The sequence below is a fragment of the Acomys russatus genome, chromosome X, assembly GCF_903995435.1.
Source record: "Acomys russatus chromosome X, mAcoRus1.1, whole genome shotgun sequence".
NCBI lineage: Eukaryota > Metazoa > Chordata > Mammalia > Rodentia > Muridae > Acomys > Acomys russatus.
The window spans coordinates 5,551,804-5,695,982 of record NC_067169.1 but is presented as its reverse complement, the minus strand read 5'-3'; the positions used below and the strand labels follow the sequence as shown (position 1 = coordinate 5,695,982).

General features: G+C 39.6%; 3 protein-coding genes and 2 pseudogenes across 4 annotated transcripts; 2 read left to right on the top strand and 3 right to left on the bottom strand.

Moving 5' to 3' along the window:
* The first annotated feature begins 19,905 nt into the window (after positions 1-19,905).
* On the top strand, positions 19,906-25,694 carry LOC127184650 (60S acidic ribosomal protein P0-like; annotated as a pseudogene).
* A 30,101-nt stretch (positions 25,695-55,795) lies between these two features.
* Positions 55,796-59,007, bottom strand: Sat1 (spermidine/spermine N1-acetyltransferase 1). 2 transcript variants are annotated; one of them, XM_051141566.1, is made up of 6 exons: positions 58,740-59,007; positions 58,417-58,468; positions 58,217-58,300; positions 56,713-56,814; positions 56,577-56,617; positions 55,796-56,324 (listed from the first exon to the last, which is right to left on the bottom strand). In XM_051141566.1, exons 1-6 carry the CDS (start codon positions 58,803-58,805, stop codon positions 56,154-56,156), a joined length of 516 nt encoding a protein of 171 aa, XP_050997523.1. In that variant the 5' UTR covers positions 58,806-59,007; the 3' UTR covers positions 55,796-56,153. The 2 variants fall into 2 exon arrangements, with proteins under 2 accessions (XP_050997523.1, XP_050997524.1); XM_051141567.1 differs by lacking the exons at positions 58,217-58,300; positions 58,417-58,468; positions 58,740-59,007 and adding an exon at positions 57,751-57,866.
* Positions 59,008-71,367: 12,360 nt separating this feature from the next.
* LOC127185030 (S-phase kinase-associated protein 1-like) lies at positions 71,368-71,860 on the bottom strand (annotated as a pseudogene).
* Positions 71,861-97,123: 25,263 nt separating this feature from the next.
* Positions 97,124-131,854, top strand: Acot9 (acyl-CoA thioesterase 9). Its single transcript, XM_051141569.1, has 15 exons — positions 97,124-97,321; positions 104,272-104,366; positions 105,778-105,823; positions 108,437-108,607; positions 108,860-108,897; positions 115,297-115,380; positions 115,727-115,830; positions 125,985-126,064; positions 128,333-128,400; positions 129,509-129,620; positions 129,783-129,873; positions 130,045-130,130; positions 130,704-130,791; positions 130,920-131,070; positions 131,694-131,854. Exons 1-15 carry the CDS (start codon positions 97,302-97,304, stop codon positions 131,780-131,782), a joined length of 1,323 nt encoding a protein of 440 aa, XP_050997526.1. The 5' UTR covers positions 97,124-97,301; the 3' UTR covers positions 131,783-131,854.
* Positions 131,855-137,658: 5,804 nt separating this feature from the next.
* Positions 137,659-139,029, bottom strand: LOC127184649 (E3 ubiquitin-protein ligase RNF168-like). Its single transcript, XM_051140986.1, has one exon. The coding sequence runs from the start codon at positions 139,027-139,029 to the stop codon at positions 137,659-137,661; it is 1,371 nt and encodes a 456-aa protein (XP_050996943.1).
* Positions 139,030-144,179: the final 5,150 nt, after the last annotated feature.

Sequence of the window (144,179 nt, the reverse complement as noted above, 5' to 3'; positions counted from 1 at the left end):
CCCGATTTTAGAGGAATTTCTTTGAGTATCTCACCATTTACTTTGATTTTGGGCTTTGGCTTGCTGTATATAGCCTTTATTATGTGGAGGAAAGTGCCTTGTATCCCCAATCTCTCTAAAACTTTAAACATGAATGGGTGTTGAATTTTATCAATACTTTTCTCTGCATCCAAGGAGATGATCATGTGGTTTTTATTTCAGTTTGTTTAATATGGTGGATTACATTGATGGATTTCCGTATTATAAACCATCCCTGCATGTCTGGAATGAAGCCTACTTGGTCATGATGAATGATATCTTTGATGTGCTCCTGTATTCGTTTTGCAAGTATTTTATTTAGTATTTTTGCATCTATGTTCATAAGAGAAATTGGTCTGTAATTCTCTTTCTTTGTTGAGTCTTTGTGAGGTTTAGGTATCAATGAGACTATGGCCTCATAGAATGAATTTGGTAATTTTCCATCCATTTCTATCTTTTGGAGTAGCTTGAAGAGTATCGGTATTAGCTCGCCCTTGAAGGTCTGGTAGAATTCTGCACTGAAACCATCTGGCCCTGGGCTTTTTTGGTTGGGAGACGATCGATGAATGCTTCTATTTCTGTAGGGGAAATGGGACTATTTAAATTGTTTATCTGTTCTTCACTCAACTTTGGCAAGTGAAATTGATCAAGAAAATCGTCCATTTCCCTTAGATTTTCAAAATTTGTGGCATATGTGCCTTCACAGGAGGATCTTACGATTCTTGTATTTCTTCAGTGTCTGTAGTTATGTCTCCCTTTTTCGTTTCTGATTTTGTTGATTTCAGAACTCTCTCTCTGCCTTTTAGTTAGTTTAGCTAACGGTCTGTCTATCTTGTTGATTTTCTCAAAGAACCAGCTCTTTGTTTTGTTGATTCTTTGAACTGTTTTCTTAGTTTCTAATTTGTTAATTTCAGCCCTGAGTTTGATTATTTCCAGGCATCTAGTCCTTTTGGGTGTTTCTGTTTCTTTTTTTTTTCTAGGACTTCCAGCTGTGTCGTTAAGATGCTTATGTGCCATGTTTCCAATTTCTTTTTAAAGGCACCTAGTGCTATGAATTTTCCTGTTAGCACTGCTTTCAATGTATCCCAGAAATTTAGGTATGTTGTTCCTTCATTTTCATTGAATTTCAGAAACTCCTTGATTTCTTTCTTTGTTTCTTCCCTGACCCAGGTGTCATTTAGCAGAGAGTTGTTTAGTTTCCACATACGTGTAGGCTTTTTGTTATTTCTGTTGTTGTTGAATTGCAGCCTAAGAGCATGGTGATCTGATAGGATACAAGGTATTATTTCAATCCTCTTGTATCTATTGAGGCTTGCTTTGTGACCTACGATGTGATCAATTTTGGAGAAGGTTCCATGGGGTGCATAGAGGAAGGTATATTCTTTCTTGTTTGGGTGAAAGGTTCTATAGATATCTGTTAGATCCATTTGACCCATGGCATTGGTTAATGATGTTATTTCTCTGCTAGTTTCTGTTTCAATGACTTATCCTTCAGTGAAGAGTGGGCTGTTGAAGTCTCCACTATTATTGTGTGGGGATCGATGTGTGGTTTAAGCTTTTTTAGGAGATCTTTTACAAATGTGGGTGCCCTTGTATTGGGAGCATAGATGTTCAGAATTGTGATGTCATCTTGGTTGACTTTACCTTTGATGAGTATAAAGTGTCCTTCCTCATCCATTTGAATAATTTTGGTTGAAAGTCTATTTTTTTTTATATTAAAATGGCTACGCCTGCTTGCTTCTTGTGACCATTTGCTTGGAATATATTTTTCCAACCTTTTACCCTGAGGTAATGCCTATCATTATGGGTGAGATGTGTTTCTTGAATGCAGAAGAATGTTGGATCTTGTTTATGTACCCATTCAGTTAGTCTGTGTCGTTCTTTTGGAGAATTGAGACCACTGATGTTGAGTGATATTAATGACCAATGACTGTTAAGAGTCTTAATTTTGATGTGGTTTCTAGTTGAGAGTTTGTGTTGTTGTGTTTTTGCCATGGCATAGTTATCTATTTCCTGAGTAGTTTTTGTTGTAGTTTGACCCTTTGGAATGGAGTTTTCCTTCTAGTACCTTCTGTAAAGCTGGATTTGTGGATAGGTACTGTTTGAATTTGTTTTTGTCATGGAATATTTTGTTTTCTCCCATCAATGGTTATTGATAGTTTTTGCTGGGTAAAGTAGTCTGGCCTGGCATCTGTGGTCTCTTAGGGTTTGCAGGATCTCTGTCCAGGCCCTTCTGGCTTTTATGGTCTCTGCTGAGAAGTCGGGTGTAATTCTGATAGACTTGCCATTAAATGTTATTTGGCCCTTTTCCCTTGCAGTTTTTAATATTTTTTCTTTGTTCTGCATGTTTTGTGTTTTGATTATTATGTGAGGAGAGTTTTTCTTTTCTGGTCAATTCTATTTGGTGTTCTGTAGGCCTCTTGTATGTTTATAGGCATCTCTTTCTTTAGATTGGAAAAATTTTCTTCTATGATTTTGTTGAGAATAGTTTCTGGGCGTTGGAGTCTGATATCTTCTCTTTCTTCAATGTCTATTATCCTCAGATTTCTTCTTTTCATGGTGTCCTTGATTTCTTGGATGTTTTGTGTCAGGAGTTTTCCAGATTTGGCATTTTCTTTAATGGTTGCTTCAAGATCTGTGATTGTATCTTCTAGATCTGAGATTCGTTCTTCCATCTCTTGGATTCTGTTAGGAATGCTCACCTCTGTGTTGCTTGCCTTCTTCTCTGAGGTATCACGCTCTCATTTTTCTTCTGTCTGTGTGTTTATCATTGAATCCATTTTCATTTTCAGATCTTGAACTGATTTTTTGATTTCTTTCATCTGATTGTTTGTATATTCCTGAGTTTCTTCCATTGCCTCTTCATAGGTCCTCAGAGCTTGAACCGTTTTATTTATTTCTTTCATCTGATTGTTTGCATTTTCCTGCAATTTTTCCAGTTCCACTCTATGTGCTTCTTTTATGTCTCTCACCTGTTTGTCTGCGTCTTCCTGCATTTGATTATGAATTTTATTTGTTTCCTCCATTATCATCCTCATTACTAAGGATTTGAGGTCATTTTCTTGTATTTCCATTGTATTTGAGTTCTCTGGTTGTTTTCTTTGGGATAGTTGGAAACTGGAGACGCCATGTTGTTTTGGGGTTTTTTGCGTATGCTTTTATACTTTCCTTTAGACATCTTGCCGTCTCTGTTTTTGTTGGATAGCTTCCCGAGTTGGATGGAGTGAGTCTGATGATAGATTCACTTGTTTTTTCATTATTTCCCTGAGCTGGAAGCTCTAATGTTTCACTGGTGTGGATGTTAGGAGGTTAGCCCTGTCGTTTTGGACTCTCACAGCCAGTGATCTTCAGCTCCCCTGTGCTGTGGGTCCTGCAATAGTTCTGGGTCTCTGAATGCGCATTGGGTCAGGCCAAGGTATCCACAGCCTTCTGTGTCCCCTGCCAAGTCCAGCCAGGGACACTGGGCCCGAACTATGGCCCGAGCTCAGCTAGATTGTCAGGGCCTGAACCATCTGCTTAACTCAGCTAGGGATTCTCGCCCCAAAATGCACACAGGGTCCAGCCAGAATTTTTGGGCTGGGACTGCGCACCAAGCTCAGCTAGGGGCTTTTGGCCCAAAGTGCATGCTGTGGTCAGTTATTGACTCAGGGCCTGAACTGTCCGCCAAACTCAGCCAGGAAATCTGGATTAAAACTGCACACTGTGTCCCACCAGAGTCTTAGAGCCGGGACTGTGCCAAAAGCTCAGCTAAAGTCTCTGGGCCCAATCTGTCTGCCAAGCACAGTTAGGGACTCTGGCCCCAAACTGCACGCCGAGCTCCACCTGAGTCTCCGGGTCGGAATTGTGCACCGAGCTCAGCCAGGGACTCTGGACTCACACTGTGCACTGAGTTCAGCCCGGTACTCCGGGCCTAAACTGTGTGGATAGTCCAGCCAGAGTCTTAGGGCCGCTGAGCCTGTGTGCACAGCTCAGCTAGAGTCTCTGGGACCAAGCTGCCTGGCAAGTCCAGCTAGGGCCTCTGGGCTAAATCTGCATGCTGACCTCAGCGTGCGTCAACACACCAGAACTGCCCACTGAGCTGAGCTAGTGTCTCGGGTAGAACTGCTTGCTGATCTGAGCCAGTGCCTCTGGTGGAGCTGAGCGCTCTGCCCAGCCTGCGTCCCAGCAAGAGAACTGCAGCTGCGCTGAGCTAGCGCCTCTGGTGGAACCGAGCGCTCCGCCTAGCCTGCGTCATAGCAGGGGAACTGTGGCTGCTCTGAGATGGTGCCTAAGGCAGAATTGCTTGCTGAGCTGAGACAGCATCTCCACAGCACTGTGCACTGAGCTGAACCAGGGACTCTGGGGCCGAACTGTCTGCCGAGTCCAGTCTGGGTCCCAAGGCACCATGCAACACAAATCCTTCTCAGAGTCCCCTTTCCTGCAGCAACTCCCACCGGCCACCACACCAATTGCCTCCACCAGAAGGCTCTGAGCTGCAAACCTCAGCCACCGCCGCTGCTGACGCTGGTGCCACTGCTGCTGCTGCTGCTGCCTCTGCGACTGCTGCTCTGATCCGAGAAAATCCGCGCTCCTCCCGTGTTCAGGGGCACACAGGTCCTCCGCACCCTGGTCCCTCCAAACCGTGGAGTACTCTCGCTGCCGTGGTGTGGGGACCTCAGTGTTCCTGGCTCAGAAATCTGTGCAATTCCCTGAATTGTTCACTGAAGCCTCCAAACACGGTGCACACTGCTCGCTTCCATCTTGGATCCTCTATATTTTTATTCTTAGGACAAAATATCATTTCATCATACAAAATTTATCCTTGTTCAAAATATTTTTAAATCTTTTTACCAAAAACATAGCTCATACTCTATATCCTTTTAAATATTTTCTCATAACTACTTATTGTATGTTTATATTTTGTTTTCCTAAACCAGAGTTGAATTCAAATTACATAGCATACTGTATAGATTAAAATTACATGTGCACAGACATTTAATATTTTTGCAAGGTTTAAGCTAGCCTTTTCAGTTTGAAATGTTACATTTTCACAGACACAGACACACACATGCACACACACACACACACACACACACACACACACACACACGTGTGTTCATGTATACTGAGAGTAAGAAAGTCTACATTTCAGCAGGATCCTCAATAATATTGATGCTTTGAATGAAGAAACCCTTTTTTGTAAATTAACATACAGCATAGCATGAAAATAGGACAATGCTGTTCAAAAATTACACATAGGCAGCAGTTTACTGAGGGTCTTTACTGAGGAACTTTGACTGAACCATAGCATCTAAGCCTGAGTTCAGAGCTTTGCAGTCTGAAGTGTCTTATTGACAGTTTTGAACCTGTATTAGCATTTGTCCTTTTACATACCTCTTTCTCACTCCTTCTTGAATTGAATAGAGTCTCCTCTCTGAGCCTCCTCAAGCCTCTACAGTCTGTGTTGAGCCCTTTTTAACTTGACAAAGTACTTTTATGATAGTAGGCCTGAAGCAATGTGCCCCACATTCCCTACTTTATTTTACTCAAATGATTTCTCTCTACTAATTTTCTCATTATAGTAAGTTTGGCAAAACATTTAATGGGTTCAGCACATGTTTTATGACACCCTGGCTGATACCACGCGGGCAGCATTGCAGTGGGCAAGTGAGATTCCTGGAGATAGTCCACTGTTTTGCACAGCTGTCATGGATGTACCTTGGAGAGACACAGTCCTGGGGGGTTGCCCCCAGATTGCTTCTTGCTACTGCTGTGCCTTCTAATTTTTGTCATTGCTTTATTCTTCATATATCTAGTATACTGTGATTGGGCATGAAAACCTTCACTGCCTGTAATCTGGTGTGATTGCTTCTTGGAAAACAGCCCATTCTATTGAACAATTTTCCTATAGGTCAATATGAACTTTGTAAAAATAATATTACTTAGATGAATTAATGATTTTAGAAAAGTCCTGATTTGCTTTAAATGGTTTTAGGAAGTTAGGGTAGTTAACAGAAAGTTTAAGGAGATGGTTGAGGTTGTTCTCTCAGAAAGATACAATAAAGTTAGAATTAAGATTAGAATGTGCCCCCTTCCTTGTAGAATATTAAGGGGTGCATGGGTTATAAAAGGAGTGTAGAGAGCTTTCTTGCATTACAAACACATAATTGTACTTGGATGAGAAAAATTGGCTTAGGACATGTTAATGATCAATGAAAACATTCATTCTAGGTTGGGTCTGAGTTCCTTGATATTGTGATCTAGGGATGTGGACACAGGTTTCAGTGTACATCATGAAAAGACAGTGTTTTAAAGAGTAAATAATTTTACCATGAGTATAAGAAGAGAGAATAGATTATTAGCCAGTTGAGTTGAAGAAGATTTCAAAAGTAAGATGTAAGATAGAAGACCTGTTTTTTGGTAAATACAAATTGTCATCATCTAAGCCTAGGAAAAAACATGCTACCCTACTTGGTTTGACTAAACTTTGTTAACCACTGACAAAAGAATTATTGCTTTGGGGTTACAGTGAACTTCTGGAGAGGAAGATAGAAGGGAAATGTTTAGTAAGGTATGAGTTTCAAAAGAAGAATATATAATCAATAATCCTGTTACAATTTCCTTTTGTGCAATTATTTTAATTTGTTTTAAAGAATATGTTTTTGTGGTCATTGTTTTGGGAGAATATGTAACTTGTGGCCATGAGGTAATCTTTTTCCTTATGTAGAGAATTTTTCTCTCTGATGCTACAAAATGGCTGAGAGAACAAATAAAAATGTTGGAGCTTGCTTCTCCTAAAAAAGAGAGAGAGAGAACCAAGAAGGAGTATATTCAGAGATATGAATATCTATAATTACATTTAGTCATTTTAACTTTTTATATAAATCTCTCTTGATTAAAATACTTAAATATCATGTGACAGTTCAGCTAGGAGAAAGGAATAGAAAGGCAGGCAATGAGGCAGAGATAGCCACTACTCCCATTGTTAGGTGACTCACATGGTGACCAAGCTGCATGTCTGCTACATATGTGTAGGGGGGCCTTGGTTCAGCCCATGCAAACTTTTTGGTTGGTGGTTCAGTCTCTGTGGGCCCCACAGGCCTAGATTAGTTTACTCTGTAGGTCTTTCCATGGTGTCCTTGAACCCTCTAGCTTCCTTGATCCTTCCTGCCACTCTTCTACAAACGTCCCTGAGCTTGAGCTATCATTTGGCTGTGGGTCTCTAGATTTGTTTCTATCCACTGCTGCGTGAAGCCTCTCAGAAGACAGTTATGTTAGGCTCCTGTCTGCAAGCATAGTAGAGTATTATTAATAGTGTCAGGCGTTGGCTCTCTACCATGGGGTGGGTCTCAAGTTGGGCCAGTCATTGGTTTCCCATTCCCTCAATCTCTGCTCCATTTTTACTCCTACACTTCTTGTAAGCAAGAGAAATTTTGGGTTGATGGTTTTATAGGTGATTGTAGAAGGCATTTTTGGAGTGGGGAAACCAGCAAATATTTTAGACTAATTCTTTCAAAGCTTAATTTTCATAAAAGGTAAGTATGATAACAGTTTTGCTCCTGACTAGTTGAAATAATCTTGCTGGGGTTTTTGGCTTTAATCCTGCCTCCTGTCTGATACGTTAATCCTTCTCTGTTCAAGATCCATGTCAGTAATTATCCAGCACATAAGACCAAAGATACTTCAGGTCAATCTCCAGATGTGACCATAGTCCAAACTTATTTATGTTTATGAAAATGATTGCCAAGGGTAGTTCTTGCCCAACAGAAATATTTAAAATAAGGAAAGAGTTTTGTTTTACAGTTCTGGGTATGAAACCTAGAGCCTCCCATATGCCTGATATGTACTCTGCTACTGAACTATAACCTCTGCTCTAGCTAATTTTCTTTTTAATTTTTAGAATGTCACTGCATGTCTCTATGCCTGTGGCATTTTGTTGGTCAAAAGTGTGATTCATTTTCTGTAAAGAAATACACTCCTTAATTGGAACATTGTTCAGAAGGGAGGCTGTGACTTATCAGGCTGTATGTTATCTAGGATTGGAAATTGTGTCATTTTATGAAGAAATAGTATATTGTCATCCTTTGGCAGAGACTCTGTAGACCAGAAGTGACCACAGTGCTCTGAAGGCTTTTCAAAAGCTTCATGCACCATATTTGCTTCCTATGTGAGGCTGTAGAGTCCTTCCTGGCTCTTTTTGTGGTCCCACCAACCTAAAGATACTTACCTTAATACAGACTTCTTTGTGAGATTCCCATTTTTCCCTTGAGATCCATCTTGTTAGTCACTTACAGGCAGGATGTGGGATCTAGGAAAGGCTTGCATCCTTCAAAAATCTCTTTCCCTTCTGCATGCTTCTTTTGCTTTCTTCTTTCATTTTGTGGCAGGAATTTATTTGGAATAAGCCCTGTGACATCAATGAGCGTGGAAGAGAGATGTCATTAGTAGGCTGAACTCAGGATAGACCCTGAAAGGCCTTAGAATGGGGTCCAGTTTTCACTCTCAGTTCATAATCTAAAACCACAAGGTGGGGCAAACAAGAGAGATTTTACAGAAGCTTAGATGGCCAAGGCAATGGGCCCATTGTTTCAGTAATTTCTCCAGGTCATTTTGTGATGTCATGCTTGTCAAATAGACAGTACAAAGAGTGCTTTAAGTAAATCACTAAATAAAGCAGTATATCAGAATCTAATAGTTGGTCTTTTATAACTTATTCTACTTTAATTTTCCCTTCATTCTCTTTTCATTCTTTTTTGTTTTCTTTTGTTTGTTTATTTTGAGGCAGGGTCTCACATATCCTGAAATGGCCTCAAACTCACTATGTCACCAAAAATGACCTTGAACTCCTGCCTTCTCTCCTTGAATATTGAGATTAAAGGAAAACACTACCACATCCAATTTATGGGCTGCTAAAGAGTAAACTTATGGCTTTGTGAAAACATTTTACTAACAGAACTATATCCCCAACCCTTTGTTAATTATGTTTGAGGTTAGCATGCAAACTTATGGGTTGTATTACAGTGCTTTCATATATATCTGTTATCATACTTTATCTTATTCATTCTCCTCTTCCACTGCCTTCCTCCACTCCCTGCACCTCTTGCTGATTCCCTTTCTTTCACCTGCTTTCAGGTCACATGAATTTTATTGCCCTTTTTCTCTTCCTTCCTCTCTTAATATCTTCTTCTCCCCTCTCATGGTCTCCTTTCTACTTCAGGGACCAGAATGCCATGGCCATACATGAGCGAGTATGTACACACACACACACACACACACACACACACACACACACACACACACACACACACATCTGAATTCCATATTTGAAAGAAACGTGGAGTTTTTCTCTCTTTTTGAGGTACCCAGGCCTTTCTTAAGGAAGAATCCTCAGCTTACTGTGTTAAGTCTCTTCTGTATAGATACCACACAACTCATCCAAGTTCAGATTTTGGGTTTACTCAAGGAAACACTTTTCTTCTTCTTCTTCTTCTTCTCCTTCTTCTTCTTCTTCTTCTTCTTCTTCTTCTTCTTCCTCCTCCTCCTCCTCCTCCTCCTCCTCTTCTTCCTCCTCCTCTCTTTCTTTCTTTTTTAGATAACATCTTGTTATGTAACCAGGATTGGCCTTCTAAAAATATTATTTCACAATTACAATTATATACATACATACATACATACATACATACATACATACATTAAAGATGTGTACCATCATGCCAAGCTATACCAGGCTCTTATGCATGATTTTTAAATAAGACTATTACTATAGTAAATATTGTACCAACTAAGAGATATTTAAGCCAATTTTAGTGTCTTGTGCCTGTAATCCCAGCACTGGAGAAGATAATGAGATGAAATTAGTCTAGGCTAGGCTACATAGGGAGACTCTGTCTTTAAAAAATATTTGTGTGTGTGTGTGTGTGTGTGTGTGTGTGTGTGTGTGTGTGTGTGTATGTTTTATGGGGGTGTCTGGAGTCCAGAAAAGGGCATCAGATCCCTTTGATCTGGAATCATAGGCAGTTGTAAGCTTTCCAATATGGGTGCAGTTTAGGGTACTGGGAACTGAATTCGGGTCCTTAGAGCAGTATACTCACTCTTAACCATTAAGACATCTCTCCACCACTCAGCCTCCCTTTTGGGGAGTTAGAGTATCATGTACTCCAATCTACCTGGAACTCTCTATGTAGCCAAAGATGACCTTAGTTTTCTTTCTTTTTTAGATTGTGTGTACATGTGTTTGTGTGTAGGAGGTACCTACACATATACATGCACATGTCTGTGTATGTGGGTGCCTAAGGAGGCCAGAAAAGGGTGTTATGTCCCTTGGAACTGGACTTCTAGGTGGTTGTAGGATGCCCAACATGGTTACTAGCAACTGAACTTGAGCCCTCTACAATAGTGAGGAATACTCTTAACCTTCTCTATCCCAAGATTAGACTAGCCTGAAATGCAGATGTGTACCTTCCTCTATTTCCCAAGCACTGGAATTAGAGGTGTTCACCACTACATCTGGCTCTAGGCCCAAACTGAATTTTTCTAATTCTCCTGTCTCTACTTTCTAAGTGCTGGGATTACAGTCCCGCACAACTCTGCTCAGAATTAGCATTCTTACTTCTAGGCAAGGACTCTATCTACTGAGCCACACTCCCATCCAGAGATTCTCTATTGAGAAAAAGAGAAAAGGTAAAGAGAGAGAAACAGAGAGAGATGGAGAGAGGCAGGGAAGAAGGGGGAATAGGAAGGAGAAGAGGTGGAGAGAGTACAAAAGTGCAAACATGGTGGCATATTTTATTATGAAAATTAATAATAATTCTAAATGGAATCTTCTTGATAATCCATCTCACCAACACTGTTTATGTTCTTAGCTATATTCTTAAATTCTTGTTAGTATATAAAAGTAATGACATTATTTTCTATATACAATAACATAAACACATAGTAATGAGTAAGCTAGAAGGATACATCAAATGCCTAGCCAAGGACTTGTACTGGAAAAACAGTAACTATACACATGAAGTAGCCTTACCTCCAAAGCCATAATCCCTTGTCTACCAAGTACATATCCAATAATTATTTTCCTTTACTTCATTAAGCCATTTTCCTTTTTTAAAAAAGTCTTAAAGTATATTTAGAATTGTATGTATGTGCATGGAGGTGGGGGTACACGTGCCACAGAGTGTGTGTAGAAGTCAGAGAACAATGTGTAAGAGTTGATTGCCTGCTTGCACCATGGGATCTGGGCATCAAACTCAGGTCACCAGGCTTGAACAGCAGTGCCTTTCCCTGATGAGCCATCTCTCTGGCCATGAGATATCTATTATAAACATTGAACATTTTAATTTATAGCAGCACTTCTCTGTGATTATGTTATATCATGTTGTTAGTGTTCAAGTTTGAATTGTTAGTGGCTTTTCTCCTCCCTTTATAACAAATCAGAAGCAGAGATGTCACAAAGGCCAGAAGGCCCTCAGAACATGGTTAGGCCAAAATCCTCTGCTGTAACATTTGGAAGTTATAAACAGACACAATCTAACCATGGTGACCATCAGCCAGATCACATATCCACAGCAAACCTCTAAACTTTAGAGTAAAAAGCAGTGTTTCCTAAGCTTCCTAATGCTGTGGCACTTCAATGCAGTGACCTCCCCCCAATCATAAGTTTGTTTCTATTTAATAGCTATAATTTTATGCAGAATATCTGATATGTGACCCTTAAAAGGGTTTTAACCCACAAGTTGAGAACCACTAGTCTAAAGGCTCTGCTTAAAACTGAATCATAACACTCTTCTACTCTATTAAATGTATCCTCATATCTGCTCAGCACTGAGAGAACACTGATGAGAAAGGTCCCTGCCCTGTGAGCCCTGAGGTGATCCTCAGAGGAGATCACATGAGAACTAGTAGAGGAGAATATTCTTTAGCCCATCTAGTAAGGGATGCAAGACTTCAAATAGAAAGGCATCTAGCCAGTCATGGTGGCACTCACCTTTGTTCTTAGCACCGGGGAGGCAGAGGTAGGCAGAGTGCTCTGCCAGGCCAGCCTAGTCTACAAAGTGAGCTGAGGACAGCCAAGGCTAGACAGGGAAACTCTGTCTAGAAAAAACAAAAAAGAAAGAAGGAAGGAAAATCAAAGAAAAGAAAAAGAACGGGTTCTCATGTCTGAATAGTTAGTTCTTCAGAAAGTTACAAGTGGTGCATTCAATAATTATACAAGTACGTTTTATAAGGTTTGTGGCTTAAAGCTAGAAAGGTGAATAGAAAGGAGGAGGGGACTACACAGGACAGGAGGGCCAGGTGTGGCCCTGTACCTTGGCACTTGGGGGATGAAGGCCAAAAGATCAAGAGTTCAAGGCCATTCTTGGTTACATATTGAGTTTGAGGCCAACCTGAAATACATAAAACCCTCCCACTAAACAAATTATTAGGAATGAAAAATCCTACTTACAAAGGAAGCTTCTCTATGCTCAAGAGGATGAAGCAGCAAAGCCTACTGTATCCGGTCATAAAGGTGGTACAATATGATATGAGACATCACATATGAGACATCTTCTGGGCATCTCTGCTTTGGCAATTGCTAGACAGACTGCCTGTGTGCTGTGTGATTCTATTTCTGGGGAGATGTGAGAAAATGTCTACTTACCCCAAATGGTGAAGTAAGAGGACAGACCAAAATGAGAATACTAGCAAAATCCAGTTTGATTAACTGATAAGTTTCATTACAATTATTTACAGAACTATGGTTGAGGGGTTACTTCCAGGAGCATAAATATTGCAAAGATAGCTACATTACCAAAAGCCCATCCCGGTATGAGAGCCAGCTCACAAAAGCTAGGATCCTGGAGCTCACTGTACAATCTGAAGGCCACATGAACCACTTGGAGAGTACTTCTTCCAAGCATGTCAGCTGGTTTCTGTCTCTTTCAGACAGTTTGGCTGACCTAGGATTGTCTCTCAGCCATCTGTATAGTTTATATTCTTGTGGGGAAAGAAGAGCCTACTGTATATGGTCAGTTTTAGAGACTTCCTGAAGATTTTGAGTTGTTTATTTCCTGAGCTTCAGTAACATCTTCCTTACAAGATGGAATATTTTATCTGGGAGAAAATTACTACACAACATCATGTGACCACTGATCACTGCAAAGTCTTGGGTTCTGGGTTTAGTAGGATAGTGCAGTATGTAAAGGTGCTTGCTGCTGAGTGTGATGGACTGAGTTTGAGCCCAGAACCCCATGTGTTGAAAAGAGAGAACTAATTCCTACAGGTGGTTCTCTGACTTTCACATGTATATAGTGGCACATATGCACACATATATGCACTCATATCTACATGTGATTGTGTGTGCTCATAGATGATAGATGATAGATAGATAGATAGATAGATAGATAGATAGATAGATGTAAAATATAAAATAAAAATGAAAATATGGTGGAAGTATCTCTAGGTGGCACCAGCAGATGACCTGGACATGTGCCTGTGTGTCATTGCTGGAGAGGGGAACATGTTGCTATGCCTCCCCACCTCCACCAAGCTAGAAGAAGAAAAAAAGAAGAGGATAAGAAGCCGGTATTTTTTTTTCCTTTGCTGGTCTCATTATGTGCCTTTTGCTATACTGAAAGTAAGCTGAAAAAGCAACTCTACTGTGAGGCTTGTGAATTATATTTAACAAACTGCCTGGCATGATGAGGCTTCCATAACATATACCATATTTCCTTTATAAAAATAAAAGAACTATTATGTTTACATTAAATATTTTCAGGTCATAAAACATCAAAAGACAGTTTTATTCATCCTCTTTTAACAAAGAGAAAGTAGTCTTTGAAAGACACAGAAAATTCTAAGCACCCTTGTTTAGACAGAATTAGTTTTTGTGTTTGGTTTTTTTTTGTTTTGCTTTGTTTTTTGCCCTCATTCTCACAGTGGAATCTTTCCTCCCCCCCCCCCCCCCATGCTATGAAGGCAAGCTGTTAGTGGCTACTTTATAAGTAAATAGGTCATAAACTGCACTCCATTCAACAGTGCATCTATTTATCCCACAGAGTGAGCACTGAGTCATTTCAAATATTGTGCTCAGCTGAAAGCAGAACTCAAAGAAAGTACACATTGAACATTTTGTTTTAAACACAATATCGTAATTGTTTCTCTTTTTTCCCCCTTTCTTTTGTTTTTGTGGTACTGATTGAATCCAGAGACTAATGCATGGTTGGCAAGTGCTTTTCACAAGAACTATATCCTCAGTCCTATTTTTTTAACTTAACTTAAATTTTATGTGCATATGTATTTTGTCTGCATGTACCTCTGTGCACTACATGCCAGCCTAGTATCTGCAAATGTCAGAAAGGGGCATCAGATAGACAGGATCCAGAGTTAAAGATGGATGTGAGCTTCCATGAGGGTGCTTGGAATTGAACAGTGGTCATCTGTAAGAGCAGCCAGTGCTCTTTTACAACTGGACTATTTGTCCAGTTTCTCTTTTTTTTAATGATGCTATAAACTTTTAGGAGTCTAAGTGAAGTCATATACCTGAGTAGAAGTGGTGAAACTATACAACTATCAGAAGACAATATAGGGGTAAATCTCAAGAAAGGGGGAACCAAGCAAGAACTTGGATGGTGATATTTAAACAGTTTTAAAAAGTTAAAACAACAAACAATTTGAACAAGGTTTTTCAGAAAAAGATACACAAATAACTACTCAACACATGAAAAGAGACCAGCAATACTCACCAGGGAAATATGCATGAACCACACTATCATGTCACTTCACACACTGAAGATAGCTAAAATAAGAATAACAACTGTTCATGAACATGTGGAGAAATAGTCTGCTAGTTCCTCAAAATTTAAGCGTATGGGCAGACAGAAGGTTCAGTGTGTAGGAATGCTTGCTACAAAATCCTAATATCCTGAGTTCAATATTACTACCCAAGTAAAAGTGAAAGAACAGACTCCACACATGTGCCATGGTATGCATACACACACACACACACACACACACACACACACACATCATACATACCTAATAACAGTGAATCAAAAATTGAATTATAAGCATTGAGTTCTATGACCCAGAAACTCTAATCTTAGGTAAATACCAAAAGAAACAAAAAGCAGAGATGGCAAGTGGGGTCAGTGGATAAAATCACTTGCCTCTCCAACCTGATGACCTGAGCTTGATGCCCAGAACCCATGTAAAGGGGGAAGGCGAGAACTGATTCCTAAAGTTGCATCTCACCTCCACAAGCATACCTTCATTCACATGCACACACATCATACACATTAATAATAATAATAATAACAACAACAATAACAATAATAAACAAAAACTAAAAATAAGATGTTTATACCAAGTCTATATACATTCATACTGACAGTATTCACAGTAGCCACACAGTGGAAACAACCAAACCCTCTTTAACTGATGAAAATGGATAAGCCAAACCTTTTGGTATAGTAGATATTATCCAGTAATAAGAAGAACAAAGATTTAATATATATACTATATCAATGACAGTTCAAACATGCCAAATAAGGGCTAGGTATGATGGTGCATGCCTTTAATCCCAGTATTCAGGTAGCAGAGTCAGGCATATCTCTGAGTTCAAGGCCAGCCTATCCTGCTACACTTACTGAGATCCTATCTCAATTTAAAAATAAAAAAGCTAATTCTGTTGGGCTGGATAAATGGCTCAGGGCCTCAAAGGACCCAGATTCATTCCAGTACCTACATGTTTGCTGACAACCATCTGTAACTCCAGCCCCCAAGGATCTGATCTCTTCTAACCTCTGAAGGCAATATATGCATGTGGTATACAGATAAACATACAGTCAAAATACCCATAAAAGAAAAGTAATTTAAAGCAAATAAATCCATATTTTAAAAATGAAAAACATAATTTTCTTTTAAATGCCAAATAAAAGAAGTCAGCCACACACAAAAAAGCATAGACTGTATGAACCCATTCATTTGAAGTGTCCATGGGGATAGAAAGGAAACTAACAATTATACAATTATTTAAAGTTTAGGGTAAACCTGGGGGTGGTGGCGCACACCTTTAATCCCAGCACTCGGGGGGCGGGGCAGAGGGAGGCGGATCACTGTGAGTTCGAGGCCAGCGTGGTCTACAAAGGGAATCCAGAATAGCCAAGGCTATCACAGAGAAACCCTGTCTCAAAACACAGAACAACACCAACAAAAAAAAAAAAAAACCCAAAAACAAATAAAGTCTAGGGTAGAGACAATTGTGAAGAGGACAGGACATATTAAGGAGTTCAAATAGTGAAACAGTACAAGGGACATATTCTACGCTGTGTGTGATGATGTAATGTATAATCCCAGTGCTCCAGAGGTCAAGAGATAAAATCAAGGTCATTCTCTGTCATTTAGGAATACAACACCAGCCTGGGCTACATGAAAGACCCTGCCCCCACTCGCATTTTTTAAGAAAAAAAAAAAAGAGAGCAATGAGGCCCAGTGAAAGGCTCAGTAGGTAAAGGTGTTTGATACTAAGCCTGACACCCTGAGACTGGTTGATCCCTACAGTACACACAGTGGAAGAAAACAACTCCTAAAAGTTGTTATCTAACCTCCACAAATCAATCAATGAACAGGGGAGGACAGAAAAGAATAAATAGTAAACATATCCTGGGAGGTTTATTGCAAGGACTTGGCTTTTTGGCAGTCTAGGCAAGCTTGAATTCATAGGATGGGTGGTTTGAAAAGAGAGATGGGAGTTCTCAAGCTGAAAGTGCAGTTTACTGGCAGAACATCTGCGGAAACCCTTTCACCTGAGTGAATCAGGCCCTCTTAGATGCACTCAATTAACTATAGACTTTAAGCACATCTATAAGATACCCCTCACAGCAATACACAGATTATGGTTTTGTTTTTGTCTGTCTTTGGGAGGGATCCTCACTACATAGCCCTTGCTGGCCTCAAATACGTGGTACTCACTCCTTAGCCTTCTGAAAGCTAGGCATTGCCACAGCTGACCAGTGTTTGATTGAACACCTGGAAACTGTGGTCAAATTAATGATGAGGAAGGGAAAATGGGGAATGTTTTTTTTCGTTTTTGCTTTTGTTTTTGTTTTGAGATAGGGATTCTCTGTGTAATCTTAGCTGTCCTGGACTCGCTTTGTAGACCAGGATGGCCTCAAACATAGAGATCTGCCTGCCTCTGCCTCCCTGAGTGCTGGGATTGAAATAGTAATCTTAACACAGGAAGAATTCCTGCTCCATGCTGCAAAATAAATTAGCTATGAGGATATTATGCCAAGTCAGAAAAGAAGTAATTTTGCCAGGACTGCACTTATGTAAAGTATCTCTCCAAAGCTGTCAAATTTACACAAAGTAAAAGCAGATGGCAGTTACTAGGTACTATAGTGTGGGACACAATAGACTAATTGTTCAGAGTGTACAGAGTTTTAATTTTACAAAGTGAAATGTTTTGGAAATCTGTTGCATGACATTGTGAATATCCTTTCTCAAAAGTTATTTATTTTTATTTTATATGTATGGGTATTTTGCCTGTATATATGCCTGTACACTAGCAGTATACAGTGTCCACAGAGGGCAGAAGAGAATGCCAAGTCCCCTAGAACTGGAGTTATAGACACCAGACACACAGCTGTGAGCTTCTGTGTAGGTGCTGGTAATCGAACCCAGGTCCTCTACAAGAGCAATCAATATTTTTAACCACTGAGACACCTTTCCAGCCCATGAGTATTCTTGACAATACTAAAACTAAACCTCAAAATGCTTAAGAGTGCATGCTTAGTAGGCACAAGGCCCTAGGTTTGATGCTCACCCCTCAAAAGGGGTTATGTTTATGTTGTTTATGCCACCTTTTTGTCACAGAAAACTGTGTGTCCTGTATTACCTGAACTCTGCTCCAGCCTACCCCCACTTTATATCTATATGTCATTTGGGTAGTCTCCAGAAAAGGAAGAAAATATTTCCTTCAAATGTAATCAAAATAGACTTAGCAATTTCAGGCAATATTGCCCAATGGCTTATCTCATTGTAGCCTATTTCATTTCAATAATCTCTTTCTAGAAGTTGATAGAGACATTTGAATTACACATACCAAACACTTGGAGTTTGAGTTTATTTATTTTCCAGTTTTCTAATACTTGACTATATTGCCAAGACAAATTCTTGGACTGTCTGGTCCTGTTCAGACTATGAAGAAGGGCAGAAGAACAGCGAGCAGCTGATCTTTTCTGAATGAGGAAGTACACAGCCCTCTTGGCCATCCTGCTTCCTCTTCTATTGCCTCTCTACCACTTTGTCCTAGAAGACAAACTCACTCAGAGTGAGAACCAGGACAGCTGGAACTGCTGAGGCTGGGCAGGCCTTCCTGGAGCTTCCTCCCTTTGCAGTTGCTCTTCCTTTTTGCGTAATGCCTTTGTCTTGGCCTGGTGCTTCTCAATTAGGTGACTCCTACTCACTGATCTCAATTTGGGGAGGGGCTGCTACTCACCTCATGTAGGCAAAACCCATGGATGCTGTCAAATGCCCTGCAATGAACAGAACAGGCCATAGCAAAGAAAGACACAGTTGCAAGTGTCAGCTGTGCTAAGGCTGAGCCCCAGGGCTTTTCAAGAATAGCTTCTTGTCTTCTGTGTCTTGATTTGAATCCACCTTTAGTTTAGTGAGTTCTTACCAGACATCATGAAAAAAATTTTATTATTCTTATTGGACCTTCACTATATATATTTTGTCTATCTCTATACTATCTCACCCTACTTCCTCCATGTATAATATGATAATGAGCAATGTTAATTCCTAAAATTTAAAGATTAGAGACCATGCTGATGAATCCCCTCCCCTTAAAAAGTGCTAGGGAACTAGTGAAATATAATAAACGTTTCTTTCCTGAAATGCATAGGACAATTTTAAGTCAATAGCAACTTGGCCTCTGACCATGCCAGCTCTTCATTTTCCTCTCAGGATTTATGACTCAGATCCTCTCTAAATGCTTCCTTCAGTTCTTATCTACCTTGGCAGGAGAAGGAATGAAACATTTGATGAAGATTCATAAGGGACACCCATGTGTGTGTGTGTGCCTAAATATATGTATGTGAATTGTGTTCATTCAGTTCCCACAGAGGTCAGAAGAGCGCACTGGATTCCTATGGGACTGGAGCTATAGGTGGTTGTGAGTTGCCTGACATGGGTACTAAGAACTGAACACTGGTCTCCATTAGTAGCAAATGCTGAGCCACCATCTAGAGCTTCCATGCAATATGTTCAAGTGGGAATACACAGAAATCAGGCAAGCTTAGTGTCACATGCCAGTAATCCCAGCAACTGGGAGGTAGAAGCACAAAGTCAAGGTCATTGCCCACTATGTAGAGCATTTGAAATCAGAAGTAAGCAAAATAAGTCAGTCTCAGAAAAACAAAAACCACATTTGTCTTATACATGAATCCTATATATTATATACATTAAATTATATGTATACATATACACATATATATGACAAAGTGGAAGAGGATGTATTTAGGGAAGTATAGGGAACTAACGGGGCGAGAAGGATAGGAAGGGAAAGGTAGGGAATTTGGGGAAAATATATGCTCAAGGTACATTATATAATTATTTAAAAATGTTCCTATGAAACACAATACTATGTGCAATGTATATATGCTAATACTAATACTAACAATAATAACAGTAACAATAAATAGAATACACCAAGAATTGTAATTTAAGACAAAGTAATTTCCTTTGGTCCTATTAATAATTTGGACTGATGACACTAAAATCCATCATAACTAAGTGCCGTGAAACTAGAAACTGAAACAAAATACAGTTTTGTGATTGTGAAGTACCAGGTGGGCCAAGGCCGGTAAGGAGTGTGCAGAGAGAGATCCAAGCCCAAAGCTGCTTGAGTGTCCCACTGGCTTCCGCGGGATGGTGGCTAATGTGGGTTGTGGCTCACGCCCAACTGGCAATAACCTCGTGGTATGCTTTTTTCCCCATAATAAATACCTTTGGGAATCAGATAAGCTGGACAAATCTTACAAATTATCTAATCCAGTGGTGGCTTACAAAATAGCATGTCACCAGCTTGGAGATAGAAGTGTCAATTTCCTATAATTGAACTAATTGTTCAAACACATACAAACCCAAAGTAGTGGACAGTCTATCCCCATGTTTGGTCTCCCCGATTTCTACCAGATTGTATTTTGGAACCCTAGAGTTTGTCTAAATGAATCAGTTCTAAGTTTCTATCTGGCCACTACTGAAAAGTAGATTTTGCAAGGTCAGATGGCTGAGGTTACTACTGCTGATGTAATCATGGACTCAGCTATTATCCCAAAGACAGTCCCATGCCATAATGATGCTGCCTACCTCAGAGATATACTGCCAAACCTTCTGGTACTAAAAATGACCCCAGCAATTGGTGGGTACACATGTTTTTGTAAGATCTTGACAGCCCTTTCCTCCTTTTCTATTCGAACTGGCCTTAATAACTTTCTCCTAATGTGGTAGTTCTTATTCTGTGGGTCTCAACCCCCTGAGAATCAAGGGACCTTTTCACTGGGATTACATATCAAATATCCTGCATATCAAATGTTTATACTACTATTCAAAACAGTAGCAAAATTACAGTTATGAAGTAGCAAAGAAAATAATTTATGGTTGGGAGTTACCACAACATGAGGAATTCTATTAAAGGGTTGCAGCCTTAGGAAGGTTGAGAACCACTATCCTTCAGACACAAAAGAAACACTACATTATGTATGAAAAGAAGCCATAATGTTTTACCTAGCTGTTTCTTAGTATGCTCAGATTTTTAAGCACCAAGCTATGAGAAAGGCTAGGCCACATAAAACCACTGGTAGCTGTGCCATCAGTATAGATGGCACACATATCAGATATGTAGATGAGTGAATCTTGTAATTATTCCTTCTGATAGTACATGGCCTTCTGGTCTTCCAACAGAACACTGTGAGTTGTGCAAACTGCCTCTGCCACACTGTAAGATAATCCAGCAGAGAGACATACAGTCCAGCCTGGCCTTGAACACATTATGTAGCCCAAGATGATCTTAAATCCTGATCCTCCTGACTTCACTTTCTGAGTGGTGAGAGTACAAGAGTGTGCCACCATGTCCAGTTTATGTGGTCCTGAGGTTTGAACCTAGAGTTGCATCCAGGCACTCCACCAACTGAGTAAAATTCACAGAATGCAAAAGGTGGGCATTTTTCTTTGGTAGACTGTTCAGAGATTATTAGAATTATGCTTCCAAATCTGGGAGACATTTGTTATACAGCTGTAGTAATTAGCCCATGCCTTTTCCACCTATGGGAGTTTACATCCTGCTGCTGAGGTCACTAGTCCAGACACTCCTGACTTCACTGTTGTTAAAAGCCTGGTCAAATATTTACCTTAAAGCAATCTTTCTGATGCTTTATAAGGGAGAATTTATCTGCTTCTCTGTTCTGATGTAGCATTTGCTATCTTGTGTGAAAGCCATGAACACTCTTGAAGGCACACATTATATTACCTCTTTTTTTCCTACCACCTGTATGTGACAAGACTATCAATTGCCTAAGCATGAATCATAGAGCTAAAAATTAACAGCTTTTACCATTTTGTGTATTTTTTTTATTAATTTATTCTTGTTACATCTCAATGTTTATCCCATCCCTTGTATCCTCCCATTCTTCCCTCCCTCCAATTTTTCCCTTATTCCCCTCCCCTATGACTGTTCCTGAGGGGGATTACCTCCCCCTGTATATGCTCATAGGGTATCAAGTTTCTTCTTGGTAACCTGTTGTCCATTTTGTGTATTTCTGTAGCTTTACACACACACACAAAAAAAAAATATGTGTACTTACTTTTTTCTCTTAAATCAATTTGTATATGAACATAGAATGCCATAATATGCATCATTTAAAGGGATGAAGGAAGGTATTTTCGTTCATTGAAATAAGAAGAAAAGGACAAATACTATGACCCTAATTATAGGAGAAACCTAGAATAGTTAAACTGATGGAGTCAGAAAGAGGAGTGGTACAGCCTCAGGGTGGAGCTCAGTCAGTACAGTGTTTCCCTGGTATTCTGGAAGCCATGACCTCCAGCACCACATAAACCTGGCAGGGTTGTGACCTCAGTACTTGGTAGGTGGGGGGCAGAGAGTTCAGAAGCTCAAGGCTACATAATGAGTTGAAAGCCAATCTTAGATACATAAGGCACAATGTTTAAAAACAGACAGAGAGAATGTTCTGAGATGGATAGTGCTGATACAGATGTACTTACTTAATGCCGCTGGTGTATACATTTAAAAGTGCTTACTGTGGGAAAGCTGTAGAGATGGCTGAGAGTTAAAGAGCACTTGTTGCTCCTGCAGCACACCCAGGTTCAGTTCCAACCAATCATGTGGTGGCTATCAATTTTCTATAACTCTAGTTCTAAAGGATCTTTCACCACACTCATGGTATACAGACATATGTGCTGGCAAAAATATCTACACATAAAATAAAAATGTATAAATCCTTTAAAAATAGTTCCCTCCATGGGTCCAGGGATATAGCTTAGTAGAATGCTTTCCTAGCATTCCCTGAGTTCAACCTTCAGTACTTGTTTTATTTTTTAAGTGGTTGCAATGGCCAAACATGGTAGCAATACCAGAACTCAGGACATTGAAGCTGAAAGCTTATGACTTTGAAAGTAAGCATTGGCTGCACAATCAAAAAAAAATATAGCTAGGTGTTAAGTGTTAGGTCCTGCAAATTTTGCCACATAAGAAGTCTCAGTTGTTTATATGACTTTTTTTTGCAGTGCTAGAATGGAATCCAAGACCTTATATGATAGACAAGTACTCTGCCACTGAGCTACACCCACAGCCTCCGCCTCTGCCCCATGCCAGTTTTCACACAATCTGTTATTTCTAAATATCACCAAGGAGTTATGCAAACCATGCCAGAAGCTCGTCTCTGGAAGAAGCCACACTGGTGCCCTCTAGGTGGTTTCATTTCTTCCTCATGAGACTTCTGTGGAAGGGAGCAAAGACATGTGCTCTGTGAACCACTTCTCTTTCCTATCACATGCTGCTCAGAGACTTTGAGTTGAAAGTTCAGCCCTGATATGTGAAGTCAACTGCCTGGGTATTAAAGTACCAAGAACTGGTTTTGCTTTCCAAAAGAATGCAACTTGTATTTTTGTCAAGCCAGTGATTGTGGAAGTTTTGTTTTCTTTGTTATCCCGTTGATCATTATTGCAATAGGAATTAGACATGAAGAGTCACTGAAGCCATTTTTTTTCTATTGACTCACTTAGAAAAGGTGATTTGGGGGCTGGAGAGATAGCTAAGTATTAGGAGCCCATATTACTCGTGTAGATGACCTAAATATGGTTTCTAGCACCCACATCAGGCATCTTATAGCCACCTTTTACGTTCTAGTTATAGGGAATTCAACACTTTGTCAAGTGCCTCTGCAGGCACCTGAACTGTCTATATACACATACAAACAAACAAAAAGAATGAAAGAAATTTAAAAATAATACAGGCGTAGTGTTCCATTCCCTTAATCCTAGTACCAAGAAGACAAAGGCAAGTGAATGAATCTTTGTGAATTTGATGCTAGCCTGGTTTACATAGTGGGTTTCAATCCAGCCAGGAATATACAGTGAGACTCTGTGTCAAAATTGGTAAGGCAATCAATTAAAAAAGAAGGAAGGAAGGAAAGAAACGGCATCGTGGCTCACTCCTGTAATCCCAGCACTTGGGGAGGCAGAGGCAGGTGGATCCCTGTGAGTTCAGGGCCAGCCTGGTCTACAAAGTGAGTCCAGGACAGCCAAAGCTACACAGAAAAACCCTGTATCAAAAATTTAAAAATGAATGATGTCTTTGATATGCTGTTGGGAGTAGCATGGAAGAAAGGGGAAATAGAAGGATCCACAGGGTCCTGGGAACCTACAAGAAGAACGAATACAGGAACACATCAAAGATATCATTCATCATGACCAAGTAGGCTTCATTCCAGGCATGCAGGGATGGTTTAATATACGGAAATCCATCAATGTAATCCACCATATAAACAAACTGAAAATAAAACACCACATGATCATCTCCTTGGATGCAGAGAAAGCATTTGATAAAATTCAACACCCATTCATGTTTAAAGTTTTAGAGAGATCGGGGATACAAGGCACTTTCCTCAACATAATAAAGGCTATATACAGCAAGCCAATAGCCAAAATCAAAGTAAATGGTGAGATACTCAAGGAAATTCCTCTAAAATCGGGAACAAGGCAAGGCTGCCCACTCTCTCCATATCTCTTCAATATAGTACTCAAAGTTCTAGCCAGAGCAATAAGACAACAAAAGGAGATCAAGGGTATCCAAATGGGAAAGGAAGAAGTCAAATTATCCCTATTTGCAGATGATATGATAGTGTACATAAGTGACCCTCAAAATTCCACCAGAAAGAAAACATTTTATAAATGAAAGAAAGAAAAGGAAAGAAATAAAGGAAGGAAGAAAAGAAAGAAGAAAGAAAGAAAGAAAGAAAGAAAGAAAGAAAGAAAGAAAGGAAGAAAAGAAAGAAGAAAGAAAGAAAGAAAGAAAGAAAGAAAGAAAGAAAGAAAGAAAGAAAGAAAAAATGATTTTAAAAATTCAGGGGTATTTTATAACCTAAAATTTTTCCTTTTGCTGTTCTGTTTAAAACTACATCTAATTATTGGGCTAGACAGAGAGCTCAGTGGTTAAGAACTGGTATTGCTCTTGAAGAGAACCTGAGTTCAGTTCCCAATACCCATTTCAAGTGAATAACAGTTGCCTGTAACTCCAGCTCCAGGAGCTCTGGCACTATCTGACCTTGAGTATCCATATACATGTATAGACACACACACACACACACACACACACATACACACACACATACCCACAAACACACACGTAAATTTTTTATAGTCTTAAAATATATCAGATCATTTTCTTATAGTGTTATATAATAAGTTATCTGTATTGCTGTATGTAAAATATTGATGTACTTTTTTAAAAATGATTCTCATCAGTTGCCACTAGGGTGGCAACATCTTAAAACCCTTCATGGCAATCATTGATACACTATTGTGATACGAAGGAAGACAGGGTGACCTGGAAGTCCAACTGCTTCCTTAAGATCATTCAACTTTTGGAAAATTACCCACAGTGTTTCATTGTGGGAGCAGACAAAGTGGGCTTGAAGCAGATGAAACAGATCCTCATGTCCCTTTGAGGAAGGCTATGGTACTGATGGTCAACATCACCATCGAAAGCATGGCCATCTGGGGGCATCTTGAAAACAACCCAGCTCTGGAGAAATTGCTGTCTCAAATCCAGGGGAATACAGCCTTTGTGTTCACCAAGGAGGACCTCACTGAGATTAGGGACATGTTGCTGGTCAATAAGGTGCCAGCTGCTGCCTGTGATGGTGCCATCACCCTATGTGAGGTCACTATGCCAGCCCAGAACACTGGTCTGGGGGCTCGAGAAGACCTCTTTCTTGCAGGCTTTAAGTATCACAACTAAAATCTCCAGAGATATTACTGAAATTCTGAGTAATGTGCAGCTGATAAAACTAGAGACTAGGAAAAGAGAAGAGAATTTAGCATGGAGACAATCCAAGCTGCAATGCTTTTGGAAGACAGAGAACTCATGCCCTTCTAGACTGGTAACCTTAAAAAGAAAACGGAGAGAAGGGCTTTGAGGTTTGAGACACCTCTCCTAGTTGTGAATTTTCCAAGGCTGCAGTTGTATATGATTGAATTATGATTAGGCGTAGTACAGTAGCCCTAAAACTAGTAGCTAAAAGCGTACATCTTTGTAAATGTCATTTTTATTTCTTCAGATGTTAGGGGATGAGATGAGAGCCATATCCAAGCTTTACAAATACATGGGTTGCATTGATCCCAGAGTATTCCAAGCTCTATCCTAAGCATAGGCCTGGAAGATTCCAGCCTCTGTACAATCTAAGCCTGGTCCTCAAAGGTTCATCTTCAAGCCTCCATCTGCTAAAGTAGCCCTAGAATATTTTCACCCTTCAAGACTTACTGCTGAATAAGCTCACCCTTTCTAGTTCTTTCTGAACCCTGGCTAATTGGTTCAATTCAGCTGTTCTACCTCAAAACTCCTTTCCAAGATGGCTAATTTAAGCTGGCTTCTCTCAGCTTCTGACTGAATTTCTCTGCTTGGAATTTCTCTGCCACTGAACTCTATGAACCAAACTTCACTGACTACACTGACTGAAAGGAACTGAACAGAACTGTATAAACTTAACTAAACTCAACTGCACTCAACTGAACTGCACTGAACTCAACTCCACTCTCTCTCCCTCCTGTCTGTTCTCATGAGAGTTGGGCAAATTCTATATCTGACTCATTCTGTCACATCTTTCTCTGATTCATCATTTTGTCAGACCGTCAATTAGAAATCACTTCCAAACATGCCTGTTTCATTCTATAAACTAATCTTACTTTCATTGTTTGGGATTAAAAGTGTGTACTAAGAAATTGTCTGTATTCTAGACAGATCATACTGTAATTCAGGCCATAACTACATTCCAGCTGGGTCATATAGACCTGTAAGTTCTTTAGATGTGATCCCTTGCCAAAGCATCTATATTGCTGATTTAAAAGTCCTCACACATCTTAAATACAACTTTATAAATAAGCAACCCAAATATAATATGACACCTCCAAAGACACAAAAGCCTCAAGTTCTTCCTAACTATACATATTGTCATGTATAGGGTTGGTCCTTATCCTTTAAAGCTTAAATCCAGCTATGCAAAGTCTACCCATCCAATCTTACTTCAAAGTAGCAGAATGGAAGAAGAGCAGAAGAGGAATACATGTTATCTCCCTTCCAAGATGTCCCCCAAATTCCACCCAATATTTCAGTATATTCATTGATTGTAACTTATCTGAAATGAAGTGACAAATGTATTGGTTTCACTAGGAATCAATATACCAAGTGAAGGCCTTGGATTCCTTTAATTTCAGAGGAAACTAGAGAGTAGATGTTTGGTAGGCAGCCACAGCCTTGACCACAAGAGTGTGATAGCCCAAAAGGCCAATTCAGTGGGAAATCCAATACCTTTAAGCACACAATCTAGGACTTCTTTCAATGTGGTGTGTATATAAATAACACATGTATTTGTCTTATTCAGTCAACAATCATTTCCTGAGTGGCAGCCATCACACTGAAGATGAAAAGATAAGTAGTATGGCATGCCTTTCAGTCTTCAAAATCTCACAATGCAGAACATATCTAGTAATTCTGTCTTCCCAAGACTTCTTTCCCCTTTACCTCTTTTCACTGAGAAACATATTCTGTGTGTTCCCACTGAGTTTCATCCCTGAACTCCAAAGGCTGTTAACTCTGGATCTAATCATGACCAAAGCTGGGACAATGATGAATTTTCTACTTCTTTGGATTGTGGGAATCTGTATCATGTGTACTCATACATCCTGTTTAATAAGCTGTTTTCCCTAAGGTGGAAGTTATTGCACAAAAGAAATCAGGGTCTCCTGTCTGTCTCCCATGGCCATCAGTTCCTTCATCACCTGCAAGTGGCTTAAGCTTGGTAAGCTATTGGCTCTTCCTTTATATTTTATACTTCAACGGTACTGCTTCTATCTCAAGGTAGATGTGACTCTACTTACTGATGTTCTTAAGGTTGCTGTGACTGGCCCCTCTCCCCGCAGAAAGGAAATCTCTGTCATAACTTGTGAGAGAAGAAAGGAGGTAATGACCTTTATATAGAACTGGGAGCCAAAACATATATGGAATGCAGGGTGAATATCCATTGTTTTAAACTGACAGGAGTTATTTCCCCAAAGTTTGATTTAGTACTAAGAATAGAGCAAGAGAAACAGCAGCCCAGTGCCTTCAGCTGAGAAATGAATTTCATCAGACTCATGGTTATTGTCTATTGTTCCCACTGGTTATGCTGGTTGGGCTGAGATTCGGTTTTAACTTTAATTCTCACAGTCGACATTATTATTTCCCTTTGTATAACTTTGCAGGGGGGCAATAGTATGAATCAGACTTTGTGTTTAGTGCTCACCGAAGAGAAACTTAAAAACAAATATGTAATGAAAGCCATGCTCAGTAATGCATGTCTCTCACCCCAGAACTCAGGAGGTGGAGATAGAGGTGGAGGCAGATCTCTCTATGTCTGAGGCCAGTCTAGCATCTGTAGTGAGTTCCAGGCCTGCCAGAGCTACTTAACGAGACCATGTCTTAAAAAAAAAAAAAAAAAAGAAAAAGAAAAGAAAAGAAAAAGAAAGAAAGAAAGAAAGAAGAAAAGGAAAACAACACAGATTTTTTTTAAAAACCCTGAAAAAAATACTGACTGACTATCTTGCATGCTGGCGAGCCTTCAGCTGAGCACTTCTTGTCCGAAAAAGAGTGGGGTGCATCTCCTGCTGGAACCTTTGACTCCTTTTAGATTATGTTTCTTTTTTTTTTTCTTTTTTGTTTTAATATCAGGATATTTGAAACCATGAAACTCATTACAGGATGCTTCCTAGCCAAGGGAACAGACAAAGCTCCCAGTCTTCCTTTTTCTGTGTGTGTGTGTGTGTGTGTGTGTGTGTGTGTGTGTGTGTGTGTGTGTGTGTGTGTGTGTTTCTGTCTGTGAATCAAAACGAGGTCAGGGGACGCCTTCCAGGAGTCAATTTTATACTTTCTTCATGTGAGTCCTGAGGATGTAACTCAATCATATTTGGTGGCAAGTGTCCTATCAGCTGAGCTATCTTACCAGACTTTTCTTTTTCTTTTAGGGTGAGTTTGGATCTCCAATCTTTCCAGAGTACCTGAGAATAACTTATGTATAGTCTTCAAAAACTTCCTCCCTTAAAATACGCAGATTCTGTTTCTGATGCTTAAAACCAAGATTTTTTTTCTTACTGTGGTAAAAGACCACATCATATAAAACTTGTCATCATTTTTATACACTTTATATCCCAATTGTACTCCCCTCCCTCCTCTCCTCCTGGTCCCAACCTCCTTCCTTCTTCCACCTATCCCTCCAACTCCCCAGAAAATAAAAACCCCCTCCTCAACCAACCCATATGAGTGCATCAAGACTAAGGGCATCTTCTTCCCCTGTGGCATGGCAAGACATCCTTGCCAGAGGGAAATCATCAAAAAGCAGGCAACAGAGCCCATATACAGCCCATCCCCTGCTCCTTTTACTAGGGGACCCAGAAGAAGACGTAGCTGCCCATAAGCTATGTATGTGTAAGGGGCTTAGGTGCAGTGTATGCATGATCCTTGGTTAGTGTTTCAGTCTCTGTAAGACCCCTGAACCCTGCTTAGTTGGCTTTGTTAGTGTTCTTGTAGAGCTCCCATCACCTCTCTTCTACCTTTCCCTCCACTATTCCACAAGTCTCCCTGCACTCCACTGACTTGTGAGTCTCTGCATCTGTTTGAATTTGCTATTGGGTATAGTCTCTCAGAAGACAGCTATGCTAGGATCCTGTCTTCAAGCATAGCAGAATATCATTAATAGCAGCAGGGGTTAGCTCTATCCCATGGGGTGGGTCTTGAGTTGGGCCAAGCATTGGCTGGACATTCCCTCAGTATCTGATCTATTTTTATCCCTGCACATCTTGTAGGCAAGGTAAATTTGGGATTGAAGATTTGTGGATGAGCTGATGTTGCCTTCCCTGCATTACCATCTTTTTTGTAGTCCTGGATATATGGAACTTAGGGCCTTGTATATGCTAGGCAGGTGCTGCACCACTAAGCTACTGTGCACATCCTTAAAAAAAACTGTACATTTAAAAATTATTCTGTTTGCTTTCTTTTTTTTATTAATTTATTCTTGTTACATCTCAGTGTTTATCCCATCCCTTGTATCCTCCCATTCCTCCCCCCCCCCCATTTTCCCATTATTCCCCTCCCCTATGACTGTTCCTGAGGGGGATTACCTCCCCCTATATATTCTCATAGGGTATCAAGTCTCTTCTTGGCTACCTGCTGTCCTTCCTCTGAGTGCCACCAGGTCTCCCCCTCCAGGGGACATGGTCAAATGTGAGGCACCAGAGTACGTGAGAAAGTCATATCACACTCTCCACTCAACTGTGGAGAATATTCTGACCATTGGCTAGATCTGGGAAGGGGTTTAAAGTTTTCCTCCTGTATTGTCCTTGGCTGGTGCCTTAGTTTGAGCGGGACCCCTGGGCCCAAATCTGCCTATCATATTGTTCTACTTGTAGGTTTCTAGGACCCTCTGCATCCTTTTATTTTGCTATTCTCCTATGCGTCTCTCATTTAGAGTGTTTGCTTTCTGTATGTGTATGTACATGCTGGTATGTCACAGTACACATGTGGAGGTCAGAGGACAACTTCCAGATGTTGATGTTCTCCTTCCACTCTGTGAGTTCCTTGAACAGAACTCAGGTTGTCTGGCTTGATGGCAAGTCACCCTTACCTGATGAGTCATCTAATAAGCCACTCCCCTTAAACACACTTATACTGAGGCAAAGTCTTACTCTATCACCCCTGTTGTTCTTGTACTCTGTTGCCATCATATTCACAGCAATCTTCCTGACTAATTCCTCCAAATGCTGAGATTACAAACATGAGTTACCACTCCTCATTTAAATTCATTTTTGCACAAGGTAATATATAGAACTATTTTCAAGACAGCATGGACATTTCCTTTATATTGTTTTCTTCCATGGAAAGAATGGGGACATTAGATGGTTTTACTCAAAGTTTATATTTCTTAACTATAAGAACACATCTTTGAGTGTGGCCTAGACTCGAATGACCTGGAGCAATTTTAGAAGATTTTATTACTTTTCATGGTACTCTCTAGGCCAATAGCTGTGTCAAGAAGAAGCTAAATATTTCCTTCTCAGCCACCAGCTATCAGGAACTCAATGAAGTGTGTAAGGAATACAAGATTTGCACTTTCTATGAGAAGCACGTGGTCTTCACCAGGGAAGAGCACACCAACTGGTTGTACAATATGAAATGATCAGTCCTAAAAAACATACATTAAAAGTAGCATTATATAGACTGAGCAAATTATATTTAGGAATATATGTGTATGTACATTACATGTATATATGCACAATGTATGCATTTATTCACTGTGTATATATGCATAGTGTATACATATGTTATATATTTATGAATATATACAGTATACGCATATGTTGCTAAATAAATCTGCTCATGTATATTATGTATGTATATAATATACAGGCACATATATATATACACATTATATATAATGCAATAACAAAGTGAAAAAAGAGACTAGGAATTTGAAGAAGAGTACGGGGACATATAGAAGGCTTTAGAGGATAGAAACATTGTAATTACATTATAGTCAGCTTTTTAAATTACCATTTTTCTTTCATTTTTGAGACAGTGTCTCACTATGTTGTGCAGGCTGGCCTTGAGCTCATACAGCTGTGCTTAAAGGCATGAGTCAGCACACCTGACCAAATGTCTGATATTTCCTCAAGAACAACATACAAACTTTCCTTCCAAGTTGAAGTGCCATATTATCCATAGTATTTGCAGAATCATAAGCCTAAGAATGAAGACCCTTAAGAACCAGTCTCTCTACAACAAAGAGTGAATGGATATACATATGAGCCACCAATCAACCTATTTCCAAATTAATTTCCAAAAGCAAAATCATTTTTTTTATCTTCTGACTGGCCTCACTGCAGCATATAGCTGCTCTCTCCCATTCCTGCAGAAGCTGCTACGCTTCAAAGAGCTCCAATTCTATTCTCCCTGGGGGAGTCTACTGGTTCCCACGCTAAGTCTTGAATGGCTGTGACTCACTGAAGTGTTTACTCTTTTTTGTTCTCTTTTCAGTTGGCCTCCTGGTCTCCTTGATGTTAACTGGCTTCATATCCTGTTTTGTTTTGTTTGCCACTTTGGAATTAAATGCACACATAAAATCAAAGTAAATGAAAGGCCCAGACAGCCATCCTGTTTGGGGCCACAGCTGTGGTATTGGAAGGTCCTAGTCCAAGTGACTTGTCCTTCCACCTCCCATGCCCTTGGTGGAGGCTGTCCTTCACAGGCCAACTTGTCAAGATTAGCATGCTGCTGTCAATGCTGGATGTTTTCCTCTGCTGAAGCCCATAGTTTGCTGCTTGGGAAGCACAGTTGAAAAAACTTAAATAAGGAACTTGGCCCAGTTTGTGTAGCATGTAAGGCTTTGTCTTTGGATGTCCTTTATCCTCCAGATTCTATACATGTCATGATACACATCTGCTTCTTGGTTGACAAGAAGTGGTAAAGAGGAGGAGTTATAGGCAACTGTTTTCTTGTGTGGAATTTGAAACCAGAGATAATTGCTTTCTTTCCATTCATGATCCAGGTCAAAATTCCAGGATCATAAACTTGAACCTCAGAAATTGACTAGATGGGTTAAATGAGATAACAAAACATAGATAGTGTTATTAAACTGTCAATTACCTTCTTTGTTTAAGGGCTTTCTGACAACATTTTAGTGGACATCATCTTCTTTAGGGAGATTAAAAAGTTCTTAGATTCTTCTAGCTCTTTTGGGCCCCAACAACCTTCATTTCTTCAGTTTTTTTTTCAATAATCAAGTTGAGAGGACACTCAGATTGGCATCCACTAACTATTACAGGAAGAAAAGTTATTTATTATACTTATGTTATAAGAAAAGATTCCCAACACTGGAGAGACTGAGGTAAGCATATGAGGCCAGCTCTGAGTATATAAGGAAGATATTGTCTGAAAACAAAACTAAATACCCCAATAGGCTGACATGGTGATGTAGGCCTGTAATCTCAGCACTTGGGGAGTAAAAATCAGAGGACTAGGAGTTCAAGGCTATCCTCACCTATGTAGTAAGTCCAAGGTCAGTGTGGGCTACATTAGGCCCTGTTCAAGAAGAGGAGGAGAAGAAGGAAAGAGAACAAGAAGGATAAAGACTAAATTGAATTTCCCAAGTCTTATCTGGTACCCTACTAACTACACACCAGGCTTGCAGTGTATAAAAAAAGAAAAAAATCTTAAGATGCCCTACTAGAGAGCTCTTTTAGGACTCATGTGGGGAGAAAGCTTACACCCATTCATTCACTTCATAAATATGAGTGTCTGGGATGATGGTTCTCTTTGTAAAGCATTCATCTGAAAAGTATGAGCTCAGATCTCTAGCACCCATTTAAAAAGCCAGGCATGGTAGTGAACAACTGTGACTCTTGCATTGGAGAGAGAGAGGCAGGAGAACCCCTAAGGTTCGATGGATAGCTAGTCTTGCCATGTTGATGACCTCCAGGTTCACTGAGATATGTGTCAAAAATATATTGTGATAAAGGAAGATGATTATTGACCTCTGACTTCCACCCTGATTCACATACATGAATACAGAGAGAGAGAGAGAGAGAGAGAGAGAGAGAGAGAGAGAGAGAGAGAGAGAGAGAGAGAGAGAGAGAGAGAGAGGCAGAGGTGGTAGCATAGATATTAGGCAGTTAACAAGCAGTACATTAATTCTGCTAGAATGATTACTGTGGCCTTGGACTGGGAGTCAAGGACTGAGATAAGAGTTCCTAACAGAACAAACATCTCAAGGCCCCTTGAAGTTAACTCAGGGCTTGACTAAATTCTTGACTCTGATTCTTATCAGTGTTTATAGAGTAGGGAAGTCAAAATTATCTCCTCTTAAGTCCTCAGCTTGGCCTAAGCATTTACTTGGCAAGTAATAAAATTCACTGATGAGCATACAAACCTAATATAAATTTCACATGACATGGAGGCCCAGAGAAGTTGTAAAATTAATGTGGACATGCACTGGATTGAACAGAAAGAGGCTTTTATGAAAATTCATTACATTATATGGGAGGCTAAGGGAAGCTAATCATTTTAAGTTTGTTTGCTAAGGATTTCCTTAGCTAGGGCTCCCACTGGAAAAATGTTTCTTTTCTCCTGGTAACAAGAGATGTCTTTGCACCTGAGGTTTCCTCTCTTGTTTTCCGGGAGAAAGGGGAAATTAGAAAGCCTTCTCATGTCTGCTGTTTTTCAGGCACCCTCAGCATTGTAATCCTCATGTCATCTTAAATAGGTGGTAGCATAGCATATCTGGCTTCAGCTGCATTTTGCAGGAAACACACTATCAAGGCAGTAAATATGGTGACATAGCAGGAGCTGGGAACTCCTTGGCTGCCTTCATTCTCCAGGACTGTGTCAAGAGTTGGGAGTAGATGGCTGGGGAGAAGGACAGAACAACATGTCTACTTATACTCCTATAATGCTATGCAGGCATCAGGGGAGGTTTGCAAATGTGAAAAGCAGGAAAAAGACTAGACACAGACTCAAGCCACTAAAGGCTCTGATATTTGGCCTTTTACTTATTTTCTTTCCAAACAGAATACTGAAAATCCAAACTGCCTGATAAAATCAAACAAACCATACAAATTCCAAACAACCCTGAACTGTCCACAGATTCCTCAAGGTAATTGTCATGCTGATCCCTGTGACGATAATAAAGTCATAGCCCCATATTGCTCAACTCTGTCTCCTGCCGCTCCCATTTTCTCTTTGATTTCTCACAGCTCAGCTGTTTTCAGCTTTCACTGCCCTCTTGTCCTGCTTGCAAATCAAATGATTTGACTTTTTAAAATTATTTCTCTTTCACCTTCCTAAACTTGAAGACTTATCACCACATCTTGTTTAGGACTTTGTTTAAAATGAAACACTAATAACGACAACGTCCTGCTAAGGTCATTTAGATGTCATTTACAATCTATACTGAGAAAACTTGGGTTATTTCCCTAGCAGCCACCCCAGGTTTAACTCTGAAAGGACAAACAGCAATGTGTAGATTGTGATGTAGGGTTCTGTCATAGAGGACAAAATAAAGTAGACAAGAATACAACAGCATGAGTTAAGACAGCTTCAAAAAGATTTCTGTAGGTATAAGTTTATTAAAAATAAGTTGGGGAGCCAGTTGGATGGTTCAGCACTTGTTGCCAAATCTGATAACCTGAGTTCAGTCCCCAGAAACCACATGGTGGAATGACAGAATCAACTCCAAAAAGTTGTCCCCTGGCCTCCACACAAGTGACACATGAGCACAAGCTAAATAAATAAGATATAATAAAAAATTTCTTTAAAAAGAAGTCAGAAGCTATGGACATAGCTCAGTGATAGAGAATTTGCTTAGCATTTTCAGGCCCTGGTGCAACACAATAATAATAATAATAATAATAATAATAATAATAATGGTGATTATGATGATGATGATGATGGTTATAACAATAATATTTTCAGTCAGCACAAATAAATCCTTAATAATTCCAAAACATATTTTTCCAAAACATTTGATACAGCATTCTTCAAATATATGTGTGCAGTTATGCTCTTTGTTTCTCGTCAAAGCTTTATTGGAGTTCATAGGACACTATTTCCTTAACTGAAAACAGAACTGCCAGTGTTTCACAAAGCAGACAAAGGACCTCACTGGATGATGAAATCATGCTGACTCAATTGTCTCAAATGCCAAATGGACATTGATGTACAACTGTTTTAAAACTTAAGTTTACCTGAAGATCATCTGGCTTCCCAAAGTTGTGTAACAGTGTGATCCACAGTTGAAACTGCATTCTAAGCATTATGACTTCTGGCACTCAGAAAACTGAAGTAGGGGGATCATGAGTTCACAACTGTATTGGACTGTGAGACCCTGACTGTGGAAAAAAAAGAATGTTGGACCCACACAGTGGTTAGAAACTATGCAAGGGACAACGATTAGACATTTTGAGATTAGGAGGCATTGGAAGCAGGGGGAGAAATCTCTGAAAATGTCTAACCACAAAAATGTCCTGCTATGTACAATACCTTTTAGCTTTAAAGAGTATATGTTTATATGTATGTGTGTGTGCCCATCTGTGTGTAGGTATTCACATGAATGTGTGTGTGTGTGTGTGTGTGTGTGTGTGTGTGTGTGTGTGTGTGTGTGCAGGTCTTCATATGAACATGTGGTGAGTGAGATGAGAAAGATGTCCTTTCATCTTTTGTTTGGGATGGAATCTCTTATTTTCCTGAAGTTTACCATATGGGCTTGTGTCACTAGCCAGTTTACCTGTGGGGAGTCCCTGTCTTAGCCTCCTGAGGACTGGATTTATGGACAGGCTATGGACAAACTCACCTGTATTTATGTGGGTTCAGGAATCCAAACTCCAAAATGAGTCTTGTATGGCAAATATTTTACACAGTGAGCTATTTCTTCAGCCCCTCAAAGTATTTTCATCAACAGGTGTTATTTAAAAACAAGAGTCAGTTCCCTCCTCTTGAGAAGTCAGTCCTAAAGGTCGAATGTAGGTCATCAGGCTTGTCTGCAGGTGCCTTTCCTTTCTGAGCCATCTCACCCAACCCCAAATTACATTTAAGATGGTAGCTTGTAATTATTGAATATAAATTTTATTACTTTGTTTACTTTATATTCGTGGCTTCCTGCATGAGAAAAACTAAAAAAGAAAATACTAGAATATCCAGGCTTCTTTACAACGGAATTAGAACACATTTCAGACAATGAAATGCAGGTGAGAGTACTTAGCAATGACAAGCTTCACAACTGAAAAAAAAAGCCAAGCTGTGTGAGGAAAGGCTGTACTTTTGACCTTCTGCATTGCCTCCTTTTCCCATTTAGAAATGGATGCACAGGAGCTGGGTGTTCCATAGTATGCAAAATGCTCTGGGATCTATCCTAGGCACCACTAAAATGCAAGGAAAAGAATGGAAAGGTGAAAGGGAGGGACACACTGTAGGACCAGGAAGTAACATTCAACTGAGAATTAAGATGGATATGGTGGTGCACCCTTGTAACCCTAGCACTCAGGAGGCAGAGGCAGGAAGATCACAGTTCCAGGCTAGCCTGGGCTACATAGTGAACCTTGTTTTGTTTTGTTAAGAAAAGAACAGAAAGGGGAAGCTAAGAGCAATGGAAGAGGAGATAATTAAGTACAGGGAATGGAGTTCTTCAAAGGAAATTATATTTAATGACCAGTCATTGAAGGATTGAATATCTTTGAGTCATCAAAAGCCAGTTCTGTGGGTAAAAGTGTCCTCCATTCCCAGTGGGAAGAATTAAGTGCACAACAAGGTGAGAGAAAACAATATAAACAGCTTTCAACTTTCAAGTTCATTGAATCTCCTAATAAATAGAACTTTGAAATAATGCTTTGAGCTACCATAGAAAGTAACTTTTCCATCATTGAATATATGCTTAACCACACCTAATGGGAGTCCTGCATTAATGCCATGACTGTACTATATAAATTGCATTCAAATATTTTTTTCTCATACTTACTTTAACTGTATACCCTTTCACATGCATTTGGCTATTTAAAATTCCCTTTGTGAACTGGGCACAGTATTGTATACATTGAATTCCAGTACATGGGAGACTGAGGTAAGGGAACCAATAGTGTAAGGACAGCCTAAGCTACACCGTAAATTAAAGGCCAGCTTGAACTATATAAGACTCTGTGTAAATAAACAAATAAATAGGGTAAAATTTTCTTTGAGGTTTGGTGGCGTAGTAAGCAGTTGGCTTGTATCTCTGACATTCCAAAATACCATCAACAAACCAAACCAAACAACCAAATCAAAGCAAGTTTCAAAAGGTTAGGCAAAAATGTTAGCCTCCTTTTTGCTCACCACAAAACAGTGGACCTAGGAGGCTGGAGAGATGGTTCAGTGGTTAATATTTCTTGCTGCTTTTCTAGATGACCCAGGTTCAGTTCCGGCACCCACATGAAACCTTCCAAGTCCAGTTCCAGGGGATCGGATGTCCTCTCTGCCTCCCACCATGCCTCCCAGGCATGCAACATAGTGCACCTATAAACAAGCAGGCATAAAAATAAATAAAACGTTAGCTCAACTATGTTCATAGAGGCTTTATTCATAATAACTAGAAACTTGAAATAACCTAGATGTCCCTCAACTGAAGAATGCATAAAAATGATACATTTTAAAAATATTTTTATTTATATTATTTTATTATAATTTATTCACATTACATTATAATCCTCTCATTCTTATCTTACTGTTCCCGCCTCCCTCCCTCTTCCACATCATTCCCCTCCCCTAGACCTCTGATAAGTGGGGTTCTCCTCTCCCACCTTCTGACCACAGCCTATCACATCTCATCTAGATAGCCTGTACTCCCTTCCTCTGTGTTCCCACAAGGCCTCATTTACACAATTGAGTATTACTCAGCTGTTTTAAAAATGACATCATGAAACTTGCTGGCAAATGGATGGAGCTAGAAAAAAAAATCATCATGGGTGAGGTAAACCCAGACCCAGAAAGACTAACATGGTATAAACTTGTAAGTGGATATTAGCTGCAAAGTAAAGAATAATCATGCTGCAATGCACAGACCTGGAGAAGCTAAGTAACAAGGAGGGCTGGGTTGGAGGGGGAGACACATGAATCTCTCTGAGAAGGGGACATAGAATAGATTTTGTTGGTGGATTCAGCATGGGTGGAGTTGGGAACAGGAAGAATCAGGTTTGGGAGGTGATGAGGAAGAAAATACTGGGAGAAATGACTGAAATGAGGAAAGCATTTCAGGGGTGAGATGGTGACCTAGTGCAATAGAAATTCCATGGAATCTTTGAGAGTAATCTTAGCAAAGACTCACAGAATGGGGGACTGGAAGCCTGAACCTGCCATGCTCTGTAACTATGCAAGACCTCAATGGATGGATTGGGACACCAACCCAGCCACAAAACCTTCAACCTATAGTTTGCCCTGCCTGAACAGTGTTATGGGACCAGACCATAGCATAATTGTTATCAGAGAGACTTCATCCAGAAACTGATGGGAGTAGATGCCAAGTCCCACAGCCAAACATTAGACAGAGCTCAGGAAGTCCTGTGGAGCAGGAGGAAGGAGGATTGGAGGAGCCAGAGGGAACAAGGACACCAGAAGAACAAGACCCACACAATCAACTGACCTGGACTCTAGTAGGCTCACAGAGATCAGGGAGCCTGTATGGGTCTGACCTAGGTCTTCTACATATATGTTACAGTTGTGTAGCTTGGTGTTCTAGTAGGACTCCTAACAGTGAGAACAGGAGTTGTGTCTGACTTCTTTGCCTGTCTTTGGGACCTTTTTCTTCCTACTGGGTTTCCTCTTCCAGCCTTGATATATGAATATGTGCTTGGTCTTATTGTAGTTTATTATGCCTTACTTGGTTGATGTCCCTGGAAGGCCTGATCTTTTTTGAGGGGAGGTGAAGGGGGGTGGATCTGAGGAAAAGGGGAGGTGGTAGAGAGAGACTGGGAGGAGGAGAGGAAGGGGAAATTGCTGTTAGGATATACTATATAAGAGAAGAACAAACCAAAAAATGAAATCTTTTCACTTAAAAAAATGATATCGCAAAATTTGAAGGAAAATGATTGGAACTAGGAAAAAATGTGACTTAAAACTTAGATGACTCTTTTCTTGGTTTTTCGAGACAGGGTTTCTCTGTATAGCCTTGGATGTCCTGGACTCACTCTGTAGACCAGGCTGGCCTCAAACTCTCTGCCTGCTTCTGCCTCCCTGAGTGCTGGGATTTAAGGTGTGTGCGCTGACATGATTATTTAAAGAATCTATAAATAAAATTTTCTTAAATTGTATTTATTTACTGTATATGGGTGTTTTGGCTAAATGTGTATCTGTTCACCACCAGTATGTAGTGGCTCTTTCCTTCCACTATGAGGGTCTTTGGGATAGAACTCAAGTCACTGGGCTTGATAGCAAGCACCTCTATCTGCTAAGCTTTCTTACCTACCCTAAAACTAATGTGATCCTTGACTTCACAGAGCTTCTAAGCTAGCAGAACAGATGTTAAACTGGGAATTTCACAAGTAATCAGCATGCCATACTGGGATAAGTGCAATGAAGGTGGTAGAATGAAAGAGAAGAGACATTTAAGTTGAGAGCTAAGAGCCTCAAGAAGGGCCATAAAAAACAAAGTCTCTTCATGACTTCTTGACCTTATTTCTCCTGCTCACCTTTTCTTCTGAGGTGGGGCATAGAGACTAAAATCTCTCCTCCCCAAGGTGAGGGCAAAGCAACAAAAACCCTTCTTCCTCATAGCCTACCATAAAACGTAGACACATTACTCTGAATTCCCTGCTTCTCTGTGGTAGGCTGGCCATGAAGACATTCTCTGACATAACCTTGTCTACCAGTAGGCAATAAAATCCTCATTCTAAGCCGAGTGGAATGACGCAATAAGTAAGGGAGCTTATAAGTAAGCCTGACAACCTGAATTTGATCCCTGGGGTTTACATGATAGAAGGAAAGGGCTCATAGGTTGTTCTCTGTTCTCCACATTCATGCTGGGTCATAAGCCTAACCCAGCCACCACCCAACCCGATCACCTCAAAAACCAAATGAATGGACAAAGGGGCATGGTGGCACACACCTTTAATCCCAGCGCTTGGGAGGTGGAGGCAGGCAGATGTCTGTGAGTTCAAGGCCAACCTGATCTACAAAGCAAATTCCAGGCTGGCCAGCCAGGACTACATAGTGAGACCCTGCTTAAAGATAGACAGACAGATAAAATATTCCCATTTTAGAAGAAATCTTACTCTGTGACAAGGAGGAGAGACTACTACACAAAAAAAAAGGGGGCAAGAAAAATCTCAATAGACAGGACTTGTTGGGGTCCCCTCGTGAGAGTACCATTACCTTTTTTGTTCAGCTGTAGTTCTATGTCATTGTCTGTGCTTCATCTAATTTAAGCAAAAACATGGGCCTCGTGTGGTGGTATATGCCTATAAATCCCCTGCACTGGAGTGGGCTAGAACAAGGCAGAAGGATTATATGCTATTATGTTCCAGGCCTGCCTGGGCTATATAGTGGTGGAGAGAGAGAGAGAAAGGGGTGAGGGTTCTCAGATATTTGGGTTTTAATTCTCAATCTCTTTTACATGCAAAAGTTCAGTGTAAACAAGTTTGTTGCTAGTATTTGGGGGGGTCTAGCAGAAGGAGGATCAGAAACTCAATGCCAGCTCTGGCTGCTTGAGACTATATCTAAAATTGCAAAACAAAAGAAAACAACAACAAAACCCAAACTTCAATAACAAATATGTATGATTTTCTCCTTTTTAACTTTTCTTTTTTTTTTTTTAAAGAGGGAAGTCATATATGAAACTTATGATAAGGAAAGGCCACACCCCAAGCCCACTTTCTTTCAGTGATCCTTTCACAGAAGATAGAGCAAATAGCATTCAGTGGGTATTATTCAAGAAATATCATGTGGAGTTCATTAAAAATACGTTCTCAAAGGCCACCCTTAATAGAATCAACTAAAGAAACAAACTGTTCTGAATCTGTCCCATACATGTTGGAGCATATGGGTTGGTTTTTTTTGTTTTTTTTTCCATTTTATTATTGTATTCATATTACATCCCAATTGTTAGCCCTTCCCCTGTTTCCTGCCATTCTTCCCTCCCTCCCACTTCCCCCCTTCTCCCCTCCCCTATGTCTGTGATTGAGGGAGACCTCCTCCCCCTATATATGCTCTTAGAATATCAAGTCTCTTCTTGGTAACTTGCTATCCTTCCTCTGAGTGCCGCCAGGCTTCCCCATCCAGGGGACATGGTCAGAAAAGGGGCACCAGAGTTCATGTGAGAGTCAGATCTCACTCTCCACTCAATGGTGGAGAATATCATGTTTGTCGGCTAGGTCTTGGTAGGAGTTCGAAGTTTACTGCCTATATTCTCCTTGGCTGGTGCCTTAGTTTGAGGAGGACCATTTACACAATGGAATACTACTCAGCTATTAAAAACAAAGAATTCCTGAAATTTGTGGACAAATGGATTGATCTAGAAATTATTATAATGAGTGAGTTCACCCAGAAGCAAAAAGAGACAAATGGTATATACTCACTTATATCAAAACAGTAGTCCAAGGGATACGTACCATGAAAAACTTTACTTACCAAGAAAGTGGGTAAGAGGAGAGGACATCCTATTGAGACTTTAGGTGACAGAAGGGTTGTTTTAAGAGTTAAATCACAAGTCATTATTGTCTGGACAAAAAGATTGTGGATACTTCATTAAAATTTTTTTAAATAAAAGAACTACTTTTTGTTGTTTCTTTGCTATTTCTTAATGCCAACTTTAAAACTTCTCTTCCTCTCTCTTAGTCCAAATCTTAGTAAGACATTCTTTCTAACAAGTCAGTGGCAGGAAATTCCTATGTTTAAAAAGGTACAACTGCATTTCCCCACTGAACTGTAGTTAAAAAGAATAATAAATTTCATGAAATTCAAACCTAGGACAATACAACCAGAAAAATTGCAATGCAATAACATGGTCTGCAAAACTTGTTTGACAAGTTTCAGCTGGAGGCTAATGAAAACCTCCATAGAAACACAGCCTGTGAGGGAAAGCACCAATACCTAGATTGTTCTTCCCAGAGATCCCTCCTTCCCACTTCCCCAGATTCCAGTGGGAGCATTGCCTCAGCATTCCATTTGGTCTAAGACCATAGGTCTGTGACCATGGCATAGCCATTGGACTCCCACCTCCACCCAGTGGAAAATAGAAGAGGAGAGAGGGGCGGTAGGAGAGGGAGAGAGAGAAAGGAATAGAGAGGAGGAGGGATGGAGGCAGAGGGGACCAGGGAGAGGGAGGGAAGAAACATGTCTACATGATTAAGCAATTTCACTCTCCTAGGAGATGGGGTGGGATTTGGATGCCTGTCTAGGAGTGAGGGACTGTAAGAATTTTCACCCACACTTCAAAGTCTCCTTTGTCTTTTGATATTTTGGATTGAACCCAGGTCCTGACACATGACTTTACCAGTGAGCTACACACCCAGCCCGTAAGTCTTCAGGTTGAAAGGCATAGAAGTCAGTGGCATAGTTCTGGACAGAAAAGATAGAAATGCAGCCTGATGTAACTGGCTTGTAAGAAAATATTTAACTTTAGCTGTATATTCTCCGAGAAATTACCGCTATTATTTCTTTTGTCCAAGGTTGCTCAGAGTGATAGTCAGCTAACGTCATTCTAGTGGTTGAGAAGCATTTGTGAGATGTGCAGGAAACATGGCCTGGTATAATTATAACATAATGCTATAACAACATTGCTCAAGACTGCCTCAGGGCTGCCAGAGTACATAATAACCATGTTGCTGAAAGGCCTTTGGATGATTATTAGGGTTGGATCTTGGCTGAGACTCAATCTTGAAGCCAGAGGAATTGAAAAATGATTTTTTTGTTTTTAACTCCTTGGAGTTTTTTTATCATTTAGAAAAAAAGAAGAAATTTTGTGTCTAATTCCAATTACTCCCATGGTCCTGAATCTAGTCTTTTGAAAAATAAAAATAAAAAACTAAAACTTTTTTGCAGAGACAAACATGAAGGTAGGAGGTCACCATGGACTGAAGAGGTTCCTGAGGTAAATGTGGAATCCTGCTATCCACTTTTTCATTGTTTTTGTTCTAAGATCTTATTAATTTTACTTGTTTTATGAAAAAGGATTTCATGTGTTTTATTCATGTTTCTCCCTCCTTAACTTAAATTCTTCCCAGATCCTTCCCCTTTCCATATCCACCCTTTCTTTAAAAAGAAGATTTTTAAAAATAAGAAACACAAAAACAGCCATAAGAACACAAAACTTAAAATTAAATCAATAAGAAAAAGTCAAAAATGCAAAAGCAAAGCAAAAACAAAAAAAGTTTACAAACTACCACTGAGTTTGTGTGGGTGTTTCCTGGACTTGGTACCTGCCCCAAGGAATAATTGATATACCCAGAGAGGCTGCATTGGAGAATACTGATTTTTTTTTTCCTTTGTCAGTGGGTATCAGTTGCTGATAGCTTCTTGGTTAGGGGTGGGAACATGTGTTCACTTCCCCTGTCCCAGTGCTGGGATCTCATCTGGCTTGGACCTGTGCAGGCCTGTGTGTGCTGTCACGGTTTCTGAGAGTTCATATATGTATCAGTTCTCTTATATATGGAAGATACTGTTTCCTTAGAATGGTCCATCACCTCTGGTTCTTACAGTCTTTACACTTCATCTTCCAAATACCTTCCTGAGCCTTGCAGGGAGGTCTTTAATGATGACATCCTTTTTCTTTTAAGTGTTCCAGAATCTCTCACTTTCTATACATTGTCCAGTTGTGGGTCTCTATGTTAGTTCCTATCTATTGAAAAAAAAAAAGAGCAAAAGAAAGCTTCTGTAACACTGGCTGAGGGGGTATAGCAGTATGTCATTAGATGTCATTTATTGCCATGTTGCTTTAGCATCATAATATTAGGTTTTCCCTAGGCCTGTGATCTATCTAGTCTCAGGTTCTTGGCCTCTTGAGCTGTATCAGGTATGGGTTCTGCCTCATAGAGTGAGCCTTGTATCCACTCAGAGTGTAGTCAATTATTCCCATAATATTTGTGCCACTGTTGAACCAGGAAATCTTGCAGGCAGATTGCTGTTGTAGGTAACAGAGAATGTAGATGGAAAATATTGATGAAATCCTTTCTCCTCCTGTAGCACATAGGTACTGTCCAGTACCAGGTATACCAGTCAGTATTAGTGAAGTTTCTAGTTGGTTACTAGCTTGACTCCTCCATGTTTGATAACATTAGTGTTCTTCTCAGCAATAGGCCCTTATCCTCAGGTTAAGCATCTTAACAATAGCCTGTGATTTTTGGGCCCGAGGACACGGAGTGGGGGTATGGGGGCAGTCTATGTGGCTCCGTTGGCTAACACCTCAATAATATGTCACCCACTCTTGGCACTGGAGGTTTTACTAGGTGGCATGAGATGTTTAGTTGGGCATTGACATCACTCTTATCTCATGATTCTGTCTAGATTCTTTCCATTTATGTATGTAATTTAAGAAGCTTCTACACTAGTAGGTTTCCATATGGTTTTTCCAAAGGCCTTTAGTGTTAGTTGTCCATCCTCATATTTTCTTTTTTATAATATATTGGATTAATTTATTCATATTACATCTCATTTGTTATCCCATCCCTTGTATCCTCCCATTCCTCCCTCCCTCCCACTTTCCCCCTACTCCCCTCCCCAATGACTGTGACTGAGGGGGACTTCCTCCCCCTGTATATGCTCATAGTGTATCAAGTCTCTTTTCTTCCTCTGAGTGCCACCAGGTCTCCCCATCCAGGGGACATGGTCAAATATGAGGCACCAGAGTACATGTGAAAGTCAGACCCCACTTTCCACTCAACTGTGAAGAATGTCCTGTCCATTGGCTAGATCTGGGTAGGGGTTTGAAGTTTACTGCATGTATTGTCCTTGGCTGGTGCCATAGTTTGAGCAGGACTCCTGGGCCCAGATCTGTCCATCATAATGTTCTTCTTGTAGGTTTCTAAGACCCTCTGGATCCTTCTATTTCCCCATTCTCCATACTTCTCTCATCTAGAATCCCAATAGGATATCTTCCCCTCTGTCCCACTTTCCTGGTAAGTGAAGACCACATTTTCTACTTTAGTCTTCTCTTCTAGCTCCCTTCCTACTTAATCATATTCTAGTTTTTGATTTGTCTCTCCATAACAATATGTTCTATTTCCCTTTTCTTGGGAGATCCTACTCTCCTCCACTCGTTTCTTCCTTACTTTATACCTGGTTAGTATTTCTATTGTTATGATGAAACACTGTGGCCAAAAAACAAGTTGGGGAAGAAAGAATTTATTTGAAATACACTTCCATGTTGCTATTCATTACCCAAGGTAGTGAGGACAGGAACTTAAGCAGGACAGGAACCTGGAGACAGGAACTGATGTAGAGGCCATGGAGGAGTGTTGTTTACTGGCTTGCTTTCCATGGCTTGTTCAGCTTGCTTTCCGATACAACCCAGAATTGTCACCCCAGTGATGGCACCATCCATAATGGGCCCTTCCCCATTGATCACTAATTGAGAAAATGCCCTCCAGCTGGATTTCATGGAGGTATTTCCTTAGCTGAGGCTTCTTCCTCTTTGATGACTCTAGCTTGTGTCAAGTTGACACACAAAAACAGCCAGTACACTAACATTTGTGGAAGCCTTAAAAGCTAACAACTGCAATAAAAAACATACAATATCTGTCTTTTGGGGCCTGGGTAACCTCACTCAAGATGTATTTTTTCCCTAACTCCCTCCATTTACCTACGAATTTCATGATTTCATTTTTAACAGCTAAATAATATTTATATTGTGTAAGGGTACCACATTTTCATTATCTATTTATCAGTTGATGGACATGTAGGCTGTATCCAATTTCTAATTATTATAAAAAAAAAAGAGCAGCAAGGAGCATAGATAAGCATCTCTGAAATAGAATGTATAATCCTTTGGGTATATGCCCAAGAGTGGAATAGCTGAATCTCGAGGTCCATCAAGTCCCATTTTCTTAAAGAAAAGCTACAATTGTTTTCATGGTGCCTGTACAAATTTGCACTCCCACCAGCATTGAATAACTGTTCTCCTTTCAATGTGCACTCACCAGCATGTGCTATCATTTGCTTTGTCGGTTTTGGCCATTCTGACTGATGTAAGATAAAATATGAAAATAGTTTTAATTTTCATTTCCTATTGGCTAAAGGTGTTGAACTTTCTTTGTGTATATTTTTATTTTGTGTGAGTGAGTGTTTAGCCTGCCTGCGTGTCTATACCACATGCATACAGTATACTCATAAACCAGAAGAATGCTAAAGATCTCATGGAACTGGAACTATGAACAGTTGAGCTGCCAGGTGAGTGCTGGTAACCAAACATTGGTTCTCTGGGAAAGCAGCACATTCTTTTGACCACTGACCCATCTCTAGCCCCTCCTGCTTCTGTCCTCATAAAATATAAATTCTACCTCCCTATATGCTACCTTCCTTATACAGAGAAGAATATTAAGTGACACAATCCACATGTAACATTTGAGATGTATAAAATATGATACAATTTTTAGATTTTTTTCAGGCATAGTAATACACATCTATAATTTCGATACTTGGGAAGTTGAGGCAGGATTGCCACAGGCCTGGACTACATAGTAAGTTCAAATCAAGCTTGTAATATATAGTAAAACCCTGTCTCAAAAGAAAGGAAAAATGTTTTTAAAGTATTTATTTCGATTGTCTTATGAAAACGGCTGTCTATTGAATAATACATTTAATTTCTAAATCTGTTTCCTTCATAAAACAGGTTTCTTTATCCCATGCACTTAACAGATGTTTATGAAATGGCCACTATGTGCTATGCAAATATTGAGGGCCTAAGGAAAAAAAAGTTACAGAACATGGTCTCTGGTTTCTAGAATACAGTCAGGAGAGGTAAATATTTTTGGTCACATGTAGTTCTAAAGCAAATGTAAAAGTTGAGACTATTTTCATGAAAGAAGGAAACTAATAAGAAAAATGCAGGAAGAGAAAGTGGTAGATTAATAAGACACATATTATTATGTAAGGACACATACATATAAAAAGACTTATATACATGCATATAGGTTAGATGTAGTGGCACATGCCTTTAATTCTAGCACTCAGATGACAGAGACAGGTATGGCTCTGTGAGTTGGAAGCCAGCCTGGTATACTTAGTGAGTACCAGACCAGGCCAGCGAGGAATATGTAAGAAGGAGAGAAAAAGAGGAGGGGGAGGAGGAGGAGAGGGGGGAGGAGAAGGAGGAGGAGGGGAAGGGGAAGGAAAAAAAAAAAGAAACAAGAAAATATAATAAGACCCAATACTTTGCATATTAACTTTAAAACATATTTTAAGTCAGTAAGGAGTCTATCAGTATAGAGCAACCTACCTACTAACACAAATGGCAGATGAGTAACAGAAAAGTACACATTTGGTGAGGCACAGGTCTGCTTGACATTCTGCATCTGTACCACACACAGTGGGTTCAAGTTATATGACCTCTCTAAGCCTCTTTTTACTTACTTTAAAGTTGGACTAGGGCCTGTTAAAGCCTGGTACCCTGAGTTGTATTCTCAATATCCACATGGTGGAATGGTGGAACTGACTAACATAAGTTCACCTCTACACATGCTCACACATACATGGGCGTGTGCACAGGTGCGTGCACACACACAGACATGCACACGCGTGCGTGCACACACACACACACACACACACACAAATACACTTAAATATAATTTTTAAATTGGCCAAATTTAGTTGTATGTGCCTGGTGGCTTGGAAGACGTTATTGTTAAAGTCAATCCTACAATGTTTTTGCAGTGTTCTGTTGTTAAAATTATTGACACAGGCCCAGTGTGATGATGCATGCTTGTAATCCTAGTACTTCAGTGGTTGAGTCAGGAGGCGCTCAAGTTTGAGAACAGCTTACACTACATAAGGAGACTCTGTCTCAAAACTGAAATAAAACCAAAACTCAACAAATGAACAAAACCATTGGTTCAACCTTGGAGCAAGTAGTTGTACTTTGGAAAGCAGCAACTTCTACAATCAGGAATAAATAACCTATTCCTATCTGACTTACCAGTATATCATTGAAACACACACACACCACACACACACACTATACTCATGAGTGTCTAGCCCACAATCGATACTTAATGTAGAGTTACCATAAATATATCACACAATATTAACAGTATAAATATGAATATATGCAGGGTATCTCAGCTGATAGACTGCTTGTTTAGCATTCTCCAAACCCCAGGTTTTATCTCTAGCATTATGTAAACTGACTGTGGTGGCATATGCTTGTAAAGAACTGAGGAATAGGCACAGGAGGATCAGAAGTTCAAGATCATACACAACAAGTTCAAGGCCCGACTGGGACATATGGAACCCTGTCTTGAGGAAGGAAAGAAGGAAGGAAGGAAGGAAGGAGAAGGGATAAAAATATATTAATAATGTACATTCTGAATGCCTACATTTATAGTCTCATTTAATTATCTAGGAACTCTAGTAATTTATTTTTAGTTTCAGACATTTTTTTTAAAAATTACATTTCTCTCTCTCTCTCTCGCTCGCTCTCTCTCTCTCTCTCTCTCTCTCTCTCTCTGTGTGTGTGTGTGTGTGTGTGTGTGTGTGTGTGTGTGTGTGTATAACTTGTGGGAGTTGATTCTCTCCTTCTACTATGTGCAGTCCCAGGGATAGAATTCAGGTTGTCAGGCTTGATGGCAAGTGCCATAACCTGCTGAGCCATCTGATCAGTTCATGAAGTTCATTTGGTTTGTTGGTTGGTTGGTTGGTTGGTTAGTTAGTTGGTTGGTTTGGTTTTTCCATACAGGGTTTCTCTCTGTAGCCTTGGCTGTCCTGGAACTCACTCTGTAGATGAGGCTTGCCTTGAATTTGTAGAAATCCTCCTGCTTCTGCCTACTACATGCTGGGATTAAAGGGGTGTGCTATCGCCGACCCTCAGAGTTTATTTTTATTACCACAAGTAGCCAAGATCTAATTTAAATTTATTTGACTATAAGTCAAATGTTCACGAGACCCAAAGTGTTTCTGGACTATGTATGTCTGCCAACAAAAAACACTGTTGTTATGCAATCATTTGCTGTTTTTAAATTTTTTTTTCTGATGTTGCCACTGCTTTTTTGTTTGCTTGCTTTTGTGTTTTGATTGTCTGTTTGTTTGTTGAGATAGAGTCTTTCTACATAAACCTGAGCTGTCCTTTAACTATTGATCTTCTTGCTTTAGTCTCCAGAGCTTTATAGGCATGTTTTGAAACTATTTTTGTTGTTCTGGATTTGCTGCCTTAAAGAAAGCAGTTGAGTACAGGGTGAAAGGCAGTGCTGACCCACTGTTGGTAGAACCCTCCTTCAGTAACCCTGGAGTGTGTGCCCCCACTCAGAGTCTCTATTTAAAAGGATCTCCCTGCTGTGCCACTTACATTATCAAAACAGAGAGCTGTGAACACCACCAGCTCTCAATAAATGTTGTTTCCCCATGGGAACCTCTGGTACTTGAAATAACCAGGCCATTGATGTCAGGTCTGAGGAAGGAAATGTACAAGATGAGCCTGGGACAACTTAAGAACAGGAAGCTCACAAAGGCTTTCTGAGGTCACTTCCAAAAGACTCTGGAACCAACATGAAGAAGCTTTCACAGAGCAATTAAGGAAGTCTGAGCTTAGGTAAGAAAAATAATGACCACTAATTAAAACATAGGACCCGTTAAAAGTCTGAAAGGAAAAAAAAGCCTAATTGGAAGATGCTGGGGAATGCAGTCATTCTTTTGAAAATTAGTAAATAAAAGGAAAGAAGTAAACATTTGTTCTGAGTAAGCTGTACCTCAGGGTAAAACACACACACACACACACACACAGGATGAGGAATGACTGAAATAACATATCACCATTTTGCAACTCTCAGATGAATCATTGGCTTACGTGTTGATAGTCACTAAACTCTCTAGAAACTCAGAAAGAGACGTCAACCATCATTGACCTCTTGATAGAAAAATATCATCTATCAACTATACTTGACCACACACAAACACACAAAAGTCAAACCTGAATCTGATGAAATCTTACCTTTGCCCTTTCCTATTTTTGCTAAAAAAAAAAAAAAACCTGGGGCCCCTCTGCGACCCCGATACTTTTCTTAAACTAATAGAGCAGATAGCTTTGCAAATGTTTTACTTATAATGTTGTTTCTCAAACTTGAGTAACATACGTCCCTTTAAAGTAACTATAATACTTATAAGCCAGGAGTGATTAGAATTATTGTAATGATTAGAATGATTTTTATTATGTGACTATAAACATACAATTAGATGTGAACATTTTATATTTACTGTTCCATACAAGTATAAAACAATATGCATTTAAAGATTTATTTGTGTGTGTATGTGTGTCTGTGTGTACGTCTGTGTGTGTGTGTGTATGTGTGTGTGTGTGTGTGCTATGTGTGTGTATGTATGCAAAGAGGGCAGAAGAATGAGTCAGAACCCCCAAATTTGGATCAGAGGTGGTTGTAAACCATCTGACATGAATACTGAACTCAGGACCTCTGAAAAAAGCAGCCAAACTCCAGTTCCTAAACCAATGTACAAGTACATGTCAAATATAAACAAAACTACTCAGTGCTTAAAATTCAAGAGAACAACATTGACTCAAAGACAGAAGAGACATTCTGTTGAAAGGAAGTTGTTGTTTAGCAAGGAGCACAGTGCTGACTGCTGAGAGAGGTGTTCTGTGGGTTCCTTGCCCTTTAGAGCATTGGGATGTCCAAACATTCCCAAACATCCTTTTCTAAAACACTTGAGAATGTTCTCCTTCATGCAGTGTGTTATGACTCGCTTGTTCTTTCCTTGAAGACAGCTTCATGTTAACTTTGTGGCCCTAAGATGGTCAGTGTGAAGGTGAGCTGATACAATTTCATTTCCATTATTAAACTGATCCAGGCCAAAGATGACTACCCAGATTGTTGAGTCTCAGCGTATCTTGACTTTGGAAAACACATTAAAATATCAGTAAATTAGGGCCAGTGACACAAGAGCTATCAAATCTTGTCACCTGAGTTAAACCCCTGGGATCCATTGTGTGAAAAGTAAGAACTGACTCCTGAAAGTTGACAAGGAGACCGTGTCTCAAATGACAACAAAGGAACTGATAACAACACCTACTAAGGTATTTGTGGGAATTTTATAAAATAATAATAATGTATGCAGTGTTAAACTGAGTATGAGGGAAGAAGCTTGCAATCCCAGTACTCGGGAGACTGGGACAAGTGAGAATCACAAGGTCAAGGCTAGCCAGGATTGTGTAGGGAGTACCTGGAGAGGTAGCTCAGTGGTTAAGAGCTCTTGGTGCTATTCTAGAGGTTCTGGGCTCTGTTCACAGCACTTACATTGAGGCCACAACTGCCTATAACTCCAGCCCCAAGAGATTTGACAGCCCCTTTTGGCCTCTGTGTGCACCCTGCCTTCACATATGTATATAGACCGACAGACAGACAGACAGACCAACAGTCAGACAGACAGACAGACAGACAAACAGACACATGCACACACACACACACACACACACACACACACACACACACACACACACACACACCTAGCTAGTGAACCTTAGCTCTTATCTGTTACTATGTTGATAACTAAGTTATGGTAACATTTTTTGGGCAGATGAGAATCATAAAAAAGGAAACTATCTGATAGGAAATAGGTTGTTGGGGGAAGACTATTCTAAGGAAGCCTTTGATAGGAAAAACCAGGAATGTGTCCATGATAGAAGTGGGGTCAATAAAGGTGTGGACTGTCAGTCTGAGCTGCTTTGCTTGATGCCCAGACTGGAAGTACAAAGAGATGAAAATGAGACCCAAGGTCAGCCTGAGGGGACAATGCACAGAAAGAGATAGTGAAGGAGAAAGAAAACAAGATGGTACTAGTAACACTAAATGAGATTGTAGGGAACAAAGTTGTCTGTGACTCAAAGAGAGAGAGAGAGAGAGAGAGAGAGAGAGAGAGAGAGAGAGAGAGAGAGAGAGAGAGAGAGAGAGAGAGAGAGAGAGAGAGAGAGAGAGAGAGAGAGAGAGAGAGAGAGAGAGAAACAGAGACAGAGACAGACAGAGACAGAGACAGAGACAGAGACAGAGACAGAGACAGAGACAGAGACAGAGACAGAGACAGAGACAGAGACAGAGAGAAACCAGGCCTGCCACTCTAAGAGAGAAAGCTGGTTCATTCCTAGCAAAAGATGGTGGTTGGTTTCCAGGGCACAGCAAGTTTCATCAAAGACTACTTTCTTTGAGGAGCAGTAATAAAGTGTTCTCTCTTTTGAGTCCTGCTGCACTCTAGTTGAAAGGAAAAGGTAAGAGTGAGTCTAACAAATGCTTTGTGGGTCAAAGGACAGACTTCTTCTGAATTATTTATTCTGCAGTTCTGTGAAATCTCTACTCTCAATCCTTAGTGGCTCAGCTCTGGGTCAAATAATGACAAATCATGGCTCCATTGTCAATCCTATAATTGGATCAGTAGTGGAATATATCATGAGTGACTTTTCGGAAACTGAGCTATCCAGCTTATTTCTTGCTTTAATATTATGAAAAGGCATGAGTTTTTGTACACCTTTCAGGGCATTATAAATGTACCAAATAAAACATTTCAAAAAATGTAATCACTAAAATATTTTGATATAACTGGAAAGCCATTAGACCTCAATTGTTATTCTAGTTTGTTTTGTTGTTGTTATATTGGTTTTTTTTGGGGGGGGGGTGCTTGTTTTGGCTTTTTGGGTTTTTTGGTTTTTTGAGACAGGATTTCTCTGTGTAATATCCTTGGCTGTCCTGGAACTCTCTTTGTAGACCATGCTGGCCTCGAACTCACAGCAAACCGCCTGCCTCTGCCTCCTGAGTACTGGGATTAAAGGTGTGTGCCACCATGCCTCGCCGCTCTTTTTTTTTTTTTTTAAGGTTTATTTTTCTTTTATGTTTGTTTGTCTTGCCTGTGTGTCTGTGTACCATGTGAATGTGAATGCAGTGCCCAAGCTGGCCAGAACATGGCATCATATTCTCAAGGAACTGGAGGTACAGATATTTGCGCCACCATATTGGTACTGAGAATTGAAATCTCATTCTCTATTAGTGCAGCCAGGGTTCTTAAGCCCTGAGCCATCTCTCCAGCTGCTTCCTTTGCTTTTTTGAGATAAGGTCTCATGTGACCCAGGCTGACATCAAACTCGCTTCAACTGCTGGTCCTCCTGGCCTCCCAAGTGCTAGGATTCCAAGTGCATACCACGACACGCATGTTAAGTTTACCTTTTCTTTTAAATATAAGGTCTCACATTACAGCCCATCCTGGCCTAGAATTCCTTAGTTTCTCCAGCACTAGGAGTAAAGTCATGAGCACTAGGCACAGTGTAAACATCACCTTTACAGGAGTATTGTTTACACACACTCACTTTTTCCTTTTAGATTGACCTTTGCTTGTTGTTTCTTTGTAGATAGTTTTCTTATTACCTGTTTTCTTTTTTAATCTACATATTGACTTCAAATCTTAAATATGTAAATTTCTTTCTTCTGGGGTTTGGGCAGTTGGTTTTTCAGAGACAGGGTTTCTCTGTGTAGTCTTGGCTGTCCTGGAACTCTGTAGGCCAGGTGTGGGAATGGGGGCTCAAACTCAGATATCCACCTGCCTCTGCCTGCCAAGTACTGGGATTAAAGGAGTGTGCCACCAGTATCTGGCATAAATTTACATTTCTTTTTCTTTTTTCTTTCTTTCTTTTTCTTTTTTTCTTTCTTTTTTTTTTTTTTTTTTTTTTTTTTTTTTTTTTTTTTTTTTTTTTTTTTGAGAAAGAGTTTACTGTGCTGCCCAGGTTGGCCTCCAACTCATGGGAGGAAATTCTCCTTCCTTAGCCTGTCACGCCATTGAGACTACTGTCATTTGTTCCTGTGCCCAGGTGGTTTTTGTTATTGTTGTTGATTGAAATTTTTTTGTTTCCTTTTGAGAGGGAGTCTCCTTGGGTAGACTAGCCTGGCCTCAAACTTGAGCCCTTGCCTCAGTCTCCCTAGGGGTGCATTACTATGTTGGGCTGTGAGCTCTTTGGAAAGAAGTATCCCTGTTACTGAGTTGAATATGAATTGGGTTGATGTGAGGGCTGAGTTTTGAGATTTTTACTTTAATTTTTTTCACTTCTTTTTAAACTTTACCTTTTCCTCTAATGTGTAAACCAAAACTTCACAACTGCTTCTGTTTTATGCACCACTGTGTCTTTAAGGTGTGAAGACAAAGGTTAGATTGTAACCCCTGGGTTAAGTTATTCATAAATTTAACCACAGTCAGCATGTAGATTTCCTCTAAAAGGCTGTTTCCAAAACACAACCTTCAAACTAGCGTCCTCCTGCACAAGGCTCTTTGTGTTCAGTTAGCCTTTGACTTTTGCCAGTAGTTCTCTTACTAGCCATCTGAGTAGGACCCTAGTTGAGAACTAACTCTTGTGTGCATGTTTTCATGACATGTTGAGGCACAAATAAACCCCCAAAGTTTAAAAGAAATGCATCATCACACTTCTCTATCTGGCTGCCTTCTAATCTAGAACTGTGTACGAGGAACAGAGCCAAAGGAACACAGAACCAAATCTGTTTTGCTGGAAGAGATAAGTATTTCCTACTGTTTTGCAGGTATCGTATTAGTGCTTTGGGGAAACACTAATCTTGGACACCAGTTTTTGGGGATTCCTAACAACTGTCATTTTTATGAGCATGCAAATTCGTGGGTTTGGGTATAAAGGTCAATATAATGAGCAATTAAAGTCACAGAGCTAAGAAAACTGCCTTTCCCCTTTTTCAGTTCCTGAGGAAAGTACCTGCTATGTCTCCCTGGTTGACAGGCTCCTCTTGTGTCTTTACTGTAGAAGGACATGATATTAACACAGCACCTCTCCATGTAGGATACTAATTCATCTGATTTGCTTAAGACAAACATATTGCTTGCAACTTTTTAAAAGTGGCAATCTTCTTGTAAAAATAGGAACTTTTGTTCCTCCTTGATTAGCAGAGTGAACCACTTAGTTTTACTTTAAAAAGTTTTGTGTGGGAAGAGGTCATTGGGGACAAGATTTTTTTCCTGATTTTCAGTATTTCATAAACTCACCTCCACATTTTACTCGTAGATTAATGAACATATTCATTATGTGCATCACTCAGTTTCCTTCTTTCCTTCCCAGCTCATTTTCTTCCACCCCCATTTTTTAATTTTAATTTTTATTTCTGTGGTGCTAGGCATGAAACCCAGGGTATTGCAAACACCAAGCGGCCTCTAACATTGATGTTTATCAGCACCTGAGAACTGTTGGATGGATATTTTTATTTTGCATATTATTTTGGCTGCAATAAAAATGAGTAAGAAGGGACTAGTAAAAAGGCTTACACCGAATAATTAAATCAAAGAGTAGTTTATTTTAAAAAAAAGGAATCAAAACAGAAACTCTAAGTACCAGTGTGTACATTGTACACATTTAAATGACTCACAAGAATGAAGTTTTGTTTTTCATATATGGTAAGATCATACCACTTGTTTTTCATTGAAAGATGTTCAAGAATTCTGCCTCCAAACCACATACATGACTGCCATTTTAAACAGACCGAATTTCAAACATGCAACAACGCCACTGGTAATAAAGCTTTGGAATGAGTGCTCACTCTATTATTTTACTACAAACAAGATAGAAAGCAAAGTAAGTTGAGAATTTATTCTAAATTATAATGGATGTTGTCATCATCTACACCAGCTCGCCTCACTCCTCTGCTGCCATTTTTAGCAAGTACTCTTTGTCAATCTTGAAGAGTCTCCATCCTTCTTCACTGGACAAATCCGAAGCACCTCTTCTTTTGTAGAAATTGATAGACGGTTCATTCCACTCAGCTACCAAGAAGTGCATACTGCTGCAGCGACACTTCATGGCAACCTAGTACAAGCAAGAGAAAACATAAGCCCAGTGACATCTCACCCACATGCCAAGACCCAATTTTGATTCATTCACTACAATAACCCAATGACGCTTCCAAATTCAGAAGCCCAAATCTGGGACAGCTGGGTGTGTTAGGTCACAACTATAATCCCAGCACTAGGCGGGTGAAGACAAGCTTCAGGCCAGCCAGGGCTACATAGTGAATACCTGCCCAGCCTGGACTGTGCAGTAGAATGCTGATGAACATACCTGGCTTAGATTCTTCAAAATTTCTGATCCTATACCAAAGCCTAAAAGAAAGAAACACAATTTAATTTAGTAAGTCAATTTAAGGCCATAGAGCTCTCATTTCTCTTTAAACTACCGCCAGTTAACTCAACCGTACCTCTGTAATCACTCATTACGAAGAAGTCTTCAAGATACAGTAACTTGCCAATCCATGGGTCATAGGTAAAATAGTACATGGCGAAACCAACAATGCTATGTCCTGTAATGAGAGTATCCCGTGAGACACAAAAGAGAAAAACAGCCCATCCATGCTATATTGGCAGAATCAGAAGCCTATCCTAGATTTTAAGAAATTATACATGCATGTATCACAGAAACAAGTAGCCAGGAACTGGACTGCCTCCTCATGTTTATGCTAGTACAGTCCAGACCAATGATGAACAATCTAGCTGGTTTCAGACATGTATTTTCGAAAAGCACACATTAGAGATAGCTGAAGTTAGGCTATACCGGTGGACTGGCTAGTCTGCAGCCTGCTGGACTCATACTCAGGAAGTGAGAACACTTTCATGACTTGCCAGAGCAAAAGTGCCATGGACTTAAGCACACATATTATTCACATCCTAATGACATAATGGTATGTTGGCTTGGCAAGAGTTGGGTTTACAAAGCAGTTTAGAAGAGGAAATACTTGTAGTTTACCAACTCTTGCTTCCTTAAGGTCAGAACACCAGGCCCCAAAGCACAATGTTTACTTTCAGAACTTGCCTTCCCATGTATAAATTTTCAATTTACTTCCCCCAGTCTTTGAGGCAGGACAGATAGCAGTAACTGGAAACAGGTGTTACATAACACCCATGTACTTCTAAAACCTAACTCATTTCTTTTGTGTTCTGATTATCTTCTAGGATAGGGAAGAGACACCACATGAAAACTGAAGCACCCACCCAAGTGACTTCCCCTTTTAGCTGTCTTCTGACCAGTCAACAAGGGCTAGCAAAAAGATAAATATATAAATAAAAATAAAAATAATTAAAAGTTGACTCCCTCATAAGGGGTGTCAGTTCAGTTCCAAATGGAGGCAATGGTTGCAAGGTAAACTTTCTAGCCATTTCCTATTTCTTTGCAAACAGACAGGAAGCAAATATAAGTTTCTGATCTACCGTGTTTTAAGTGTGTGATAATAGGACCTTACCTCATTTATCATGATCATCTACTTTATTGTGTAAAGGATCTTTTAGTTACCTCCCCGCCCATCCATGTACACAGAAGGGCCATGTACATGGCGAAGCTAGAGACTGTAACCTGAAGATTGGGACAAATTAAAGAAAAAATGTGATTTAACACAATTACAAAAAAAGGTTAGGTTAGGGTCAAACAAAAACCATTTTATGAAACGGAATTACAACAAATGATATTATACCTAACTTTTCTGGGTTTCCACAGCACTCTGATACTTGCTTAAACAGCTCTCTTAACCCACCCTATTATAAAGTACAGTACATACATTTTTTTTCCTCAGTCATTTGCACACTGGCTTTTATTTCCAAACAGCTTCTCAGTAACTTCTGCCCATGTAGTCACGGGTTTTGCACAGTAGACTCTATGGTTTTGATACAACACTCGTTCTCTCTGGCTTCTGGACAGGGAGAAAGGCTTACCTTCAGAGGTCCAGTGCTCTTTAGGCACTTCTGCAACCAGGCAGTGGTAGAAGGGGTGCTCGCCAAAACCATCCTCTAGGAGATCTGTAAGGTGGGGGAGGCAGAGACAGTGTTGGCCTTTGGAGGTGCCAGGAAACAAATAGCTTGTCCTCCCTGCGGCACCACCTCACCCCACCCCCTGCCCGCCACGCCTTTGTTACCTTTCTCAGTTAAAATTACTTGATCTTCCATGTATTCATATTTAGCCAGTTCCTGGGGACAATACATATAAAAGAAGGGACTATGAAACTCCTGTTCAGCCAGCCTGGCCAGCTCACAGGAGTGGAAATGGGGCAAGTGGAGTTGGGTGGTGACAAAGTCCTGCCAGAAGCCAAACTGCTGGGCTTGACCCAGACTGGGGTTGGCAGGCTGAGAGAAGGGCAATTTACTGGCTGGGCAACTTCTCAGAACTGAAGATGAGGACTCCGGGAAACGGAGCCTCCTCCCACCCTCTGCCGTAGGGAGAGCCCGGGCTTCTCCCTACCTTGATCAGTCGTAGGATGTCACTGCAGTCGGAGGCAGTGGCTGGACGGATCTTAAATTTAGCCATTTTCGTCTTTTGCTTTTCTTCCCTTTGCGCACCAGGCCCCTGTACTTGAACAGCAGGAGGAGGTGGTTCCTCATTCGTCTCCCGGGAGCGTCCTCTTCTCAGTCAGGCTGGCACCATGACCTGGCGAACCTCAGTATAAAACAGAAAACCGGCGGACTTTGGGAACCTGCGCAGTTTAGCAGTGGCGAGACCGTGCCTTTTAAGTCCGCAGAAGCTCCTCCTCCGCGACTGTGAGACAGAGATCATATCCAGTAAGGGTACAAGCCCGCAGGAGCGCCGCCTCCTTTTCCGGACGCTGCGGGCTTCCGGGCTCTCTCGTGACGCTAAGGGCGCAAACCCAGAGGGCGGGTCAGGGCGAGGTGCGCTTCTGAGTTCTCTAGCCTGGCGTCCTCTAGCGGTGTCTTGTGGACCCTTCCCGGAAGCGTATTGTTGCCTAGTAGCCATTGGAAATAGAAAATGAGGGTTGCCTCTGTGACCCCGACATTACTGAGAAAAGCAAACTCAGGAAGCCAGGCTTTAGGGGATGACAGAAAGATAAGAGTGTGATCAAAGTGTGATCCGGAGGTATAATTTTCCTTTTCCCCTCTTGTTGTAATTTTCCACAGGCAGTTCGTTGTTATGTGGTGATGTCATTATTTTCATGACTAAAGGAATGTATGTATTTGCATATTTTTGTTTTGTTTTGTTTTGTTTTTGAGACAAGTATCTATGTCTTGTGACTTGGAACTCACTGTGTACAACAGGCTGTCCTAGAATTCACAGATCATATACATCTGCCTGCCTTGGCTTTCAGTGCTAGGATTAAAGACCTCTGCCACCTGATGATGTTTTCTTTTCTTTTTTTTTTTTTTTTTTTTTACTTCCCCTTCATTTCTTTCTTAAACCTCGGTTCTTCCCTGTGGATTTTGACTGAGACATATACTATATAATTTCCTTTAATGAAAGTTTGTCTTTGTAAAATGTTGTAGGTTTTGCTTATTATGTATGTCACCTGGCGTTATTTAATGATTTGGCTCATTGCTTAAAGATTTCGAGGTTTGGACGTTTTCTTTCAGCACACTGATAGCTGACCTGTTTTCCTTTGCTGTTAAAAGCTGCTGTAGCCCCTATTTGCTCCAGTTCATGTGTTTCTTTTGTTTCCTTTGCCTTTATATTTTGAAGTAATTCTAAACTTACTGAATGTGTGATGATATCATTACTTCAATGATTACAAGAATGTATGCCACTGTTTTGCATTTTCTAGGCTTTTCGAGGTTTTCTAGGTTAGCTCCTTGGATCCACTACGTTTTAGATGTCCAGAGATCAAAATGTTTAGGAACATTTGGGTTTGCCTATTCCTGGATTATACTCACTGGAACAAGTAAGCATTCAAGTATCTGGGGAATGACCTCTCATTTACTTTGGACTTTCCTGGACAGACCCTGTTGAGGTCCCTGCTTCCAAAGCCTTTCTTGGGTTCCAGAGTCACTCAGAGGATTTTTTGTGTATGGGTGTGAGAGATAAAGCATCAGATTGTCCCCAGCATCCTGTCTGTACAGTGAGGGGTTGGATTGGTGCTACATGGCCATTCCTAACATTTAGTAATGACTTTGCCTTTGTTAACTAATAATATCCTGTATGTAGAAATGAAAGCAGGAAAGCATCTTCTGTTATCCCTCCCATTCTCCCATGACTCAGTGCATTACTGAGTCACGGTTCCCAGCTTAGGAATTGCTTTTTTCAAAGAGCTTTAAGAATAGCACCGGTTCTATCTGAGTTACTACCAGTGCTGTCTTTTCTGACATGGAGGACAAGGCCCTTCCCTTTTTTGCTTCTGTTTAGAATGCTAGAGCACTTACAGGAGTTTGTTACATATTTACTGATAGCAATGCATTAGACTTCTATTACTCAATAACAAGAATAATTGTTGAAAGAAAACTAAAGCCATTTTCTATTTAGGCTACTTAGTGTTTCAGAATTGTGATTGAACCTAACATTTGGCAAATTTTTATTTGGTTAATGAGTCAACATTTCAACTTGTTGAATCTTATATGAGGTACTTGGGGATTATAAATGATCACCAAGTGTTACAACCAGCCCTAAAGGTGCACAGTTTACTTTTAGAGATCTGTTTGTACTTTACCATAATGGAATTGAATCTATGAGAAAGGGAATGCTTTTTTATTAATTTATTCAGATTACAACTCAACTGTTATCCCATCACTTGTATCCTTCCAATCCTCCCTCCCTCCCACTTTCACCCTATTCCCCTCCCCTAGGTCTAAGACCGAGGGGGACCTCCTCCCCCACTATATGGTCATAGGCTTTTAAGTCTCATTTGGCAGCCTGCTTATTCTTTCTTTGAGTGCCATCAGACCTCTCCACCAAGGGGAGGCCATCAAATATGGGGCACCAGAGTTCATGTCAAAGTTAGTCCCTACTCTCCACATAACTGTGGAGAATGTCCTGTCCATTGGCTAGATCAGAATAGGGGCAATAGTTTGGGCAGACCCCCCTGGGCCCCGATCCACCAGTCAAGATGTTCTTCTTGTAGGTTTCTAGGACCCTCTGGGTCCTTCTATTTCCCCATCTCCTATATTTATCTTACCTAGAGTCTCAGTAGGATGTTCTTACATCTATCCCAATCTGCTGGTAAGTGAAGACTTTCATGGGATATACCTTTTGGGCTAGTGCCCAATTATAGTGAGTATATATCATGTGAGTCTTTCTGCTTCTGGGTTAACTCACTCAGTATGATCATTTCTAGTTCCATCCATTCATCTACAAATTTCGGGATTTCTTTGTTTTTAATAGGTGAGTAGTATTCCATAGTGTAAATGAATCACAGTTTCTTTAAGAAAGGGAATTCTTATCACTGAGATGGATAAATGGGGAGAGTGGATGGAAGAATAGCCAAAATAGTGATTTTGTTTTTTGTCTCACTTCCAGGTTTCACAAAGTTGAATGCCCCAAAAATTATTATGATATTTCATGTAGATCATGCCACCAGAAGTCAGTTTTTGAAAACAGGTTGTCTTATGCCATCCCTTTTGTATTCATTATATGTGGCCATGTAGAAAGTCATCACACACTGTTTCTTAACACATATTTATTATTGCAGAATGTATAGGTCAAGAGTCCAGGCCATGGCTGTACTGAATACAGCCAGGCTGTATTGCTACATAGAACAAGTCCATGTTCACGCCAATTACTGACCTTGGCAGTATTTCTCTGTCTGTCTATCTCTGTGTCTGTCTCTCTATCTCTCTCTGTGTCTGTATCTCTGTCTGTCTGTCTGTCTGTCCCTCTCTCCCTCCCCCCCCTTCTCATTTTTTGAGACACGATTTCTCTGTGTATCCTTGGCTGTCCTGAAACTCATTCTTTAGGCCAGGGTGGCCTCCAACTCACAGAGATCTGCCTCTGCCTACCTACTTCTGACATTAAAGATGTGCACTCCACTATCATGCATCATCTCTTTGTTAAACAAATTTATTTTATTATTGAAGTGTGTGTGTGTGTGTGTGTGTGTGTGTGTGTGTGTGTGTGTGTGAGTGCAGGTGCCTGAGACAGCCAGAAAAGAGCATTAGATACCCTAAAGCAGTGGTTTCAACATGTGGATCACAACCCCTTTGAGGGTATCATATCAGATATTTACATTACAATTCATAACAGTAGCAAAATTACAGTTATAAAGTAGCAAAGGAATAATCTTATGGTTGGGAGTTATCACAACATTGGGAACTATATTAAAGTGTCATAGTATTAGGGAGATTGAGAACCACTAAAGTGTTTGCCTCACAAACATGAACACCTGAGTTTGCTCCTCAGCACCTATGTAAAATAAAAACCTTACAGGTGGCATGAACCTGTAATCTCCATGCTGGGGGGGACAGGAAAATCCCCAGAGCTTGCTGGCCAGTTAGTATAGCCCAGTCAGTGAGCTCCAGAGGCAGTGAGAGACACTGACTGAAAACATAAGTTGTGGAGTGATAGAGGAAGACTAGTGACATCAACTTTTGCTCCACCCCCCCAACACACCTTACAAGCTATGTAACTATGAGGTAAAGGTTGATGCAGCCTCTTCAAGTGAATCTTGGTAGCCTTATAAACAGAGAGAAAGATGCCACCCAGACACAGAAATCTATATGCAACAGAGGCCTTTATGAGAAATTATCATGTCATTTGAATTTCCAGCCTCTAAAACTGTGAGCTAAATAAATCCGTTTTCTTTATAATGCAGCTCGACTCCAGCATATGACTAGCACAGTTCCTATTTTCTGGAGATGGATAGTTCAATAATTGAAATTCTTAAAACTCTAGTTATGGTGAGAAGGGGTTCACTCTCCCAGATGAAAACAACAGGTACAATGAGAATTGTGGTGCAGGACAGTTTGTAACCCAGCCAGTGGGATTATCTCCAGTCTGATCATGTCTCCTGATGTGATGTCCTAAGGGGAGATTATTGCTCATCCATCAGCTCAAGAGATCAAGGCTCGAACATCTCATAAATATGTAGGAGATCTGAAAAGTGCAATCAACCACCCAGGACTCCTAAAAATATCACCACTTTGAATCTGGGTATGGAAGTTAGCCAATAAGAAGATCATAGGAAATAATTGCCTGTTAGTACTCACAGCGTAAGACACCCCCACTTTTCCCTATGGCCCCTGGGTACATGTAACAGATTTCAAAGTTCAGAATCCAGCTTGCCAGTCTTTGTACCATTTGCAGACTGGCAATTAAGTCTTGAGAGAGAATTCAAGAAAATAGAAGATACTTCAAAGAGGGAAATGCAAGAGAGTAAACTCCACCCAAGCAGCCTAAGCAACAAGGAACAGCCTTATGTTTTGGCTCAGAGTACGTGATGTTTGGCAGAGTCTGCTGGCTAGCACCAAGGTTATTGCCTGAGAACTCATTCTGGAAAAGGAGTACTTGGGAGTGAGTCATTTCTCATGAAAGGATGATGGAGTTAGGAGATGCAGGTAAGAAGATGAAAGGGAGACCATGACCTTAAAACTGACAAAACCGCTCTGAAAGCTTGGAAACCAAAAATGTATAAATAAAACTGACAAAACTGGAACACATTTAAATGTCTCCTTCAAAAAAAGAGCTGCAGCAAAAGAAGAAATATGTAAAAGCAGTCTAGTTCATTCGTTCACTTTTCATTCATTCATTCATTCATTCATTCATTCCTTCATTCGTAGTGCTGAAATCAAATCCAGGCCTCTTGCCTGCTAGAGAAGTTGCTTTATTATTGAGCTACACACACATATCCAGAAAATAAAACATCAAACTCTTGCCATGTGTAACATGTGTTGCTTGTTACCTTACAGATGTGACTTTGGTTTTTTCTTTTTTACATTTATCCCTTCCCTTTCTTCCCTCCAAATCTAACCATATACCATTATCCACTCTTTTTCAAATTCATTGCCTCTTTTTACATTATTGATATTCATATTCAGTACACACACACACATACTCATAACTTGCTCAGTCTGTACAATATTACTTGTATGCATATTTTCAGGGCTGAACGTTAGGTACTGGATAACCTATTGATGTTATCTTCCCTGAGGAAGACTATTTCTCCTGTTCTCAGTATTCCTTAATGGCCTGTAATTCTTTGTGTAGGGTTAAGGCCTCACAGACTTTTCCCCACCCACTTTGGCATACCTATTGGTGTTGTCCTTGTTCAGCTCATGTTTGGGCAGTCATATTGAGGAGAGCTATGGGTGTAGCTTCTGACATTACTAGAAGACACAATCTCACACTAACTCCCTGAATATCTGACACATACAAGCTTTCCACCCTCTCCTCCAAATGTTCCATGAGCTCTAAGTACATCAGTGTTTTGTAGTTGTATCACTTGGGACTGGGTTCTGCACATATGCATTTAGCTTGGTTATGGTTTTCTGTAGTGGTCTCCCTCTATTGCAAAGAGAAGCTTCCTTAATGAAGGGTGTGGTGGTTTGAATAACAATGGTCTCTATAGACGCCTATACTTGAATGTTTGGCCCGCACTTGGTTTTTAATAAATTTTCTTTTTGTTTGTCTTGACCCATTTTTCATTGAGTAGTGAGTTGTTCAGCTTCTACAAGTTTATAATCTTTCTGTGTTGATGATATCCAGTTTTAATCCATGGTGGTCCAACAGGGTTCAGGCTGTTATTTCAAATTTTTGTACCTGTTGAGACTTGCCTTGTGTCAAGTATGTGGTCAGTTTTGGAGAAAGTTTGATGAGTTGTTGAGAAGAAGATCTATTCTTTTGTGTTGGGGTGAAATGTTCTGTTAGGTTCATTTGGTTTATGACATTAGTTAGCTCCAGAATTTCTCTGGTTAGTTTTTGTCTAAGATGACTTGTCTAAGAATTGCAATATCCTCTTATGGATTTTTCCTTTGATGAGTATTTACTATCTCTGATTAGTTTTGGTTTGAAAACTATTTCATCAGATAGTAAAGTGGCTATACCATCTTGCTTCTTGTGTCCATTGCTTGGAATATCTTTTTCTGTCTTTACCCTGAGGTCATCTCTATCCTTGATGGTGATGAGTGCTTTTTTGGATGCAACAGAAATATGGATCCTGTTTTCTAATCCAGTCTGTTAGCCTGTGTATTGTGTTGGAGAATTGAGGTCATTGATACTGGGAGTTATCAACAGGCAATGTTTATTGATTTCTGTTCATTTTTTGTTGTTGTTGTGATATGGGTTTTTTCTATATTCTTTTTTGTTTGGTTTGGTTTGGTTTGGCTTGGCTTGTTGTTTTTGTAGTTGTTTGTTTGTTTGTTTGTTTCTCAAGACAGTTTCTCTGTGTAGCGTCAGCTGTTCTGGACTCACTTTGTAGACCAGGCTGGCCTTGAACTCACTGAGTTCTGTCTGCCTCTGCCTCTGCTGAGATTACAGGAGTGTACCATGCCTGTCTTCTATTCCTTTGATTTACTGGTCAGAGATTATTTATTCTTATGTTTTCTTGGGTGTGGTTAACCTCCTCAGGTTGAAGTTTTACTTCTAGTGCCTTCTGTATGGCTGGGTTTGTGGGTAGATACTGCTTAAATTTGGTTTTACCGTGTCTTATTTTTTCCACCTATTGTTATTGAAATTATGCTGCATATAGTAATCTGGGCTTGCATCTGTGGTCTCTTAGAATTTGTCGAGCATCTGTCCAGGCCTTTCTGGTTTTTCAGAGTCTCCATTGAGAAATCAAATGTTATTCTAATAGGTCCTTATTTATATGTGACTTGGTCTTTTTCCCATATAGTTTTTAGTATCTTTGTTCTATACATCTGGTGTTATATTATTATATAGTGTTATATTATATTATATTATATTATTTGTGTATATAATATTATATTGTATTGTATTATATATTATATTATATTATATTATATTATATTATATTATATTATATTATATTATTCTGATCCTGTTTACTTGTACCTTGATAGGTACTACCTACTTTAGGTTGGGGACATTTTCTACTATGATTTTTGTTTAAAATATTTTCTGTGGTTTTGATTGGGTATACAGGATACACTTCCTGTTCTAAACCTGGAGTGTGAGAGTAGATATTACTGGGTGGAAAGGATGTATATGTTATACGAGAGCTCTGTGAGTTTTAAGATAGATAGGCTCCTGGTCTAAGCTTAGAGCTCCTTTGTGGTACAGGCGGAGGATGTCAAATTAGACTGGTGCACTGTATTTGGGACCCAGGCTCAATCTTATAAGTTCGAGAAAAACCTCCATGCTAGCCCTGGAGGAGGATGTAGTACTGGGTATTGGGTATGGGGTAGGGTGGTAGATGTCACCTTCTTTTTGATATATGGAGCTAAAAGTACAGTTTGTGTGTGTCAGTTGCCTCTTTCTATCATGTGGGTCCTGGGAATTGAACTCAGGTCCTCAGGCTTTTGTAGCAAGTACTTTAACTCACTGAGCCACCTTGTTGGCCCTCTTTCAGGTTTCTAAAGGCAAAATTAAGAGTGGACACTGATGAAAAATTATCTTACTCATTTATACCAGTCTCTAGTATTGTCCTATTCCTAATTATGCACTCATATTGATTATATTTTTTAAACAGCAAGTGTTTTCTTAGAGTTGTGAATTAATTTCAACAGTCTAATGTCACTACCCTATTTTGCCTCATCTGTTGAATCAAGCCCATAATTCTGTAGCAGTAATATAATATACTTTTAAAATTTCAAGTTCTAGCTGGGGATGTAGCTCCATGGTAGAATGCTTGCCTAATGTTTGTGAAGCCCTGGGTACTATCTCTAGCACTAAGGGGAAATTTTTACATATATGTTAATTAAGATGAAGCACTAGAAAAACATTAAGTGTTTTATAATGGAAATAAAATATATATTAGCATAAGTAAAAAAAAGCCACCAATTTGAGATGAGAACTATATCTCTTGAAGTAAAATCCTAGCATGTATGTAAACATACAACACATGATATTAAACAGAAGCATATAAAAATAAATGCACTATTAGAAGACTTAAGTTTGTTTGTGATAAACCTAAGGAGAAACCTGTATTTGATGTTTTATGCATTGATTCATTATGAAAGACATGAAACCTGTAAATTTTATTGTAGTAATTTCCCTCATGTGGTCATTTATGCCTCTGTGTTTGTGAAAAGCTGTCTCATGTCTAAGTTTCCTAGGTTTCACCTATCAGACTCTCTGGCATTTAAGATATGAGACCGATTGTTTTGTAGGAAAAATACTCACTATACAGAGAAAGAGATCATACATTTCCATTATCCAGCTTCAGAAAAACTAGGAAGTGAATTGTCTGTCTAAATAAGGGTAATCTACATGAATATTGTTTGGATGCATAAGAGTTTCCTCCCCCCTGCCCTTCAATCCTAGCAATTGATGAAGAGACCGATGTCAAATCAGATCAATGTCTGGTTTGTTTCTCCCAGCGCCTCCATTGTCTATTATGGAGAGTTCGGTCATCACAAAAGCATAACAGGTTCATGGTTCTTGTATCTAAATTTCTCATTATCATCTCCCTAAGGAAAACTTAAGCCTAAAGATGGAAAAGTACTAGTCTGTGGTCACAGAGCTAGACAGGGTAAAGTCAGGAATTTAACTAGTCTCCTGACTTTTCCTTAGTTGATCTTTTATTACACTCTTGTGCAGTTGCGGTCCTCATATCTCCTTGCCAAAATGGTAAGCATAAAAATACTGTACTGAGATAAAACTTAGATGAAAGCCAGTCAACACATTTGCTCTATGTCACAAATTAAGTTCTCCTAGTATATGTCTGGTTTTATTGTTATTATTTTTGGACTGCTGTGAGATTGAAGCCTGGCATCATGTGTACCAGAGAACCAAACCTCAGCTCTGTACATGTCTGCTTTTCTTTTCTTTTCATTTTCTTTAATATGAGGATTCTCTGTTTAGTTCTGAGCCCCATTTCTCAATTGGCTTATTTGGTTTGGTGGTGTTTAATTTCTTGAGTTCTTTATATATTTTGGATATTAGACCTTTGTCAGATGAAGGGTTGGTGAAGATCTTTTCCCAGTCTGTAGGCTGTCACTTTGTGCTGTTGACAGTGTCTCCTACCTTACTGAAGCTTCTCAGCCTCATGAGATCTCATTTGTTCATTGTTGACCTTAAGGCCTGGGTTGCTGGTGTTCTGTTCAGGAAGTTGTCTTCTGTGCCAATGTGTTCCAGGCTCTTCCCCACTTTTTCTTCTAACTGATTTAGTGTGTCTGGTTTTATGTTGAGGTCTTTAATCCACTTGGACTTGAGTTTTGTACATGGTGACAAATATCAGTCTAATTGCATTTTTCCACATGTAGACATCCAATTAGACCAGCACTATTTGTTGAAGATGCTATCCTTTTCCCATTGAATAGATTTGGCTTCTTTATCAAAAATCAAGTGACCATATGTGTGAGGATTCATTTCTGGGTCTTCGATTTGATTCCATTGATCAGCCAGCCTATTGCTGTGCCAGTACCATGCTGTTTTAATTACTGTTGCTCTATAGTACCGCTTGAGGTCAGGAATGTAGATTCCTCCAAAGTATCTTTTATTGCATAGGATTGTTTTAGTTATTCTGGGTTTTTTGTTTTAACATATGAAGTTGAGGATTGACCTTTCAATGTCTGTAAAAAATTGTGGAGGTATTCTTTAATATGAGGTTTAACTATGCAGTCAAGGCTGGCCTTTAACTTGAGACTCTCACCTCAGCCTCCATATAGCTTATATTTTTATGCTTTGTACCACTATTCCCCATATGTGTGCCTTTTAAAAATAACAACAGAGAATAGGGTTCACAATTGCTGTCTCCAAAACTTCATGTTCCTAAGCCTTCTTCCTCCGTTTTATCTCCTTTCTCAACCCCATTCCCCAAAATAAAACTACTAAATAGAATTCTGCAGTATGAATCAATAATGTCTATTGACCAGGCTGAGTAGATAGACAATACCATTAGGACCCTGCTAATTTGAAGAGGCTGAAGGAAACTTCCCTTGTCCATAAGTGTCACAGCTTGGCTTCAAATTTACCATCCTGTTGCCTCTGTCTCCCAAGTGCTGTGATTATGGGAGTGTTACCAACATACCCAGTGACCTTTGCCGTTTCCCTACATTTTCTCTAAAATATTTCCAAGTGTAACTTGCAGTTAAAGGTTGATTACATTATAGATGAAATCTGATTATAAAGTGAAAGAGGTTGTAAATAATTTATCCTAGGTGATATGTTCCTGATTGGACCTTGTTCATATTGTGTCTGGAGAGGAAGATAAAATGTTCCGAGCAAAGGGCAATAGCACTGATTATGTGACCTCTGTGATGATTCTTGATTGTACACCCTTTAGGATAGACCTCATCAAGTGGAATACATCAAAATAAGAATCATTACATATTTATTATTTCTGAGGGTCGTAATTTGAATGTAATTGGCCTGCTTATGGGAGTGGTACTATTAGGATGTGTGCCTTTGCTGGAGGAAGTGTGTTACTATAGGGATGGGCTTTGAGGTCTCCTATAATCAAGCTATGCCCAGTGTGACACACAATATCCTGTTGCCTGTGGATCAAGATGTACAACTCTTGCCTCCTCCATCACCATGTCTGCATAAATGCTACCATGCTTCCTGCCATAATGATAATGGACTAAAATGCTAAAACTGTAAGCTAGCCACCATACTGTCCTAATTGTGTGCCTTCACAGCAATGAAACCCTAACCAGTACACTGAGAAAGTTCAATATGTCACAAAATGGCAATGATTATGAAAATAAGAAAACAAGAAATAGCAATTGAATATGTGTGACATGAAAGCACAAGAGAAGGAACCAAGAGAAAGGGGGAGAGGAATAGGCCAAGGCAGTGGAAGGGACATAATAACCAACTGCAATGATATATATTATAAAAATATCACATGAAAACCCATTATGTTGCACACTAATTACAAAAAAATTTAATAAAAGAATGACCCACTGTAAGGCCAAGATAAAACAGGTTGAGGAATAACTTCTAAACCAGTTGGGCTATTAACAAATTCTTCCCAATACAAATAAGTGTAATCCTTAACGTCATCTGGTAGAAAGGAAGGGGCAGACAATTAAAGGATGCCTACTATGTTCTAAGCATTTTACAGTTTTACATCATTTACTATTCATAAAAATGGGAAGGAAGAAAATATAATGTGAACTCTGTGTTACATAATAGAATTTAGGAACCTTGTCCAAAATCAGAGTCACTGGCAGCACTTAGGTCTACATCTAAGTTTGCCTGACCTCAATACTCCATTCTCCTTCAGCCATGCAAGAACACTTAGGACCATTCTGCAAAACCTGCTTCCTGAGCCAGGTTGGCATGCTCTCAGTCACTTGCTTTGATCGGAAGATATACATTTCCATTGGATAAAGATTTTATATGTGCCTTCTATGAAGAACATTAATTAAGAGCTGTGGACCATTTTCAAGTGTCAGGAAAGTTCTGACCTCAGAATGATGGAGAATATGTTTAAAAGCCCATGATATGGAATGTGTGAATTAACTAAGCATTTTCCTTTCTCTCTTATTGATTTTTTCAGGTGTACCAGATTTTATCTTGGGGTAGGGGCTATGTGGTTATATTGTTAGAATGTGATCAGGATAACATAAAGAACCAATTCCCAGACTTTCTTTGAAACCTAGTATCTGATACTTCTTATGGTTAAATATAAAAAGTACTTAAAAATCTGTCAATGGTGGTTCAGTAGTCAAATATATATATATATTTACATTTATGTCTCATGGGTTGTTTTATTTACAATGCCAACTTTGAGAGGCTCAGTGAAGTTAACTGAACAATGAACTAGGGAGAAGTCACTTTACAGATGAGGGATTTCCACAGAGAACTCATAGTTTAGTTTTATTCAAAGTAATGAGGCGGAGGGGGCGGGTGGAAAGTAACTTCTGCTCATAGAAGAAACTCAGCCACAGGACTGATCTGTACTGGAGCTACACATGCACTAAGGACAAGGCTGCATTTGTCCACTGTTCTCTAATATTAACAATTATAAACAGAGCAGTGCAACTAGCATTTGGAACAACTCTTCTAGTGTTACAATATCAGGCACAGCACTTCACTTCTCTTCACAGCACTGGTTCTCTTTGCATACCTGGACCTCCCCCTCTTCTGTAAAGTTATTTTTGATATTGAAAGTTTTACAAGTCTCCAGAGGAGTGTTCCCCTTAATCATATTTGGCCACAGTCTTGCATGTAACATCAAGAAAACCTTTGATGTCTAAGTAGTCTGCAGCCAGAATAAGTTCAAAAAGTGTTCCTAGATCAACTTTTAGGAATTCTTGGTCCCAAACAGGAATATCATTGATCCAGTTTTCTTTGTCCTCATCATCCTCAAGAAGAGGAGCACCATCCTTGTGGGGGGTGCACCACTGAATGACCTTTTTCAGAATTGCTGCATTAACATTTAGTAAAGGAACAGGATCATCATCTCCTTCATCATCCATTCCCAAATCTTCCAGCATGATCTTGGTGGTCATAGATTGTTTGGCAATTTCTACATCAACTTCAAATATCTCTCCATCAGAAATCTGTAACTTTGTTGAGGGCATGGTGTTTGGTCTCAAGACTTCAGGCCTGAGGCTGATGTGCTACGTTCACACAAGAGGAGAAACACCAAGGACAAGGCCACTATCAAAAATATTTTTAATTATGTGTAGGTGTGTGTGTGTGTAGGTGTATGTGTCTGAGTAAACATAAGTAAGTGTCAGATCCCCTGGAGCTGGAGATACAGATGCCTGTGAGCTGCTGTGTGGGTGCTGGAAATGAAACTCTGATCCTATGGAAGAAAAGCCAGTGCTCTTAACTACTTAATCATCTTTCCAGCCCCTTCATTTACTTTTATTAGTGTATATTGATGTACCACAATTCAAAATTCCAAAACCATTGAGGATGAAAAAAAATGAGTCAAGAATCCTAGCTGAAGGTGGAGCTTCACTATAGAGAATCCCATATGCATCCCCTTTCATTTTGTTCTCTGTATTCTACTTTGGGGCTGCTATCATGGTTCCAAGTAAAGATACTTGCTACCAAGCCTGATGGCCTTATTTTAATCATCTAGATCCATTTGGTGGAAGGAGAGAACAAACTACTACTGAAAGTGTTTCTTTGACATCAACGCATGACACATTTGGGCCAATTCACACACAAACACACACACACACACACACACACACACACACGCATGCATGTACACATATGTGGACACATGCTCACTCACATGTTCTAAGAGGAAAAATAAACAGATGGGACAAACAGAAGTGAAGGATTACTATTGTTACTAGTAATAAATGACCAAAAGAACCTCCTAAATCATAATGTGATTCTGAGGTAATTAGAATTGGATGAATTAAAACTAAGTAAGCATGATGATTTGCAGAAGAAAATCAATCAATTTTGCTAATGACATCAGCCACTTATAATGATGTAAACTAAAAAATCTAATCAGTCTGGTTACAGAATACATGTAACTTAGGAGTGGAAGTCATTCTTTGAATGACGTAAATGAAGATTTACAGATGTTTTTCTTCTGCTCATGCAAAGAGCAGAGACTAACCTTAATTGCTATGTGCACTATGCGTACCTCATACACTTGTCATTTTAGGATGATACAATGCTTGTGAGAAACTATATGTTTTCAGGGCAAAAGAACTGTACTTTGAAGCTGGATCAGATCTGACAGGATTCATTCCTCTCAGCTTGCTGGATGCTGACATCCTACATCCTTCATGTTCCAGCACCAAGGGCTTCAGTTGTTGTTCTCCATCAGAACAGGAGAGCTACCAAAGACAACTTCGAAGAAAGCTTCTGTAACCAATTGTTTCAGTATTTCACAGTCTCATATAGGACTTTTATTAAGCCTGAAAGTTCTCAACATTTAGAAACTGGACCACAGATGATATTCCTACCTTGTTTAATCAATTTTCCCAATTTTATTTGGGCTCCTACAAAGGTATTATTTATCCCAAATCAGCCAGAAGAAACGTTAGGAGAATGATGCCCATTTCCCTTAAGGGGTGTTGGGTAGGTTTTTGGATGCTTTCTTGGCCTTTAGGTATTTGTTTTCATTGGGAGTTGGTTATAAGTTACTATTGGTCTTACCCAGAGAGAAAACGAGGCTGGACTCAGGGATCTCTCTTTGTTTCCTTATCATTCTTTCTTGGGTTTGGAGATGGGAGATGAAAAAAGAGGAGGAGGAATATGGAGGTGCTTGGGGAAGATATGAGAAAAAATAAATTGTTGAGTTGATCCCTCAACTTAAGACCTTAACGGTACACACAAGATTATTTTTAATTCATTGGTATAGATATTTATAAGTTGATGCAAAATAAATTTAATTTCAATACATTGGTTTAGAATTAAAATTTAAGATTTATTAAGATATATTTCTACTCTATTGTGAGGTATTTTCCCCATACCACTCAAGTAGAATACAAGGTTTACCTCCAACATTTTGAAAATACTACTGCAGGCTATTTGGGATAAGTAAGTTAGACAAGTTAATTGTCAATTGATCAAATCGTGGTCATTTCAATTACTAGTCTATTTATACCACAAGAATATACAGCCTAGATATAACAGATAGATATGAGTTTATAGACAGATAAGGTAAAATAGTTAAGGTCTTCAAAAACCTAAGGATTTTACAGAAGATGGCATTTAAAGACATTTTTATTGTTTTAATGATTCTTTGACAACAAGACAGGTTAACTCCTCGCAACACCCAGCCTACTTCAAAGATGATGGTGTGCATCAATGAACCTCCTCATGGAGATGGCTTCAAATATGGCAAACAAGCCACAGGGCAAAATGTCCTCATTGCAACCACTGACATAATTCTGCCTAAAAAGGGGCAAGATTGGATGCAGGCAGAGTCCATGGCCAAACTCTGCCAAGACAGGGTAAGCAAGTCTTCAATAGTTCCTGCCTCACAAATATGTCTGTCAGATACTTTGGGTCAGAAGGATGTTTTAGAGAGCTATGGATGTCTGTTCAGGCAGCAAACTGTCTCTGTCATTTTTTTTTTCCGCTTATTAAATTAGGAAGCTGCTAACCTGCACTTGCTATTTATTCATGTAATTAATTTTACTCCTCAAGTTTCTGATGGAGTTGAAGACAAAATAGTTGAGTGTCACAATTGAGCCTAGTTGTTTGGGGACTGAGATGTATTTAGGTCTAGATAGATGTGTTAAGTTGATAGAGATGAGATATGATAGATATGGAGTTACATTCAGAATATTAGACTCACCAAGATAGGAAACTATTTTCTTCAAGGTTGCCAAATAGAAACAGCCAAAATACTTTGAATGTAACATGAATGTAATTCCTGAATGTTCTGTGGTTCTTTTGTTGAATGTAGGTGTTTTATGTAGGTGTAATAATATAGATGTATATGTAAAAATAAAAAACACTAATAAAAATTCAGTTCTGTTTATGTTTCTAAGAGAGACAATTTGTATTTAGAACTGCCTACAATTTTGTACAATGTGCAAAGAACTGAAAATGGTAACAGAACAGTGGAAGAGAGCCCTGAAATACTGTACTGTTAAAATTAGCGGGGTTGTGTAATTTTTGTAATGGAACTGGAACTGAGTAAAATTAGAACACTGCCTGAAATCAAGTCTTAAAATCAAGGGATAATTTACCAAGGTAGAATTTCAAAACATATTCCAAACCAGGTGAGATGTGAATATAAACTGACTAAATGAATTAAACTGACTAAACGAATTCACAAACTTGAAGACAGAAGGCATGCTAGGTTATAACACTTTAGTTGCCATAGCTTAAGCTATATATAGATTTTTTTCTTTGAATCTAATTAAAAGTCTCTAAGTTGTCAATTACATGGCTCATCACTAATTAACAATGCTATCAAAACCATAATTAACTTTTGTTTAGCATTTTAAAATATATTTTAAAATCAGCATACAAGATAATAGATATTGTGCCATTTTCGATTGTTTTGAGACAAGCTCAGGATGGCTTGGACCCCTTGATCCTCTTGCCTCAGCTTTTCACATGCTGGGAGTCCACGCATGTATCAACACACCAGGGAATAAGATGTATAAAATGTTTTCAGGGTTGGGATTCAAATATTCTAAACCTGAGCTGTATCACCAGCCTTGTGATGATTAATACTGATTATCAACCTGATCAGATTGAGGGAATCCTAGGAAATTAGCACACCTTATAATGTGTCTATGAAAGTATTTCCAGAGGTTATCCAACATTGAAGGCTTTGGCCTAATGAATCATTTCATGGATTAAAATTTCAAATGGGATATTATGAAGTGGTGGAACTGTGGAAGATGAGGTCTGATTTGAAGAAGTAGATCCCTGGGAGAGAGTGTGTCCTTGGGTGCTATACTTTGCCCTGCCCCTTTCTTACTACTGCTGCACTCTCTTTCCTGGCTGTCTTGAATTAAACATCTCTATTCCACCATTTCCTGTAATTGAAGTTTTAGTTTCCTTGTAAATTCAGTTATGTTATGTAAATGTGATCCTGATGTAATCCCAAGTGTGGGATTTTAGTTTTGGCTTTTTTTTTTTTTTTTTAGTTTGTCCACAACTGCTAATTGCCTCTTGCCAGTATGGTCTTTGCCAGCTCATAATGCCCTGCAGCAAGGAGAAAGATGTGGCCTAGGACTTGAGGAAGGTTAATAGAGGGGTGGGAAGAGAGAAAGTGTGGTGTGAGATTGTGGCATGTGGCATGTAGCAGTTTGGAGAGACCAGAGACGGAAGGTGTGGAGGCTTGGAGATAGATGGAGAAAAATGTTTCAATGCAATGGTTCAGAGGAGACTGCTTCCTGTGTTTTCCGTTGAGGGAGATTGGTATTGCCCCAAAATAGCCCATTGACCCCAAAGAGCCAAGAGAAGTAAAGGGGTCTGTACCCCTCAATCCACTAACCTCTCTTACTCAGGGTTAAGAGGTTGGCAGAAGGGAGGGAGAGACTTCGATACCCCAAATAAAATAGAGTTTTCTGTATTCCAAAATGGACAAAATCTCTAAAACCATGAGCAATATAAATCCTCCCTCATTTTAAATTGTCCTGTCACAGCAACAAAAAAAAACTAACACACATGCTGAGCACATTCTCTATTTCTTTATTACACTCCCAGGTCAAGGCTTATTTCCTATGCTGGGAAACAATATTTGCCTGGAAATGCCTCAGGAATCTTTTCTTTATCTACTACTGGATAGTGCCAGATAACATGGCTATGCATGGTTGCACAGGAGACAGGGGACATGAATATCTAGCAATGAAAGAGCTGTGGTGTTTCATTTTCATTGCTATGATAAAATATCATGACAAAAAGCAGCTTAAGGGGAGAAAGGATTTGTTTTAGCTTACAATTCCAGGTTACTGACCATCATCTCAAGGAAGTCAAGGCAGCAGGAACTTAAAACAGGCAGTTACAACATATCCACAGTCAAGAAGAGAGAGAAATGAATGCATGAATGCTTACTAGTCAGCTTACTTTCTTCTCTCCCATCTGTTCTAGGACTAATCCCAAGGAACGCCCTGCCCACAGTGAACTGGGTCTTCTCTCATTAACTAACGTAATCAAAATAATTCCCCCCAGAGTCATGCCCGTATGCCTGCCTGATCTAATCAATCCTCTCTGCAATTCTTCTCTCCTGAGTCAAATGTGTCATGTTGATAAAGCTAGCCATTACATTACATTGTCCAAAAATAATTAAGATATTATGAGGTTAGGCACATCACAACAGAATTGGAATACCTCTGAGGTGGACAACTGAATGTGTTTACAAGGCTCAGTCTGGGAGGCACTGGAAAAAGACCCCAGAGGCCAAAATCAGCACTGCTCCATTTGGCACTGTCTTGGAACAAGAATGCTATGATGCAAGAAATCTAGTAGTTTAGGGTTCAGGGTTTTAGCTCAGTGATAGACCCACTGCCTATCATGTGTGAGACTCTAAGGCCCAGGCTCCAACACTACCAACATCAAAATAAACAAGCTTTCCAGTAATTGAATCTTGGGACTGGTATATGTTTATCAGTGAAGATGAAGGCCACCATCTGTTTATCTCAGTTTTTGTTGTTTTGCCCCCTGTTTTGTTGTCCTTGCAATTATAGCAATGGAGAAATCAGACAAAATACCATCAGAGTGATCATGTTTCTTGTGAATATATCTTAGCAGAAAGCACTGAATTCCATGAACATTAGTAATTTTTTCTGGTTATAATTGGGCTTTTCAATCAGGAACAGTAGAACATTCCTATAATCTCAGTACAGGCAGGAGGATCTAAAGTTCAAGGCCATCCCTAACTACTTAGCAATTTCAAGGCTAGCTAGGGATTCAAGAGACTCAGTTTGAGACAAACAATTAGGTTTCCCATGACCTCTAAGCAGTCACATATCCCATGATGAATGAAAAAAAAAAAAAAAAAAAAACAGATATTCTGGGTTTGGGGAGATTGCTTAGAGAGTAAGAGCTCTTGCTATGAAAACATGAATAATTGAATTCAGATTATGTCTGTAACTCCAGCGTCAGTGGGTCGGGTAGTAGAGACAAGTGGATCCAGGGAGCTCCGTGGCCAGCCAAACTAGCTGAAATTGTGAGCTTTTCAAACACATCCGAGCACATGCTTGCGCGCACGCACACACGCACGCGCGCACACACACACACACACACATACACACACACACACACACACACACACACACACACACACACACACACACACACATGCCCGCCAGCACACACATGCATGCACCATACAAATCAGCCTTCATGACTTTGGAATTGACATCACTGGAGTGATGGAAGAATGATGAAATGACAGATATATGTACAGAAATCTATGATCGGTAGGATCGGGTGGGCTGTGTGCTTTGGTGGAGACATAACAGCAGCAGCATGGTAGCCCATTTACTCAGGTGTTCATCACCTTGACCTCCAAGAGACAAAGATATATCTTGGGTGAAGTGAAAATTAGGTTTCTAAGTGACATATATAAAATTCAAAGCCTGACCCACAGGAAACACAAGACATTTCTACTCTGTGAGCCTGGTCGTGCTGGGATTACAAATATGTGACAACGTACTTAGTCCCTTTGATCTTTTTAGTTTTTTAAAATTCAAATAAAAATTTTATGAAGTATCTAAATACAGCTTTTTTTGTAAATATTTAACTTGATGTATCTCTCCCCCCGCCCCCACGCTTAATCTTTACTTTCAACATTACTGTATTCTTCCACTCACTTTGCAAACAACGAAGGCTTAGAACCTCCACTCTCAGTTCACTTGCGTAACATGCTGACTCTGAATTTCATGCTTATTTTTCCCCTTATTACCTACTGTTTCCATAGTGGATAGGGCTATAGGGTTGATCAGGATGGAAAATGAAAAAATAAAAACATGAATTAAAATAAAAGAAGAAGAAAATGACATATAGAAGGATCCGGCCAACACATGAGACAAACTCAGACCTACCTGGAGGGATCAAGTGAAACCACAAAGAGAAATTTAGAATCTGTTTTTTAAAATTTTTTATTATGTTTATTTTTTAACATATATATTTATATTATTATTACACATGAGTAAAATAAACTACATACAGCAGGAAGAACCAAGAGATAATCAGGAATTATATAAATGTTACATTAATAGTGATTTGGCTATTTGTATTTGGCAAGCTTATATCTTGTTGGGTATAAATTTCTGAATGGATATTAATATCTATTGTATCTCATCTCTATTAACTTAAAACATCTATCTTGATCTAAAAACATCTCATCCCCTAACCTACTAAGCTTAATTTAAAAACTAAACTACCTGGTCTTCAACCCCATCAGAGACTTGAGAAAGGATAAAACTTAAATACCTGAATGAACCCAGAGTACATGTTAGCAGCTTCCAAAATGAAAAAATGACAGAGATAGTATACTGTCTGAACAATCAATCAACACTCTCTATAATGTTGGAGCATCATCTTCAGCCTTCTGGCCCAATATATCTGATAGACATATTTGCGAGGCAGGAACTATTGAGGACTTGTTTACCCTGTCTTGGCAGACTTTGGCCATCAACTCTGCCTGCATATAAGCTTGCCCTTTTTTAAGGCAGAATTCTGTCTTTGGCAGAAATGAGGACGTTTTGCCCAGTGGTTGGTTTGCCACATTTGAAGCCATCTTCATAAGGAGGTTCTTTGATGCTCATCTTTGAGGCAGGCTGGGTGTTGCCAGGAGTTAACTTGTCTTGTTATCAAAGAATCTTTAGAATAATAAAAATATCTTTAAATGCCATATTCTGTGGGTCTCTGAGGTTTTTGAAGACCTTATTTAACTTTTACCTCATACACCTATAGAATCATATCTATCTATTAGACCTAGAGTATATATTCTTGTGATAAAATTTGACTAGTTTTTGACATAAGCATGATCTGCATCAATATACACAACTCAATACCATTGAATTAAAAAATAATCCTATTTGTGAGTAACAATTAGAGCCTTGAGATGAGGAGTAGATTCAATAACCTACCTTTTATTCTATCCTCCCTCTATATCTCTATATCCCCCTTTCCTTCTTTTCAGTTCCTATCTCCTTACTTACAAAAGAAAGATAAAGGAAAAGAGATATGTCCCTGAGTCAAACCCAATTTCCTCTCTGTAAAAGATTAATAATAGTTATAACCAACTCTCAATGAAAATAAGCATCTGTAGACCAGGAAAGTAAACAGAAACTTCTCCAACCCCCCTTAGAGGAAATGGGAGTTCGTTCTTTTAAGGTTTCTTCAGGTTGATTTAGGGTGAATAATTCCTTTGAAGGCCCCCCCAAAAAATTGGGATAATGGTTAAGTAAACCAGGGATAGCATTTGTGGTCCAGTTTTCAAAAGTTGTGAAATTCCAGGCTTAATAGGAGTCCTGTGTGGGACAGCCTGAACTGCTAGACCAATTGGAATCAGAAATTTTCTGTTTTTGTTCAAGAATACTACAAAGAAATTGAAAATAAAGTTTTTTCTTCACTAGTTTGAGATAGCCAAGAGTGTCAGATTAGGACAACCAAGATTCACGCAGGAATTTCTGGGTTTTTTTTCTTTGTGTTTGTTTGTGGGTCCAATACATTCTCAGTTGGCATCTAACTTGCTATGAGGTTGGGGATGACCCAGAACTCTTAAATTCCCAGCCTCTGATTCCTAAGTGCATCCATTGACAGGTATGTACCACAGTGGTTAGAAAGAAAGGGCTTGAGATGACTGCTTTCTTTCTTTTCTCTGTCTTTTTGGGGAGTGTGTAGGTGGAGTAGGGAGTTGAGGCTTGTCTGGAACTTAGATTCCCAAGTTCTAGGATGCCAGGCATGTGTCACCACACTTGAGTTGACCGTTTTCCAGGCATTTTGACTGCAATATATTAACTGTAAACCATCAACTAAGCTGGAATCATGTATCTCTTCATCACCTTATAATTTGCTAAAGTAAGAAGACATTTGTCCCTAAGCAGAAACAAGTGAAAAAGGAAGAAATGCTGTTTGACGACCTTGAAAATGCTGAATGTGTACATGAGAGAGGAACTTGAGGATTGCAGCCTGAGATCCCATGATCATTTAGGTTTCTAGATGATTTCTTGTTTCCAAGTTTGGATCCACTGACTTTGCAGAACTTTGTTCCAGTGGTGACAGTTTGGGGTCATGAGCCTACTATTTCCTCAGATTTACGCTCATTACCAGTTTCCTTCCATCAAGTCCACTGCATCATGTCTGTACCAGCCGGTGGAAAAGGACACAGCCAATTGCACATCTGATAAGAACAATTTGGAAAATGCTATCCACTACTTGTTGGGCATATTGACTTTGGAGACCATTACTTAATGTCTCTGAGGCGTGATTTTTTCATCTGTAAAATGGAGATATTTAATTTCTTTGTTTTCTTGTGAGAATTACACAGGATGATTGATCAATGAGTGCTTAATAAATAATGCTATCTACTTCTAATCTTTCATTCAACATGCTTTATCAACATGCAAATACTGAGCTAAATACTGTAAATATGGGAACTGTCGCTATTTCTGTTTAGTCATTTTGCCAATCCATATTATTATATAGATACAATGTATTGAGCTCTGTGCCACATATAGAAACCATACTAGAAAATAAGGCAGAACTTTCAAGAATCTGGGTACATATTTTGATTCTACCAATAAGAAATTTTCCTTTCTTTGGATATCTTCAGTGAAATCTTCTCTTTGGCCTTGGATGTAGCTCAGTGATTGAGTACTTACTTAGTTTTCAATGAGGTCCTGGCTTCAATCCTCAGCATCACAAAAATAGATGGGCACCATAGCACATACCTGTAATTTCTGCAATAGGGAGTGAAAGCAAGAATATTTTAAGTGGAGGTCAAAATAAAGAGATATGTGGACAATATAGGGGGACCCACTTTGAGAACCAAGGGCTGGGCTATAGTTAAATGATAACGTGCTGAAGCACCTAGTATATATGAGGCCATAGGTATCACCTCTCCCACTGCAAAACAAAACAAAACAAAAATCTTCTATTCAGTGAAAGAATTCACTGTCAGACCCCTTCCTACATCATACCTGGTTCTTACTGACAAATGGATCAAAACAGGGCTTATCAAAATCCCAAAAGCCTGTGACCACAGAAGTAGGTGGAGTTAAATGGGAGCTTTAGTTTTCTTTTTTCTTTTTTAGAAGAATCTAATGTACTAGGAGAGAAATTCCACTGAAGAACTGAAGGGTGAAATTCTGCTGTAAGCAGGAGGAAAAATATAGAAGCAACACAAACCAAAGCATCTGCTCCAGACTTCCCTCTAGACACAGGAACAGGCTTGTCAACAGACTTGACTTTTCCAAGAGCAGAGAGAAAACCTAGTCTTAGGGGTTTCTTCCTATCTGCAGCCTTCAGGCTGAGAGGGACTAGAGAATGGAAAAGTGGTAAGGATTTCATTAGGCTCCAACTCTGCAAGTAGGAAGAAGAAAGAAGGAAAGAAAGGGGTCTTTATGGTCCTCCACAGAGAGAATAAGCTACAAAGACCGAACTTTTTCCCACTGCCAGCACTCAAGTTCTCTCATGCATTATAATTCCACAGAGAGCTGCTCTCTCTTTCCTTGCTCAATGCCCTTCTCTGTTAAGCAAGCTTTTAGTAGAAGGCATTGAAGTTCAAGAATTGGAGCAATATATATAGAGAAAACATTTATAGCAGTAAAAAAATAAATAATTTCCTTTCCGTTTTAAAGCAGCTTGAAGAGTAAGGATTAATGGGTGATGGGTTAATCAATTAAATTTAGGATTCTCTGAATGCATGTAGTGGACTCGAGTAATAAAAGAGGATATAAAGGTCATTGCTTTTCTGGTCTTAATTATGTAATGGGCTTTTTGTTGTTGTTGTTGTTGTTTTGTGGTGTTTAAGTGCATAAAATATATCTGATACTGAAAGTGTAAATCCTGTTGAAGATCTGGTTTCTATCATCCAATCAACTAAATGTTGTTATTGTTTACCCTTGATACAGTGTCTTGCTTATGTAGCCCAGGCTGCCCTTCAATTGATCCTCCTGCTTCAGCCTTCTGAGTGTTGGCACTAAGGAGCATGCAATCAGGCCCAGGCCCCAATCAAGGAAGTCTTATATATTAAGAATAAACTATCTGCCAGTCCCAAAGTTTAAAAGGTGACTCTTGCCTTTGATAACTAGCAGTATCACTGTCATACCAAGATGAGCACATGCAATTGTTACAACAATAATACAAATCAAAATTAAGACACAGCAAATTGCCAGGTACAGACTTCTTGAAATAAGAAATTGAGGCCAAGTAAAAGATGGTCATAAGCACAGGAGTCAGGAAATCCTCTTAGATGTAAGGCTTTATTTGAGGCTTGAAAAATAAAATCCGTGAAGGCTACAAAGTAACTTAATGAAGGGAGGACAGCATTATCAGACCAGAGGAAGAAGCCAGAAGTTCAGATCCTGTTTCTCATCTGCAAAATAAACCAGGAAGCTGGACATAAGCCCTGTCCGTGGAAGAGACTGTTGCTTTTATGCTATTGTTGTTGTAGTCGTCGTCGTCGTCGTCATCATCATCATCATCATCATCATCATCATCATCATCATCATCATCGTTTTAATATTATTAATGTTATCTGTGTATGAATATATGTATGTGTTTTAGTGCTGGAATGGAACTGAGAGCCTTGTTCATGTTACACAGGCCCTTGTACCACTAAGCTATATAGCCCAGCCTGTGTTCACTCTTGTTGTTGCAGTATTCAATAGTGTCCCTCATCTAGGACAGGCACTTGATATGTGTGTTCTATGTGATTTGACTAGAGTGAAATGGTACATGGAGGAAATGTTTTGGGAGCTACCTTACCCAGGACAAAGTTCATGTGAGTAAGCAGTCTATTTCCCTCAGTGAGTTGGTACTCAGTTCAGCGTTACCTTGACAGAGATGTGTTAGGATTCCCAGAGCATCAAACTATGTTCTCCAAGAGTAAGACAAAGGAGGATGTCTTGTTCATCTGAGTGGATAGTGATAGGTGATCATCCTGTTCAGAGGTTATTGATCTGGGTTATAAAAGTACAGTGTACCTGGCCATATTTTGTTGGTAACTTCAGTTCAAATGTCATACATTAATTAGCTGGGTGTTTAGGTATTTGAGAGTGTGGGGAAGGGCATATTAAAATTTTAAGAATTCTTTTGAAAAAGCTAACTTTTTAATAAAGAATTTATTTATAAAACTGGAAATTTTAATTTGGATAACAGTAATTACTTTTTTCTAAGTGCAGAATTCCCTCAAATGTCACATTCTCTGTGTGATTTTCTAGGCCACTGTTCTGCGTCATCACCTAGGTGCCTTCTATCCTCTGTTGTGGTAGAATGAATTCTTTGTGTTGCTTCTTAGAAAGGGTGGCTACATTTTCACAATTTCCTCTCTGGGTAATGATGAGTTTCTAGGAGTTGGGTTCTCTCCTTTTGTTGTTGTTGTTTGGTTTTGGTTTTTTGATTGTTTGATTCTAAGATGTATTTGTATATGTGTATGAATGTTTTGTCTGTATGTATATGTGCCATATGCTTGTCTGGTGCACACAGAGGTCAGGAGGATGTTAGATCCCCTAGAACTATAGCTACGTTTCGTTTTGAGTCATAATGTGGGTGTTGGGAATCAAAGCCTGGTCCACTGAAAGAACAAGAAGGGCTCTAACCTGCTGAACCATCACTCAGAACTTAGTTTTAAAACCATACTTGTGTGTGTGTATGTGTGTGCACATGTGTGCCTATGAACATGATAGCTCACCAGGTAAAGGCTGTTCTTTTTTAATTCTTATCTTTATAGCCACCTTCCCAACTGTTCTTTTAATCTTACCTAGTTATAGAATATAAGAATGTCAGAGAAACTGGTGAAACATAAAGTGGCAGTGTGTTCTGAACTGAGTGAATGCTTAAATAATCCTATTCACATAGAACCAAAGTTTTGATTTCCCTGAAAGTACTGGCAGCTTTAGCTCACTGAGCACCGCCTCCCCCACAGCTGTGAGTCAATATCTATATCTTGCTTGCTGTCTCCATGGCCTAAGTTTAGCACTCCTTATTTTTGTTACCTTAGCTCCCCTTTTCTTCATATCCTTATTCACATTCCAACTGCCTGGAGACTTGATCTATGAGTTTTCCTTATTTGATCTGTGTAGGCTCAGTGCCCTAACTCACGACTTAACATATGAGGATTTAATAAATGAATTCAAAGGACTTGAATTACTGTATTAGCTCTGTGTATTTTTTAAAGTACTAAAGATGAAGTTTTCTTATCCCTATATGCATTCTCTCTTCTCTCCACGTCTCTCTTTATTTCTTTCATCTCACAGTATATAACCCAGGCTGGCTTCAAACTCATGATTTTCCTGTCTTAGCCTCCGGAATGATGGGATTAGAAGTATAGGCTATCATCTATAAATCTTGGCTAAATAGAATTTATCCATGGAACTGTTTTGCTGATAATTTTAAGAGGAATGAGAAAGGAACAGGCTTCTTGTAAGATGTGATCAGACTTCCAAGAGAAAGTAAGATTCAAAACAGATAGATTTGCACAGCATGTGGGAGGCTTTGAGTTGTATTCCCAGGAAACCACCAACATCTGTACACACTCACACACACACACACACACACACACACACACACACACACACACACACACACACACTACGGGGGAGTGGAACACAGAGAGAATGACAGAGTAAGAGAGACAAAGACAATATTTCATTGACTTGACTGAATTTCCTATGAAAGCAGACATAGACATAAAAGCCTGAGAAAAACCAGCTCAAGGTATACAAACTGAAAATGTGTAGGAGTGGCATTTTAGATGCAAAGTCTACTAGTCATTGGAGAGAATTATTCTATGCTGGAAAACACAGTACTGATTAACTAGCTGCATACTCAAAGTTATATCACAAATAATCAAAAGACTCATGCATGTTTTAATAATACAGTTTTCATTATAGTGTTCAGGTAAAAAAAATCTGAAATTATTTCATTTCTTTTTTTTTTCCTTTTTTTTATTAATTTATTCTTGTTACATTTCAATGTTTATCCCATCCCTTGTAACCTCCCATTCCTCCCCCCCCCCCATTTTCCCATTATTCCCCTCCCCTATGACTGTTCCTGAGGGGGATTACCTCCCCCTATATATTCTCATAAGGTATCAAGCCTCTTCTTGGCTACCTGCTGTCCTTCCTCTGAGTGCCACCAGGTCTCCCCCTCCAGGGGACATGGTCAAATGTGAGGCACCAGAGTACGTGAGAAAGTCATATCACACTCTCCACTCAACTGTGGAGAGTATTCTGACCATTGGCTAGATCTGGGAAGGGGTTTAAAGTTTACCTCCTGTATTGTCCTTGGCTGGTGCTTTAGTTTGAGCGGGACCCCTGGGCCCAAATCTGCCTATCATATTGTTCTACTTGTAGATTTCTAGGACCCTCTGTATCCTTTTATTTTGCTATTCTCCCATGCATCTCTCATTTAGAGTCCCAATAGGATGCCTTCCCCTCTGTCCCAGTTTCCTGGTAAGTTCTTTTCTGTCCCTGACATGCAATATTAGAACTGGCTGAGACTTTGAAGACTATCCTCTATGGTGAGAGCTTTAAGTTACAGATGAAAAGTGATTCAAAAATGTGTACATGATTAGGTATAGCATTATTCACAGTAGCCACAAAGGAGAAACAACATTAATATCCATCAAGAGATGGATGGATGAACCAAATAAGGTAGATCTACATATGACATTTCATTCCACTGTAAAAATGAATGGTGGCTGATGAAATGTCTTAACCGGAGTTAAGTTCTCAGAACCCATGGTAAAAGGTGGGAACCATTCCCAAAATTGTACTCTGATGTCTATACCTGAGCCATAGCATTTGCACACTCACATGAACAAAACATACACATTCTCTCTCTAACATTCACACACATAAAAAACAAAATTAAAAATATAAAATGGAATGAGATATTGGCACATGCTATAACACAGATGATCCTCAGAAATGTTCTCATAAGTGAAAGATATGCCCTGAAAGACCACTATATTTTGGACATTTCCATTTATATGACACATCCAGGATAAGGAATATTCATAGATAAGAAAAATTAATTGTTCAGGGAGGCAGATTGGGAGATGACTTCAGGAATATGAGATATGTAATTCCTTTTGGAATAGAGATAATATTCTGGAATTGGATGGTGGTAATGGATGAAACTGCTATGAAGGAAAGGTTGAGAGGAGCTCATTGTAGCTAGGGAGTTGTAGTACAGTTCATGGGGTTGGGGGAGGGGAGGGTAGGTCAGGCATGGCCAGAGATAGCTGTCTTCTGGAAAAGAATTAAAGAAAGAGAAGTTGGTCAAGGAAAAAGGGAAGAAAGGCCTTTCAGGGAAGAAACAATGGCTAAGACAGCAGGAGCTGGGCAGTGGGGGAGGGCTGCAGGTTTGAAAATTGGGAAACTCGGAGAAGGCCTGGAGGAAGTGGAGGGTAGAGGTGGGGGAGGAGGTGGCAGCAGCAGTGCAGGTTGGTGGCTGGGAGCTGGGGGATTAGTGGAATGAGTGGCCCATACACAACCATCTGTTCTTTATTCAAAGAACAGTGGGCAGCTTTTAAAAAGAAGAGTCATATAATTACATTTTGCTTTCAAATCATCATCTTAGAAGAGGGCAGGAGAAGTGAAAAATAGATCAATTAGGTGACTCTAATAAGATGACTTCAGATGAGAAGGACAGACTGATAGTAGGTGATGGATCTGAAGAGGGGTAAACAGAGTTGAAATGCGTACTCCAAATTAAAAATTAGTCAGTACCCTTATAAACAAAAATTTTTGCCACATAGTCATTGCTTTTGACTTTGTTGCATGCATCATGGTTCAATACTTCCTTTTGAGTGTGTACATTTTGTAGAGTTTAGAGATCAACCTTGAGTTATTACATTTTACTGTTTTGATACAAGGTTTCTCACTGGGAGCTTGCCAAATAGGCTAGGCCAGCTCACCACTGAGCCATAGGAGTTGGCCTGCTTTGCAATCCTAGCGTAGTGATTACATCAAGTGCTACCACATCTGCTTTTAAAAAACAAAACCAAAAGAGACATGGGTTCCTGGGATGAACCCAAGCCTGAGCTATCTCCCTAACCCTCAATAGTTTCTTTCTGTCTGCTTGGTAGCTCTCAGCAGCCCCTTTCCATTCCCCCACAAAGTTCAATGTCAGACATGCAGGGAATTTCTTAGTCTGCATGTCTTTTCATCTGCAAAATGAAGACAGCACATGGATCCCTGAACCCATTTGCCATTCTACTAATAGATGTAAAGTCTTGTACTTTTAAAATGTCAGTTATGTTCACTATTCATGGAAATGTAGAAACCCAGTAGAAGCCTTTTTACCAATAGATTTTTTCTGAAGTAGACTCATATGTATCCTAGACTGGCCTAGGACTAAAAACCTAATATGTAACTGAGAATGGGTGATCTTGAACTTCTTGTCCTCCTGCTTCTACCACCTGAGTGCTAGAATTGCATCTCCTCTAGGGAAGAAAACTGGGGCAAACATTTTACCAACTAACCTATATCCCAGCCCAATTAAAAACTTTTAAGACTTGCTTCTTGCTGTTGTTTTAAAATGAATTTTCTGAAGTGAACTATTACAAAGTTCCACCATTTTAGAATGGAAAACCCATTGATTTAATTAAAAGGCTTTAGACTCTACTGCCTTGGAACTATTACACTAGATAGAAGTAAAAGAATCGATCTATGTTTCCTTCACCTGTAAACTTTGGAACCCTTGCTTGCTGATCTATTTTTGCCTAGTACTTAGCTATGTATGTTCTAGAACAAGGCAGAAACTGGTCATCAAGGTCTCAGATTATAGTGGAAAGTAGCTACCTTGATGAAATTCAAGGAATTCTTTATATATGAGGGTAAGATGTTGAGGCAAGTCAGAAAAGTCTGTTAATAGAACTAGAAAGCTATCATTCAAAATGAGTTATAAATAAGAGCACAAAGTGATGCACCAATAATTCCAGATACTCAGGAAGCTGAATCAGGAGGATTTCAAATTCAAGGCCAGCTGGGAAATATAATCTATTTGGGAAATGAGCTGAAGCCTCTTGGCTAATACAAGCACTTGGTCTTAATGACATCATCATTTTAAATTGTGAATTGTGGCTAAAGTTGGGGTGAGGAAAGTGTATCATTCTCCTTGGTTGTAAAAGTTAAGGAGGCATCAAAAACCAAATCCAAAACAAAACAAAACAAAACAAAAAAACAAGATAGTAAAGATAGAAATACTTTAATGCAATGTTTTTAAAAATCAAAATTTACAATCAAGGAATATGCCTCAGTCACCTAACCCAAATCTCAGCAATGCTTGGCATTGGTGCTTTCCTTAGTTAGTAACAAAGGGAATGAATGATGAGGTCAGCCATCAGCCAAGTTTCAGACATAAGAAAAAATTAGGGATGAACTTTCCAAGTGAAATATGAAGTAATAAGGTAAGGTAAATCTAGAATAGAAGATTGGGTTGGGCCTGGTGTGGTGGCACATTCCTTTAATCCCAGTACTTGGGAGGGAGGGGCAGGCAGACTGCTGTGAGTTTGAGGACAGCCTGATCTACAAAGTGTGTCCAGGACAGTCAACGGGCTACACAGAGAAACCCTGTCTTGTAAAAATAAATAAATTGAAAAATTGTAAAAATAAGAAGAAGATTGTATTGGGAGGACATCTCCCTCTCTTTTGTGCTTCTGGCAATATTTACCCAACATCTGAATGAAGAGGCAGTGCTATTGTTATTACTATGGCAAGTACATCACAGCAGGGCATATGGATTAGATAGATTCTTGCATCTCTCTCCCTCCCTCCAGCTCTCTCTTTCTCTTCTCTTCTCTTCTCTTCTCTTCTCTTCTCTTCTCTTCTCTTCTCTTCTCTTCTCTCTCTCTCTCTCTCTCTCTCTCTCTCTCTCTCTCTCTCTCTCTCTGTGGTAGGGTTCTAGAACATTCCTGTGGGTACTACCCGGTTGTTGCACTTGAAACTACAATGTGTAATTTAACAATGAAATGGAGAAAATGGAGAGAACGTAGTAACATGGCAAGAACTTAAAGCACATGAAGGTCTGTAAACAGAAATGGAACTATATTTGTTCTGTAGTTTATCAAGTCTATGTTCTAGGACGAAGCAACCAGCTCAACATTGCATTTAATAACAAAAGGGATCCCTGAAGAAATGATTCAGTGGTTAAGAATGCTGGCTGCTTTTCTAGAAGACTTGAACTGGGTTTTTACCACCCACAAGGAGTAGCTCACAACTACCTGTAACTCCAGGCTTCAGGAGATCTGATACTCTCATCTGGCTTTTATAAGCACCTACACTCATGTGTACACACACACACACACACACACACACACACACACACACACACACACACACACACACACATATATATATATATATATATATATATATATATATATATATATATATATATATATAATTGTGTATAGATCCCCTAAATAACCCACATAAAAATGGGGAACTTCTGAAGAAAGGTCACAGAATGGCAATTTAGCTTTATGGGACAGATTTAATGAAAGCTGTGTTTTAGAGTTCTTGCCAATTCCAATTTTTTTCCTAGAACAACTCACAGGAAATATTTGGCTACTCTATATTATTCATATTGTTTTAGATTAATTCCATAAAGTGTATCCTCTAGAAAGAGGGAAAGTCAAGATGGAATTGTACCATCTATTTTTGGCCTAAAATGCAAGTGAAATGTGCTCAACTGATTCATGAAAATGGTTTGATTACTTTTTCCTTTGCTTTCACACTATATATTCTTCATTTTTAAAAACTCTTAATTTACTAATTGGTAAGTGTGTCCTGTTTTCTCACCATACAAGTTTCTATTTTGACTGTGAGAAACAGGGTAGGTGACTGGAAATGTCTTATTTTGGTCTTAAGAGCCTTGGACTAAACTTCTGATTCTGCCCCTATTGTTTTAGGTAAGGCTTCTAAGCCATTTTCATGTAAAAATTGTTAGAACATATTAAATATAATATATTAAAAAGTAAGTTGGTATTAATGGATAATTAGTAAAAAATAGAGTAAGTAATTGGTGAGATCAGCTATATTCTGGGCTTCCAACATCAAGCCCAGTGAGTAAGGAGTGAGGTGTTAAGGTAAATATGGAACAGAAGATTGGGATATGAAGGTTTGCTTTACAGCTCTGAAATTTAATGCATGCATGACTGCTGAGCTGAGTCAAGCAGAACTTGTTCATTTCTTTTTTTTATTAATTTATTTATCTTTTCACTTTACTTCCCGATCGTACCTCCCTCTCTCCTCTAGTCCCAGTCCTACCCTCCCTCCCTCTTCCCCTTCCCTCTCCTCTATTCCTCAGAAAAGGGGAGCCTCCCTCATACCCACCCACCCCAGCTCATCAAGTTGTATCAGGACTGAGTGAGACCTTTTGATCTCACTTCCTATTAACCTCCATCTCCAATCCAATAATGATTGACAATATGGATCAGATAATCAGTTAAGATAGTTTGAAATCTTGGTAAAGCACATTTAAATGGACCAGCTAATAGTTTCTCAATCACATGGGTGAAACTGTTTATAGAATAATATTTAATCTGGGATTGTCATCAGATTAATTGCTCACATTTTTTTTTCTCGTTCTCAGAACTAGCAGTTTGTGTATTGTGCTGGATACTGGTCCTCAAGTGCAGTACATACCTGGTAGTGTAGTTATGCATGTTATGATTGCCATTAGATTTTAGGAATATTCATAGCTTCAGGCATAAGTTATGAACTTCAGAATGCGATTTCTCTGTTAGAACACTGGTTTGAGTGTTAATATGTTCAGTTAACCACATGACATTTTTTGGCCAGGCTTAATGGTTAATGGGTAGTTATGGTTATCTTGTGGACTGCTGTAGCATTCTTCAGAGAAACCACTGCTTTTTAAATTAAGAATTAATTTTATTTTATGTTTATGGGTGTTTTGCGTGCAAATATCTCTGTGTACCACCTGTGTGCCTGATACCTGAGGAGGCCAGCAAAGGGTACAAGGTGCTGAAAAATGACCCTGAGTCCTCTGGATAAGATGGCAGGGCTCTAACTGCTCGTCTATCTCTCTAGTCCCTAGAGAAATAAGCTTTTGTCCAGGGAAACAGAAGCTACAGTTTTGTTTTCAGATTTCATTTTGGAGTTCTAGACATCAAACCTAGGACCTTTATTAGTTTTGGTTTCTATTACTGTGATGCATTATCATGACCAAGACAACTTATAAAAGAAAGAGTTTGATTAGGCTTGCTGTTTCAGAGGATTAGAGTCTATGAGTGGAGGCGTGGTGGCAGGAACAGCTGAGAACTCACTTCTCATTCAGAAAGTAGAGAGCACACTGACAATGGCATCAATCTTTTGAAACCTCAAAGCGCACTGCTCTTAGTGACAAACCTCCATCAAAGGCTGTTCTTTCATATCCTTCCCACACAGTTCCACCAACTTGGTACCACACATTTAAATGTAGGAGCTTATGAAGGCTATTCTCATTCAAACCACCCAGACCTTTTACATGTTTAGAAAATGCTCTACTACTGAGCTACATCCTTCAGTTTTGTTTTTTAACTCATGATCTGTGGCAGCAAATGGAAAGAAGTCATGTTAATTTGGCTGCTATTTAAAGAATGAGCCTGTTCACAAGCTGTCTTTGCCTAAAACATGTAGCTCTTACTCCTCATCAAAGTATCTTCTCTTTGCCACAGACAGAGACCATACAGAAAACTGCAACTGGTCAAAACACACAGAACAACTTATAGTGGAATGCTCATCCCCAGTGGCTAACATGAGTCCTGCCCATAAGACTCAGAGAACACTGAGGAAGAAAGAACAGAAAACTTGTAGGTACCATATGATCAGAAAGTCTGATGTGAGGTTGTATATCCTAAAAATTACAGGGAAGGTACACTCACATACTGCAATAATACGACTGCCTAAAAAATGGGAACCCTAATACACATGCCAATGTGGAAGGGGTAAACCATAAGGAGCACCTTCCCTAGTAAAAGAACTAGAGGCAAGTAATTATTGCTAAGAAAGGGTGACAGTTTTTCCATGGATGAGCCCTTTAATTGGTCAGCTATAAAGTCACACATGTGCAAGCAACATTAAATATACTCAGTAAGTTACATGTATGTATTTATTTGTGTGTGTAACAATAATACAATAAAGAAGCCCTAAATTTGAGAGAGTGCATGGAGGAATTAGAGCAAGGAAAAGGAAAGGGGAAATTATGTAATTCATTACATTTTAACTAAAATAAAAGAAAAGAAAAAGAATAAGTTGGCTGAAGAAATGGCTTAGAAGTTAATGAATGGCATTGTGGTGACTTGAGTAAGATTGGTCCACATAGGCTCATATATTTGAATCCTTAGTCACCATGCAGTGGCAATAATTGAAGGATTAGAAAGAGTAGGAGGTGTGACCTTTTGGGAGGAATTGTGTCACTGAGGTGGGCTTTGAAGTTTCAAAAGCCATGCCAGGCCAAGTCAGTCTCAGGGTCTCTGTCTCTGTCTCTCTCTCTCTCTCTCTGTCTCTCTCTCTCTGTCTCTCTGTCTCTGTCTCTGTCTCTGTCTCTGTCTCTGTCTCTGTCTCTCTCTCTCTCTCTCTCTCTCTCTCTCTCTCTCTCTCTCTCCCCCCCCCCATGGATGAATCAGGATGTAGAATTCTCAGCTACTTCTCCAGACCCACATCTCCCTGCATGCTACCATGATTGTCAAATACACAGTCCATCAATGAAGCTGTTTGAGAATTCTGAGTGCTTGTAAGAAAACAGGGTGAGTCCTCTGATCACAGTCCTCCAAAACACAGGATTGTTCTTGGGGTATGCTTTCTTGCCCCTCCCAGGTGTAGTAAATAGGAGTAGGTGTACTTCCTTTTACCCATGATCTTACTATTATTCAGATGATGTTTCCAAGCACTGGGGTGTCCTTGGGACTGTATACAGCTTGAACTCATGTGAACTGTGCTCATATGACTTAATACTCAGAATATAAGTTGTCTGATGCTCTAAATAAAGTTGGCTTTTACATGAGACTTTAGTCTGCCTCACTTTAAGGCTCCACTCTCCCAGGTTCACACTAATGGACTAAACTTCTGAAACTGTAAGTCAGCCCCAATTAATGCTTCTGTTAAAAGAATAAGAGTTGCCTTGGTCATGCTGGCTCTTCACAGTAATAGAACAGTGACTAAGACAGGCATGCACTATTCTTGCAAAGAAGCCAAGTTCAGTTCCAAGCACACACATGTATTGGCTTACAATAGCTCAAAAGCACCTATAATTCCACTTCTGAACTCCACAGGCACCCACCCTCACACATACACACATACACACAAATAATGAAAACCATAAAATCTTTGTGTCTTAAAAAAGTAAATAAACTGAGTATGATGATACCGCCTGTAATGCCAGCACTTGGAGGCAGAGGCCAGTGGATTCCTGTGAGTTCAAGGCCAGCCTGGTCTACAAATCAAGTCCAGGAAGGCCAAGGCTACACAGAGAAACCCTGTCTCAAAACAACAAAACAACAACAACAACAAACCCCCCCAAAGAAAGACAAAAGTAAATAAATAATAATATGAGAAAGATAATGCATTGTTATTGTTATTATTGTTTTTGTTTTTGCTATTATTGTTATTAGGGTTTTCGAGGCAGGATTTCTCGTGTAATAGCTCTGGTTGTTCTGAACTCACTTTGTAGACCAGGCTGGCCTGAAATTCACAAAGATCCACCTGCTTCTGCCTCCCGAGTCCTGGGATTAAAGGCCTTCTCCATCACACCCGGCTAAGATAATACATTTAAGGTGGATTTACAGACCTACTTCTAAGATGATTTCACTCCCATTGCTCTTAACAGGAACAATAGAAAACTAAATCTCCAAAATTATTTTGGATCCTTTCCCCACACTTAGGCATTAGGGATCAAACACAGGACTTTACATATGCTAGGCAAACACTACCACTATGCTACCATCTCAGCAATATGTCCCCTCAACACTTTATTTTGAACAGAGTCTCACTATTTTGTGGAGGCTGGCTTTGAACTCATTGAGAAGCCTAGGTTCGCTTCATAGTTTGTGAATCTCTTGCCTCAGTCTCCAAGTAGCTGGTATTTCAGGCATGTGCCATCACATCCTGCTTAACTGGATGCTTTCAGATTAGCTATATAATATAGGAAATGTGCCAATTTTAAAAACAGTTCTCTATTCTATAACATATAGTTTGAAAGCTGATGACATAGTCTCCAGGAAAATTCTTTCTTTACACCAGGTACCCAGAATCTGTATCAGCCGAAGGAAATTTGATTATTAATATTTTTCATTCAGAATACATGACTGAACTATAACATATTTTGAGGTTTGTTACTTTGTTGTTCTACTTTTAGCAAAGACATTGAGAATGTATCTGTCAATCTATCATTAGGTGTTTTAAAATTTTTCATTACATGTGGGCTACAAGCAGACCAGCTGTGGAAGAATAGTGATTTTCATCCTTATACAGTTGTTACATGTTTCCCACACAGTTGTTTCATGTTTCCCATCTGGCTTTGTGACTACTTTGCCTTCCATACCTTCTTTTCAAACTGTGATACAGCTTAAAAGCTTTTCAATAGCAACAAGAACAACAACGAGACATCAGGGTTTCTAAGACATTAAAAGAAGATTTTAAAAGCCCATTTATTTTATGTGTATGAGTCTTCACTTGTGTGTGTGTGTGTGTGTGTGTGTGTGTGTGTGTGTGTGTGTGATGTGTACTATGTATATATATGGCCTGGTACTTGTAGAGGCCATAAGAAGCCAGCAGATCCCCTGGGACGGGTTTGAGCTGGCATATGGGTGCTGAAAATGGATCGCTGGTTTCCTGCAATAGCAGGCACTGCTCTTAACTGCTGAGCAGTCTTTCCAGTCTGTTTAAAAACCTGATCTAGAGACACACATGAATGCCAGGTTGGCTGCTTTTAATAGGGCTTCCCTGACTTTAGAACTATGATAGATTAATTAAGGAATACGACATTTCATGCTTTAGATGTTATCTGCAGTGGAGTCTATGTGGTTCATTGCTTAGGAGTTCTTTCCTAAGATCTTCATGGACTCAGGTATGGTCACTTAGGGAAACATCTATATTAGTAAATTGTGACTCATAGAACTGTGTGAGGGAATTCCTGGTAAGTAAGTAAGACATTCTCATAACTGACTAGTCTAGGAATGTGTCATTATGACTAATTCTGAAATTTTCTCTTGTTCTGGTTCGTTCCCTCCCCCCCCCTCCCTCTGGTATTGGGGATTGAACTCAAGGACTCTGACATGCTGGGCTTGCACTCTGTCCCTTAGCTATATCCCTTGTAAACTGCACAGGCTGATGTCCAACTTTGTAATCAGCCAAGTCTTGACTTTGTGATGTCTTAGCCTCAGCCTCCTAGGTTACTTGGATAACAGGCATGGGGCCTCCCTTGAAATTTTCTTGGGGTCTGACTTTCACACGTACTCTGGTGCCTCATATTTGACCATGTCCCCTGAATGAGGAGACCTGGTGGCACTCAGAGGAAGGACAGCAGGTTACCAAGAAGAGACTTGATACCCTATGAGCATATACAGGAGGAGGAAGTCCCCCTCAGTCACAGTCATAGGGGAGGGGAATAATGGGAAAATGGGGGGGGGGGAGGAATGGGAGGATACAAGGGATGAGATAACCATTGAGATGTAATATGAATAAATTAATAAAATTAAATTTAAAAAAAAGAAATTTTCTTCAACTTAATTTTTCTCATTAAGCTTCATTTTTTTTAAACCAAAATTTCATATAAAAACAGGAGCAATATTTCTTCTATCCTAGACCTTCCTTCAGCCCAGATTGGCCTCTAAGTGGTGACAATTCTCCTGCCTCAGTATACCTACTCCTGGGAGAGCATGCAGGGTACCCGTATTTTGGAAAGCTGCTCAGATGATGATGCCAAGGACAAGAACCACAGATTGGGAATGTAAAGTACAAGAGTCAAGAATTACATAGTTCTACCTAGGCAGAAGAGCGCCAGGCAGCTAAGTCACACTGCCACACAGAGTGGTTCTTTTGCTTAACAAAGGAGGGAAGAGTTTGTCAGTACTCTTGTCTCAGACCCCACCTAGCTGATTGAGTGGGAAGTTCCATTGACTCAGGCTTTGGCTGCCCGCCAATCAAACAGCAGGACCTGCCATTCTCGCGTGGTAGTCCCGCCCCGGCGCAGCGTAGCCCCGCCCATCGCACAAGGAGGCCTTTTTCCTCCCGGGTGCTCTTGTGGCGTAGGCTCCTAGGTGGGGGAGCAAGATTCGGTCCAGCGCCTTTGTTGGTGTTTGAACTTGGGCTCCCATTCAGGCTCTTTTACCGCCTGTTTGCCTCCTCCCAGGAGTGGGAGTGCCTTGGTTGTCCATCTGTGGCTAAGCAGTGGAGTGCCATGAAGCGGGCAGCGATGCAGTAAGTGGCAGGGCGTGGAAGGGCTTGGAGGGACGCTATCTCGGAGTGCCCACGCCTTTCTTTGCCATGCCGAGTTAGCGGGGCGGAAGAAGCAGAGTTGCCGAATGGAGGCGGTGGATGTTTGGGTTTAGACGCAAAGGCACCCACTGCCCGGACTGGGGGCCACTGGCCTATCCTGGAAGAATGCCACCCTCCTTTAGCGACCTCTGGCACTTTTAAAAGGGAAGAGTTTGGGTGTTCCCCTTAAATTCCTATCCTTTTGCTCACCAGGGGTGTGGTTGTAATCTTGTGGTAGCCCCTTTTCCAAAACCAATGTTTTCAGTTCCGCCTTGCCTTACCAGCCCTTTTCTCTTTAAAAAACAATTTGGAGGATATGTGCTTGACACACTTGGAATCTGACTTAAGTATGTTATCACGTGTGCAAAGATTGTAGAATACCGTTTGGCTTTCATCAGCTGATTCATCTGTTTACTTTTAATTTTTTGGATTTATTTTTATTATTTTATGTGTATGTGTTTTCCCTTGCATGTGTGTCTGGTGCCTGAGGAGGTGGTGAGCCTCTGTGTGGGTGCTGGGAATTAAACCCAGGTCCTTTTGTAAAAAGCGATCTTAACCACTGAGCCAACTCTCTAACCCCTTGTTTGTTTATTTTTGGAACAGGATTTCACTAAGTAATCTTGGGTGTTCTAAAATTCTGTATGTATGTTAACCAGACTGGACTTGAACTCAAAAGATCTACCTGCCTATACCTCTCCAGAGCTAGCTTTAAGAACTTTTGCCACCACCACAAGCTCTCATTTGTATATTTATTGCTTTGAGAGAAACAGCCCAAGTAGTACTGGCTAGCCTTGGACCGGTGACAGTGTGTCAGCTTTCAACTCTTCTAGTGCTGGGATTTACAGATGTACTTTATCATGCCCAGTTTAGAACATGCCTTTGATAAGCAGCAAGGCCTTGGACAACATGGGCAGTTTTGCCAGTCTACTCTTTCTAACTGGCACAGTTAAGGACCATGGTCTTTAGCTTGCGGGACACATCTGACTGTCTCACAGCATGCAAGTTTTTTCAGCTTGCCTGTTTTCCAAGAAAATGATATTTGTTCTGGGTTCAAAAATCATCTTGCTCTTGGTGGGCCTGACCTTGACATGGTTCCCACTAATTTTCCTGTGGTATTTGGTCTGCCTTTGCTGTTCCTGGGAACCTTGCCATTACTTGAACAAGGTGGGTTATCTCCCTACCCACCAGCACCTAAGCAGGTGTCACACTATTTGAAGACAGGCTGAAAGTCATTACAAGAAGTGCATGGTTACCTTTAGACATAATGTGAAAGGCTTCAAAAGGTTTTGTGGCCTTGCCCTTGTGCCTTCTTCCACAAGATCTTTTAAAAGTGTTGTAAAATTTTATTTTCATATGTCTTTTTTGCTTGCATGTATATATGTATTCTATAACCATGCCAGGTGCCAGTAGAGGCCGGAAGAGGGCATCACATCCCCTGGAACTGGAGTTGCAGATGCTCATGAGCCACCATGTGAGTGCTGGGTACCAAACCCAGGTCCTTTACAAGAGCAAGAAGTACTCTTAACTGGGCTGGAGAGTTGGCCCAGTGGCTAAAGGTAGTGGTTGTTCCTCCAGAGGACCCAGGTTCAAGGACTCCAGTTGCAGGAGATCTGACCCCCCTCTTTTGGCCTCTATAGACACCAACATACTTGCAAGCAGAACACCCAGACACCTAAAACTATTTTTAAGAAGCAGTTTTAATCATTGAGCTATTTCTCCAGGCCCCACAAGACCTTTTTTGAGCTTCCCTTCCCTCAATTTGGATGTGATTCTTTGGTGTTTGCTTGTGTGACTTTTCCGCACACACACACATGTCATTCCCCACCTGATTTAGTCTGCACATTAAGCTATGTCCTCAGAGTGGTAGGCGTAAAAATAACCTTGCTTGTGCTGAGGCTTCAGGGCTTCATTCATGCTTAGCAAATCCTCTACCAAGCCTTCACTATCTGATAATGCAGTAACTTTTTTTTTTGCCATTTTTCCTCCATATTTGGAACCTAAGATGGAGCCTATCTGTTTCTATTCACAACTTTAGGTTGACTCTCTGTCTCCCTAGGCAAACCATGGGGAGTTTGAGAGTCTTGGACTTCTTTCATTAGAAAGGCTCTGTGGTCTGAGCATCCTAAAGGAGCCATGGCAGTGTCTTTGAAAGCCCTAAAGATTATGCTGTAGTGCTCTGTGGGCTTATTGGAGATAAGGAAGATTGTAAAGTAATCTTTAGGCACTGAGGGACTGGGTGTTGATTAAGCCACTCTTGAATGCTTCATCGCCTAAGAGAAACCCTGCCTCAAAGGGGGGGGGGCAGAGGCAGGCGCGGGGAGGGAGAGAGAGGGGGATAGGGAGAGACAGAGGAGATTTTTGTCATGATAGAACATATGCAGAGTAGACTTACACAACCCAGGTGACATAGCTTAGATCAAATGGTAGAGCAAACAGCTCCTGGACTATAAACCTATAGCATAGTGCTGTATTGAATGGTGTGGGTAATTGTAACACATTGGTAAGTTATTTATATATAAAAGAAAACAAGATGCACTTCTTTACCATTAATGGAGTGTGTAGGACTAAAAGTTGCTCTAGGTTACTCACCTTAAAACACACATATAGCTGTTAAAAATATTACTGTTCTATAAGCATTTTTTTTTTAGGTTTTAAGGTATACAGTTCAGGGACTAGGGAGATGGCTTTGTGGTTTAAGAGCCCAGAGTCCTGAGTTCAGAACAGCTCACAATCACCTGTAACTCCAGCTCAGGAGAGTCCTTGCCCTGTGTAGGGCCCCACAGACACCCACACATGCCCACATGCATGTACACATACCTGCATACAGATACACACATACTTTGGCCCCTCAAGTGCTCTGATTATGGGCATATGCCACCATGTTTGATTTTATATGTGCTGGAAATTGTACCCAGGGCTGCATACAAAAATCAGGGCCATAAGGCTGACTTTCCAAATAGGTCAACCCATGTGTTTTTCTCCCTTTTTAGGTTACTGGGATTTAAACTCAGGGCCATTTCATCTTTTAACTAATGGTAGCAATAGAAGTGATTAGCTATTCTTTTGCAGCATGTTCTTTATATGTGTGTGTGGGTGGGTGGGATGGTGTATGCACAAGTATGTGTGCAAATGCATTTGTCCATGTTTGCATGCAGAAAGAAGAGAGGTCATCAGGCCCTATCACTTGCCATAGTCCCATGAGACAGGAGCTCTCACTGAGACTTGAGATTATCATTTAGGCTAGACCAGATGGCCAGCAAGCCCTGGTGATCTTCCCATCTCTGGGGTTATAGGTACACATGCAGCCACAGCTGGCTTTTTATGTGGTTGCTGATAACTGAATCCAGGTCCTCATACTTGCACTGCAAGCATTCCTATCCACCAAGACACCTCCCCAATCTCTCCAGTGCTTTTTATTTTTTATTTATTTTTTTAATTTTTAAATTTTTTTTTATTAATTTATTCTTGTTACATCTCAGTGGTTATCCCATCCCTTGTATCCTCCCATTCCTCCCTCCCCCCATTTTCCCATTATTCCCCTCCCCTATGACTGTTCCTGAGGGGGATTACCTCCCCCTGTATATGCTCATAGGGTATCAAGTCTCTTCTTGGCTACCTGATGTCCTTCCTCTGAGTGCCACCAGGTCTCCCCCTCCAGGGGACGTGGTCAAATATGAGGCTCCAGAGTACGTGTGAAAGTCATACCCCACTCTCCACTCAACTGTGGAGAATGTTCTGACCATTGGCTAGATCTGGGTAGGGGTTTAAAGTTTATAGCCTGTATTGTCCTTGGCTGGAGCTATAGTTTGAGCGGGACCCCCGGGCCCAAATCTGCCTATCATAATGATCTTCTTGTAGGTTTCTAAGACCCTCAGGATCCTTCTACTTTGCTATTCTCCCATGCTTCTCTCATCTAGAGTCCCAATAGGATGTCCTCCCCTCTGTCCCAGTTTCCTGGTAAGTGAAGATTTTCATGGGACATGCCCCTTGGGCTAGTATGCAGATATAAGTGAGTATATACCATTTGACTCTTTCTGCTTCTAGGTTAACTCACTCATTATGATCATTTCTAGTTCAATCCATTTGTCCACAAATTTCGGAAATTCCTTGTTTTTAATAGCTGAATATTTTTAAATATTGTTTGTGTATGTGTATGCCTGCATGATGCATTTGTCTGTACATGTGTTCCATGGTGTGCATATGAGGTTAAAGGACAGCTTAGTGGAGAGTGGAGGCTGTTCTTCCCCTTTATCTTTCTTGGGTCCTGTGGATTGAATTCAGCTTGCCAGGATTGTGACTTTATCACCCTCCATCTATGTTACGTTCTTTCAAACTAGGTATGTTCTTTTGCAGAACCTTAGTTTATGAGATAGCAGGATAGAGGAATACATAACCTACTTCCACAAGTAAGAGATTTGAACATACATAAAATGTGTACAATGGTGAAAAATAGAAAATCTAAATCACATCCTGAGAAAATTCAAACTTGAAGATTAAGATCAAGAAGACTAGAATATTAATCTGTGTCGAAAAGTAAAGGGAAAGGTTACTGTGTAAAAAAAAAATGTCAGTTATTGATGCTGAATAAACAGAGAGAGAGAGCATTTCTGTCTTAGTGGAACAACAGGGATTGTGTCACAGTTAACAAGATGACCAGGTGGCTAAGGTGTTAAAATTTCCAGTGAGCAAGTATGCATAATTATGTGTTCTTTCACAGCTGACTTAATTGGCTTGGTGAAAGGTCAAAGATTGATTCTAACAACACATACTTGTCAAAAACTGCATGTGGGTAGATTTTAACAAAACATTTTTGCTGGGTAGCTTTCACTGAATGCTGTAATTTAGTAGCTTGGGCTCCAGGGAAAGGTAAAAATGTAATTTTTTGGTTAGTCGTTATCTTCACATTATATAGTATGAATTTGCTAGTAACTTAAGCTAGAATGTCTTGGCAGTGTTTGGTATTTTTTGATCCTTTCAATAACTTTTCAAATGTGCTTTCACAGATAAGTTTGTTAATTTCTAGTGTGTGTGTGTGTGTGTGTGTGTGTGTGTGTGTGTGTGTGTGTGTGTTTTGAAAATGGTCTCTCTATTTATCTCTTGCTGTCCTGGAAGTCACTATGCCGATCCGGCTGGTCTTGAACTCACAGGGATCTACCACCATACCAGGCTGATATATATGTTATTACTGATGTGGTAGTATATGGCTAAGAGTCAACACATAGGTAACAGTAAACTAAAATCAACATATCCAGTTTATTTTTGAGAGGATTGGTAAGGTCCCTTTGAGTACATAGCTTTTATTGTATTTCATTAGGGACTGAGGACATTAAGTTTTTTTTTTTTTTGAGTGCAAAGGGCTGATTCAGAGTTCAAGGATGATTAGTTTGTAATTGAGTTGCTCTTATTATTGAGGAAATATGGCTTGATAATAAAGAACAAAGTGAATATTCATTATCAATGTTCTTGTTTCTTTATCAGATTAGTTCTGGCTTCTGTAGTCAATAAAATGGAAAGGGCAAGACAAAATCCATTATACCTGGTTTACATCTACTCTTTACTTTGTAGATAAATATAACATTTGTCTTTAATCTCAGAAAGTAGTTGGGCTGAGGATATATAGCTCAGTGGGAGAATACTTGCCTAGCATTTTAAGGCTGTGGGTTCAATCCTTAGTATTATAAAAACGAAACAACAAAAAGCTCTCCAACTTCCACTTTGTGTGCCAGGTGTGGTAGGGCACACCTATTATTGCAGCACTCAGAAGATGGAGGCCAGAGGATTGCAACCTCAAGGACACCCATCTTCAGCTACATATCGAGGCCACATGAGAACCTTTCTCAAAAAAAAAAAAAAAAAAGCCAGGTAATTCTTGTGAAATCCACACCCATCCCTGGGATCTGGCCTTCCCTTTGGCACAACTCTTTCCATTAATTTCCATGTTGAATTCTGTCTTAAAATGTGGTCGTGATAAACTTTACTTTAAAAACATACGTTGTTACAGGAGATGAGGTTTCAACATGTGGCACAATGGTTTAGCTTGCATATCACTAGGTCCAGTCTTGAGGCACACACATGGAGGGAGGAGGCAGCCAGGCATAGGGGCTCATGAACCCCTCCTCAAAAATAAAAAGTAGAAACAATCAAGGCGGATAAGTAAGTAAAAGTACTTGCCTGACAATATGAGTTCCATCCCTGCAGCTTATGGAGAGAGAAAGAGAGAGAGAGAGAGAGAGAGAGAGAGAGAGAGAGAGAGAGAGAGAGAGAGAGAAAGAAGGAGGAGGAGGAAGAGGAGGAGGAATACTCTTTGGTCGCAGCATAAGATAAGGTTCATGAACCCTCCCTCAGAAATAAAAAGTAGAAACAATCAAGGTGGATAAGTAAGTAAAAGTACTTACCTGACAACATGAGTTTCATCCCTGAAACTTATGTTGAAAGGGGCGGGGGGAGAAGGAGGAGGAGGAGGGAAGGAGGAGGAGGAGGAGGAGGAGGAGGAGGAGGAAGAGGAATGCTCTTTGGTCCCAGAATAAGATAAGGTAAGAGACAGAGATAGGAGAATCACAAGGAATCTCAAGAGCCAGCGAGGAGGCTGAGTTTGCAGCTTGACAGGAACAGAAGAGAAACTAGCTCGAAGACAAATGGTGGAATACAATTAACTCTTGAAGTTGTCTTCTGGCTGCTACAAATCATGCAAGCACACCAACGAAATAATAAAATAGAGTATAGCATTGATTTAAGGGATACTCTTAAATCACACACTTGTGAATGGAAAATTCCTACAAACTATATACTAAAGCGGGTGTGTGGCTGAATACTCTAGAAAAGGTGAAGTCTTGCAGATTCCCAGAGAAGCAATTCTGGAAACTGTTTTAAGTGTGCTTTCTCTTGTTTTATAGGCTTTGTATCTTGAACAAGGGGTTGTTTACTCATGGCAGAGGACTGTGTCGGCTATCCCAGTACAATGCACATGGACCCATACACATACGTGAAGGCAAGCCTGGTTTGTTTTATGCCTATGTAATAAAAAAGCTTAATTTCACAGAATGGAGCAAGAGAGTAGGAGGGTGGGGCCATGCTGAGAGGAGGTATGGGGCTGGAGTAGGAATGTAAAATTCTTTTTTTTTTTTTTTTTTTTTTTTTTTTTTTGGAGTTAGCAGGTGATTCTGAGGCACCTGATATAGGTACTGGGAACTGAATTCGAGTTTTCTGCAAGAGCACTGTATGGTCTGATATAAAGTCCACCATTAATATGGGACTGCGTGTGATTCTAGCCATAATATATATGGTTTTGTTCATTTAGTTATTGAAGGAACAAGTATAGCTTTTCATTTCATTTCCCATAACTGGAATGTACTTTTTGAAATGCTCAAAAAATCACATTTTAAAAATGTTGTATGTACATTTTCTAATTTCAAATTACTCCTTATTATGTGATTATTTTCCCCTTTCCATATAGCGTGTGTGATCAGTTTTTTTCTTCAGTACTTATATTTTGTTTTAAGCTAATTCACTTTCGCATTGTGGGCATTGATTAAAACTAAACCACACTATTTGCTTTATCTTGAATTAAGTCTTTGCTTTATTTCTCTGATTAAAACTGTGCTACTTAGAATAATTAAGTATGTAAGAAATCAATAGTAATAAAACTCAGTTTTGGATATTGGTATTAGTTGCTAAACTAAGTAGTTTGATTAATACTGCCTATAAGAAGATGGGTAAAAGTTCTGTTTATAAGTATCTTTGTTTCCAGACTAGGAAGATAGCCCAGTTGGTAACGTTCTTGCCATTCAGGCATGAGCACCTGAGTTTGATCCCTGGTACCCATGTCAAAAAAACCACACGTGGTGGTGGCATACACTTGTAATCCCAGCACTGAAAATGGAGTCATATGGATTTATACTCAGGGCTTGCTGGCCAGTCAGCCTTAGCAAGCTCCAGGCCAGTGAGAGGGCCTGTCTCAAAACTACCAACCAACCAACCCAAAAAAAAAAAAAAAAAAAAAAAAAACGCAAGGCGGATCACAACTAAATAATAGCAATGGTTATTCCCCGGCCTGTACATATGTGCATCCATGCATAAAAGAATTCTATCCTAAAGACAATCAACTCTTGATTTTAATAAGGCCCTTTTGGGAGAAAAAAAATGAAAACGTTCTGATTTATTTAAATAAAACTCAATAATTGGAAACAGTATGTTTATTTGCAATTAGGAACCAGTCTAATTGTGAGAGCAGAAGCCTTATCCCTGCCCTGAGCTGTTTGTTTTGGCAGTGAATGGGAATTCATCAACCTTTTGATACTTTTTGAGTGCATGAGCAGCTTTACTTATTTCTTGAGCATCTTGTCCAACCTGCACTTCCTATTTCTTTGTTCCGTGGAGTAAAGTCTTGGTTTTTCTTTCAGTTCGGAGTAAGCTGCGGGACATAGTAGGTGTATCCACAAACTGGAGGTATGCACTTTTATGTTTCATCCCCAAGTGGTCATGCTAAGTGCTATTTAGGCTTAGTTGCTGATCCTCTTCTGTGGATGGAGAGCTCTGTGTGGAGATAGGGCTTTCCTGTTAGGGGGGAAAGCATAACATCTTAATGTATTAATGTATTAATCAGTTGATGCATCATCATCATAAAAGAATATGATTTATTTATATTTTGTGTTTTCAAAACCTGTTTGGGTATATTTACTGGTTCTCATAAGAAAACTTATGGCATTCTTATATAGGAGATGGGGAAATAGAAGGATCTAGAGGATCTTAGAAAGTTACAAGAAGAACTTCATAATGGGTGGATCAGGGCCTAGGGGGTTCTGCTCAAACTATTGCACTAACCAAGGACAATACAATAGTGAACATTGAACCCCTACTCTGATCTAGCTAATGGACAGGATATTCTCCACAGTTATGAAGAGAGCGGGGACTGACTCTGACATGAACTCTGGTGCCCCATATTTGATGACCTCCCCTTGGTGTGGAGCCCTGGTGGCACTCAAAGAAAGAATAAGCAGGCTACCAAGATGAGACTTGATAGCCTATGACCATAAAGTGGGGGAGGAGGTCCCCCCTTGATCTTGGACCTAGGGGAGGGGAATATGGTGAAAGCGGGAGGGAAGGAGGCAGGAATTGGAGGATTCAAGTGATGGGATAACAATTGAGTTGTAATCTGAATAAATTAATTAAAAATATTGTATACCAAGTTGTTCATTCAGACATACATTTACTATTCCCAAACTCAATTAAAATATTTATAGAGCTAAAAAAGAGAAAACTTATGGCATTCTTATGACATGTTTTCTATTCCAATTTTTTTACACATAATGAAAATGAAACTCAGACTTGGGACTTGAACTCAATCTTCTGGTTTTACTGTTTTATGTGTCTTGACTCCTTTATTGAAAGGTATATGGCCTGGGAGAGTCCTGTGGTTTGGGTGATGGGTAAGGCAGATATTGGCTCACACCTAGAGCTCCTTTGCTGAGAAGGTATGGAAGGCCAGACTAAGGTTGTGTACTGTTTGTGCGACCCTGGCTCACTATGAGAGGTTGAGAAAAGGCTTGGATGGATAGGTTAGGGGCACTCACACAGCTAATCCCCAGAAGGGGCTTGCAGATAGGATGCTTCCTGGCAGACGTCTAGAGGTTGGCTGAGGTTCAGTATTAAGTGCCCATACTAAGCAGAGGTACTGCTTACGAGATCCAGGCTAGATCTGGTAGGCTGCAGAAAAACAAGGACTGAATTGTAAGAGGTCCTCACTAGACCTTGGAGTAGGACTTCTGCTATCTGGCTATAAAGTTGGGTGGAGATGGTAGAGTCGAAGGACCTGTGGGGAGATTCAGGTAGGATAGGTTCTGCTGGAAGTCTAGAGATTGCCTGGGGTGCCGGAGGAGGCAGTCAGACTAGGATTTAAATGTTTAAAACAACATCAAGATGCAACAAAAGTTATTAAAGTTGCACCTGGTTGTTTTTGACTTTTCATCTCTCCCTAATCTAAAGTAAATGACAATTCATATCTCCATTTTTTCCCCGTGAATTTGACTCTCAGGAGACTAAGCTATTTGTGTTGAGAGTGCTGTACATTCTCAATTAAACTTGTTTCTCTGACTTGAGTATTTTTCGTAAGCTAAGTTTTGGCAAAAATAGTTTATCATTTAAACTTAGAAGGCCTTTTTTTGTAATAGTGCAGCTAACATTGTTAGTTCCCTATTGCTTTCTCTTTTGTCTTCTACTTTAGTCTTGTCTTTTCTTCTCCTTTTGTCCTTTAAAAATGTTTTCTTCCTTTTTTCCTTTTATCCTGTTATGCAAACTTCCTTTAGATACTATTCATTATTTTCTCATTTGTTTCTTTTCTGAAACTGAAGGGAGAGGATAAGGGAGGGAGAGGGAGAGACAGAGGAGATAGAGGAAGAGGAGAGTGGGACGGTGAGAACAAATATCAACATGATAGGACACAGAATCTGAGAGTTATCATCCTGTCTCTTGCCTTTTCTCCCCTCTCATGCTTAGTATTGAACTCCAACTCAGGGCTTAACATACGCTAGGCAAATGTTCTACTGCCAGGGTATGGTGCTAGTATGAACAAATCTTTTCAAAGGTTTATTGATTTGTTTTTATGTGGATGGGTGTTTTCCCTGCATTTATGTATGTTCAGTGCCTGAGGAGGCCAAAAGGTGGCATCAGATCCTCTGGCACTGGCCTTACAGATGCTTTTGAGCCATCATGTGGGTCGTGTGGGATCTGAGTCCTCTGCGTAAACTCTTAACCACTAGGCAATATCTCAGACTCCTGGGGAAACTTTGTGATCGGTTGACTATGTGGCCCATTTAGATGTGTTTATATCACTAAGTATGTGCTTCTTATGTATATGTCTATGACCCAGCTATCTCAGATGGTAGAGCATGAGCCTCTTTTCTACAAGCCTAAAACTGTCATCAGAAGTGTTCAGTTTTCTCAACTGGGCGTGAAGCAATTTCTTCCATTTACCATGTCTGACTGTCCTGTTTGAGGGGGTGGGTACTAGAATTATGGGGCAGCACCATTCTTGTTTTATGAAGCCTCATCTTTTCTTCTCAGAGACCATATAAAAGCAATGGAGGAAAGAAAGTTACTTCACAATTTTTTGGCTAAATCACAGAAAGCCCTACCACCGAGGAAAATGCAGGACAGTTACATCGAAGTCCTCCTACCTTTGGGTAGTGATCCTACACTACGAGATAAATATTTGACTGTTCAAAACACAGTAAGGTAACACAGTACTATTTTCATTGTTGTCCTTTATTTTAATTCCTCCTTTTAAAGCAACTACTGTGAGATATAATAAATAAACCTTACAGTTCATCTATTTAAAGCGCATGACTAGTTTCATATAGTGAAAGAGTTGTTTAAGTATCACTGCAGTCAACTTTAGAGCCATTTCTTTATCTCAAAGTGTTTTATTGGACTTTAAAAGGAAACCATTGTGATTTTTATTTAATTCATATTTGCTGTGTTTCACAGATTCGGCAGGATTCTTGAGGACCTCGACAGCTTAGGAGGTACTGGTATTTGTATTCCTAGTATCAGTTACATGTAGGCAATGAGTCCTTGATAGAAAGGGCCATTTAATTTTTTATTTTGTATGTATGAGGATATTAAAAAAGGACATAAATATTTTTATTGTTATATTGTTTTTCTTTTTAAATTTTAATTTATTATAATTTATTCAGATTACATCCTGAATGCTATCCCCTCACTTTCATCTTCCCATTCCCATCCTCCCTCCTTCTTCCATCTTATTCCCTTCCCCTACATCTGTGACATAAGAGGAATTCCTCCCTCACCATATGACCACAGCCTATCAGTTCTCATCTGGGTAACCTGCTTCCCCTTCTTCTGTGTGATGCCAGGCCTCCTGACCAGGGGAAATGGTCAAATTAGGGGCACCAGAGTTCATGTCAGAGTCAGTCCCTGCTCTCCTCACAACTGTGGAGAATGAGCTGTCCATTGGCTAAGTCTGAACAGGGGGGTCTAGGTTCACTGCATGTTTTGTCCTTGGTTGGTGCAACAGTTTGTGCAGAACCCCCTCATATTGTTTTTCTTATAATATAGATTTCTCATTAATAGAGTTACCATCCAAATGAGCCTTATTTTTGATGACTTTTAGTTGTAAAATGTAGTCTGGATGTTAGGAATTTAACCCAGGATCTCAAGCATGCTAAGCACACACTCTAGATGTAGTTCTATCTGCAGTGTCAGGGAACACTATTGTATAGGCATGACATGGCCATTGCACTGTTGAACTTTCAGCAACTTATTGACTGTACAAGACCTATATAAGATTGTGCCCTTGGGCATTCCATCATAGAGAGGTAAAGGATTTAGGAGGCTCTGCTTCCTCTGCAAGCTCTATATACAATTAACTGTTTCTAGGCAGAAGGGGCTTATGAGGCCTCTCTCCTTCCTGAGGCTCTAGAGACAGTTAATGGTTGCTGGAGATGAAAAATACACTTTCTTTTCTTTTGTTCTCTCTCTCTTTCTCTCTCCTTCCTTCCTTTCTCTCCCTTCCTTCCTTCCTTTCTTTCTCTCTTTCCTCCTTTTCTTCTTCTTCCTCCTCCCCTGCCTCCTCCTCCTCCTTCTCCTTTTTTTTTTTTTGAGACAGGGTTTCTCTACGTAGCCCTGGCTGTCCTGGAACTTACTTTGTAGAGCAGGTGGCCTCGAATTCACAAAGATCTGTCTGCTCCTGCCTCCATTAGTGCTGGGATTTAAAGTGTATGCCACCACCACCCCCTCCCCACCTCATTGGTTTAGTCATTAGTACATTGTACTATGTTCACATAAATAATCCCTCACTTATGCCCATGTAAGCACCCCCAAATAAACTAAATGCGTGACTAAATTTTTTAAAAAAAGAGTTTGAAAGACAAATTACGGATGCTACATAAAGAAATATTTTCCCTGAATTCTGTGTGGGAGAGTCGTTTGCAGTAAAATGCACTACACCATGCATTTTAGTGTGTGCTTCCTATAAAGAAGAACATCTCTTACATAACCATAATAATACCGTCAGGATGAGAAAGTTAACACTGTTTAATTCTCAGGGACTGTTTAGTATTCACTAGTGCTCATTTATTAAAGAAGGGTGCACTTATCTAACATAGGTTGCACTGGGTAGTTGTGTCAGGAGTAGGTCCTGAGTCTTTCCTTGGCTTTTGTAAGCTTGACAATTTTGAAGGTTACAGGCTGCTCTTCTTATAGATTGTTCCTCTCTGGACTTGTCTGATGTTCTCTCATGATTAGGGTTAGGCTATATATCTTTGGGAGGAACATCATAGAAAGGATGCTCTGTTCTTACTGTGTTTCATCCAGGGACATTTAACTTTTTATTTGTCCCATTCCTGATGACATACACTTTGAGTTAGTGAATGTGGTATCTGACAAGTTTTCTGTAAAATTATTCCTTTGCCCTTTGTAGTAAATTAGTGTCTTTTAAGGGGCACTTTGAGAACTTGTAACTGTACCATTTCTTGTCAGACTTTAAACTTTTATCATCTTCTTCTTCATCATGTGCTAGAAATTGAGCCTAGGGCCTTGTACATAGTACGCAGGTATTCCATCACTGAGCTACATTCTTAGTCTCCCAATTTACTATTAAATTTTGAAACAAAGTCTTGGCTGTATAGGATAGCTTGGAACTTGCTATGTAACCAGGCTGGCCTCATACTCATGATCCTCCTTCTGACTGCTCTGATTATGAGCAGGCATCACTACACCCAGTTTACACTTTATTGTTTTTAATTTGCTATGGCTCAGAAATTCTTCTTTTTAGTGGAATCTAATATCATCTCTTTTGATGCTGAAATCAATGCAGTGTCATCTTAGTCCATTCAAGTTACCTTCTGTTTGGTGTGTATACTTGCTCATATACATGCTTTCAATGCATGTGTGTGTGTGTTTACACATGCATGTAGAAGCCAGAGATCAATGCCAGGTGTCCTCCTCAGTTGTTTTTTATCTTAGTTTTTCACAGGTCTCTTACTGAACCTGGAGCTCACAGATTGGCTTGACTGGCTGCTCAGCAAGCTCTATGGATCTGCCTGTCTCCATCTTCCTAGAACTGGAGTTACAAATGCAAACCTAGTTTTTTATGTATGTCTGGCTTTGTACTTAGGTCTTCATGTGTGGTAAGCACTTTATAAAACTCAGCCTCTCCATGGCCTCCTGGGTTTTAGAATGTGTCCTCCATCATCCTTTGAGCACTTCTTAACTTTCTGACTGGTAAGACATTTTAAAATAATCTTATCTTTTCTCTGGCCCAGCCAGACAACCAAATCTCCAGGAAACCCTACTTCTTTTTAATTGAGAATGACACTTAGAAACCAAGGCCTATGTGCTGGGAGTAGTCATTGCTACTGGTTGTCACTATTCATGTATCCTCCCTCTTGGGTGAGTTGGGATATTTATGTTCATCCTTGTGCATTTACACTTGTTCACTTATTGATCTCTCTGTATATGAAAACTATGGCTTTATACTGATAGCCTCAACTTTAGCACTGTATCATTTGCATTTATATATTTATAATTCCCTTTTCCAACTAACTCCATTATCTTTAATATACTTACTAACTTGACCAGCTTACTGTATGCAACCCATTTACCAGGGCCACTACTGGAATTCCTTATGGTCATGTCCCTTACCTCACTTGGACTCTGGTACCCTAAACCAAGTCTTTTCTACATAGTCATCCTCTTCATTGGGCTTAAGCTGCAACATGCTACCATTGCTTTTTTCACCTCTCTACATGAGTTTCCTACTCATTCCATGGGGCTCCCTGCTCCAGGCTATTTGCTTACTCCCCCCTAATAACTTTCAGACTGAACTGTTGTCAAAGGAGTTCAAGAAAGACCTTGATATCTCTTAAAGTGCAGTGATGAGACTGCTTAGAGATAGTTACCCTTCTCTAGATTAGTTAAAAATTCTTACTGGCCCTTAAAATTATACATATTTTTATTTGTATATATGACTTTTGTTTACTTAACTGTCCTTATATTCACAAACTCTTTGTCATTACCCTAAGTTTTTTCTTAAAATTTTTACAGGTGTGTGTGTGTGTGTGTGTGTGTGTGTGCAGGCAATAAAAGGACTGCTTATGGGAGCTGGTTCTCCCTTTCTTCCTTGTAGATTCTGGAGATTGACCTGACGTTGCTTAGCAGCACGTGCCTTAAGCTGCTGAGCTGTCTTGCTGACTTTACCCTTGTGTTCTCTCTCATTACCTCCTGTTCTCTTAATACTTTTACTTCTTTCTTCAAGGAACTTGCCCTTTTCTTTGTATCCCCAAGCTATTTACCAACTTTACTTTTTCCCTCATGTTATAAACAACAAAATCCTCCATCTTAAAATGAAAAGCAGAAAAAACTCTTCTTTTAAACACTCCCAGATTTTTTACCCCTTTGCTAATTTTCCGAAAAGAATTAGAAGAATCTGGTTGTTTCGTTGCCCTTTTCTTGTCAGACTGCTATGTTCTGGTTTCTCTTCTGTGCCGTTGAATGTGATCTTGCCACATTCACCATTGGCTCCTTCATTGCACAGACCACAGATTACTTACTTCCCCCTGCTTCCCTGATATCTTTTGTGATTTCTGATATTTTCCCCCTCACTCTTGGTCTCTGGTGACATTCTTCTTGCCTTTTTGGCTTTATAGTCTCCTCTTTCTCTGTTGAGCCATTAAATGTTGGCTGTCCCAGGGTTTTTTTCTTCTGTACCTTTGAAGGCTACCTTTCACATTCTATAGAAATAATATCATCTATTTTCATCCCTTCATTTGCTATGAGTATGTTGAATGCCTGTGAAACTACATTTCCTAGCTTCCTCTGAGTTTTAGGACTCAGTTCCTGTCTACTGGTATCTTCCTTTGGATGTCCTTTTAAGCTTCTCAAATTCAACATCTTGGGCTGGGAGTTATAGCTAGTAATAGAGTGCTAGTTAAACATGTGTGGATTCAATTCCCCATTCTGAACAAACATTTCAATGCAGTTCATCCACTTTCCTCTTGCTCTCTGTTTTTCCCATTCATCTAAGCTAGAAACTTGGCATTTACTTAAGTCTTGTTAGCTCTATCTTTTTTATCTCTTAAACCTTTTAAAATCTCCAATTCTACTAGTATGACAGTAGGTCAGACTCACAAAGAATTCTGACTCTGGGAAGCTGACAGGCCATTAAATGGAGTTTCTTCCCTTTAACATCTCAAGCCCCAGTGTACCCATTAAGGGGTACATGGATAGAAGAATTAGCTGTCATTCAGCAAGTTTTATTCAGCAGACTTTGTCTTGAGGATGGATGAGACCCATTAAAGGAGATCTTGATGTGAAAGCAGGAACACAAATCAAGGCAGTACTGTACTGCAAATTTAATGAGTTCATATTTGTAAGGCACATAGAGCCGTACTAGGCAAATATATAATGTGTGTGAAGATATAGAAAATAAGCTGTGTGGTGGGGACGCAAGCCTTTAATCCCAGCACTCAGGGAAGCAGAGGCAGGCAAATCTCTTGAGTTTGAGGCCAGCCTGGTTACAAAGTGAGTCCCAGGATAGTCAGAGCTGCATAGTGAAAGCAACAACAACAACAAAAGATAGAGAAAGTATACAGAGGACTGCAGGACAGTGTGGGAGCCAAGAGTGTGCTTGGGAAAGAGGAATAGCAGAGTAAAACCACAGCTTCCTGATTAAGAAAGAATTGGTGTGAAAACAGGCAGCTGACTCCTTGCACTTCCTCCCTCTCTTCTGGGGATGTTCACTCAATACTGTCAGACTTGTCCTGTGTTCTGATTTTGCACTGTTTTCTTTTCTGTGATGACAAGCTACTTATTGGGGCTGGAGTTTTGAGTTTGCTTTTTTTACTAAGTCTACAGCTGAGAGAACAGTCAGAGAAAAGGATTTCCAGACTGATTCAATTTATAAAAGTCTTTGAGGTCAGGTATAGTATAGTGGCCTGTAATCTCAACCACCTAAGAAACAAACAGGCACAGGAGAGATGGCTCAGCAGTTAAGAACTCTAGCTGCTCTTGGATAGGAACGAGGCTTAATTTTCAACATCTACATGCCCAGCCATGTATGTAATTCTAGTTCCAGGGAATCTATTCTGACCACTTGCTGGCTAGTTTTATGTCAACTTGACACAAGATAAAGTTATCACAGAAAAGGGAGCTCCAATTGAGAAAATGCCTCTGTAAGAATGCACTGTAGGCAGGCCTGTAGAGCATTTCCTTAGTGACTGATTGAGGAGGGCCCAGCCCATTGTGGGTGGTGCCATCCCTGAGGTGACGGTCCTGGGTTCTATAAGAAATCAGGTTGAACAAGCCAGCAAGCAGCAAATTTCCATGGCCTCTGCATCAGCTCCTGCCTCCAGGTTCCTGCCTCCAGGTTCCTGCCCTTTTTGAGTTTCTATCCTTACTTCCTCCAATGATAGATTATGATCTGGAAGTATAAGCCAAATAAGCCCTTTCCTCTCCCACTTGCTTTTAGTCATGGTGTTTCATTACAGCAATAGAAAACCTAACTAGGACAGACTTCTACAGCTTCCTGCATATGTGTGGTACAAATAAATACCACAGGCATATACACATTAAATAAATGAGTATTTTTAAAAAGAGGGGAAACTGTCTTTGCCAGTCCTGGAGGTGCACATTTGTTAGTTAGTACTTAGGAGGATGAGGTAGAAGAATCACTACACATTTGAGACCAGCCTAGGATATATAGTGAGTTCTAGGCCAGCCTGGGCAATGGAGCGAGACCCTGTCTCAACCAAAAGAAAAACAATATTTGGTTCTAGGATAAGATCATTACTTGAATATTAGGCAATTTTTTGAAAATAAAACCTTTAGTCAATTTCAGAAAGAGTTGTAAATGGAGAAAATAATTCTGCTTTTCTCTTCTTTTATATTCTTCTGGTTTCCTGCAGTTCTTATTTGTTACATGCACACCAAAAATCATGCTAGCAAGATGTCTCCTTTATCAATAGTTACTGCCCTGGTGGACAAGATTGGTAAGCAAGATCAGCTTCTATGCATACTTAGAATTTTCAATAATTATCAAGCATTCTTGGGATTGGAGAAAACTGTTTTCTTCATAGGGGATTGTAATGTATATATGAAACTATCTAGAATATAACATGATGTTTTACTTGATTCCAGTTTTTATAGTCTTTTCATGATCTCCAATTTTTAGAGAGACATTTAGCTTTGTTTTGCATGTCAAGATTTTATTTTCAGTTTTGAAGATAAGAAATATATTACAAAACTCATCATATTTTCCAATGATATTGTCCACTTATACTACAGACTTTTCTGATGTGATTTGGATGGATTGTGACTTTTTATTTTATTTTGCAGATATGTGTAAGCAGAGCTTAAGCCCTGAACAAGACATTAAGTTCACTGGCCATGTTAGCTGGGTTGGAAAGACATCCATGGAAGTGAAGATGAAAATGTTCCAGGTGTGTATGTTCCCAAAGATCTCCCACTGTTCAAATATAATCAGCTATCCTCGCTTGGAGAAAAGCTATATTCATAGACAGATATGTGACAGTTCAAAGGGAGTTAGCATCTTCTTTTTGTGCAAAGATTGACACATCTACTACTTCCATTAAATGTATATCACTTTATAATCATACAACTGTACATTAAGGTGATTGTTTCCGAGTTTGCTGAGGAGAATTTCCACAAAAGTCTGGGATATATTAGATGTGACTTGGATTGATTACTGTATTACTTTCCTGGGGCTGCTGTACCACAAATAGCACAAGTAGTGGCTTAAAACTCCCAGCAGTTTGTTGTTTGAATTTGGAGGCTCTGATTCCCAAACCAAGTTGGCAGCAGCAGCAGAGTCACATTCCCTATGAGCCTGCAGGAGATTCTCTTAGCTTACCTCTTCTTGTCTTTGGGAGGCTTTGCCGCTTTTGTTGTTGAATGGTTTTCATGAATCCATATTTCTGTCTTTTCTCTTACTAATATGCTAATTGTACTGGATTGAAGGCCCACTCTGCTCCAATATGAATTCATTGTTCTTTGCCTTTTTTTTTTTTTTTTTTTTTTTTGAGCGAGAGGGTTTCATGTAACCCAGGCTGGCCTTGAACTAGTCCCCAAGAGTGTGTTAGTATGTGAGGGTGAAATACCTGCTATTGGCTTTGCTGTTGGCACAACTGGTGAGGCAACCTTACAGAAGCAGCTGGAGGCTTTTGTTTTGATTGAGGGTTTTGTTTTTCTGAGACAAGTTCATCTTCTGTAGTGTGGGCTGGGTTCAAATTCCCGATTCTCTTGCCTCCACTTCTCAAGGGCTTGGATCATAAGCATGTGCCAGAATGTCAGGCTATTTTTTTTAAACAGACCCTCACTCTGTAGCGCATAGGCTGTCCTGGAACTTATAACAAATTCGCTGCCTTAACCTCACAAATGCAGGGATTACATGCATGAGTTGCTACACCTGGCTTTCATTTTATCTAATTATGTCTTTAATGTCCCTGTTTTTAAAATATTCCCACAGTAGGTCTGGAAGTTAGGACTTCTTCATACCTTTTGGGGGATGAGAGAAACATTTCAGTTCTTTTTGTGGCACTGGGGATCAGACTCATGTTCTTATACGTATTAGTCAAATGCTTTACCACTGAGCTACATCCCCAGCCCTCAATCACTAATAGCAATTTGGGAGGCAGTTATAGCACCTCCTCTAGTGAAAAGAAGTCAGAGGCTAATCAATGCAGAAACCAAATAATTTAGAGTATGCCCAGTATTTCACTGTGGAAAACTTAGAGTGATTTATTTAACAATGATGTGGTAGTCAACGAACATAATTATTCAGATGCATTTTTTTTTCTACTCTAGAGTTCTGAAGCATTTTACCTCTTGGTAGAAAACAATTTTCAGACTTCAGAAAAGTCTGAAGCTTGCTATGTATAGTAGTTGTCAAAACAAGTAAATTTGCCTTTAGAATTTTGAAAATGTATTCTTTGATCATGTTAAGCAGGCATATAAGGCATTTTGAACACATGTTATCCCCATTACCCTCTCTTGGTCCCCTTTGTGCCCCACTGAATCACTTCCATGCTTCTTTCCAACTAGGAGCCTTCATACTTATATATCACTTTTTTGTGACCCACTGAGTTTAGTAAAGTTTGCTAGCTTGAGCATGGGTTAGGGGGCTTATTTACTGTAACAGTGGCTACACCACTGAAGAAAATGACTCCTTCCCCACCTACCGACAGCTATTAACTGCCAGTGGCTCCCCAAGGAGAGGTGTGGCCTCCCAAGCCCCTCGTGTATCCCTGAATGTTTAAGGCTCCAGTCTTGTGCAGCTCTTGTGCAAGTAACCACAGCTTGTGTGACTTTGTGAGTGCACTGGCCAGCTATTGAACAGGAAACAGCATTGCACAGTACTTCTACTCATTCTCTGAGTCTTAACAGGTTTCTTCCCTGTTTCCTGGGGTGTCCCTCAAGCCTTAGAGATGGAGTGATATAGATGTCCCTAGATAGGGCTGCATACTCAACAGGCACTTAATTCCCAGCATTAACTACCAGGAAATTTAAAAAGACTAAATACTACATTAAAGTGATTGAATTGTATTTCCATATTTATATCCTTGATAGTAATGCTGGGTTTGTTGTGCTCATTTAAAAATAATAAAACAAGAGCTGGGCATGGTGGCGCACACCTTTCATTTCAGCACTTGGGAGGCAGAGGTAGGTGGATCTCTATAAATTCAAGGCCAGCCTAGACTATAAAGTGAGTCTAGGACAGCCAAGGTTACACCGAGAAACCCTGTCTTAAAAAACAACAACAATAAATAAAACATTAGTAAAGTTTTTGTGACTGATTCTATGATTTGTAGAAACTTAACCAAATTTCTTGGTTAATTTCTACCCTGTTCAGTGCAGTGTACAGTAGATTCCTGGCCTAGAATCTGCATTCCAGGAATCGCAGCTATTTGAATCTTGTATAACTAGATTAGGAAAAAAGATAGAGAACTGGGATGGGAGACAGAGAGACAGAGACAGAGGAGGGGGCAAGAGGGAGAGAGAGAATGAAAATTCAAGTCAATGTCAGACAAGTAAAACCTTTTTTAAAGATAAAGTTTTATGTATCCCAGTCCTAGGATTTGCTATGTAATTAAGGATGACTTTGAACTTCTGATCCTCTGGTCTCCTCTTCCTGAGTGTTGAGATTAGAAGTGTGTGCTAGCTTGCCTGGTATATGCCATACTAGGGATTGAGCCCAGGGCTACTTCCAGGCACTATACCAACTGAGCTATAGACCTAGCCCTTAAACTTTTATTTTTAAATGTACCTTCCTTGTTGTCTATTTGACTGATACTCATAGCTTTTGCAATGTTTCTGATAGAGAGGTGACAGAGAGGATGACCTGAGTCAGATCCCAGCTCTGCTGCATGTTAGTACATGGCTATGGGCAAGTGTTAGTTATAGTAAACCATAATGTGAATATTTAGCAATCAAGTCTCTGTTAATGCCTTTTTCTCTGCCTGAAATGTCTTTTGCTCTGATTCTATGCATCCCCACTGTACTGAAGGGTCACATCTTGCCCCACCCCTTCTTTGGCTCTTCCAGCTTGGAGCATTTCTTCCTTCTTCAAGACCTGCTTTCTGTCTCTCCTTACTGGTGCCTGCTGCTCTCTGTCCCACAGAACTGTGTTCAAACTTACTTTCTCTTCTACTAGCTACATGTACTTCACAACAGCAGTACCTGGGTTTGAGTCACCCAACCCACTTCCCAGTATCCATTCGTGAAATCCATTTGACAGTCATTTATTGAGCATCTCTTCTGATCTGTGCATACAACAGTGAACAATTCACACAAAGTTCTTAAAGCTTGTGTTCTTCAAGGGCCCATTCATGGACTTAAGTTTTGAAACTTTAATGATATATTTATCTGCCAGTATTTGTGTTTAGTATTGGCATTGCACATGTGAAGGACAATGATCTCAGTCCATAAGGACCTCACGATATCATAGGGAGACAACCCATAAATAAATAAGTACAACACATTATGCAATATTTCTCAGAAGAGGTATTTTGGCATTTAAGCCAGAAAATTTCTTGTTCTAAAGACCTGCCAGTGCACTGTGAGATGTTAAACTTCCTGCTTGTCCTCTGTATGATTTACTTGTTATTGTTGTAAATACCTATCTGATGGTTTGAATAAGAAATAGCTCCCACAGTCTCAGGCATTTGAATACTGGGTCCCAGTTCATTGGTGCTGTTTGGTTAGGGTTAGGAGATGTGGCCCTGCTGGAGGATGGGTGTTACCGGAGTTAGGCTTTGAGAGATTAAAGACTCATGCCATTTTTAGTTTGTTCTCTCTGCTTCCTGCTTATGGTTCAGCCACGGTACTTGATGCTATGCTCCTCCTTCATAATGAGTGCATCCCTTTGGAGTTAAAAGCCCAAATAAACCTTTCTCTAGGTTACCTGGGGCATGATGTTTTATTCAAGCAATAGAAAAGGAAACCAGTACACTGAAAAGTAAAGAGAGAGGATTTATTTTGGCTCTGTTTCAGAGGCATTTTAGTCCATCATGCAGGTTAGGATGGTTAACATTTTTGTCAGTGAGAATTTTACTGGGACCTCTTAAAACATGGCAAGATATACAGGGGGAGGTAATCCCTCTCAGGAACAGTCATAGGGGAGGGGAATAATGGGAGGATACAAGGGATGGAATAACCATTGAGATGTAACAAGAATAAATTAATAAAAAAAGAAAAAAACATGGCAGGAGACAAATCAGACAGTACAGTCCAGAAGCAGAAGTGAGGATAATCTTCTTCAAGTCAAAGTCTGCTCTAGTGAAATAGCATTGTCAACTAGGGTGCACAAGCCAACAGCTCCACAACATCCTAAAACAGTGCCACCAACTGGAGATCAAGTGTTAGAAGACTTGAGTCCTAATTAAAAGAGCAAACTCATGAGTCCGTCAGAGATATCTCACATTCAAACTGTAACATTTCACCTGTGATCCCCAAATGCTCATGGCTGTGTCATAAAGCAAAATGAATTTAGTCCAACTTTAATGTTCCCATAGTCTTAACAGTTTCAATTCAGTTCTAAAGTTCCATGTCTCAGGGTCTGAAGAGATGGCTCAGCATTAAAGAGTGATTACAGTACGACTCTTACAGAGGACTGGAGTTTGGTTCCCAGGCCCATTCTAGGTATCTCACAATGGCCTATAATTCAGGTCCAGGAGCTACTGATACCTCTTGTCTCAGCAGACACACACACACATACACACACACACACACACACACACACACACACACACACACACACACACAATTTAAAAAATACTTTTCAAAAAATTTAAAGTCTATTGAAACTCACAGCAAGCATTTAAGCTGTGAACTTCTGTAAAATCAAAAAAACAATACTTCTATTCTTTAATGCCATATGCTAAACATTCCAATTTCTAATTTCAAAAGAGAAGAACAAGGAGGTAACTATACTGAAACCAAGCAGAGCAACCATTAGACTCTGTACCTCTGCATCTAGTATCTGACGTATGTGGTGGCATCATCATACACTTTATATCTGTAGGTAATGTATTTTGATCATTTCATCCTTTTTTCTGCTCCTACTCCCTTTGAGCCCCTTTTCAATGAATTCCTCTACTTTATGATCCAGTGTTTAGAGTTGCTTGCATGAGCATGAGTGGCGTTATTTCCTGGAGGATAGGCAATATACTAGTGGCTATTCCCCTGAAAATAATGATTCCTCTCTTGCCTAGTAGCTACTAAGAGCCAATAGCTCCTCCCAATCAATGATGAAATATTGACAGCCAATCTTGTACAGATAACCTTAGCTGCTGTGAGTTCACAAATACAACAGCCATGACATCTCTACGGTTTCATAGCATTTTACCAGTCCTGTTACATTCTTTTTGTCCTCTCTTCTGCTATGTTCCCTGGGCTGGGTGATGATACAGATGGCCTGTATAGGGATGCAGCTCACTGATTTTGGTTATTATTTTGATTTTTTGAGATATGTCTTTCAGTGTCTCCCTAGCTGTCCTGGAACTCTCTATGGAGACCAGGCTGGCCTGAACTCACAGAGATCCACCTGCCTCTGCCTTCCAAGTGCTGGGATTAAAGTTGTGTGCCATTACATCTGGCTTTATCTTACTACTTTTGAATTGAGGCCCATTAAAATCACAGGGGACACACAGATGAGAGAGGGGGGAGAGAGGAGTGAGGGACCGGAAGGGGAGAGAGGGAGAGCCAGAGAGCCAGATTATTTTTTTTTTTTTGAGAGCCAGATTCTTTGCCAGAATGTAACATGAATGGCTTCTCGTCCAGCTCCTTATTCCTATCTGAAATCCCATGAGCACTGTTTTACTGTCCACAGTTCCAATAATATTCTGGTCTGCTGAATGGCCCATTAAACTAGACTGATGCTCCAAACTAAGTTCTTCTGTAAATCATTTCCAAAGACCCAAGAACTTAATGGTCTGGTTTATCACAACCATCTCACTTACTTTTTTCCTTTGTGTAAGTGCATTTTAATTTTAAAAATTCCATCTTCTTGATACCTGTTTTCTATATAGATTACTTCTGTTTATTTATTTTTTTTTCAGATTTTTTGTTTCCCTTTATGCACATGAATGCTTATGAATATTTTGCCTGTGTGCATGTACGTACACCATGTGCATGCCTGTTGGATCCCCTGGACCTGAGGTTATGGATGGGTGGGTGGTTTGAGCCACCATATGACTGTAAAAGGAACAAGTGCCTTTAACTATGGAACCATCTCTCCATCCCCAGTTATTTTTATTATTACTGTGACAAAATATCTGATAAAATCAATGTAATGGAAGAAGAATTTTTTTTACTGGAGAACTAGAAAATTATTTCTCCTTGGATGAGGTGGCTTAAAGTTAGAAGGCCCTTCCCTATAGTATCTCTTCTTTCCTAGAGGAAAAACAAGAATGTCACTGGAGACCAGAAGCAAGGTTAAAGAATGTCTTTAGGAATCTTGATGGCAGTTAGTTAAAGGATTTACTTGGTGGAGCATGGGTAATAGCAAACACAAATAATTAATAATAATAGTTCCAAAAGTAGGAACTGTGAATCCCAGGTCTTCAAACCATCTGAACTGGTTCCCAGTGGTCCATTTAGAACAGAAATGCAAGTTCTTGATTAATGCTTAACTGTCTTCAGTAGGCTGTCACTTTTAACACTTACTGGATAATTGGGCCTTGTTATTTACAGGTGAACCCTGACAGTAATTCTTTGGAGTCTGGGAGCTGTTGAAGCCACATCCTTTTAAGTAGGCTAAAGTCTATCTCCTAGTTTTGAGGAGCATAAAGTCCCATTGTCAAACTTGGCCAGAGTAAGCATCCTGTTTAGGAGCTGGAAGAACTTTGTGGGATTAAAAAAAAAATAAGTATAGATACATTTATTGTTTCACAGTTTCATATACAGTCATATACTTTGAACATATTCACACACACGCGCGCGCGCGCGCGCGCGCGCGAGAGAGAGAGAGAGAGAGAGAGAGAGAGAGAGACCTTATCCCTCCCACCACCACCTTTCTTCTTCCCAAGTCCTCTTCTTCCTTTCATCTTGGTGACCCACTGGGTTTAATTAGGTTTACATGCATAAGCATAGGTGGAAGGTTATTTATTTACTGGAACATGAACAACTTAACCAGTGGCTATGCCATGGAGAAGTGTGACTACCCTTTCCACAAGAACCATTAAGTGCCAGTAGCTCCTCAGGGAGAAGTGAAGCCTCATATACCCTCACACCTGATCATATTGGAATGTTGTTGCATACAGTCTTATGCAGGTCTATCCAGCTGTTCTTTGAGGTCATGGATAGAGAAGCCATGCTATTTCCAGAGGATAGAATCCCACAGTCATCCTTCCCATCTTCTGGCTCTTAGTGTTTTGTTTTGTTTTGTTTTGTTTCTTCATCCTCTCCCATGATGGTCTCTGAACTTTGGACAGCGTGATACAGGTGTTCCATTTAGGGCTATCTATACTTTTAAATTAACCGAGTAAGCAGCTGAGGGTGTTGATGCCTGCTGGACATAAGAGGCCCTGGTGGGAGGATCATGAGTTCAAGACCATCATTGCCTATGTATCAAGTTCAAGAAAGCCAGCCTGGGCTACTTGAAAGCCTGCCTCAAAATACAAAACAAAAGAAATTGATCAAAAGCATCCTTCTCCACATGGCAAGACTCATGAACCTCTTTAGTGAACTTTTATTTACCTAGACTATAAACATACAGACTTAGAATCAATAATTGGAACTTTTTAAAAGATTTATTCATTTATTATGTATACAATGTTCTGCCTGCACATATACCCACAGGCCTGAAGAGGGCACTAGATCTCATTATAGATGGTTATAAGCCAACATGTGGTTGCTGGGAATTGAACTCAGGACCTTTGGAACAGCAGTCATTGCTCTAAACCTCTGAGCTATCTCTCCAGCCCCATAATTGGAACTTTTATCTGAGCTATCTGAATGATTTTCTCTAGTTGTTTGAGCAGAAACCTAGAAAACGTATGTAGTTTTAGTTCTGAAAGGGGAACAGTAGTGAAACTGAAGACATGTCCCTTCAGAGGGAGGGCATTTTTGCTTTAAGTAGTTTACCTATTTATAGAGAGGCAAATCTCTGTTTGTTAGAACTTCCCTTTAGGATCCTTTTTACATACTAAGATGGGAAGAATTAATTTTCATTATGGCAGTTTTTTTCCTTTGTGTGTGTGTGTGTGTGTGTGTGTGTGTGTGTGTGTGTGTGTGTGTATGTGTGTGTGTGTGTAGATCAGTGGACAACATTGTGAACTTGATTCTGTACATCTCTATGGGGGTTCTGGACATCAAACCCAAGTCATCAGGCTTGCACTGCCAGCGCCTTGCCTGCTGAGCCATCTTGCCAATCCCATTATGGCATTTTCAATCAAAATTTGGTTTTGTTGTTCTCCCACTGCCCCCTTTCCGCATTATTGCCTTCTTTTGTTCCCTTCCCTTCCTCCCTACCTCCCTCCCCTTCCCTTCCCTTCCCTTCTTTTTTCTCAAGACAGTGTTTCTCTTTGTAGCCTGCTCTGTAGACCTGGCTGGCCTCAAACTCACAGAGATCTGCCTGCCTCTGCCCCATTGAGTTATGTAATTTAAGGTATGTGCCACCACCACACAGCTTTCCTTTCCATTTTCTTGTCACATAATGAGCTCTTTCATTTTTGTTTCAGGCTTAGGATTCTCCTACTACCCTAGTAGCCTTTAAGGGATCCCTTTTGTTTCCTTGCGCAGAAGTTTTGTAAGTTCCTTGTCTCAGACCATTTATCTTTTGTTTTTTTGTAAAATATAATTGAGGAAGGCTCATTTTTATCTTTTAAATTTATGAGGCTGAGTTCTGTACTTGGACTGGATGTTTAAGGAGTGTCCTGTAGGCTTTTTGAAGAAGGTAGTAATTAAAATAGAAAATGTAGAGAGTGTCAATAAGAAAATTTTATGATCAAGACAGTAGGGCCTGGAGCATACATCATGCATATAGGTGTCCATTACATGGATATTTTTGAATATAATTTGATGATGCCAATAAGTGCTGAAGAGCTAGTGGGACAGAGAATCTGGACTTTTTATGGCTGATGTAAACACCACAGATTGGGGCTGGAGAGATAGCTCCATGGTTTAGAGCACTGGATGCTCTTCCATAGGACCAGGATTCCCAACACCCACATGGCAGCTCATAACTGTAACTCCACTTCCAGGGGTTCTGTCTGATGCCTTCTTCTGGATTCTGCAGGCACAGACATGCATGCAAGCAGAATACCACCACAGATTTGGTCAGAGACTACTGCAATTTGTCAGGGTTTTATTTTCTTCCTGACCAGTATGTTTAATGGCATCCATTTGAATAGATCCTGATAACTGGCATAGTACTCACAGTCCTTGTTTCTGTTTAGTCTACTTCAGTACTACTCATTCTTCCACTCCTTAGTTGCATTGTCCCTGCCTAGTGTCTCTTCACTCTGCAGACATTCACTGGCTAGTGTCTAACATCTGGGTCCCCTGTGGCCTCTTTGATCAGAAGGCCAGGTTACTGGGGTTGGAAGGCCCTTTTAATGGGGTCCTATTTTCCTTTGGGCCCTGGTTGACCTTGAAAGCTATGAGCCAAAATATTAGCTATCTTCTTAGCTTCTTTTTTTCCACTTTGGATTTCCTCTCAGAGTTTTGGCTCTTGAAAACTCAAGAAGGTTTTCTTGATCCTTTTTTCTTTCCTTTTTTTTAAAGAGGCGGGACTACAGTCACACAGGATAGCCTGAAACCCACCAGGCTAGTTCCATACTCACAGACACGTTTCTGCCTCAGTCTCCCAAGTTGTAGGATTACAGGCATGTGCCACCACACCTGCACAGCTTTTTTCAGTCTTCCAGAGGTAGTAATGGATTTAATTTTGACATTGGCATAACATTGGCTTATAGTACTTTTAGCTCTTAGGGGTATGACATTTTAGCCATATTCACACATATGGTATTGATTGTACTATATAGAAACTTAATAATAGTAATGCTTACTGTCAGAATTGTGGTAGATCTTCCCTGTAAATGCATTCCTTACAACTTTGTTTTTCTTTGTTCTTTAGCTGCACACTAAAGATAATGAATTTTGGCCTGTTTTGGATGCAACCTTTGTAATGGTGGCTCGAGATTCTGAAAATAAAGGGTAATTGCTGCTTTTTCATAATTCCTTAATTTGAAAAGTTTCAATGAACCATAAGACTGGAGAGAAAACTAATGAATTTCCATATGCCTATGACCTGAATTTAACAGATATAATTGTAACATCTTTGCAAAAATATATAGTTTTTAATCTAAAGAATCTGCAATTTTAAAACAAATCTCATACACATTTTACCTCAGAATACTTTAGTGTAGGCATTTTTAAATGTAGATATTTTGTTTTATTTATTAGCTATACACACTATGTGTTGAGTAAACCCACCATCCATACTTCCAAGGCTGTGGTAGTCACCGTTTTACTTTCAGGTTGATTTGTTTTTAGCTTCTGCATTTGAGAGAGAAAAGTGGTTCTTGTTTTACCATGTTTGGCTCACTTCACTTCAAATAATATACTCTAGTTCAGTACATTTTGCCACAGATAACAGAACTTGGATCTTTTATTTAAAAAGAAGAGCCTTTTTGTTTGCTAATTGGTAGTAACTAAAAAGAGCGGTATGTGAAGATGCACACACAGTCACTGCAGTTCCCAGCCAATAACTTAAAATTGCCTTTACCACAAAATCCACCAATTATCTTAATCTTGCTGAGTTCCATTGTTAACTCTGTCAAAGAAAAGAAAATTCATCTACTGGACAGACACAAAAAGCCTACATCTATGTGATCTACACATTTCTTACTAAGCTCAGTGCTCATTAGACAGAAAAATTCACTTTCTGACATCTCAGTAATGTAGTTACTCATAGTTAGTCACTATGATGCTTCAACAGAGATTTAAGATGTAAAGAAGATATTGTTTATTTGTTTGTTTATTTATTTACTTTACATCCTAGTCATAGTCCCATCCCCACATACCTCCCAGTTTGTTTGTTTGTTTGTTTGTTTGTTTGTTTGTTAGCTTAGCTGCCTGGTTGGTTTTGATTTTTCCAAGGTGGGGTTTCTCTATTTAATATCCCTGGCTGTCTTGGACTTCCTTTGTAGACCAGACTAGCCTTGAACTCAAAGAGATCCTCCTGCCTCTGCCTTCCGAGTGCTGGGATTACAGGCATGCATTTAAATTAGCTTTATTGATATTTAATTCGTATACCATATAATTAACCCACTGAAAGTGTACAATTTAGATTTTGATATACTTACAAAAATGTACATTCTCTTAAGTGTGCTATAATCTAGCCTACTTTTTTGTCCCAATAATCCTCTTACTGTTGTGTATTGTTAACTTGTTGAAAGGCTGGACTAGCTAGTACATAAAATATCCTACTTCCTGGATTTGCCTTATTGCTTCCTCATGATGTCTTTCTTTTTATCTGGTACCTTGTACCTACTATTATCTGGATCTTCATGGTAGATTCAGAGTCAGGATGCTGGGTTCGATGTTTACTACTTGTGTTGTCCTTGGATAGTGCAATAGTTTGAGCAGACACCCCTGGGCCCCATCCACCCATCATGATGTTCTTGAAGAACTTTTTTTATTTATCATTTTTATTTCTTAACTAAAATTGTTTTAATTTTTTATTTTGAAGACATTGAGATTTTTCTAAAGTCCAAGTCAGTTGTCTTGTAGAATGTTCTAACTCATGAATAGAATCAGATTTAAATTTGCAGCTGATGCCTGTATCCTGTTGTAGTTGTTGTTTTTAGGTTTTTTTTGGGGGGTTGGTCTCTTTTTGAGACAGAGCCTTATGGAGGTCAGGCTGGTTTCAACTCATTATGATGATGACCTTGGTTGGACCCCTAATCCTGCTTCTCCTATCTCTCATGTGCAGGATTACAGGTACATGCCGCTGTGCCCGACTTCAGTATAATTTTTATAATGTACACTTTCTAGTGTATAATTAGATCTATAAACAGACGACTTACTAATTATTCCAGTGTCCTTGTCTGAGGCTGTCAGTAAGCATTTCCTAATACAAATGGCAAAAGAAGACTTCTTCATGTTGGTAGGGCTGGCTTCCTAGGGCATTACACCAGGCACAGCACATAACCTTGAGACATAAACCTGACGAAGGCTTCAAAACTGAAGGTAGTTATTCATCTTAAATTGTTATTAGATAATAGTATACACTATGTTTTTTTGTTTTGTTTTTAAGTTTTGGGGGTTTTTGTTTTGTTTTGTTTTGTTTTGTTTTGTTTTGTTTTTTGGTGAAACTGGCCTTAAACTTGACATCCTCCTGTCTCAGGCTCTCTACTGTTGGGATTACAGAGGTGAGCCATCAAACCCACATCTTAAACTAAATTTTTCTGTTTTCTTTAGGCCAGCATTTGTAAATCCACTCATCATTGAAAATGAAGAAGAAGAAGAGCTCTTTAGACAAGGAGAACGTATGTTAATTTGTTTATAGCAAAATGAAAATTTTTAAGTAAACGAATTTTACTATATACATTTATATATTTTACATTATATACATTTATATCTACTTATATATACACTTACACACATGTATAAGTATATATTTATATTTTACATATATTGGACATTATATGGATCCCTTATAATAATCATATGTCTTACTCATACCAGGAATTTTTTCCTTTTGGTTTTTCAACACAGGATTTCTCTGTGTAGCCTTGGCTCTCCTGGACTCACTCTGTAGACCAGGCTGGCCTCAAATCACAGATGTCTGTCTGCCTCTGCCTCCCTAAGTGCTCGGATCACAGGCATGCACCACCACACCTTGTTTAGGAATCTTTTGATAGTAAAAAAAAATTATATTTTGTTCCATGGAGATTATGCTTTTAACTGTTTTATTGATGAGAAAGTATTACATGAACCAATTTGTCTTTTCATTTTTAAAAATTTGGTCTGGTTTGTTTTTTTCTGTTCTATATTTTGTTTTGTTTCTTATTGTTCTATTTTGGGGTTTTTTTTTTTTTTTTTTTTTTTTTGAGACAGGGTTTCTCTTTGTAACCTTGCCTGTCCTTGACTTGCTTTGTAGACTAGGCTAGCCTCAAACTAACTGAGAGCCACCTGCTTCTGCCTCCCCAAGTGCTGGGATTACAGGTTGCACCACCACACCTGGCATCTTTTCATTATTTTATTGCTTGAGAATTTCATACATGCATATAATGTGCTTTGGTCAAATCCTCTCCTATCCACTACTTCATTTCCCTCCTTCCCCACCCAGTGCTCTTAACCTCTGAGCCATCTCTTCAGGCCCCAATGTATCAGTTTCTTTATCCATTTTTCAGTTGAGGGACATCTAAGTTGTTTCCAGATTCTGACTATTATGAATAAAGCTGGCAAGGATGTGGAGAAAAGGGAACACTCCTCCATTGCTGGTGGGAGTGCAAACTTGTACAACCACTTTCAAAATCTCTCTCTTGCTCTGGTGGGATTTTGAAACTTAGAAATACTTTGTAGGCTGCAAGGCACCCTAGGTGCTGTGGGATGTCCCTCTTGATCATACTTCTTCATTCTTGTATACTTCAGTGAACAAGGGCCGAAGGATTGCCGTTAGCTCCGTTTCATTACTGAAAATGGCTCCCAGTCCTGAGGAGAGGAATACCATACATGAACTGTTTCTAAGTACGCTGGATCCAAAGTAAGTTAAGATGGTGATACTCCAAGTTGAGAAAGGATTGTAGTCCAAGTTGAGAAAGGATTGTAGTCCAAGGTCTTCTCTAGCACCACACTTGCACGGAGAGCCTTTATAACCTCTTTCCTCTCAATAGTAATCATGTTTAATTTATCTCCACTTGCCCAGGACAATAAGTTTTCAGAGTCGAATTTTGCCTCCTAACTCCGTGTGGATGGAAAATACAAAACTCAAGAGCTTGGATATTTGTCACCCTCAGGTACTAGAACTTTGTGAACAGTCTTCTGAATTTGCTGGATTGCATTCATGATAATTGGTCTAAAATTTGACACACCTTTAAAGGGACCTTTCTGTAGTATTATTAATTTCTTTGTTCTCTATATAAGGGTAATCACAGACTTTTATTTATTAATATTCATTTGCTTTATAGGAGAGGAACATTTTCAACCGGATCTTTGGTGGTTTTCTTATGAGAAAAGCATATGAACTTGCATGGGCCACTGCTTGTAGCTTTGGGTGAGTTTGACTTCACTTAACTTCTGAGAAGCAACTTATTTTAATTTAACTAAAAGGAAACATTTTAAACCAGTCTGCATATGAACTACACTCTAGGATTATGCTTTTTATAAGATCTGTGTATGTGTGGGGGGCTGGGGTGTGATGGGTTATCATACTAGTGGCAAATTTTAAAGATGACACAGATCCAAAATCACTAATTCTTTTTCCTTTTACCTATTGCTGTATTTTTTCTAGTATGTCTTTAATTAATAGGCTAACAAAGTCAGGGAAATAGTATTCTGAAATCAAAATCAAATGCCTCTGGTAATTTTATATAAAAGTTTTATTATATATTCCTCAGTAATTTCATACATGAAAACAACGTGTTTAGACCATATCCAGCCCTGCAATTGTGCTTTAATGGATATCACTCTCCATAGTAGCTGCATTTGATAATTTCCCTTTCCTTACGTTTATTTATTTATTTATTTATTTTTTTGGCCATTGTTATTTTGCACCAGTGAATTATTGGGGGAAACATTTGAGATCTGATTTTTGCAATTCACTCCAATTTTGGGCTTTTTCCAATAGTGGTTCCCGGCCATTTGTGATAACAGTTGATGATATCATGTTTCAGAAACCCGTTGAAGTTGGCTCATTGCTTTTTCTTTCTGCACAGGTAAGTGTGTCCTGAAGCATTTCTTGTCATTTGGGTTCGGAAAAGAAGTTTTTCTGTGTTTCTCCTTTGACTGGTTTCCTTCTCCTTTCCTAAAGCAACTGACTTGTCTTGTGTCTATTATCTGTTAGGTATGCTTCACTCAGAACAATTACATTCAAGTCAGAGTACATAGTGAAGTGGCCTCTCTTCAGAGTAATGAGCATATGACCACCAATGTCTTTCATTTTACATTCATGTCGGAAAAAGAAGTACCCTTGATTTTCCCCAAAACATATGGAGGTAAGCTGTGATGACTGTTTCTTTCTAATGATAGGATGAAATTCTCAGGAAAAAAATGTCTGCTTTCTCCCCCATGGTGTGGCAATGAACCCAGGGGGTTGTATGTATTAAGCAAGTACTCTGCAATTGAGCTGTATTTCCAGCCCTCTTCTTTTAAATTACCTTTACCCCCAGGGATTCACATGAGCTAGACATGTGATCTATCACTGAGTTATATTCCTAGCCCTCCCTCTTCTTTTAAATTATCCTCAGCAGTGTTTCCAAGCCTCTTAGCCCAGGAACATGTCTTTGGGGGATTTTAATTTTAAAGTTCTGTGGCCCTGAAGGACAAAGATGCCTTTTGACCCCCCCAGGAGTGGCTGTTGATGCTTTGCACAGCTGTTGTACACAGCTGGTGTGAACTGCAAGCAGCCACCGATAGTAAAAGATTGGTACAGCCAATAAAAAGGGATAGAGTCAGGTTCTACTCTCTTAAGATAGTTGTAAATCCCCATCCACAAAGTGTATCCCTGTTGTTGGTTTTGTACATGCAGTGTTTTCCTAGTATTCCTAAACAGTCATTCATCTGTCGGACTGTTCAGAGTGCTGCAAATTTCTCCCACGGTGTCTTTCTTGTGTTTCAGAGTCCATGTTGTATTTAGATGGACAGCGGCATTTCAAGGCTATGAATGTCCCAGTGATCTTGGAAAAGGACTGCCCTGTGGAGCCCTAGGATAATCTCAGTTGTTGTAAACTAGCATTCCTTGCACAGCCACATAGTCCCAAATAAAGGCATTCTTGAAAGTATTGATGTTCACATTGCTTTTCAGCCCCCATAGAGGGGACTATATATAGCTTTTAGAATGATCAGATGGGGCTGAAGGGTGAAAGAATGATTAAACAATAAAACCTTTTACAATGATGTGAATTGTGAGCCTGCTATGTTGCTTCCGACCACTGCCTTCTGAAGATTTCAGCCAATGTCTTTTTATACAGTTCGACACGTTCTTCTGAGTGTCATTCCTTTTAACCATGACTGATTTGCCTATGCTGTCTAAAATCTTATCAATGCTATATGATTGGGGGTTTTTTGCTTCCCTCTCCAAGGTTTTTCTGTTGATGGAGGGTAGATGGAAGGCGGGGAGGGGGGGTGTTAAAGTAATTCCTGAAAGTCTGTGGCATCTGTAAAGATTTATGGGAAGGTTTAAATCTAAAACTTTTGTGAAGTGTTCAGGCACGAGCTTGGTGAGGAAACTCAGAACCCTTTGTTTCTGCTTGTATTTACTAGATACACCATGCTCTGGGCTAGGTAGGACATATCTTGATTGAAATACAGTAACTGCTCATGCTTCTGGAGCGTTTACATGGTAGGCAGGCATTTGGCCTGTATGAGATGATATTTTTTGTATGATGCAAACATACAAGGGTCTCGTTTATTGATTGTTCAGCTTAAGCTGGACCCACACTATCACTGACACAGCAGTTCAGGTGCGAGTCCCGAGTACAAGTGAGAAAGAACTTTTTACAGATCGTAGTGAGCAGAAAGCTGGTAAGTGAGTTTCTAGTTTGGCAAGCATCCTATTGATTATTTCTTTTCTTTTTTTAAAATTTTATTAATTTATTCAGATTACAACTCAATTGTTATCCTCCCGTTCCTCACTCCCACTTTCACCCTATTCCCCTCCCCTAGGTCCAAAACCAAGGGGGACCTCTCCTCCACTATATGGTCACAGTCTATCAAGTCTCATTTTGTTAGCCTGCTTATTCTTTCTCTGAGTGCCACGAGGCCTCCCCACCAAGGGTAGGTGGTCAAATATGGGGCACCAGAGTTCATGTCAAAGTCAGTCCTCGCTATTCACATAACTGTGGAGATTATATTTCTTTCAAGAATCAGAGAGAAGCAGGATATGTAACTCCTCATAAGATTGGCCACTTAGGAAACTAAAGCACAGTTAAGTGCCTTGCTCAAAGTCCAGCAGCTCAGCCCTGGACTGCTGGCAGTTTGAATGCAGAGTATTCCTGAGAAGTATCACATGCTACATTCGAGGAATATAATGGGGAGGTGTCACACCCACTGGGAACTCAAAGGGAAGCATTCCCTTTCTTTTATGCCTTCCCTCCCCCACCCACCACCCCCATTCTTCTTCCCTCTCCTCACCTCTTTTCTTCTTTGCCTCACCCATCCCTTTTAGTTTTCTTTTTGGTGTCATAGATTAAACCGAGGAACTTGCATATGTTCCACCACAATGTTACAATTTAGACAGCAGTGCCATTAATTAGCACTCTAGACATTTTATTCCATAATGGGAGGGAAACTTGGTCAAATTTAGAAAACTAGGGAGCAAAATAGAGGCTCCATAGAAGATGGAAGGGATTTCTGGCACTGTCCTTCAGTAAGAGTTCTAGATCAATAAAAACAAACACAGCTCAGCCTTGGAATAAGCTCAGCCTTGGAATAAGCTGGAATGCTTTAAAACTCATTTGCATAATATTTATTAAAATCACAATCAATATAAAGTATCTGGCATGAATAGTCATGGCAACTAACAACTCACCCTGAGGCATGCAGTTTAGTTTAATGGGATCCAATTGTACTACCACTTGGTGATTCACCTGGCCATTTGGTCCTGCATTTCAAAGATCTAGGTATGACATGGGTACCTATGACTTACCTAGAAGGCTAAATGGATATGATCCCCATTAAGTGAAGTTCATGTAAAAAATTGGCTGTATATCTTTTTGTATACATCACTAACCATTTGTTCATGCACACTTAAGATTTTTCACAATTTTTTTCTATTCTTAACACAGTGTTTTAAGAATTATCCTAAACACCTAAAACATTTGTCCCCTAAGTAATTTCCTCAGGAATAGTGTGAAGAAGTAAGCTACCTAGGCCAAACAGTATGTACATGGTGAAGATAGAGAATTCCACAACAGTCCAGCACACTCTGTTATATGTCCATAGTTTCTCCAGACTTTTCCAGATTTTTGCCTTTTGTTTTAAAAATGTCTTTGTCAGTTGATAGGTAAAATGACATTTGTTAGTTGTCTTTCTTTGAATCCTGAGATTAAAAAAATAGCATATTTTGTGTTTAATTAAGCATTCCAAGTAATTTGGGTGCCAGAAGTTTAACCCAAAATTTGTTAGCATTTACCAAAACAGGTATTGAGTTCTGGGCTGAGGCTGTTTTGCTCAGTGGTGGATTGCTTGCCAGGTATGTTCACCCTCAAGCATAGAAAACAGAGTTGCTTTTATTTTTAAAATACAGGTTTTTAAGTAGATGGGATTAAGGCACTCTTTTAAAGATAAATGTTGTTTCAAGAATTTGTTTCTCTTCCTTAAGAATTGAAAAGGCTGAGGATATAGCTCAGTTGGTAAAGCTGTTGTCTAGCATGCATGAAGCCCTGGACTCATTCCCCGCAGCATATAAACTGGATATGGTGGTGCATACTTATACTCCTCCAACCTGGAGACAGAGGCAAGAGGATCAAGTTTAAAGTCAACCTCAGCATGGTAGCATACACCTTTAATCCCAGCACTCAGAAGGCAGAGGCAGGTGGATTGCTGAGTTTAAGGCCAGCCTGGTCTATGTAGTGAATTCTAGAACAGCTGATGCTACATAGTGAGACCCTGTCTCAACAACAACAATAATGATGATGATGGTGATTTTGAAGATGACATCATCCTTAACTACATAGTAAGTTAGAAGACAGTCTGGGTTGAAACCCTGTCTCAAAGAAATAGATAAGAACATTTTTATTTTATTAAGTTTGTTTATTTTTTATGTTTATATTCTTAACATCTATAGAGGTTTAGTATTCACTGAGAAATTTACTATTTTTATACATACTTAAGTGAAAAATTTAACAGTGCATTCTAATAACTGGCACTGATCTTGTTAGTCTAATAAATCCACATACGGTAGAAATAGCAAAGACTAATAGAGAAAAATATACCTTAAAATGAACTTTAGTTAGGGAGACATCTTCACAGATATCCTACATATATCACAGTATAGCCTTTACAAATTTTAATTATGGTCTAGTCTAAGAAGTTTGAATTACGTAAGTTTTATTTTGAGGTGCTCCAAAAATGTCTTCCCAGAAATGCTGCTCTAAGAAACAATATTGATGTAATGAGAAGATATATTTATGTTTTAAACAAATTTGGTTAGTTTCCAAGTAATACTATTTTATCATCACAATCATTGCTTAAAGGACATTTTTCATAAGAAAAGGCAAATCAAAATTGAAACTGACAGCCAGGTACAGTGGTGCATACCTGTAATCCCAGCACTCGGGAAGGCAGAGGCAGAAGGATCTCTGTAAGGGCTGCCTGGTCTACAAAGTGAGTCCAGGACATCCAAGGCTTCACAGAGAAACCCTGTCTCTCAGAAAAACAAAAACAAAAACAAAAACAAAAAACAACAAAGCAAAACAAAACCCGAACAAACAAACAAAGCAAAAAATGGAAATCAGCACCAGAGGGCTGGGAGTATAGTCTTGTATTAGAGTGCTTTCTCAATATCTGAGGGTCCTAGATGAGATCCCCAGCTGCACAAAAAATATCCAATATACAAAAAAATTGGTACAGGTAACACTAAGTACATAAAGATTATAATCTCTACAAATTTTAGAGAATAACACATTGAGATAAGCATTGACTAATGTAAGGTAGATTAGCCATAGGACATAAAAGACAAACGCTACATATATGAATCCTAGATTCTAAGTTTTAGGTATATGAACTTATGTGGGAGTGGGTGTGTATGTAGAGGCCTGGAAACTAGAAAGGGGCACATTAGAGGGAGGGAAATGAAGCTTTAAAGTAGGGAGAGTACTAGAATACCTTATATGAAATTGGAAGGGGAGATTATTGAGGGTGTGTGTGTGTGTGTGTGTGTGTGTGTGTGTGTGTGTGTGTAGGAGGGGTAAATGTCATGGAGATGGAGGAGAGGAGGGAATGGAGTAGGGATCAGGGAGATGAGGGAATAGTGAGGGTAGTGTCAATCAAAACTATGTATAAAAATATAAGGAAACTTACAGTGTTGTTTATTAACGTGTTAAGTGAAAGACAAAAAAAGGAAAAATGACTCTTAAAAATGTTACAACTTTCTGCTAAAAGTTCATATTAATGAAATAAAACTAATAGAAAGGTGTCTTCTGGAAGCTTCAGGTAGTCAGGTGCTGAAGATCTAGATGTTCCCTGGAGAGTTGTAGCCATCAGGCTCATGTTGACAGCTGGAGGCTGGAATCTAATGTCTGCTGGCTTCTGCAGCTTTTTCCATCTGAGGCCCTGTTTTCTTCAGTCACCATCGTACATAGAAATTCTCTCTGGGAACACTTAGAGGTGTACTTCACCAGATCAAGACCATCTATCATACTTAATGTATTCTATGTTTTACACTGGGAGACAAGACCAGGATCTTATGCTTTATAGTTAAATATGCTACTTCTCTACTAAATTCCCAAATACTATTTTTAAAACTTTGAGACAGGGTCTTGCCATGGCACCCGGATTGGTCTTGAACTTGTAATTCTCCTGTCTCAATATCCTAGGTGCTGGGATTATAGGCCTGTGCCACTAAACCTAGCCCCCTAAATACCTTACTATTTGTCTCAATGCATATAAAATTTAGTATCAACAGAAGGAACACTATTGTGGAAATAATGCCATTATTTCAGGTTTCTTGCCATAAAACATTTTACTCTTAGTCTCTGGAGTAAATTTCTATTCTTTTCTTCTTTTTCCCCGTTTCATTTTTGTTTTCGAGACCAGGGATTAGAACTTAGCACTTTACTACTAACTTATACCTCTAGCTCTTTTTTATTCCACCTTAACTTTGGTCTATTTTGACTAAGAAAGTGTCTTATGTAGCCCTCTGAAACTTACTAATATAAACCAAGCTCACCTAATTAACAGAGATCTACCTGGCTCTTTATTCCATTCAAAACAAAACCAACCAACTAACCAGACAAACAAACAAAGCCCTTTCAATGAGCTTGCTTTAACTAGCAAGCAATTCATGGGCTGGAGATATAAAACCTTAAGAGGTCTAGTATTGCCAAGGCATTTTATAACCATACAAACTATCAAACTTAATCATCACCCTTACTAACCATAGAACAACTATTAATAGCACAGAGGCGATGCACCCTGTTTATCACTGAAGTTTTATAGTACCACATTTATATTGTCAGTAGTCATAAGGTCTGCTAAAGATGAATGCAGCTTGATGTAGTGGTGCACAACTATAAACACAGTGCTCAGAAGGCTGGCAGGAGGCTCTCAAGGGGCCCTGTTTCAAAAAACAAGTCAAAAAAGATAGTGAAAGTGTGGCCCGCAAATAACAATTTTAAATATTTAGCACAGTGCACTTTTAGAGGTTTACAACATTCTACCCCTGAATAATTTTGTTTACCTCTCAAAACATTTGAAAAATAATTTTTTATGGATTACTTGGCAATGGGCAATGAAAATTTTATGTTTGTAATTCTCTTTAATAGATTTTGGCATCTTTGTCCCACTAACATTAGCTAAATGCTTCAACTGCTTTAAAAAAGATGGTTAATTTAAATCTCAAGTACTTTATATTTCTTTACCTTTCAGATGTTCTTATCTTTCCAATCTCCTTTTGATGAGGTGGCTGGAGGGAAGTCATTGTAGTCATGTGAATATTCCCATGGGGGCTTTTCACCTGACATTCCCCTCACTTCTTCATCCAGTGCTCTTTGAAGCTCCAACGCAAATAGTCTATCTTGTTCTTCTTGTTGATGCTTCTCAAAATACATATTCTCCAAATCAATCATCTTTTGGGTAATAAAGAATTGTGTTTCCTCTTCATCCGAGAAGTATGTAAGAGGCATTTCATGAAATGTGCCAGACTCACTGGCTTCATCAGATTCCTGATGCTTTCGTTTAGAAGTATGTTTACGGCCCAAAGGCGGACACATTTTATCTTTTGCCTCAATTGCCTTGTTTCCAATTTCCTTTCTCATGCCTGAGCCAGTGCTCCCACTCCCCGTTTGGGCAAAAGACTGAGCAGCAGTAGCTTCTGATTTAATTTTCTTAATTGGGACATACACGTTTTGTTTGGAACAGCTTGGTTTTGGTGCATCATCTTCTGAACTGTCCACTTTCACATCATAGTTGTAAGAATATGTATAATGTGGACTTAATGTACCTTGTTTTGGAATCACCGAACTTCTTGACAGAGTAGCTGCTGGTAAATTTCCTTTAGTTTTATTTCCTTGTGCCATAGGGCTCTTCCCATCACTGTCAGTTTTTTCAGATATTTTCTTGCCATCTTGCACACCTTTATACTGCGGTACGGACTCAAACTGAGACCAAAGAGGGGAAATCTTCGGGACATTGTCACAATGTTTTTGTTTGCTCTTTTTTTTTCTTGGTGATGTGCCTGGATCACTTATACTGTGCTTTTTAGCTTTTTCCTCCTCCCTTTGTGGTTGTTTGTTCAGTTTGTACTTTTCTGCCCATAACTTCTCCTCCTCCAGGTCCTTTGCCAGTAATTGTCTTATGTATTCCTGTGTAGCTCTATTTTGTCTTTCCTCAGTGGCCTGGCGCTCAGCCTCCATCCTTATCATCTCCTCTTCATATTCTTTCCTCAATTCCCCGGGATTACTTATCACTTGAACTGGCGAATTAGTTCTGAAGACCAATGGTAGCAGTTCATCCTCAGTGACCCTTTGTCTACATTCCTCTGGATACTGAGCTTGAATTCTCTCCCACAGTTCCTCATTGATAAAACCGTTTACATGAGTATGGGTCTGAGCCCATGAAGTATTCCAGGTGCGGCAGAACGGGCAGGATAAAAATGCTTTTCGGAGAAGTGCTTTAAAGCATAGTTTACACATCGTGTGGTTACAAGGCAGAGTTACGGGCTCAGTTAGGAATTCCATACAAAGAGGACAATGGCAGTCTTCTAAAGACAAGGCGTGGGCTTTAGATAAGGCCATTTTAACAAATTAATAAAGTCCAAGTAACACCAGTACCGTGGTCTGACGATCCGAACGCTCCCGCTCCCTGGTTAGCGGCAACAGTAATGGCGCGGAGAGAGTTTCTCACTTCCGCTATGTGGGACACGTCCGTTACGTGGGATTAATATCCGGTTACGGAAGCCGAAGGATTACTTCGGCTCGCTGGAAACTCCCTTCCCGCGAGAACTTGTGATCAGTTTTCCTACTACCTAACCGTTAGAATGTATCCTGAGGAAACTTGAAAAGTGCTTTATATTGAATATGAGACAGGGTCTGACTTCGTAGTCCAGACCAGCCTTGACCTTGTAATTCTCGTATCTTAGCCTCCCAAGTGCTGGGATAATAGCCATGCTGTTACCATACCCAGGGTCTAAATTTGTTTAGTTCTTTCTTCAATATGCAGTCTCTGAAGATAGTGTATTACTGGTTTTCCAGGAGTTCTGATGTCTTGTGCTAGATGGCAAGGGACTAGATTCATTTCAAGCACCTTTTTCCTGAGTGAATTCTTGTTAGCTGAGCTTTATTCACAAGTCACATTGAAACACTGACTGACCTGACAGCACCCTCCATAGGTTTATTATAATGCATGCTAATTTACAAAAGACTGAGAGTAGCACCTGTAAAGCCCTGTTTCACTGTTCTGGAGCTATGGGTGCTGTTTCGGAGGACCACTGTTTGATCCCTAGCACCCATGTGGCTGCTCAAGATTGTCAAACTCCTGTTCCAGCAGATCAGGTGCCCTCTTCTGGTCTCCAAGGACACTGTATGCACATGGTGAATCGACATGCAAAACATTCACACAAAATAATAATTTTTTTTTGTTTTGTTTTTCGAGACAGGGTTTCTCTGTGTAGCCTTGGCCATCCTGGACTCACAGCGATCCGCCTGCCTCTGCCTCCCGAGTGCTGGGATTAAAGGCGTGCGCCACCACGCCCGGCTTCAAAATAATAATTTTTAAAATAATAATTTTTAAAAACCCACTTCAAGCCGGGGGTTGTGGTGCACGCCTTTAATCCCAGGACTCAGGAGGCAGAGGCAGGTGGATCACAATGAGTTCGAGGCTAGTCTGGTCTACAAAGCGAGTCTAGGACAGCCACGGCTACACAGAGAAACCCTGTCTCGAAAAACCAAAAAACCAAACACACACACACACACACACACACACACACACACACACACACACACACACACACACACACACACACAAATACTTCACTTTCTAATACCAGCTCTTTACAACTTATTTTATCATAGAGTCATTTTAAAAAATATCTGTGAGCACATTAAGCAAACTAGGAATTTCTGTAACTTTTAGGAAGGTTGAGGCCATGCTCTGTTTTATAGCAAGAAAAACATTATATAAGAAAAGGTTGGTATAAGTATCAATAATTAGTTTTGTTTCTTTACAAATATATTCTCTTTTAAGTCACATTATGATACGTAATTATGGGTAAATATTGATATTTCAATACATGTATAAGTGTGCAGTGATCAGATGAGAGCAATTGGCACATAAGCCTCCTCAAAAAGTTATTCTTTCTGTGTTAGGAACATTCAAAATCCCACTTTTGTAGTTATTTCAAAATATATGTGTCCTTAATTGCTAAAATGCTGTGCTGTGCGACATAAGAGTTATTCTTCCTAGTCCACTGACCATCCTTCTGGCAATCTCCTCTTCTAAAGCTCTAGTAAGGACTATAATTACTTGAATGAGGCCAACTTTTCAACTTCTACATACAAGTGAGAACACACAATATCTGTTTTTCCCATGCCTGATTGATTTTGCTTAACATAATGTCATCTACTTGTATGTTGAAAGAACATAATTTTGTTCTTTTTATGACCAAGTAATATTCCAGTACTCATTACATTTCCCTTATCCATTTACCTGGCTGTTGTGAATAAGTCTGCAAAAAATATTCATAAGCAGATATCTCTTTCATTTCCTTTGGGTATATACCGAGTAGTGGGGCTGCTTGATCATATGGCATGTCTATTTCTATGTTTTTGAGGAAATTCAATATTTATATAAAGTCTTCACTATTTTCTATTCTAACTAACACAAATTTAAAATGACACTTTGCATATAACTGACCTTTCCAACATTTAAGGGCTGAAAGTCTGTTTTTAAAAAGAGAGTATAGCTGTTTGCTATTGCTGTTGATATTTTATAAAACATTAACTTATAGTAATGTACTTAACTTTACAAAATATGAATAATAACCTTTTAGCACTGTGATTCACTCATTCACTCATCTTGTATATAAGAAAAGAAAGATGCAAATAATTAGTTTCAGAGGATGGTCATGGTTAGTTCATAATTCATTTTCTTCCATATTTAAAATATTTTAATCACATTTAAAAATTTAGTGTATGTGTGTGTGTGTCTGTACCACAGTCTGTGTATGGAGAAGATAGAGGACAGACAACATGTGAGAGTCAGCTCTTACCTTTCACCATATGAATCATGAGTCCTCAGGTCCTTAGGTTTGGTAGTCAACCCCTTTACATGCTGGCCCATTACATCTTACTGGCCCATTTTCTCTATTTTAATAATTTAAGTTTGTTACTATTTCTGCTTGAGGCCAGTTGCTTAAAGCTAATCTGTTTTGTTTTGTTTTGTTTTTTGACAGGGTCTCATTATGTAGTTCTGGTTGTCCTGGAACTCACTATGTAGACCTGGCTGGCCTTGAACCCACAGAGATTTACCTTTCTCTGCCCTCCAAGTATTGGGATTAAAGTTATGTGATACCACTCCTAGCCTCAAGATCATTTTAATTAAAAATAAGTTTAAAATTATTGCCATTATATGTATGAACATATCGTGGCATGTGGGTGGGGGTCAAAGGGCTTCTTTGTGAATGGAAACAGTTTTCCTTCCACCTTTATGTGAGTTCCAAGGATTGAACTCAGTTTTTCTAGCTTCCATCTTCAGGTAGCAAGTGTTGTTTTTTTTTAACCAATGAGTCATCTTGCCTACCCTTCAAGCTAAAATTTAATGATGCTTTCTACTTTAGCATGAAAACATTTATAAGGAATTGAAAACTTCACATTTGGTTTACAGACCTTCATGGTAGGTATATTACCAAAATGTGGCACAATTTTGACAAAAATCAGATTATAATAAGAAATGTATTACATGGCTAATGAATATTAGGCCTTTACTAGCTGTTATTTTGCTAATAACAAAATGTAATGCATTTTGAGGCTGGAGAGATGGGGTCAAGATCACTGGCTGCTCTTCCAGAGGACCTGAGTTTGGCTCACAACATCCATGTTGGGTGGCTTGTTGGGGGCCATGCAGGAGGAACAGCAGAACAGCTCTAGTACTCATAGACTATGGCCCACCGGGTAGCAAATCCATGATGGATGTGTCTCGGTGAGGCATAACCCTGAGAACTAAGTATTCTAAGGACTTGATCCTGATATGAAGTGTATCTCTGCTTGTTACCTTTGCGGTACTTATAATTCCCTCAATATGTGAATTGTGTGAGTACTATAAGGGGGCTTCTAGCCCCTCACTGTGGGATATCATTGTCATGTGCAATAACAGTGCTTTATCTTTCAGGCATTGCGACTAGAGCAGCTTAATGATTCAACCACCACCCTTGAAAAGAACGTACAGATGTAGATGGCTGAAAAGGACCACTATCCTTAGAAAGAATTTGGAAAAATAGATTGTTCAGCAGGCTTAGGTAAAGTTGTTTTGCTAATGGCTCTCAGGCAGAAAACCTTAGGGAACAATTTGAAGTTAAGAAAAAATACCCTCAATAGTAAAGTTAGGGACTTTTTGAGATTTGTGAGCAAAGACAATATGACAGTTCCCCAGTTAGTAGCTGACCTGACTCTCTCACTGAAGCTGGACTTCATGGTGACTAATTAATTTTTTTATTATTAATTCATTCATTTTACATCCCAATTGTTATCCCATCCCTTGTATCCTCCCATTCCTCCCTCCCTCCCACTTTCCCCTTACTCCCTTCCCCTATGACTGTGACTGAGGGGGACCTCTTTCCCTTGTATATGCTCATAGGGTATCAAGTCTTTTCTTGGTAACCTGCTATCCTTCCTCTGAGTGCCACCAGGTCTCCCCATCCAGGGAACCTGGTCAAATATGGGGCACCAGAGTTCAGGTGAAAGTCAGATCCCACTCTCCACTTAACTGTGGAGAATGTCCTGTCCATTGGCTAGATCTGGGTAGGGGTTCGAAGTTTACTGCAAGTATAGTCCTTGGCTGGTGCCATAGTTTGAGCAGGACCCCTGGGCTCAAATCTGCCTATCATAATATTCTTCTTGTAGGTTTCTAGGACCCTCTGGCTCCTTCTATTTCCCCATTTTCCCATGCTTCTCTCACCTAGAGACCCAACAAGATGTCCTCCCCTCTGTCCCACTTTCCTGGTAAGTGAAGACTTTCATGAGACATGCCCCTTGGGCTAGTGTCCAGATATAAGTGAGCATATACCATTTAACTCTTTTTGGCAGTGACTAATTTCTTATACTTATTTTTGTCCTCAGCTTCCTGATATGATTTAATAGAAAATATTAATAAATAGATGAGCACCTTTAGGATTGAAACTAGAAAAGAGCTGTTTTTTATATAAAAGTATAGATTTGTGATTGTTCTAAGATTTTTATAAGATTATTTTTTAAGATAATTGATTGTTTCTTTGTAACCAAAAATTGCAGCCTGACAGTAAAGAGAAGCTGGCTGAGAAATTACCTTGCTTGCTTATTCTCTGTTAATATCTAACAAGTTGCTTAGTTACAAATGTATATTGGCTCTTGGAAATAACTTGTTTTTCATGTTTGTTTCTCACTCAGAATATGTACATTTGATCATGTGACAGTATTGAGGAACATGTTTTTCTTGTGTATACTCATCGTAATAATTCACTTAAAGAGAAATACAATGTAACTCTCTTCCACCCAGAGCAACTGCCATTTTCATTAGACCAGCCTTGTCCGCTTGCTCAGTACAGACTGTTGACATTCCCTCATAGAAAGTGGGGTGAGGAGGTGCTTGGACCATCACCTGAGTAGCCAGCCACACCTCCCAGTCATGTGTTTTCAATTCTGCCTAATGTAAGTGCAACTGCATCCTGAGTCTAGGGGAGCAGCAGCCATGGGGA

What these genes read in the sequence shown, in the direction of transcription:
- Sat1 (XM_051141566.1), bottom strand. Translation starts at nt 58,805, where the DNA reads ATGGCTAAATTTAAGATCCGTCCAGCCACTGCCTCCGACTGCAGTGAC. An exon ending in ACATCCTACGACTGATCAAG is followed by an intron (nt 58,469 to 58,739) that starts GTAGGGAGAAGC and finishes TATTGTCCCCAG; the next exon opens with GAACTGGCTAAATATGAATA. An exon ending in AGAGCACTGGACCTCTGAAG is followed by an intron (nt 56,815 to 58,216) that starts GTAAGCCTTTCT and finishes CTCTCATTACAG; the next exon opens with GACATAGCATTGTTGGTTTC.
- Acot9 (XM_051141569.1), top strand. Translation starts at nt 97,302, where the DNA reads ATGAAGCGGGCAGCGATGCA. An exon ending in ATGAAGCGGGCAGCGATGCA is followed by an intron (nt 97,322 to 104,271) that starts GTAAGTGGCAGG and finishes CTTGTTTTATAG; the next exon opens with GCTTTGTATCTTGAACAAGG. An exon ending in GCTCTTTAGACAAGGAGAAC is followed by an intron (nt 128,401 to 129,508) that starts GTATGTTAATTT and finishes TGTATACTTCAG; the next exon opens with TGAACAAGGGCCGAAGGATT.
- LOC127184649 (XM_051140986.1), bottom strand. Translation starts at nt 139,029, where the DNA reads ATGGCCTTATCTAAAGCCCACGCCTTGTCTTTAGAAGACTGCCATTGT.